The 121896-nt window shown below is 36.4% G+C and overlaps 5 protein-coding genes across 5 annotated transcripts; 2 read left to right on the top strand and 3 right to left on the bottom strand.

Annotated features, from left to right (window-relative positions):
• The first annotated feature begins 523 nt into the window (after positions 1 to 523).
• Positions 524 to 37452, top strand: pic (DNA damage-binding protein pic). The gene is made up of 25 exons (XM_089255471.1): positions 524 to 724; positions 2517 to 2665; positions 3921 to 4037; positions 5603 to 5748; positions 7346 to 7536; positions 7945 to 8042; positions 10822 to 10974; positions 11235 to 11435; positions 12449 to 12630; positions 12985 to 13093; positions 14546 to 14721; positions 16859 to 17022; positions 18100 to 18230; positions 18935 to 19119; positions 20880 to 20975; positions 23244 to 23372; positions 23496 to 23614; positions 24093 to 24257; positions 25201 to 25466; positions 27048 to 27157; positions 29141 to 29226; positions 29369 to 29452; positions 30853 to 30955; positions 36814 to 36937; positions 37231 to 37452. The coding sequence occupies exons 1-25, from the start codon at positions 664 to 666 to the stop codon at positions 37312 to 37314; spliced, it is 3429 nt and encodes a 1142-aa protein (XP_089111597.1). The 5' UTR covers positions 524 to 663; the 3' UTR covers positions 37315 to 37452.
• Positions 37453 to 39507: 2055 nt separating this feature from the next.
• Positions 39508 to 60176, bottom strand: Polr3C (RNA polymerase III subunit C). The gene is made up of 11 exons (XM_089255472.1): positions 59840 to 60176; positions 58461 to 58606; positions 58219 to 58331; positions 55686 to 55840; positions 53755 to 53888; positions 52874 to 53057; positions 47348 to 47529; positions 44326 to 44446; positions 43022 to 43090; positions 42738 to 42905; positions 39508 to 39680 (listed from the first exon to the last, which is right to left on the bottom strand). The coding sequence occupies exons 1-11, from the start codon at positions 59987 to 59989 to the stop codon at positions 39537 to 39539; spliced, it is 1566 nt and encodes a 521-aa protein (XP_089111598.1). The 5' UTR covers positions 59990 to 60176; the 3' UTR covers positions 39508 to 39536.
• A 7402-nt stretch (positions 60177 to 67578) lies between these two features.
• On the top strand, positions 67579 to 99717 carry LOC149063861 (claudin domain-containing protein 1-like). Its single transcript, XM_089254914.1, has 5 exons — positions 67579 to 68076; positions 96118 to 96225; positions 96368 to 96505; positions 97521 to 97621; positions 99339 to 99717. Exons 1-5 carry the CDS (start codon positions 67851 to 67853, stop codon positions 99540 to 99542), a joined length of 777 nt encoding a protein of 258 aa, XP_089111040.1. The 5' UTR covers positions 67579 to 67850; the 3' UTR covers positions 99543 to 99717.
• A 2508-nt stretch (positions 99718 to 102225) lies between these two features.
• LOC149063860 (kinetochore protein spc24-like) lies at positions 102226 to 110701 on the bottom strand. Its single transcript, XM_089255306.1, has 4 exons — positions 110590 to 110701; positions 106224 to 106377; positions 105019 to 105095; positions 102226 to 102347 (listed from the first exon to the last, which is right to left on the bottom strand). The coding sequence occupies exons 1-4, from the start codon at positions 110699 to 110701 to the stop codon at positions 102226 to 102228; spliced, it is 465 nt and encodes a 154-aa protein (XP_089111432.1).
• Positions 110702 to 113137: 2436 nt separating this feature from the next.
• LOC149063859 (ankyrin repeat and SOCS box protein 15-like) lies at positions 113138 to 114990 on the bottom strand. The gene has a single exon (XM_089255149.1). The coding sequence runs from the start codon at positions 114866 to 114868 to the stop codon at positions 113504 to 113506; it is 1365 nt and encodes a 454-aa protein (XP_089111275.1). The 5' UTR covers positions 114869 to 114990; the 3' UTR covers positions 113138 to 113503.
• Between the last annotated feature and the right edge of the window lie 6906 nt (positions 114991 to 121896).

The raw sequence follows: 121896 nt of genomic DNA, 5'->3' as shown, positions 1-121896 counted from the left end.
AAATGGTTGTGTCCTTTAGCGCACATTGTGGCCAAAGGTTAATCCAACCCGAGAATGTTTCTCTCTTGGGAGCTACTACGGCTCAAGTGATGACAGTAATGTCGTTTAGCGAGCAATCCAAAAATGAACCATCCTAAACATGCACAACTCAAATTTTGTATACAAAACACATGAATGACAATTTCTGAGTGTTGCAAAAAAAAAAAAAATTCTAATGAAGAAAAAAAATCAACCCGAAATACACGGAAACCACGAATATAGGAGGGGGGGGGGGGCAGCCCGACTTTAACTCTCAATGTTTCACCTCTTAGAAAGCGCTAAAACTCGTAAGATGTCACTGCTCGGAATAATAAAATTATTCTACTAAAATAAAATTAGAAGAAGAAAAATATTAATAATTATTTTTCTCACAATTAAAAATTGATTCAATCATTTTTAGCTGCTCCCATTTCAGAATTTTTTCGAACTTCAGTATTCATATGGAATGAAAGTACATGTTAACTATTCCTTGTCAGAAATATTTAGTGAGTGGCGGTCTATGGGTTCGTGTGTGTATTGCTTGTGAATTGTGTGTGTAATATTGAATACGTGAAATAGGATTCACGGCGTCGAATTCCTTCGAATTTTCGAAGTATCCGTGAAGAGCAGGATCCGAATCACGCCATGGCGTATAACTACGTTGTCACCGCTCACAAGCCCAGTGCCGTGGGCTCTTGCGCTACTGGTAAGGGAGAAAGTTTGTTTATTGTGTACATCTATCAATCAATCGTGTTTGTACGTAGTATTGCATGTCGGTATTCATGTCTTTGATGCACACACTAACCTTCAACCACGTGATTTGATCCAACCTTGTGTGAAGAGTACTAATAAAAAAACAAAAAAGAAATGATGGCCGGAGTTCATTTTTGAAGGGCAATGAATTTTATCGTGTATTGGCGAAGATTTCATTAGCGAGGTTGCCGGGAATTGGCGATTTCCAATTGCCCAAAGACTATGTCCCCCCTTTCTTTTGATGACCCGAAATTTTTTTGTTTGCCAGACATCTTCGAGATCTAGAAAAAAATTGCACGGCATTCAAATGCACCCACAAAATAAGCACAATAACTCAAAATGCAGGGAGGTAACGTCAAACCTCAATCAACACCAACCACATTCTTTGTACCAATCTGTGCTTGAAACTATTTTAAGAAGGAACTAGAATGAGATAGATACTCGATGAGATAGATGGAACTAGATGTAAATGGATGTCTGGTCAGCTGGGGGAAAAATGTTCATTTTGATGTCCCCTTGTAGTGTTGGAGAATCTACTAAATGGGATGAAATGTGTGTTCCCTCTGGTGGGACACCCAAGGCATCAGTCACCCCCACTCCCTAGTTGCGGCCCTGGTAACGAGCATGATAACTCTAGAGGGCTAAGACATTGATGACGGAAATGAATTGACTATGGTGCTGAAAAGGTAAGGATAGCATGTTGGCTTGAACATTCCAGTTGCCAAAGGAAAATTTTCAAACAGCCAAGGTAAACTATCGGAACCAAGTGGGGGGGGAGACAACTGACTTTGAAAAATACACTAGAAATGGTGTATACACATACACAAATATATATACGAGGTGCGCTTCAAAATTAAGGACCGATCGCACATACACGTATAAAAAACAAATGGCAATACCGATTGGTTCACGCATGCATAGCAGCACTACTTGGTTTGTTGGGAATGTAACCGCCATATTTCTATCATTTGATTGTTGTCTGCCTTTGCAAGACAGTGTGTTAAAATGAGTGCGGTAATAACAAATCCCACCAGTTGTGAAAGTCGATCAGTGATTAGATTTCTAAATACAAGAGGGTACCATACAGCTGCTTTTAACTTCGTGCTGCTCAAATTCACAGTCAATTGTGTGAATTTGAACAGCATTGTTCCCATATCATTGCTGGTGATGAAACGCGGATTTCATACGTCAATGCTGAGACAAAACAACAGTCCGTGCATTGGCGTCATTCCGTTTCACCTAAACCAAAAAAATTCAAACGAATCCAGTCTCAAAGGAAAATCATGGCAACTGTATTCTGCGACCAAAAGGGTGTGCTGTTGATTGATTTTATGAAACCTGGAGCAACCATTACATCATAAGTCTGTTGTGAAACACTTTCTAAACTGCGTTTAGAAAGGTTTTGGACCGTTTAGGACAATATGATAAAGTAGGATGAGAATATGATAAAATCCAAAATCCCTTGCCAACCCTGGCTCTATTTCATTATGCGACCCGAGTCACAGTTTTCTGAGACAGGTTAACCAATCGGTCCATTCCCCAAACAGTAAATCAATTGTGCTGACCTAACATTGGTGCAATATTTAAAAATTTAAATTGAAATGATCTCTTGTGGAAAGAATCCTGATACCTTATAATGATACTCAATTCAAAAATCATTGGCCACATGTATAGGTTAATGGAGATTTTATTGTACATGTATTTTGTTATAGGTGTGATTGTGTTTTTTTTCTCGTCCTTTTCAGGAAACTTCACTTCTCCCACTGATCTGAATTTGATCCTCGCAAAAAATACCCACATAGAGGTGTATCTCGTTACTCCAGAAGGCCTGAGGCTGATGAAAGAAATGAACATTTATGGTTGCGTTTCACAAATGAAACTTTACAGACCCATTGTAAGTTCTTTATACATATAATTTGAAACTTCAGGTGGCCTGCTTTCTCCGACTGGATTTTACTGTCTCGTTTGTCTACTAGGGCTTTAAACTTTTTTTTTTTTGCTTAGTGAAATAATATTAATAAAGGCGCTGTTATAATAATACTGATGTGACAGCAAGTAATAATAGTTTTTCTGATTTAATCCAAGTGTGGTTTAGGTGTGCCAAGTTGACAATAATCATGGCTTGCAAAGTGAGCGCCTTGCTATCATCATCTATTGATACACAAATATTCCAATACATTTGTGTTACGGTAGGCAGCTGCATTTCTTAATCACTTTTTAATATTTATATTCGGGGTGACTTGTCATGAACTATCATGACAAAATAGAATCAAAATCACATCTATAGTTGTAGTTGTAGAAATTTTATTAGGTTCCCTCTTTTATGCCTCATTTGCATATTCGCATGCAGGTATGTTAGCGATTGGATGAAACATTTTCTGTACTATTGTATTGTTGAATTTCATATCATTTCGCTTTCATCGCATGGTGCTGCTGCATATTCAGCTCGTAGTCCCCCACCCCGAGAATAAGTAATAAAAATTGAATCAATCTATAAAATGTTTCACCATGATGGCCCATACAGTCGTGTGAAGCAAGCGCATCATGACCCTGCGCTCCCCAGGGACATCGGGATGCTTACTATTGATATTGTTAAATTGTTAATCTGGGTCTTTCTATTTTATATTTACTGTTTGAAACATACAAAATCTTTAATAATAAAAAGATGGTAAGTTGTTTAATGATCGCAAATTGTGTGCTAATTGTTATCTTTACTGTATGTAATCAGACATTAACAATTGAGTTGCATAGCGTTGATTCTGATTCCCCACTTAACGTTATTGTGCTTCTCTCTGTGATGACTTTTTTACCAGTGACATAGCATTATAAAGGATATTGACGGCCCAGTTTATCAATTGAGAAAATTGGATTTTTTTAATTTTCCACACCATGAGAACAGTGGAAAATGCCTCTACATATTGCAAAACAACTCCCAACTCTGCTTTTACGCTTCCTACTGTAATTGAATCAGTTGATTCGCATTGAGTTTCACGCAATTTTTAAAATGTGGGTATCTCAAAATAGCCAATTCGAGTTGTTGCCTTTTTTGAACTGCGGCGGCAATATGTATTAGATAAAATAGATGCTTGCTGATATTGCATTTTCATGCTCATTTCCATTCATTTATTGTGATCATCTCTTTCCCAAAGGGTGAAAATAAAGATTTTCTATTCTTTTTGACACACAAATACAATGTGGCAATTTTGGAATGTGTTCAAGATGGAGACAACATAGATATTGTTACAAGAGCACATGGAAATGTAGCTGTAAGTATCTATGCCATTGTGTGCTTATTTATTTTTAGAATTTATAGTTAGTTATATATTGTCCTTATTATGTTTTTCCCAAAATGTAGTAAAACTGATCTAGAATGATGTAGAAACTTGGAATTCGAGCTCCCATGTGGAGTCTGATTGATCCCCCTGCTTATTAAGTGGACTTGTCTTTTCAACTCACACACGAAAACTTCATTCTTTCAGTAGCTACTACCACTAAACCATACATGTACCTCGTCCATATTCCTCTGCTGAACCTCTAACGAATTGGTACATGTTGAAATGTGAGTGTATGTGTAGTGAAACCTGACCTGACGTGAAGTTTGTTTCTGTGTAATGCTTGTTGTGTAGTGCTGCCATCTGCCACCAGTTTTTTCTAACTATGAGTGAAGTGTAATGATTGAATAATTGAATCATTATAGGCCTGTTGCTCTTTGTGGCGAAACTTTTCAATGAGATCAGCTCGCTGTGCCTTGAAGTTGGGAACCACAGGAAACCAACTTCAGCCAACCACTGCTGCGATAGTGGTGGGGTTCAAACCCAGATCCTTGTGATGCGAGTTCATCACTATGACCACTCAACCACCACAGCGGCTCTTTCTGTAGCTGAGATCATTAGGCCTGGAATACACACGTTACCAAGCAGCCCGAAAGCCTGCCACTGTCGAGCAAATGCAACCAGTAAGCTTATTGGTTGCATTAGAGGGAATGATTTAATTGGTTGTGTTTGCTTGAAAGTAGCACATTTTCATGCTGCTTAGTAGCATGTGCATTGTAGGTCTTATTCTCGTAGTGCTGTCGGAAAAGAAAGTTATATTTGTGCAGTTATATAATTTACCACTACTGGTGCATACATGAATCTTACTAATGCAAGGTTCGTGTATGGTTATAAAATGAGGGAAAGGAATTTTTTCAGATTAGATCTTTTTTTATTTCTCCTCTAATTCAAGTTGGTGAAAAAATATATGTATGGTGTACCATATAGATAAAGATAGAGTATTTCTCTTCTGTGTTTATATTATCGTACCTATCTGCTGATCATGGAGGGAAAAAGCAAGAATGACAGGGATGCAATATTGCGCCAGCGTTGTGCCTAGAAGAAATGATAAAACACTTCTACCATTGCAGCTGAAATTTGCCACTGTAAGAAGTGTATATCATTCGGACAAAGAAATTATTTTTGTAGAAGAAGTAATTTTCAGCGACCATGACACTGACTGGAGTTTGAAATTAGCAGAGCCAATGAAATGAGTGATAAAAGCAGCTAAAACAAGAGAAATTCGAGATAAGTTTTACATAGACGATTTTTAAATTTAAAAAAATAATAGTTTTTCTCGTAATTTTTTAGTGCCACTAAAATAGAATTCTAACCTGTGAGCCCATACATATGGGTAAAAGGAATCGTTCTCAGTCAAAAAATTTCTGAATGTCAAAAACCTAATTATTAAAGATATTTTTTGTTTTAAATAAATGGATTTTTATTTCTATAGTATTTTCTTTTTATCTAGTTGCACATGCCTTCTCTAATTTTGAATATGATGTCAAATGTGATTTTAGGATGCAGTTGCCAGGCCTTCAGAGACTGGTAGTATTGCTGTGATAGATCCAGAGTGTCGCATGATAGGTCTCCGTTTGTACGATGGCCTCTTCAAGATAATTCCACTGGATAAGGATATAAGAGAGCTCAAAGCTTTCAATTTGAGGTTTGAAGTTCCATCTTACCTATAATTTTCTTCAACTCTCTTATTGGTCGAATTTCTTGTTCGCTTTTTTTTATTTGCAGATGAAATTAAGAATATTGATATATATATATTTATTTACATCAATTTAAATTTGAGCAGATATTTATAAAGCCTTTTTGAAAGAAACTTTTTACCTGATTTTTCAGATTTTACCTGGAATATACCAGTTATCCTATTGAGTTCGGGGGTGCTTTTCATGTTTAAGTACAAAAATGTCTATTAATGCTATAACACTGGGTCTAATTGCCAATGGGAAACTAACATTAAATATTGAAGTAGTAAGAAATGGACAAAAATTGATAAATTCATATTGCAAAAGTTTTTAAAATAATTTAAAGTGTGACCTATGTTTGACGTATTTACAGATGCCCCCATCCCAGCTGGGGTTTCGTTGCTCTATTTCAGGGGTCTTCAACCTTTCAGACATTGTGGGCCAAATTAAACTTTCCACAATGTCTGTGGGCTACCATACCATGGTATCCTTGGTTATTAAACACTTTTATTTGCTCTGAATTTATTTTTCATTAAATTTGAATATTTGCTTTTAAATAATGTTCTTTTATCAATCCATTAATTAGTTTTTTTAATTTTTTCTTTTACTAAATCTGAAATTTCTAAAATTCAGAAATTATTTTTCATCAATTTTAAATTTTCATTAATTATGAAATTCTTTCAAAAATTTTAAATTTTGTCATGAATTATTACATCTAACAACTCTGAAATTGTTTCTTTCAGTAATTCTGTGACTATTTTTCATTAATTATGAAAAATTGGTTTTCCTCAGGTTTTCAATAATTCTAAATCTGTTTGTTTCATCAAGGCGTTTTTTAGCATTTTTGTAAATTCTGCAGTTATGTATACCTTTGGGATGCCAAATTTGGCCTCTAAAAATATGTTGGCCTATATGAAATCATAGGCCTCAAAAACATTTTTCTCAGGGTCCCCAGAATTCATTATGACGACCCTTTTAATATATCAAATGCATTGCATTACTATTGAAGCTGGAAAGTATCTCACAGTTCTGAATACATTAGTACAGATTTCAGTGGCCAGAGGTTCTTTAACAATTTTTTTTAGAATTTAATCTTTTTCTACGTAAAATAGCTATTTTCTAAAAATGGCTGGCAGGCCACAGCAAAAAGCTCGGAGGGCCACATTTGGTCCATGGGTTGAAGACCCCTGCTCTATGTACTAAAATGTTATTTAATGTGCCCGTCGGGGTGGAACTTAGATTGAACTTACATTATGGAAAAAGTTAGAATGAAAATTTCAAGTCTGCTGGGGATCACTGATCTCATCTTCTCAGACCATAGGTTGAGAAAGGTTGTTATGGTGAACCTAGATAATTTTTTTTTGACTACAACTAAGCAGTAATCAGAGAATCTCTGCCATTATATGGTTGAAACAAAGAAATCAGTGAATATTTCTCACAGGTATAATAGAAAAACAAACTTAAGATTTTTGTCTGTTTTAGTTTTCATTTTTACATCATAGTTTTCTCTGCTAGTGTCAGTTCATGAGAATATAAATATTTGAAAACTTTATTTTGATTTCCCAGAATGGATGAGCTTCATGTCCAAGATATCAAATTTCTTCATGGATACTCTAATGCTACACTTGTGCAGATTCACCAAGATACCCAAGCAAGGCATGTCCGCACCTACGAAATATCTCTGAGGGATAAAGAGTTTATCACTGGTCCTTGGAAGCAAGATAATGTTGAAATTGAAGCAACCACGTTAATACCAGGTAAGTCTTGTAGAATCTTGATGATTATGATAAGCGTAGACAAATTACTATGCACACAGAATATCACATGCGCAGAAATATTGTCAAAGGAGAAACAATCAAAATTTTATAGAGTAGAGATTTTATTTTTTTGTCTCATGGTGTTTTCAATGCATTATAGTAGACTCTTATTATCTATCAGACCAGGGTGCGCCAGATTACCGGAAGTTAATTGAAAAAAAACCCATTTAAATAATAAACTTCTGCGCAAAGATATGGTCAAGTGACATGTTTTCTTCTTCTATACTCGAAGAAAACCTGCCTAAAAATGGCAGATTAGCGCACTGCCAGATTATTCAGAGTCTATTAAGTTTTAAAGTAGTTTGTGAATACCAATTATTGATGCATATATAAATTTATATTATTTAGTTCCTGAACCTGTCTGTGGTGTTATAGTAGTTGGACAAGAGACACTCACATACCATAATGGTGAGAAGTATATAGCAGTGGCTCCACCCCTTATAAAAGTAAGTTAACCTTTTACAAGTCAAATTAAGATTTGAATTGATTTTCATAATTTTTTTTAATTTTCTTCCCCCCCATCCCCATTCCACCTGATTCTTTAGTTAAGAGATATCAACAGAAAAATTCATGAATTTTTTTTTGCTTTTGTATGGTTTCTGGATTTGCCCATGTCCATGAAAACAACATTGAAATTAAGACCAAAATACTTTAATTGTATTCTTCCTTAAAATTAAGTGACCTAAAGAAGGCAGATTTATGGCATAAGTGCTTGAATAAATGAAATTTTTAGTTTTGGTAATTGAGTTTGGAATCTCACACCTTCAGGGCCAGAAAAAAATCAAGTGCTTTTATGAACAAAAAATAAATTTCTTAAAGGCTAATTAATAGAATTGATGTTCCTGACTGGAATCCTTGGCCATTAAAAGTTTAACCAGTCATCTGGCTACACCGGAATAGCATATTATGCCTGTTTTTGTGGGTAATTTAGAATAACTACAGTTCGCTCTCAGTATTCGCAGGAGTTATGCTCCACAGGTCGCCATGAATACAGAAAATCTGTGAATAGCACAAGTCATAAGCTTTTGTTTTGTCATTTCATTGAATATGTTTTAGTATATTGACACGGCTTCATCTACTAAGTTTTACACTTGTGGAGTATATGTTTGGGTTATTTCTGTGTAAAAATTCATTGATGATTAAAACTTTTGAAGTACATCTGCTATGTTGCTCAGAGTGAACTTATCTCTTCCACTTTTTGATCTTTATCTTCTCAGTGGGGTATGATTTCAGTTTCAGGAGCCGTCATCTCGATTAATTCCTCCTCCGTCAATGTATCTGAATTGCTATTTGATTAATTCTTGGATTTTGGGGTTCCATATCACCAAAGCCAATTGCATCCACTTGATTTGTCAACATGACAATGTCTTTCATGATTCGATTGGTTTAGTAGAAATGGAAGTGACCTCAGGCATACATTGTGGTTAAATAGGTTCTTCCAATACAGGTTTATAGCTCGAGTAGTTGATGCGTCAAATTGTTCTTGCTAAGTTTTTTTTTTAATTTTACAGAAAAATTTCCGGAAACCCTTGAAGAGACCCATCGTCAACACATACAATTCATATTTTGTTCTGATACCAGAAAAAATACAGGAACAGTGTTTTTTTTTAATGGGGCATTCTCTCTACAAAATGGAGGAAAATACTACGAATATGGAAACTGTGAACACTAAATTCATGAATATTGAGGGCCAAATATATTAAATACTGTAATTATTAAATTTGTTTTTGATGATTTTGAAAAACTGCTAAGAACACTATGAACATGGTTTCAATATATTTGTAAAATATTGTAATAAAAAAATATATTTTATTAGCTTTAAATTTTTTAAAGAAAGGAAAATTAACTTTCCACGTGACTGTTCGAAGTAGTCCTCATATTGTAGAGACGAGTAAAAAAATTAATAAGTATATGAAGCACTCGTTGTTCTCTGCTGTCAAGTTTATTGATGAGCGATATTTAATCATGACACACATCTGTATTATGATGTGTGAATTGCCATGTCTGTCAGTCTCGATGAATTTTTGGATTTCAAAGAAAACTAAAAAAAACCTGCTAGTTTTCATTATGAATCAGGTGAATTTTCTTTCAAATTTAATTTTTTTTATTATGTGTTCTGAGGTATATTTTGTAACTTCAACCAGTATTATGTAGTAGAATTTCAATTATTTATCCAGAACTCTGTTACACACCATCAGCTTCTTAAGTGATATGGAAATTATTGCAAAAGTTTAAAATTTTTCTATTGATGCAAATGAAAATGTTAAATGAAGGCAAAAAGATTTTGCACGTGCAAATAAGCAACAATGATTTCTTTTTTGTAGTGATTTTTCAGAAAGAACTTTTTGGTTGTAGCAACAATTTAATTATGACTCATCAGAAATAATGCTAATTAAAAGTTTATTATACAGCTGCAAAGCATAGAGTAACTATATTATCTTCATTTTATTCTCAAACATTTTTGCTAAAAAATCAGTGCACTTCTACGTGTGCTCTTTTTGTTGCCTGAATGAAATAGATCCGATGACCATATCTCACATTAAAGCACACACTGCACATTGATTTTGAGATTATTTCTTTGCACTTCAAAAATTACATTGGGATTCTCTGAGCCCAAAATTTGGTAATTGTGCTTATTACCCCTAATGGACATATGGAATGTTGCCTCATCTGAAATAATTATTTTGGAGAAGAAATAAGGTCACTGTCGATGAGCACCAATATCTCCACAGAATAATCCGAGGTTTCTCTTAAGGTGACACCATTTCTGTGTTTGCTCTCAACAACGGCATCACACGTAATGACACTTTCATAGAATTTGCTGTGAAACTCGCATAGTTCGGCAGTTAAATTTTTTTATATCGTCATCTTCTGTGACATTAATGATTCTTAATCGCTGTTCAAAATTAGGGACATTCTGTATGTTTGACTACAATTAGTTCTGATGATACTTGACCTTAAGATTCCTGCATCTTCATATCTGATTATCTGAAAATTTCAACTTTCCAACCTACATATAACCCAATTACATTGAATAATCCAGGTTTTAGTGTTCTAATTCATAATGGCGAGACATTGAATTCATGTTGTATTTATTGGTGACTCTTTTTGCATGATCTTTGATATATTTTAAAATATTTTTGAGTCTAAGGAGAACTCTCACTCTTTTTCTAGCAATCCTGTGCTTATAATTATAATTGATTTTTTTAATCTTTTAATCATTAGCAAAGCGTGGTGACATGCTTCTGTACAATCGACATGTGTCGACACCTAATTGCCAGCATGTCTGGAAAACTCTTCATGATTCTTCTTGAGAAAGAAGAGAAAATGGATGATACGATAATTGTTAGAGACATTAAGCTGGAGTTTCTTGGTGAAGTAGGTTCAATTTTAATTATAAATTTTTCCTCTGGAAGTTGACTCAATGTTTCAGTTTATGTATTTCGTAATTACTGAATTGAGAACAGAATGTTTTTAAATTTGAGTTACTTGAGAACACTAACCATTTTTTTCCCTGATATTTTTGATTATAAAAAAAAAATATTTCTTAGGGAGGATTGCATAAAATTTTTTTTTTAAACTTATATAAAGCTTTTTTTTAGATCCAGTAAACTTATTCACAAGTGTGTATGTTCCAGATTACCATACCAGAATGCATGACATATCTAGACAATGGTGTGCTGTATATTGGATCACGATTAGGTGACAGCCAGTTGATAAAGCTGAATGTTAAACCTAATGACAGCGGTTCATATGTGGAGGTCATGGAAACTTTCACGAATCTGGGACCAATCGTGGATATGTGTGTAGTTGATCTTGAGCGACAAGGACAAGAACAGGTATAATTTTTATCACATTCATTAGTGGAAATATGTAATTGAATTGTGTGTGTGTGATTGTACAGTTGATTCTAATTTTTACAAGTTCTAATAGACTTAATTCTGTATTTATTGGAATTGAATTCTGACCTTGAAATCATTTTACCTTCAAATTTTATCCCTGAAACACATTGTTAAGGAAATAATATATATAACTTCTAGTTACTCAAAAGTCATTCATGATTACTTTTTTAGTTAGATTAATTATTAAATTCAGATTTTATATGTCTTACTTTTGTCTTTTTCTGCAGTCAATTCAGTTGCATGGGCTGAAACCTAGCTTAATTGCAATATCCACTAGCCATAACAGTTTTTCTCAAAATGTGTCTCATTGCTCATAATACGATATGGTTGTAAAAGGTATACTTTTCCAACCTTTGTTAAGTCAATAGCTGATGATATCAATGTGCATCTTTCATCAAAGTTTTAGTATGTTTCTCTTCTGAATTATTCTGGGGTGTTGCAAATATATGATAGCTAGGTAAGTTATATTCCTCCAAGCAATGAGATGAGACCTGACAACGTCACATCAGATGAGTTTTTTTTTTCTGGAATGAGGAGCCAAATGCGTGAAAGCCCAGTTTGCTGTTGAGCGATTCTCAATGCACAATCGTTTTACCTAAAACAATAACAATAACATCATCCAGCGTGACATGACATAATGTAGCCAAGTCTAACCGTGTGCTTGGAGGATTATAGCAGAGGATGGAGCAAGTTTGTGAGAACCATTGCCATAATGGAAAAAAAGAAAAAAAAAATCTGTTTAAATAGACAAATTTTAGAAAATAGTATTTGACTCATCTGTTTCTGCTAAGAAAAAAAAAATCAAGTTATTTTTTTTATCCATCCCTGGATCTCATCCAATCTAGCTTTCTTTCCCCAAAATTTGGTGATACCCTTGTATTTAATGCATAAGTGTTGCCACTCGTACCTAAATTTTTATACGCAATTTACATGTTTTTATTCATTTTCAGTTGGTGACTTGTTCAGGTTTTGGTAAGGAAGGCTCGTTGCGAATTATTAGAAATGGTATTGGGATACATGAACATGCTAGCATTGATTTACCTGGTGTGAAAGGTATATGGCCTTTGAAGATTTCTCCATCTGAAGAGATATACGATAACTTGCTGGTTCTTGCTTTTGTTGGACAAACAAGGTATGTTAGTTGTAGTCTGTTGTATAATTTAACTGAATGACAGTCGATGAATCTTTGAAAAAGATTCTAGAGGAAGGAGAGGAGGGGATGTTACAAAATTACTTACAAAATGTTTTAGAGTAAAAACTTTTTTTAAATTATTCTAGTCATTTTTTCTGTACCTTTTCTGATCAGATTCTACTCTGTATGACAGAGCATTTTTGTTCTTAAACTTTTTGGAACCAAAAATCTGTCCCTTATTTGGGAGAATATATACATGTAGGACTTCCAGTTGATTGAGATCTTATCATAGGTTTCAAATTTTCATCTTGTTTCTGTTTGAAAAAGCTTATTGTTGGAAAACATTGTGTTTAGGGTTCTGCAACTGAGTGGAGAAGAAATAGAAGAAACTGGTTTTGAAGGATTTGATAAGACACAGCAGACATTTTTTTGTGGCAATGTTCACTCTGATCAGATAATACAGGTATGTTAAGCTAACATATATGACTTCACCCTTTCATACCCAAGCATTCATTTTTTGGAATTTTCAAAATGTTTTTGCATTTTTAATTGTCAAAAAATACATAAACGTCACACTTTTTCTGAAGGCACTTTCTCCTGGGAGCCATCTTAAAAAAACCCTGAAAGTTCAACTTTAAGTTCTGCCCTCTGATGAAAACCCCCGAAGTTCATATTCACCATATTTTTAACTTAAAACTTACACAATCCGTAAGTCAGGCCTTAACCCCCCTGAAGTCGAAAGAAATTCTACTATCAAAAAGAGTAACCCTCACATTTGTGGCACCAGGGTCTGAAAGGGTTATGTATGCTGTAACTTTAGAGTAACAGTTGTACAATATAGCTTTTATAAATGTGTTTTGATGTTTGTTGTTTTTTTTATGTGTTGTTTCATTCCATATTTGAGTTACACTAGTCTCTCGACTATATGGCTTGTGACTATCCGGTTTCCGTACTATCTAGCCTAGTTAAAAATTAATACATGATAATTTTCAGTGATGCCAAGCTGTACAAAAACGAGTTTTCGAATGTGGTTGCACAAAATCAACCATTTAAACTTTCGTGCTGTGCTAGCTACACCTCAAAACTGGACCGGTTTTTTCAGGGGTTAGAGCGTAAGTGTAGGAATATCACGCCATAGAAGAGAGCTAAAAGGGAGACACCCTGAGTCATCTACATTAAGGACTTTTAAAAAACTAAAAACTATGAGTTTTGACTCATCTTAGGCCTACCTTTTGACATTTGCGTTACTATTTATCAATGAAGAGTGAAATAAGTTTTAATATAATTTTGTAAGAATTTTTTTTTTTAAATTTACATTTTATGTTAATGTTTTGTTTATTTTAAAAACATATGGTATATGTTCATACTATATAGCATATATGATTTTATGTTTCCTGCAATCAAGATAGAAGAATTTATCCAAAAATGTAAAAATGTGTCAAATATGTGTTTTATTCTTGGATCATTCATTCTGTAATAAATTTTGAAAACATAAAGTTAGTACATAACAAACATTTATTGAATAGTCTCTTGTACCCAGATATCAGAAAATATGAATAGGAGTGGGTTTTGGTATAAAAAGGGTGTTTTGATAGTATAGGTGGAGGTAGGAAGTAAGCATTTATTGAACTTCTGCCTATTGCCTGTTCGGCTTTTCTGTTATCCAGTCCGCCCTTCGGTTACACTTTGATCTTAGCCAAAAGGCTGAGAGGCAATTCTGGATAGTCCAGTCTAATGTATATATATATATATATATTTCTGATAATTAAAACCACTTGTGAACAAATCTTTGTCTTTCGATTTTAATATGACATTTTTAATATATTGTATTCTCACCTATAATTTAGTTACTTATTTTGTACAGATATTCACAGTCAGTTTTAACAATATATATATATCCTAAATGTTGGACTAGGTGACTGCAACATCTGTTCGACTCGTTAGCAGAGAAACAAAGTTATTGCTAGACGAATGGAAGCCACCTGCTCAAAATATTTGTGTTGTGGCCTGTAATTTGTATCAAGTTGTCTGTGCAGTGAGGAATGAACTTTACTATTTAGAAATCGGAGTAGGAAATGTAAAACAAATAAGGTAATTAAATGTATATATTATCATTGTCATATCATTATGATATAGTGATAATATGATATATTGATAAGTATAATGATTGCTTTTTTGAAAAAAAAAGTTTTTGTTATGTCTGTCTATTTATGTATGACCCTTTATATAGCATAGCTCTGTTAGAAAAAAATGATAAAAAATAGATTCTGATGTGCATGTATTATATTGGGGAGTTATTTAGTGTGTGATGATAATCAATCTAGTAAAAATATGTGTACATGACAGTGACACAATGATTTCAGAATAAATCCAAAGCAATTTAAAATTTGTGAGTTTCGTATATCTGTTGAAGTTGTAAATTTCTTTGCAGGTATCCCTCTCTATAACACCGTTTTTGAAAGCTCATTTTACGAATTCCAGCCTGTAAAATTTTGCTTAGAGTTTAACTTTAATCCTGTACATGAGCTTGTAAACTGTAGATATAACATAGTTAAATCCTTTGGCGATGAAATGTGCTGGATTTGGTGATGTAGCTAGACAAATATGAGCGAAATTCTCAGATGCAACTCACCAGATCTGACTGATGAACAATGTTTGGTAGCACATTGACGATGCCATGGGAAATTAAATAGAAAAAATTCATTCCAGTGAAACTAGAATTTTTGTATTTTCGAGAAATATATGAAATTCTCTGGCTTCGTAACTAAAGTTTTTATAAGGGAATGAAAACTGCTTCTTGTCAGTCAAATCTTGACTGTTTCATAGAGTTATCAGCCTATCATACCAGGCTCTTCAGGAAAGAAAACATCCATACTCACTAGAATCAATCAGAAGTAGTGAAGACGGAAAAAGTTTAATTTTATTCATTCATATTGCCTAAATTCATGAGATTTATTCATATGAGTTTGAATAATTGATTCGTAAAAAAAAGTTCTTTTTCTGTTGGGTTAAATTTTTTTCAATCCTTCTGAAGAAAACCCACCTTTAATCCCTATCTTTTTCATGTTAAATTCAACCCTCTGCACGATTTGGTCGTACCCTTTATTCTGGGACTATTTTTCAGAACCAATCAATGGCATTAAGTGAGGGACACCTGTATTTGAAGATCATTGAAAGAATTTTGAATGTTTACAAATTTAATAGTGAAAAAATAAATTTCTGCCTATATGCACTTTTATTAAAAGAATTAATTCAAACCCCAATTCCATAATACAGAAGAACCTCAATAACTTAACTACCCAGATAACAACAACTATTATTGTCATGGTGGCCTTATATTAAATTCAATGGGCATGAAATCTCTAACTTGACACAAGATAGCTAAACCCTGCTTAAGTCAACTAATATTCACATTGTGTTATCACAACTAATTTTTCAAAATTGCTTGTGGATTGTGCAGTTAATAAATGTTCACAACATTTCTCTCATATACTTCATTAATTCTTCATTTTTTTTGTCGTTTGTTGGTAGAAAGTATTTTGGTATGCCTTGGTTGTAGGGTCATTTTCCACTTTTTGAAGCCTGGAAACTTGTCCTGTGGACTATCAAAGTCACAGATAAGCACAGATCGAAATTTTTAAGCAAGAGATGTTTGAATTAGCTAAAAATAATGTTTTTTTGGATCAAAATTTTTAAGTTAAGAAATTCAAATTTTCCTAACATTCAGCAATCGCAGTGCTCAGTTGTAAATAACAGATATTTTGATAAACTTATGACTTTTTCACCATAATTTAAGATTTCAGAAACTTCATAGAGAATTGCAGATTTTCTTTTGTTAATTTATAGATGATGGAATAGTGTTCAACTGTATATATATATAAGTGCATGTACATGACATAGATGATGTTTAAAAATTGAGAGGGTGAAATCAAATGAAACCTCGGTAACTTGACATCTGTTTAAGTTGACATGTTCATTGATACTTTTGGGGTGTCAAGTTATCGAGGTTCCTCTGTATCTACGTCAAATTATATAATATTTTTAAAGGACTTGATTACTGTTGTCTCAGTCTTTTTAATTACATCTTTGGTATCGTCTTTCTAAGATATCACATTGAAAAATGGTTGTGTTTTATAAGGAAAATACTTCTCAGAAAAGTGATCTTTTCATGAATTGTGACAATGATACTACAGCTTGATACAGAACTCTATGATTCATTTCTTTTCAGCACTGCGACTTTGGAATTTGAAGTTGCATGCTTGGATATAAATCCCCTGGAAGAAGGGGCCGGTCGGACTCATATTGTATCAATAGGTTTCTGGACCGATATCTCTGTTTGCATACTGAGTTTACCTTCATTGGAGCAGATGCACAAAGAGATGCTTGGTGGAGGTAGGCCTGTTCAATCTGACTTATATAAAATTTCATGTGTTCATATTTTATGTACAGTATTTGTCATGTGCTTCTTGTATGTTTCATTGTAGCTCTATTTTTTAATATGTTGCCAAAAATTTGATGTTGATTTGAACATTTTTTATTTTTCAAAATTAAAATTGTTTAATTTCTTAATTGTGTGGAACCTTGTGCATGTACTGCAATCAGAATCACTATATTTTTCATGCTCAGTAAAACCCCTCAGATGTGGTCACCACTCTTTTATTGCCAAATATTTCTTTTTGTTTTTCTACAAAAATCGTCAATATGAATACCATTTTTTTACAGCCACCTCTATTTTATGGACAAATTTTTTTTGTCCTGTTGGTGTCTGCAAAAGAGAGGTTTTACTATACATCCCTGCCTTTCACATAAGTTGACACATTTTGCCAATAAGCTGAGCATGGTCAAAAAAATGTGGACATTATTTGTAATTTTTATGTATCACTATTTTTCTGCATATAATCTACAGACATGTGAGATACAGGAATTTTTTAGTGGCAATTATATATGCAGCTGCATGTAAAAAACTTCATGAACCTTTTCTCTCTAAAAGATTGGAATACCAATAAATATTTAAAGAAAAGTAATTTGTAAAAATAATTTTTCAAAGATGTTTAGATTGAGTATCAGTGCTAGTGGAAAAATCAAATTTTTTTCTATTAAGATATGGCTAACAATCCCATCTATTTTTTAATATTTTGTTATCGGTGAATGAAATTTGCATAAATTGATTATACACAGGAAATAGCAGTAGTATATTTGAAGTGAAATAAAGGCTATCACTTTATCCATAACATACAGTAAGACCTCGGTATAACGTTGTCACTTTTTAATTGGTCCCTGCCTGCATAATTAGTGAATTGGGATTACTTGTTATTAAGTCACCCCGCTTATCAAACCATTTTTATTAAGTCCTGAAGGATGGCATTATACAGAAGTCTGACTGTACTAGAGTGTTTTAATCTTTAAACTGTGTAAATAGTCAGCAATTTGTAGCACTATGTATTATAATTTTTTTGTTTCTGTTTTAAGACATTATTCCTAGGTCAATCTTAGCTACAACCTTTGAAACATTACATTATCTTCTATGTGCTCTGGGTGATGGCTCTCTGTTCTATTTTGTTTTGAACCCTATGAGTGGTATGCTAACAGACAAAAAAAAGGTAATTCGTTTTAATGCTATTTTTTCCATTTTCAATAGCAATCAGTTTTTTGTACTGTATATTATCAGTATATTCTTACTTAACCCTTTGACTAGCATAGCAGAAATCAATAAACCCTTCCTTTAAAGAAGATAGTATTTTTTAATGAAGTAGGTTTTTTTTCTGATTTTCAGCAGGTGCATAGTAAAGAGGATGAGAAAATGTGTGCTGTTGAGAGAGATCAGATTTAAAAAATATCTGGACTTGTCATTTATAAAATACAGTCAATGCTCAATTTTATGAAGCTCCAATTTACTACCTGCACAATTTTACAAACTAATCTTTGGGTTTTAAACAATATAACTATTCCTTTAAACGTCTTTCCTATTTTTTTTTCAACTTTTAATTTTACAAACTATTTTTAACGTCTGTACAGGCTCGTAAAAATGAGCATTGATTGCAAAAGATTTTTCCTGCCCAGACATGTGGCATTGCCCATTGAAGGGTTAAATATATATAGAAAGAACTTGCCATGGTATTCATGGTTTTTTTTTTGCTGTTAAAATATTTGACTAAAAAGTATTATTCAATGTATAGGCACATAATGTTTCTCACTGGATAGCTTCAGTATTTGTGCACCCAATAAACTTTCTGATTTCTAATATGAATAATGTTGAAATGTTATTTTTCATTGTGATATTGCATTCTTACCCTTTTTGTTTCAGGTTACTTTAGGAACTCAACCCACTGTGCTGAAAACATTCCGTTCCCTAGCTACGACAAATGTATTTGCATGTTCTGACAGGCCAACAGTTATTTATTCCAGCAATCACAAACTGGTTTTTTCTAATGTTAATCTCAAAGAGGTTAATCACATGTGTCCATTGCATTCTGAAGGATATCCCGACAGGTTGGTTAACATTAAGTCCCAAATGTTTCCATATAATGACTATCATATATGTTTTCATTGTGATATACCGACCACCCAATATAAGGTCAGTATTTGATGGGATGAGGGGGGGATCGTTATAACGAGTATCAACTGTATTCTAATAACAGTGTATCCGTGTATAAGGAACTCCCTTTTTTCAAAAAATTGGGGGGGGGGGCATCTTATTTGTAGATAGTATTGACAACGTATTGATTTAGTTTGACAAAGTAGCCAAATTGTTACTACTAAAAAAGCTAGCTGGCATGGGTGTTCCCGATAAAATTGTAAGGAGTTCATCAGGTTTGCGTAGCAAGTGTCATTTCTGGAGAATGCCCTGTGCCAAGCGGAGTTACCCAGGGATTGGGTGACAATGGGCCCAATTTTATATGAATTCCTAATCTTTGTACACTTACAATATTGCTCAACCTGTGTCACCCATCCCTCTATTGCCATTCGCTGATGATGTGACGTTATTCTCTCTGATAGAAAACACACGGGCCTAAAAGTTGCGTGTCAACAGTTTTTCTAGTGGAATTCTCAGTATAAACTCTACATTTTTCAACATATAATAAAGGAGCAATACGTTTGGGCAGACGCACTGATCCTGAATATTATCAGCTAGGCAATGAAATGTTGCAGCAATTAGATATATGTATGGATTTAGGTATTACAATGAGCAGCATCCTGGATTTTACTGAACATTATCATGGCATAGTTTGCAAAGCTAATAAAATTCCATACATGCTATGTACGGCATAATGCAGATGTGATGTGCGTACGTTGTCATATGCTTTCTGTGCGTTTGTTCACCTGACTTTCTTTTCGCAAGTATGGAGCCCTTACAAAATGAAGGACCTAAAGCACCTCAAAAAGTCCAGGTCTTTTACCAAACAAATAACTGGCATGAATTGCTGATCTTATTGCAAAAGGCTTGAATTTCTGGGTTTGGACTATGGAATGGCGTAGAATCGCTGCAGATCTGAAGATGTGCTACAAATTAATCCACCAAATAGTTTATCTGCCATCACTATCAGGAGAACCTTTCTTCAAGATCATGTGCAGGCAATCCAGCCTACATCTGCACCACTTCCAAATAATAACCCACGGCCAGAAGAGATTGCTTTTTCTAGCTTTGCTACGAGTAAAGATACCAGGCTGCGAGAATCTAGAACAGTCTGCTGTCAGAACTTGTATGTGCCACCTATGCAAGATTTGCTTCCATTATTGAAGATTTCAACATGGCTCTGTATGTGAAGTGCTTCTTTCACTGCTGACTGTTTTTTATTTTTACTTTTCCAGTGTAAGTGCATTGCATGCCTTCTAGGGTTGTTGTAAATGAATAAAAACATATTATAGGTATTACAAATTACTTGATTCCTAATCACAATGAGAGTGACTCTGATGATGATAATGAACTGATTGTGATGTATCAGATGAGATTGATGAGAAATTTAATAGCTTCTATGATTAATAAGAATTTTTTTTTTTTCATATCTTAAAACGTGAAAGAATAATTTATAAAAGAAAAATATCTTTGATGAAAACTTTTTTTCCAAATGTTAAGCCTAAAAAAATCAGGGAGTTTCCTTATACATGTTAAAATGAATTATTTGTCTCGTCAGATAGGTTGAAAGCACTGCCCATAATGTGTGCTTTTGTTTTTTTCCATTTGCAAAATAGAAACACATGAATTTTTAACTTATATTAAAGAGGTTTTATATTTTTGTTTCATTTTCCAGTTTGGCCCTTGCAAATGATAGCACGTTGCTTATTGGTACGATTGATGAAATACAAAAGTTGCACATCAGGACTGTACCACTTGGTGAATCCCCTAGGTAAGTATCAGCATTGGTCATTATACTAGAGCATTTTTGCATGAATTTCAGTAATTTTTAGGACATTTTTCATGATCTTCAGAATTTAAAGTGTATTTTCATATTTTGGAGCATTATTTTGCATATTTCAGCATAGCAATGAAGGGGATTTTTTTCCTTTAAGCTCTCTGTTCTCTATCTTCATTTCTCGCACTTGAAGATTTTAGCTACTATTGGCAATTTTACTTAACTTTGTTGTTTTTGGCAAGGATTAACAGTTTTTGGGGGACAATAGCAACCATTGGCAATTTTGTGTATTCTGTACCTTTGACACCATTTTTGACTTTTTAAGGCATAAATCACAAATTTTTTTATGGAGCATATTCTGCCGGTTTTTAGGTCATAAACATCCGTAGCCCTGGTCATTATTTATCTGAAGGGCAAAAAATTTTGTGTTGTACCAGTAACTTAAAACAGGCTCCTACTCGTCCTACTTTTTGGTAAAATGTCAGACTTTTGTTGTACTTTTTTAAAATCCTATCTACAAAATTCATGTAATTGGTTTTAATTGGGCAGGGAATCATCGATATATTGCCAAATAGTACAAATGTTGTAGATTAAAATTAATGTTTTGCCAAAGCAGAAATTGTATCATTTTCAAGGTTATTTGGGGGTTGTATGTGGACCATATTTGGTTTATTAATTTTTCTTTTGCTCAATTTGAGAGTTGAACAAGTAGAGTAGTCATTAAAAACTTCTGTCTGGATGGAAAAAATAATTTTGTATTTACTTTTTATGGTCTTGGACAGTAACTAGCAGTCATCATTCAAAATTATGGTGTACATATTTTGCGTATAGGTGAAACAACAGTTTGCATTACAAAGCAGTTGGATACATAGGCCTATTCTAGGTTTGGTGATTTTGATACGACCAAGTAGCATTCCATTATCTTCTGTATTTTTAGGGCATGCAGAGGTATAAACAATGTATACAATATTCAGCAAAGGGCCAGAAATAGAAGTACTTCGATCAACTCTCTTTGACAATGTGCAGCAAATTATGAAGGCACGTAAGATTTTAAAGAATGATGCTCATTCAAGACCACTTTCAAAAGCACAGTGCAAAATGGGTAAATTACAAGCTGTGATGTGTATTTATATCGGAAGTCAAGGTGAACCGGATGATTTTACTATTTTGCCATTCCTTTTATAAGGGGATTTATTTACATTTTGCTGTTCAATACCAGTGTAATCTTTTTTGAAAAATGGATCACTTTCATTTCTAGCTCTTTGCTGAATATTGCATATTTGGTTACAAAAACAGTTTTCGGTCAAAACAATACACTAACAATCATAGATAATTCTTTTCTGTTCTCACAATATAAATTTTTTTTTTTTTGGAGTCAATTTGCTTTGACTTTGAGTCAATCTACTTTTTAGTCCTGCTTTTTCTTACTTTTTCTAATTTTTTTTAGTGGGAGCCCTGTTAAAATTTAGTATGGTATTGCTAATAATTCCATAATTCTTTTTTATATTTACATTTTGAATATTACAATAATGCTTAAAAAACGATTTTTATAAATAGCCAGTATGAGAAATCTATTTCAAGTTTTCTGAAGATTTTTTCTTCCTCCATTCACTTCCGTATTAATAACCTTTAGTTATTTATTTAAAACCAACTGCAGTCGATGATCATTATAATGATCATGCATTCTCATGATCATTCCGTTTTATGACGGGTATGATTAAGTTAGTTATTATTAGTCCCTTGAATATTTTCAAATTTATGCCATGTTATTTCTCATCCAATATATTATATTGGATGAGAAATCTATAAATGTGAGTATTATAGACTCACAAAAACCCTTGAATCCACTACAACGTCCCAATTCAGTTCTGTCTCAACTTCTTTTTGCAAAGAAATGAACAAAGTTCATATTCTTTGTTTGCCGAAATTACATTTGACTTCAAAGTTGATATCAGAATTTGTTAAATATGAGTCTGCATGCAATTAATTGTTAAATTTTTTATCATTTTTCATTGCAAATGGGAATATAGTTTTTATTCCATACAAATGTAGAATCGTCTTAAGAAATCTTTTCTTTTCCTTCAATTTAAACTTTTGATATAACGCCCTCCCAATATAAAATCTGTTTTCTGTGGAAAAATGGAGAGAGGGACTCGTTATAATGTACGCCAACTATATAATTTCTGACTCCTGTATTTATTTTATGTATTGCATTTGAGTGGTAATGAAATTAAAGTCTCTATTTCTGACTTCATCTAATAGGCGCATTGCTTATCAGGAGTCCACTCAAACTTTCGGAGTTTTAAGCACGAGAGTGGATGTACAAGTGGACGAAGGTGTCAGTCCTGTAAGGGCTAGTGCTAGTACTCTTGCCCAGAATATTACATATAGGTATGTTATATTATGTATTACTGTTGATGAATGTACTAGTCTGCACAATATATAGAACTATCAACTCGTGATTCATTAAATCAACTTGATGGCATTATCCCGAGTGTTATATTTCCTTTGCAGTATGAACATGTGTTCAGTTTTGAAACCGTCTAGCCTTGCCAGTGGCTCAAGTATTGAAGAATACGGCAGGGAGATGGAGATCCATAGTCTACTGATTATAGATCAACACACTTTCGAAGGTATGAAATGTAAAAATAGTTCCAGTGAATTACTATTCCAAAATTTGGATTTAATACAGGGTATTCTGTTAATGGACCGAAAAAATCAGAGGGTTGTTAGTAGACATCAAGAGGAACAAAAATTGCAATGGAACATGGTGTGTCAAACTATGTTGAGAGGGTGAAAATCGCAAAAAATGCATGCAGGTTTCGACATTACACTGGAACGACAAAAAGTACAATAATAACTATAAAAATATTTATTTGATTAATTATTACAAGAGCTGTTCGAAGTGGCAGCCACTGACGGCATTGCACAGTCCACAATGACGTAAAAACAATTCCCAGACACACACACTCGAAGTATGTTCACAAAAGTTGTAGTAATAATCATATCAAATACTGTTCTGAATTCTTGAATTCATTGCATGTGGTCTTGTGCATAATCATAAGCAATATTTAAAACTGAATCTATTTTCATAATTTACGATTTTCACAGTTCTTCATTCACACCAGCTCCTACCTAATGAATATGGCCTTAGCATTATATCAACAAAGCTGGGAGAAGATCTGAACGATTATTATATAATAGGTACAGCGATAGTCAACATAGAAGAATCTGAACCGAAGCAAGGGAGGTTCATCATTTTCATGTGGAAAGACGGTAATTTCAATAATATATTTTATTTTGGCAAAAATCGTTTCTGTTGAATTGAAAAACTTGTTCGTGTCATTTGCTGCTTTTGTCTTGTGGCACTGAAAATTACACTCAGATGAATGTTTTGGCTTCATATCCACTTTTTGATGTTTTGAATTCAATTATTCAATTATTATTATACAGTGGTCTCTCTGTATTCGCAGGGGTTATGTACCGGGGGTGACAGCGAATATGGAAAACATACCATAAACACTTTTAGGCATCTCATTTATATCTGGTTTATGTGATAAAAGTAGAAGGAGGGGGGGGGGGGCTCTACGGATTCTCAGTGATATTTTTTGAAAGAAAACCACAATGTCTGTTAGCTGTTTAATATAATTGATTTAATGATTGTTATGGTATGAAAGTTATATGATACATAACTTGCATAAATTTTTCTTCTCACCCACAGAAAAACACTTTCTACATAAGAGACACAGATTCGGGGGGGGGGGGGGGTTTACAGCAATAATTGATAGAGTTTGAAGTTCTTGTTTCTTGACATCGGGCTGTAGATTCATTGATACTGTGACAATGGGAAACTGCAGCAAGGAAACTAACCTTTGTCAATAGTTCATATTTTCCCTGCAAGTTTTTCACTTTCATAAACATCTATTCCTACAGTCTTTTAGAAACATTCTCAGAAGTGCTAGAAAAACCTCCAAGATGGTTTTTAAAATGTTCATTTAAACACATGCAACTTATATTTTGTTCCGATATGAGAATTATCACCACAACAGTGTTTTACAGAAAACTGGGAAAGAGACAGTGAACCTGAATATATATATGAAATCCATAAATACAGAGGGCTGACTGTAATTATGAAGCTTAGTTATCTAAATCATGATTATAGAGTTTCCTGGTTATGAAATGATCTCATTATACTCCTTTTATGCATTTTCCCCCTTAGGCAAACTACAACAAGTTGCAGAGAAAGAAATCAAAGGCGCGCCATATACTATTGCTCAGTTGAATGGCAAGTTACTTGCTGCCATCAACAGTACAGTCAGATTGTTCGATTGGACCACGGATCGTGAATTGCATAATGAATGCAACTTCTTCAATAATATCATTGCTTTATATTTGAAAACCAAAGGTGACTTCATATTAGTGGGTGACATCATGAGATCCATGGCTCTGTTGGTGTACAAACCACACGATGGCTCTTTTGAAGAGGTATTGTTGATTGAAAATCTTAAGTTATATTGTCCTGTGCATATGATATCCAGTAAAGTTTCTTTTTTTAATTGGATCCCACATAATACAGCGCCTAGTGCTCCACAAAAGGCGATTTCAGAAAACAGTTTCTTTTCACAAATTTTTCAGTTCTTTAACCTAAAGGATCAGAAGTGGGAAAACAAAAAGAAAAAATTATGAAAATCAATTAAATCTGAAATTTTGCCTGTGAAAGGTTAACTGTGTTTGTATGTGTATATTCATGCATTTTCCCGAGATCTATTTTTAAATTTTCAAATGGATATTAAAAGAAAATTAAATGATGAGTAAGAAGCGTATAATTATATATTATGTGACTAATAGTAGCTACACAGCTCTGTCTATTGATGGCAATAGGCCAAGCTGTATAAGGTTAGTAAGATCATATATCGATGTTAGGGTTAGCAGAACCAGACCAAATACCATTTTACCTCTAAAGAGGTGTCAAAATATTATTGACCCTAACTGTGCATTTAAAAAATGTCCGTGAAATATATGGGTCATATGGTTACCCTATATATATATACAGAGTGGTGAAATACTGTATATCTGACAAAACAGGTTGTGCACCCCCTTGTCTGAAGCAACTGGCATTGAATGAATATTTTTGAGTGTTACTGTGGAAGATTTCCTCGAAAAGGAGATTGGCTCTCACTTGTGCCTCAAAATTAAGATGATTGTGGCCTATTTGATTAGAACTTTGAACTAATGCACCCCCTCCACATTCATATACTTTTCTTCTCCCAAGACAGGCCCGTCATTTAAGGGGGGGGGGAAGGCCTGTTGCCACCCCCCTCCTCTTTTGAAAATACACTAAAAATGGTATATGTGTATACAAATATATATATACATACATTGAGTACATGTGCTTTGGCCCCCCCCCCCCCGGAAAAAGTTGAAATGATGGCCCTGTGTCCCAAGAGAAGGAACCCTGTAGGTGCCAAGAGTCAGATGTCAAGATAGAAACCTGGGAGCAGAGGTGAAGTAGTAATGGAACCAGGCGAAGAATGGAAAGAAAGAAAGAGATAATCCCTGGACGTGGTAAAATCTGTATGATCATGGATTATTTTTTGTTTGATGACAATCACGTGTGTTGGTTCGTATAAAAAAAAAATCTGGCCGCTCAGTTTTAGAATGGTAATGAGTATTTAATTTATTTACAACTTCATATCATATATTATTTAAAATAGACTTCTCTCTTTATAGAGAGAAGTCCAAATTTCTTGTGTGGCCTTCTATTTTTACATTTAAGGATTATCTAATTTTAGATAATCACTCTATTCTTCTCATGGTTTCGTTACTCTTCCACCTCCACTCTCAGATCCCTATCTTGATCTCTGACCCTTGACCACCTGCAGGGTTCCTTCTCACGGGAGAAGAAAGGTACATGAATGGGAGAAGGGAGGTACATCCCAGTACGTGACAAATTTGGTATCAAGATTGTTTGAGTAGACAGTTGCAGAAATAATACTCTTGAGATGAAATGTAAAAATACTATTGATAAAAACAATATTATTAAAATCATGTTTCAACAAATTCCAGATAGCAAGAGATAATCAACCGAATTGGATGACAGCTGTCGAAATTCTAGATGATGACACAGTATTGGGCGCTGAAAATTCATTCAACCTTTTTGTTTGCCAAAAAGACAGGTACCATTCCACCTTATGTGCTCCTGATTAAAACTTGATTTTGCTTAGCAAAAAAATTATACAGGGTGTAACTAAACTGATGGTCAGAATTGTAAGGGGTGATAGGACTTGCCAAAACAAATAACTTTCACTGTATAATGTGAGGTCAGAAAGCAAGCTGAGAGCTGCAAGAGGGCACCTGCATGTTGAGAATTGAGAACACAGTAAAGATTAATTAATTATAAAGAAGAAAGAATCTTTATTATCAGAAACTTTACAACAAATGCTCAAATTAGTGACCACCAGCTGCATGTGAACATGGCCTTGTCCATAAACAGGACAGATGCTGCAAATTGTGGCTGCAGTATGCCTTGTTGCAGGAACTAGCATGCAAATTCAAAACCTGAGAAATCTGTTTTGTTTAAGACCTGGATCCATTGGAGATGGTAGGGGTGTAACCTTTCTTCACGTGACACAGTTATATAGTCGACACCTTGGTCACAAGCTATTCTTCGCATGCGTCGTTCAGGCTGGTCAAACACTGCATCAAGGATTGCTTCTATACAATTTACTGCTCTTTGCTCAACCTGCGTCATACTTTTGGGCAAGGAACTGAACTTGTCTCCACAAGTTGCCTGTGCGAGCATTGCAATGTTTCTCTGATCAGGTACCGCCTTGTTTAGAAATCACTCCTGATAAAGTCTTACAGCTTCTACGTCATTGCCATTTGCTGCAGCACTGTAAATAAGGTGCATATCGGCCTTCTCCACATTCAACTATTGCTGCATCTCTGCTGACTAATAGCAGCTGAATGACAGGTTCTGTGGAAGGCAACGTTTCATCCACTCAAGATAAAGCACCCTCTCACGGCTTGACACTTGCTTTCTGAGTCCACATTGTATTGTGAAAGTTGTTTTTTTGGCGAGTTCTATCACCCCTTACAGTTCTGACCCCCTGTGTAGGTTTAACACCTTAACTCCATTTTATGTACTGATTTAATGAACTTTTAAGAATGTTAAAAAAAATTTTCTTTGAAATTTTCTTCATCTGTTTTTCAGTTGCTTTGTTTCTTCATCTCGTAGGCACAATGAGATTCTTTCTGGGGTTTTTTACCTCAGTACTATTGACAAGCTGTAGCTTCTTGTTATATGAGTATACACTTAGGTAGGCTTCTGTAGAGGGGCGGCAGGAAATAACTGTTGGCAATTGCAATCTAAACTAGTTGCATTCCTTGTTTATTTTTGTTGTCCCACAATTACATTGTTGGTGGGTGGCAATAAAAAATAGCATAACACAATTTCCCACTCGAAACATTTATTATAGTTAATTTAAGTTACAAAAAAACAATTTAGATTTTATTAACACAATGTGGTAATTTTAAAAGTTTAGTGCTAATGAAATATCACAAATCTATCACAGTTAGTAAATTAGATTGATCTCACTCGATCAGCATCTGCGAGGAAATTATATTTGTGTAACCATCAGAGCAAGGATGGCTGGGTAACCACCAGGACAAGATTTATCACATTCTATCCATTAATGTTCAAAGGACTGGGAAGTTCTAGAATCGCTTTGCTATCATTAAGATCATAACTACAAGAGACTAAAAGAGGAAGAGAGTAGCGAATGTTCACAGCACACAACCTGTATTTAAAGGGAAATTCCTGGTCACATGTGACCATAATAGCCAATCAGCTTCAAAATTAAACCAGTTTACGTATAATAATATTGAAAGATTGTGATTGGAATGTGGCAACATGGATCAGCTGTGATTGCCAGTCAGCGGTCATCCAGACCTATCCTAGAAGACATGAAAAAAAGTAAATATATACTACAAAAAGAATAGACAATTACTTCTCCACTGGGGTTCTATGGATATGTTACACAATGATCCAGTCGTAACAAATAACTTTCCTTTGATTTTTGAGGCAGTTTTCTATCTCAGATTGATTAAATTGGATTTTAGTGATTTTTTAGATCTTGATAATGTGCATATTATTTCAGTGCAGCTACTACTGATGAGGAGAGGCAGCAATTGCGTGAAGTGGGTCAATTTCACATCGGTGAAATGGTCAATGTTTTCAGGCATGGTATGATTTTCGTTTCTTCAATTAATGCAAAATGATATAAAATTGGATTTTTCTCAATTCTTACTGTTTAATATTTTAGACTTCATATAACTTTTATGGTGTTTTTCTATATTTTTGTTTTTAATTGGTTCAAATTATTTAGGTTCCTTGGTGATGAAACATCCTGGTGAGAGCATAACGCCTACTCAAGGTTCCGTGTTATATGGCAGCGTTAATGGTGCAATCGGTAAGTAAGAAATTGGATAAATTTATTTTAGTTGTTGCGGATGATTGAACTTGCTGAATAAATGTAATTAGCTTCAAAAGTTTGAATGCTTTAAGTATGAAAATGGACACAAATTTTTAGCTTGCTGCTAAATGCTAGCAATTCACTATTTTCCTGAGTGATTACATGAATTTGCCTTCAGGTTGGTAAAGGCCTGAATGCTCAAAATCAATAATGTATTATATAATTCTATTTTGTACACATATTGCATCGAACTGGAGGTCCTGTAGCATATTTGAAAATAATGATTTCTTATTTAATTTTTTGAAAATTGTTTTAGCGGCTCAATAAAATTCTTGAATCGGCCAGATTAGTTACGCAGGCTTTAGATTATGTACCCATGATTTAGCTTGAACAAATGAGCAAATTTTTTTCCTCTGAAATCTGACTGATGTCCTGGCGAAAACTGAACTTTCAACTGTATACAGGGTGTATGTGTGTGTCCACAATTAAAGAGCCCTATTTCGAATCTGCCTACAACCAAAACCAGTCATCAGAAAATAGTAAATGACTTAATAAAGGATAGGAATTTCTTTCAATGGGAAAAAAAGTTCCAAACAATATATTATTTGGAACAGTGTATTCTGTGTTTGGTCAGCGTATATATTCAGTGCACTTGATTCTGCAGTAGATGCTCTATGGAAATTTTGGACTTTAAAGGGGATTCAGTAGATCCAATCAATGTTGAAAACCTCCGAAAAATGCTAACGAAATTTGAATAAACAGGATTGCTGTCTACCCGTAGAACATGTTATGCGATTTCAGATGGTAGCTGAAAGCCATCATGTGGAACATGTTTTGCTGAAATAAAATTTGTACAAGTAAAAAGTGTAGCTAAATGTAATTTATTAATAAACAGCCCTCTGGTGGTGATATTTGGAACTTTTTCCCCACGAAAGAAATTCCCATCCCTTTATTTAGTCATCCATAAAAATTTCACAATTTTCTGAGATGACTGGTTTCGGCTGTAGACAGCTTTTAAATAGGGCACTTTAATCATGGATACCCTGTATAACCCTTTTTTTTATACCAAACTTTTAAAATTTCAAAATTTTTAAAATTTATCACTCAGGCTGGGTTACACTATAAAAGAGCTATTTTGATAAAAGAGCTTTTACTAAACTTGAAGAAAACAACCAATAAGCCTATTGGCTATATTTGCTGGAATGTAACTGATGCGTTTATTAGTTGAATTTTCAAGTGTTATAAAAGAACTTTTTTAAAACTTTTGTAGTGTAAATGCCAATCTAAAAACATTATTTTGAGGAGACTTATTCTTTATATTTATGCATCTAATTATTATTATTTTTTATCATTTGCATGGGTCCATTTATTAATGTAACATCTTTTTTGTCATCTAGGCTTGGTCACTCAGTTACCAGAAGATTATTACAATTTCTTGAGTGAAGTACAGACCAAATTGACAAAAGTGATACGATCTGTTGGTAAAATCGACCATGTATTGTATCCTTTTCTTGCGCTCAAATTCTTAGATCATGGAAAGATATTGTTAACTTAAGTGTATACAGCAGGGATTCTTAACCTACAAAGTTCGCGACCCAAACTTGGGTCATCTAAGATGGGTTGTTCAGATCAACTAATAGAAAGAGGGTCTTGAATTATAGGTCCCGATTCAAACTTGATTTGTACAGGCTTCTGAGATGGGTCATACAATAATACATTTGCAGACTGCGACTCTTGAGCTATGGGCCACGAACCGAACTTGATTTGCTTGGGCTTCCGAGATGGGTCGCACAAATCCACTAACAGCCAGGGATTATTGAGTCATGGGTCACAACCTAGATTTGATTAGCAGGGGCTTCCTAGATAAGTCATACAATCTCTCTTACTATCCTGTTAGAAATTACTCTTGTATGACTTACTTATTGCATCACTAGTTTTACCAATTTTGAAATATAAGTAGTCTCATGGGTTGCGGAGCTGATCTTGTTGATTTTGGGTTTGGGCTGAAAAAGGTTAATAATCCTTGGTATACAGGGTGTGTACAAGGTGGTTTGTAAACTAATTTGTTAGAAAAAAATTGGAAAGGTGATAGTATCCATGAAGATCAACGATATTATGGATAACTATGCGACCTATATTGTCCCAATCCACTCAGAGGTATAGCTTATTGTGTCTTCCTAGAGGAAGTATATCCAGATTTTGGCAGCCTTTTCACTCAACACACAGAGTAACATATCCTCACTTTATAATGAAAACTTACCACATCAACTTTTTTTTCAAAAATGACGTTTTGACTGCTTTAGATTAAGAACATCATATCTCACCAATTACAGCTATTAAATAATAGTAATTGGCAATGAATCTGCTCTCCGTGGAAGGAAAAAAAAGGAACCACACACACATTGTGTTCTTCAATGGGACATCCCATCCTTTTTTTTGCTCTTGGGAATTTTTGATGTATGAGATTTTCATTTTATGGTGACGATATGGTTTTTACATGATGGAGTCTCAGCAAACTCTAGCACCACTACCCAACATATCCTGAATGCCACATATTCCAGACGAGGGATTGGACGTGATTGGTGAACTTGGCCTCCATGCTCACCAGACCTAAATCCACTGGACTTCTTGTGGGGGGCACACGAAAGCATTAGTGCATGAGACACCTTTCCCCCAGACTCTGCGAAAGATCTCACTGCAAGAATTCTTGTTGCAGCGAACAACAAAAGATTGAAAAATCCACAACGAGAATATTTAGTTAATGATAATGTTACCCCCATTGTGTAGATTTTCTGATTGGTTTATGAATTATAAAATATTTCGGTACAAGAAATTGATTCCACGGCAGAGGAATAGTTGATTGATTTGATTAATTGATTGTGAAATTGACACCACCAACCATTTCTTCCCTGTGGAATCAATTTCTTGTACCGAGATATTTTACACGTCACCAATTCACAAACCAATCAGAAAATTTGGGCAAAGAAGGAAACATCGTCATCAGCAACTATGCGCTTTCTTTGTGCCTTTTTCAATCTATTGTTGGCTTCTACCGTGATAGCTGGTGTTATGGTTCTTTCCATCCACTACCATTTTTAATTAATTTCATCCTTTTAGAACAAAATCCACTGTCTTTCGAAATGATCATAAGGATCTAGTTTTTATCATATACAAATACAAATACAACGCCACAACAGGCAAATTGCCCAACGAGGTGGCTGACATCATGGATCCCCGAGCCCCTACCTACTTCTGCTACAACACACATGCACCCCCCCCCCCCCGCGGAACCCCCCAACGAATTGGTACATGCGGGAATGTGCGTGTACGTGTAGTGCAACCTGACGTAAAGTTTGTTTCTGTGTAATGCTTGTTATGTGTAGTGCTGTCATCTGCCCCCAGTTTTACTAACTATGAGTGAAGTGTTATGGTTGAATGATTTATCTTTGTAGGACTGTTGCTCTCTGTGGCGAGACTTTTTTTAACGGGGAGATCGGCTCGCATTTGCGCCTTGAAGTTGGGAACCACAGAAAACCAACTTCAGCCGACCACCACTGTGGGGTTCGAACCCGGATTCTCGCATCACGAGTCCGGTACTATAACCACTCGACCACCACAGCGGCATTTGGTTTTTATTTCATATTTGTCGAAAATATTGGATTTCATTGGTTTTAAACAAAAAGTGTCTGCAGTAGAGTCTTGATAAGTTGGGGTAAACAGGATCAAGACACACTCGAATCGATGAAAACTCATATTTTCTGAAAAAACAATAGAAACCTACTTTCATTGTAAGGGTGGGTGGTTCTTAGACCCAGTGAATGCATACTTTTACTCTATTTCGTAGCTGCCAACTTCGAAGAATGTGAATTAGGCAGATTTTTGGACAGATCTCCAAATTTCATATAAAAATAAATGTAAAAAGGATTTTTGAAACATTGTAGGGATTTTCCATTATTAAAAGTAAAGTTGTGGGGATTTTCTCCTTTTGTGAAAATGTAACATCATTCAAGCCATTGTCGATTAGCACCATTGTCAATCATCGCCAAATTGTAGGTTAAATTACTTGCTATTACTACTCTCAAATCAAATTTTGCCTACAAAAAAATTGTCATCAGTCCTGAAACAAGAAAGACATGCAGGCTACGGAATGTGTGGTCAGGGCCGCAACTGACAAGGAGCAGACAGGTCTGGTGCCACTTTCTTTGTTTCAAAACGAGCACAACTCTGGTCTACCGCCATGGAAAATTTACTACCGATTGATTTGTGTCTGAAGTGTGTGTGGGTATAGTGTTGTGTCTGATTTTTCAATGCTGCCATCTATATTTCACAAGTGAAGAGTAATGATTGAATAATAAATGGTAATAAATGGAATAGCTTACCCCCGGAGGTAGTAAATTGTAACACAATTGACACGTTTAAAAAGAAATACGATAAACATGTTGGGGTAAATCGAGAAGCTATCCATTCTTAGAATAAGACAACCATAAGTATTCTTTATGGGCATTGTATAATATTTTATCATGTGTATATATTGTTTGTAATTTGTGTTAATTGCATTTTTAATTGGGTTGCTGTATTTTTGAAACATATGACAACCATATTTTTATGGGCATCTTTTTATCAGCCACCTCGTTGGGCATTTTGCCTGTTGTGGCGTTGTATTTGTATTTGTATTTGAATATTTGTAATGCTTGTAGGCCTGTTGCTGTCTGAGGCGAGACTTTTTAATGGGCAGATCGGCTCTCGCATTCGCGCTTCAAAGTTTGGAACCACAGAAAACTGATTTCAGCCAACCACCACTGTGGTGGTGGTGGGGTTTAACCCTGGGTTTTCCTGGAGTCCAACCACCACTGGTGGTGGAATACGGGGGTGTCAAACTCACTCTTTAATGGCTTGTTTGACATTATACAAGGTGCCAAAATGCGGTCTTGTCCTGGCTGACATAGTATAGTCAGACATTAACGTGAACCCGCTTATAACATGAATATCCGGTTAATGTGAAAAGAATTTTTGGTCCCTTCATTCTCTATAGCTATATAATGTTAACGAATGCACTTAACATGAACACGTGAACTTTTTAAATGGAAGATTGCTTAACCTGAAAGGATTTGTTAGTCTGAATAAGAATATGCTTTTCAGAAAAAATTCTGCGTAGGTAAGGGTTGCGTGAATGTCATTAATGTTGCCAAAATCCCCAAAGCAGAATGTGCCAAAATCTGTGACGCATGTCGCAGAACCATTAGCGTTACTACAGAGCATTTTGAAAGAAAAAGTGCAAAAAACCACTATTACATGTATGGGGATTTTTACCGCAGAACATTTCCAGTCAGGAGGGCTCGTCGCAGAACAGTGCTAAACATTCTGCTTTGGGGGCCAAAATTACAACCTTGCAATCAGGAGATCATCCAATGTTTGAAGATGCACTACTGAAGAGGAATCGTGTAGAAAATGATTCAATGTTTTGACAGCAAAACCAGCTTTTCAGTGAATTTGTGAGGCACATCAAATTCTGTCACTTCTGTGACAATCAAGAACTACTACTGCTTAACCGTACATGCATCTTGTACACATTCCTCTATGGAATTTTTAACAAATCAGCACATACTGGAATGAGAGTGTGTGTGGCCCTAATGTATTTATCTTATTGAGTTGCGCTTGTTTTGTGTTTGTGCTGCCATCTGTCTTCCATTTCTTAAGTAAAGATTTGAATTTTCATGTTATGTCAGTATCGTGTTGTTGGTCTGCCTTTAGGCATGGTGTAAAAACAAATGCATAAGAACCGTCTTTCATTGAAAAAGCTGAACATCACAGAATTATGACGGCGGATCAGTTTGAAGAATACATCAAAGTCAATGAAACTTGATGTTCAAAAAGATGACATTGCTGCATGTAACCAAGATTTGAATCAGATGATGGACCAGAAGTCGACTTTCGACTCAATGTTTTGGGAAATGAAACTTTGGAGGCTTTGAAAACACTTAGGAACTTTAATGGGCCAAGAGAATGCTTCATCCACTCAGAACTATTTGGTTGAAATTGAAAAGTTTCTGCAACCAATGTATTACAAAGGAAATGGAGCAACGGGCTATCACAGGCTTTTTTCAAAAAATGATTGGATGCTGTTGGCATACAAAATTTTTGTTTTAAAAATTTTGAAAAAAAGATCGTTTTAAAAGAGAACTTGACCAATTCAGTGTATTATATTTGTATACATTTACACTGTATTAAATTTCAGACTAACCCAAATAGAATGTCAAAAATTCTTTTTCTGTCATGCATATATGCATATCTGTTAATACAAATACAACGCCACAACAGGCAAAATGCTCAATGAGGTGGCTGAGAAACAGATGCCCATACAAATATGGAAGCAACGCAATTAAAAACACAATCACAAAAATTATAAACAATATATACACGATACAATGCCCATAAAGAATATTATGGTTGTCTTACTCTAAGTATATGTAGTTTTGTTATATGTGAAGAATTTCGGGTGAGTTTCAAATTGAAGAGGTCCGACTGTATCTAGTGCAACCTTACATGTGGTCAAGGTAGATACAAGTCATCTTGCCATGTTTGGCGAATTTTGTCTCCCTTCCCCACAAAATATTTTTTAAATAATTTTTTGGATTTGATGAAATTGCGACAATTTACATTAATTATGCTTATGAGTCATTTCGAGGATTAAAAACAAAAGAAACAATCTTTTTCCGGGTAAATTCTTTGCGAATAATTTTCTCTGTAAACGTAAAAATTTTTTACAATCACAGGTGAAATTCAGGTGATATATAAGAATTTGTCTGGGAGATGAAGTAAAAATCTGGCACCTATGCTATTTTATTCTTAATTCAATGATTTGGTTCATTAAGATTAGGACTGCCAAGACAATGAGCTTTTTATAATGGAGATTGACAGAGGCCCTCATATTCCATACATGACGCCTGATATGAATTTTACAATATAAAATCATTATAGAGAAGCCTGTGAAAAAATTCTGGGGTGGGATCCACAGAAGAGACCCCAGACTAAGGATTAAGATCCCTTTAAAACTGAAATTACTCCCATTCATTGGAAGAATTGAAAAAAAAAAACATAGCACATTCTTAGGCCAAAACAGAAAGAGGTTTCTGAGCACCTCAAATTATCTGGAACCTCAAAGTTTTGAGAATGAGATTGTACTGTATTTGCATCTCTCATCTACCATGTTCCATAAAAATGGAAGATACTACTCGATGTGTCCTGCCAAAAAACGTTATAATTTATTGTTAATATGTGTAAACAATTGAAAAGGTTGAGAATATATTCAACAGAATGGGTGTGTTGTAGTTGTATTTTCCTTAACTTAGACTTTTTAGTTGGAGATCATTTGCAACAGAGAGGAAAACAGAACCAGCAACAAATTTCATTGATGGCGATCTTATTGAAAGCTTTTTAGACTTGAATCGAGAAAGAATGATGGATGTAGTGCAAGGTGTTCAGGTAAAGCTTGAAATTTCTGTTATTCACATCCTATTTTCCTCATATGTTCGGTTGAATAACACTTGAAGTGTTATTTTGTACACTAATGTAAAATATTGTGGCAAGACAAAAGGTTTGAACATATTTACTTTCTCCGAGAAAAACTTTCACTTCCGAGAAATCACTATTGTTTCCAAATATTAGTTTCGGCATAACATCCATAAAATTCAATTTCTCAGTATATTTCGGGGCAAAAAAATACCATCTCTTAATATTCACTTTTAATTGGGTTGTTCAATTTATTTTTATTACAGTTTGATGATGGCAGCGGAATGAAACGGGAAGCAACAGTCGATGATCTAGTAAAAGTAGTGGAGGATCTCACTCGCATTCACTGATCCAGGTCATGAGGATGGTTCAGTTTTTTTGTTGAGTGAACTTTTCGTTTTTTCTGCAAATTTCATTGATTGAGTCATTGTGTTCTTGCGTCGATTGTTCATTGATTTAGTTTTGTAAATAAATGTTTCTCCTCTGTGTTTCTTTGATAACAAAATACTTTGAATGTTTTGAATTGTATCATAGATGCTTCATGGGATTAAAGAAAAAAATACCTGATGGGGAAACTATATTACTACAGAATTTTTTTTTAATGTATGTGAAAATAACACCAATTTAGTTCCCAAAGATATTTCAATGATTTTAGGGTGCCGAATCCGAATCTGGCATTGGTTTTTTCAGATTGTCTCTAGTTTTTGAGATAAAGTGAAAGTCAAATTTCAGTGATAATAGATAAAAAGTATGTAAATCAATAAATTTATTATCGAGATACATATAGACCACCAATGTTTGATCATGATATAGATATAATATAGTGAATAAAATATGAAAATATAGTCGTCTTGCTTAATCGGATATCAATGATTCTCAAGCACACAATATCCGATACAAAAAATAAAATAATTTAATATCTGCAATGAAAATTATATATTTAATTGCAATCATAATACCTAAGATTTTTACTTTTCATTAGGAAAGTTAGTGCCCTCTATTGGCCCAAGAGAACAAAAATAGAGTGATTAAATTAAGTACAGTAGAACCTAAATTATCTGTGCGCATATTTACCTGGAAGCAGATTACCATGCTATGAAAATTTCAATTTTATGTGTAGCTCTTCTCTACTTGTGTTGGTTTTTTTTTTCAAGGTTTCGGTAATGAAAACAAATATTTCTATTTCGTAGAATTGGATTTTTTCATTCTTTTACAGAACTGCCCCCCCCCCCCCCACCTTCTCAGCGCGACAGCCTCCCATATGCACACATAAGAACCAGATATTGTCCTGGGGCAATTGGAAATTTACAGGAAATGCCAGAAAGTTAATCGAAATGTATTGTTTTTCTTTGCAACTGAAAGGTAAGGCACAAGAATGGTGTAACTTTGAATGCGGTCACATGACTCGTACTTTATCAGTGCTATTCCTCGTTTGTGCCATTGTTGTGGAATGGCTAACAGGAAAAGGACAACAGTGTTTTTCAGTGTTATCCGTAATCACCTCCAACATTAACCCGGATAATCGAAGTTCTACCATATTTCTGCCATCAATGAAACTCAGTACATTAGTAATGTGGCTATCATTGAATTGTGGAGTCATCGCTGGCACGTGCAGTAAGAAGGAAGTCACACACCCAGAGGGATGATATTGCATGTGCTCAAATCGCCATTGTGTGATTATTCGAGTTATCACTCGGTTTGTTTCTTGTCTATAATATGTTGTGTAAATAAAGTCTGTCCCTTCATACGAGATAAAATGTCTTTCTTGAGTTGAAACTCCACGCAATCGTCCCATTAACCAGACTAAGTGTAATTTTTTCATTCGATTTTTTTTTTCCCATATAAGTTATCAGACTACTATTAAACCACACATGTACCTTGTCTATATTCCTCTGTGGAACTTCTAACAAAATGTTACATGTTGGAATGTGTGCACCTAACGTGAAGTTTGTTTCTATGTAATGATTGTTATAGTGCTGCCATTTATTTTTCCAACTGTGGGTGAAGTGTAATTTTGATTGAACAATTTTACCGTATCATTATCAAACTGCAAGTCTATTTAGGAAATCAGGTATACCTCCTTCCCTTGTTGACAAACATTCACAATGTTCTAATCCGGCCATAGTAGCTGCTATGGTATATGTATGTGTAGTGCTGATTTTTCAATGGCTTTCCTATAGTGGAGACAAATATATAGGGGATAAAAAAAACCCCTCTTTCTCTCTTCAGCTTTTGGTCAGTTTCTTTCAATTGACTAGACTCAGTTTTTGTCTAAAACTCTCAAAACATCAATGGAACATACCATACATTGAAAAAAGTATCATCATTCATGATACACTCCCATTCTAATTTCTCACAATGACTGGATGAAAAAAAGTGATTTTAGCTCAAAAGAAGGAGGGGGCGGGGAGAATTTCTAATTTTGAACAATATCGGGGGGAAATGGCATGATCGAACCAGTTATGTGGGAAGAAAAACGTTGTCCTGTTTTATTACAATCTATTCAACCAAATGAAATATGTGGTGGTCATAACACAAATCAATAGAAGCCAAAAATGTTTCAATTTATATATCAGGCTATAGTAATCATGTTCAAATGCGTTTTTAAAATAAGTATATGTACAGCTAATTGCGTTAAGCTTCTGTTTAGTTTATCACAGACACCCATTGTTTTCTCCAGCATGGCTTTTTCTGATGGAGTAATCATTTGCATCACCTGGAAGAAAAAAAAAATGTTCAAAGGCTTCAACTTAAAAATCTAGGAAAAATACAGTGTGAACTGCGTCCAATCTGCGAAACGAAAAAGGGGTGATAGATGAGCCCAAGGGAAACACCTACCAACCCTGTCGTATCGCTGACCGTTTTTGAGTTATGGTGGATTATGGAAAAAAATGTCAAGTCTGAAAAAACCCAAATCTGGGAAGTTTCTGTAAAACCTACAAGCAAGCTGGGCACGTTTGAAAAGAACAAAAATCCTATGAGGTAATACCATTTTCACCAGATTTAATGCCGAACTAAAAACAATAAAAGATTGGAGAAATGCACAATTAAATTGTCACCAAAATCTGTAATTGCCAATTCTGCAAATATCCTTCTAATTACGGCCAAATTTACCAAAAATTTGAAAAAGCCTACAATAAACCATATCAGTGTTCTCGTTCAGAAGAAATTTAGCCTCATGTTCATAATACATCACTGAAATCAGCATTTGTCTGAATAGATATTCAACTAAAATTCTGAATTGGTGGTTATAGATTTTGCTGACTATTTGAATTTGCTGAAAAAATCCTATCAGGTGATACCACCTCTATCAGGATGTCGGGATTTGATGGCGAGCTATAAACACTGAAAGATTGGCAAAGTAGGAAATTGAATTGCAACCAAAAATTTACTAAAATGTCTACTTTGACAAATGCTGATCTCACTGATGTATTCTGAACCAGAACACTGATATGGTTTATTGTTAGCTCTTTCGAAAGCTGGTGCGATAAATAAGCTTTCGGTGAATTTGACCGATTGTAGCTAGAAGAGTGTTTGTGGAATTGACGATTACAGATTTTGAAGGAAATTTGATTTTACACTTTTACTAATCTTCCATAGCTTGCAGTTTGTCATTAAATCCAGATATTCTGATAAAAATGGTGTCGCCTTATAAAACTTTTTCCGCTCTTTCCAAATATGTGACTAATTTGCGTGTAGTTTAACATAAATTTCCCAGATTTGGGTTTTTCAACCTAGACACATTTTTTTCCATAATCCATTATGCACCATAACTCAAAAACAGAGATAGGACAGGGTTGCTATGGTGTTTATGTCCCACTTGGGTTCCCGATTAAAAAAAGAATTATTTTTTGTATAAAGCCTTGAATTCTATGCCCTGATAAATATCATTGGGCTTTCAACTTTCTATATAAGGTTAGTTTTTTATCGAAACTCATTGATTCTGTGAAAGAATAAATATGTGTAAACTATTAAGCAACATCATGCAAATCAGAAACACATCCACCAATTGTGCAAGAAACAATCTTAATATATACAGAATTTGTTTTTCATTTAGTTGATGATGAATGGCCCTTTGGTTGCACATCAAGTGAATTTAGATGTCTGCACCATATGTGTGTGATACTGAGTTGCCGCCACTCATTTACTTTAATGGGGGGGGGGGTCCCTAATGAATAAAAGCACTTTTCTCTGTACAAAAAAAAATTTCATCCTAGTTAATTTGGGCTCAATGACCTTCCATATTACATAAACACAAGACTTTTATTGCTTATAGTTCATTTGTAGTTTATTCATTAATGTTTAATTAAATTTGAGCAATTAGGAGAAAAAAACAGGTGATATGATAATATGCATTGTTAATGATTAACAAGATTTGTTTTAATTAATAAGCAATCAGTTAATTTTAATTACAAAAATCCAATTTTTTGGTATTGTGATTAATCAGCTTCTTTTATCTTATTTTCATTTCTCATTCCTTCCTTCCAGATGAAGCATTGTTTTTGCACGTTAACAACAAACCTTATGGGGTGATAGGAATTTTTATCAAATTATTTGATTGACATTTATCCCTTGTCAAGTGTAGTATTATCTCCATATTATGAGAGAGGCTAAAGAAACTCAAAAGATTCTCTTACTGCATTTACTTTTCTCTCCATTTTCATATTAGTTTTTCCAAATTTCCCTTTTAAACTTCTCCAACATAATGGTAAAAACCTGCTTGCTAAGTGACAGAATTGCCATACAATTCAGGGTATGAAAATATTAAAAAAAAAAAAAATCAGATTTTTTAAAATTAACTGACTGCTTATTAATTAAAACAAATCTTGTTAATCATTAAGAATTCATATTTTCACATCATCCCCTACCTGTTTTTTTCACCTAATCTCTCAAATTTAATTCAGCATTGATGAATAATTAATAATATAAAAATATGCACATCAAAATTCTGTGTTTACGTAACATGAAAGTCGTTGGGCCCAATTAAACTGCATGGATTGACATTCCTCTTGTAGAGAAGTGCTTTTATTCATGACGGTCCCCCCATCCAAAGTGAATGCCTGGTGGTGATGATTCAGTATCACATATGAGATGCAGTGTTTCTCGATTCCCTGTTGTACAACCAAAGGATCATTCAGCATCAACTAAACGAAAAACATACTCCATTGACAAATTGTTTCTTGCATAGTCGTTACATGCATTTAGTGTGATGTGTTTCCAACTGATGGTGCTTAATAATTGACACATTTATTATTTAATGAATTTTGGTTAAAAAAAACAAGCAAACTTTAGACGACTTCACTTTTCTTATCAAAATTTCAAGTCCAACAATATTTATGTTGGTACAATATCTATTATTTTAAATCAGCAATTAGAGGCATGGAATTCAAGGTTTTCTACAAAAATTAGTTTTTTTATCAGTGCAGTTATATCTATATATCAAGTGATTTAAATCAATGTACCCTGATACAATTGGTACCTCATTTCATGTAGCACAAAATAAACTTTCACTAGCAGACAATTTTTCACTCCTTGTTTAACAGCCTATTGCCAGATTTTATTTCTGGTTCATCTTAATTTTTATTTCAAATCCAAAAATCAAAGCTGCTTTCAATGTGTGTAAAGACCCTTTGTATTTCAAAAGACTCTTCATTCAAGTTGGAAAGATGACCAAGTTCTTGACGAATTGAAAGATTGACCAAGTTGCACAATATAACAAAATCTACTTCTATTTTTTTTTAAATTTAATATATATATATATATATATATATACCTCTTCTATTTCCTCTGAAGATGCACCAGTCTGTTCCAAAGTAGCGACGATGGCATCCAACCTGAACTTTTTGTCCAGCAGTCGTCGTTGATCTTTCTTATAAGTCTCCAAGCATATCATACAATTAGTTGCGGCTTTGAATGAATTTTCCAACAACATTCTACTGACCTACAAGTATATTATTTATAATCAGATTCATCTGTTATAAAACTGAATATGAAAAAATCTTGAAGTGGGGTATAACCCCCTTTTTTTCTCTTGAGTAAGAAAAATGAAATTAATACCAGATTGATATCAACATGAAAAAGGAAGAACGTCCTGCCAGCAGCATAATCAGTTGTCTTGGATATTTCCTGTGAAAGATAGAATGTTTGAAACATGAAATTCTATAAGGCATGCATATATACAGGGTGATTATAAAAAAACTATCATACCATTCACAGAAACTGAATGAAATTTTGGCATAAGGTATTTTGAGGTATGCGCTCAAGAATGATATGGAAAACAACACTGTCACTCTAACAGTTACGGTTACAGTGAGAAAATTTCGAAAATATCAAATGGCAACACCAAGTTTTTTGTATTGGAATGTGATCTCCATTGTGAAAAACCTTAAATAGAGTTCGAACGGCAACTGTAGCATGAAAATCACCGGCGGTAGATAGGCTAAAAGTGAGGACAACCAATAAGGACAGAGAAGCAGCATAAAATAAAGCATTTTATTGTGTTTCACAAATTTTCCACATGACCTTGTGGAGGACTAATCAGGCAGGGATCTCAGCCGAAAAAACAGTGTGACGAATGAAACGAACATAAATGCTCTGGTGCACAGCAAAGTCCTTTTTCCTTGCCTAGCTCCAGGGATTTTCGTGCTACAGGTGCCATTCCAACGCTATTTAGTGTTTTTCAGTATGGAGATCGCATTCCAATACAAAAAACTTGGTGTTGCCATTTGATATTTTCGAAATTTTCTCACTGTAACCGTAACTGTTAGAGTGACACTGTTGTTTTCCATATCATTCTTGAGCGCATACCTCAAAATACCTTATGCCAAAATTTCATTCAGTTTCTGTGAATGGTATGATAGTTAGGGGCCCATATGTCGGGATAGTTTTTTTATAATCACCCGAATATATATATATATATATATTAAGGAATACATTTTGATACAAGTTCAGATTTTATGTATTCAAAATTTTTTCTACTTCAATTCCAGTAAATTATGTTTTGAGCTATTTGAATACCCATCTTTATATGTATTAATTTAGTTTTCACTTTGCATGTGAGTATAAATGCTCTTCAATACAAATCTATATTATTTAATCTTCACAAAATTTTGCATGTAAAAGACATGAGTGACAGGTTACTTTGACCCTCTGAGCAGCACACAATGGTGAGATATCTTGCTTCCTTGAAAACCTTTTATTTTAGCAGAGTAAATATTCATTTAAAATTCCGATCGATTTATTAAAAGGAAGCTGAAGGGAAAGGAAGTGAAAATAGTTTGTGTTAACATAAATTTGGATTTCCATCAGGTTTTTTTTTCAAGTTCCATATAGAGAAAAAAAAAATGAAATCGGAACTTTACTTTTGTGGTGACAAAACATTCTCTCATCATGCGATATGTGAATTCTTTTGCTTCCTTTGGGGATATCATTGACAATTCTTCCAGTTGTTTCTGCTCCAAATATTTCTTCTTCAAAAGCAGTCTAAAAAAAGTGAAATTCAGAAAGTTGATATTGCCCATTAAAAAAAAAGTTTTTAGAGTATTTCTCATTTTCATCAAATACAGTAGATCAGTGGTTCCCAAACTTTTTGAAGCTCAAGAATTTTGTTGGTAACACCCCCCCCCCCCCCCACATAGAGTTACTAGAGTTACCATTTATCACCGTTTTCCAAGACATCCCTGATTTTTTTTTTAGTGATGAATATGCTAGAGAGGTGAGGTGAGAACGAGAATATTCTCAGAATATCTCTCCTGGATGTAAAATTTAGAGAATAATCGAGAATATTCATTTTTCTTTTAAATAACTTAAATGTTTTTACTAATTTTGTTTATATTGTGAAATATAAATCAGTTTTCATTGCCTGAAACATTTACAACAAAACAATTTTTGGTGTAATCACCTCCAATGACAACTTTTAGTTCAAGAATATTCTCAGAATATTCTCCAGGTCATGATGAGAGGTTTCAAAAGTTTGGTTATAAAGGTTTCAGATACCTTTATATTAAAACCTTAAAAAATTATTTTAAAACTAGATAAATTTTCAGAAATAAGTTCAAAACAAAAAGAAATTAAACCAAAATGGATTGATAAAGGAAGCTATTCTTATATAATCACCTTCATTCTAAGAAGATACAGAACTGTTGTTTTCTTCAATGCACATACACGTAAATTCTGTATTCTCACATTTCTTTAAAAGTTGTGCAATTTAGCCCTATTGGTTTAATTTTCTTGCTTTCAAACTTTAATATTGTGATCTACAAACTCCAATATTCCGATCTTCTTGACGGGAAGAGAGACGGGGACAGAGAATATTCTCTCAAAGGACTGCTATTATAAATTACTAGAGAATATTCTTATAAAAAATTATTATTCTCAAGTTATTTATCGAGATTATTTATTATACTATGTTATTACACATATTCTTGATAATACTCTCTGGAAAGATTTCGGTAACTGAAGAATATTCTCATCAAGGACAATATTCTCTGGAAGGACTATTATTAATAACTTCAGAATAATTCTTATTATCTTCTATAAGAATATTCCCCAGTAATTTATGAAAGTAGTCCTTCCAGAGAATATTCTCAAGGATATTATATGTAACTATATTACAAATAACAGGAGAATATTCTCATCAAGAACTTATAAGAATATTCTGAAGTTATTTATGATAGTAGCCCTAGCAGAGAATATTCTCCTCTATGAGAATATTCTCCGAAAGATTATTCTCAAGAATTTTACATCTCTAGAATATGCTTCAATTTTTGCAATCTATGATGAATGAAATGAAATTACATTTTCAACATTTAGTTGGCAGAACTGTTTTATCAAATTTCAAACTGCCCACGCGTTTTTTAGCATTGAATCTAGCGGACGGTGTCATCAACACAGCAACCAAGTTAGGACGAAATGCATATCTATAACTACTCCACATTATAGCGACCAATAGGATAAGTTCTAAATTTTTTCATGCAACAACATCCTATGTATTTTACCTTTCAATCTAACAAACATGTTGGTTTTTGATGGGGGGGGGGGGTCATTATAATGAGCATTGATACACAATTGATGATATGAGTAATAATTAGAACCCCGAAAGTTTAGGCAATAAAAAAAATACATTTATAATTAATGATAAAAGTAACTGAAATCTACATTATTAACTGTTCAGAAACTGGCTAAAATCTTGGCACTCAATCTATTTCAATAATAGTTTATAATAACAGTATGCATTATTAGTCAAGTTAATTTAAAATTATCACGCCAAAGAAAAAGTGTTTGTGGTCCCTCAAGGTTAGGTTAGATTGCGATTTAATTGAATACTTGATATGTAATTAGCTAACATACAAAAAATAGTTATATCAAAATCATAACGTTTTCAAATCAAATTATATAAAAGAAACATTTTAATAATGACACATTTTTCTCAATTTTCATATATTAAGCTTCATATTTGGTTGGGCTGTGCATTGATTTTAAAAAAGATCTTGTATTCTGGACATAAATGTTTTCTTACTTTCCATGATTGTTTGCAGTTTATCTATGGCAGGGGTTCTCAAACTGTGCATCTCCAACCTTTGTCAGGGGCATTTCAGAGCAGCGGCCCAACAAAGGCTTTTCAAAGAGACTCTTTGTTAAACTGCTCTGGGGGAACTGCGGATGAGCGTTAATTAGGGTAGGAGAAAAAGATTTGAAAACCCCTGATCTGTGGTGTAAAAAAATTAACATATTTTCTAGAGCTACAGCCCTGTCAGCTCCCATCCCGCCTTGTTGTAGCTATTATTGCAACCAATGCACAACATTGTCAACCTATTAGGACAGTCATTGGCCAGCTATTCAACTACAATACTGTGCAATGCATGAGCAACACATGTGGAGAAAGGCACTTCTAATTTATTCTTAGCATTTCTTACATTGTACACAGGTTGCTTTCGTCTAGAACTAACATTCTTGACGTGAATTTGACAGTATTTTGATTGCTATCTGAAAGAAACATATAGCAGAGATGAAAAGTCTGTGCTATTGTAAGTCTATTCACTTCTAGGCCTAACATCAATTTTCTATTTCTCAGGCACTTATGCCTATTTGTGTCTAAATTAATATTAAGGATTGAAGATTTTAAAAAGAGAAATTTTTTTGAAGTTCTCAATGCTGAAAATATCTAATTCACAGAAAATGGCATCTGAAATTCATGAATAAACATAAAAAATATTGAAACGCATTTACGGCAGAAAAATCTTAAAAACATTTTTACCAAAAAAGTTTGCAAATGGGCCAAAAAAAAGGCATTTATGGCATTTTGAATTTCCGGGCTCTAGTAATAATTACTTGAAAGCATGTATTCTAACACAACAATCAGAGTCAGGATCAAAGTTATATTACCGAAATATTCTGCAGGCTTTAGAGCCGAATCTTTCTTGAACAACTGATGCAGATATTTCCTCTGAAAGATGATCGATGATTTTCTTTATGTTCACAACATACATGCCACCACTGCGGTCATCTGCTTTAGATATGAAGCTACGATCATCTTCACATAAAACTCTTAGGTACTGATCGAATTCCTGTGAAATTAAATAATGTGAAGTGATATATTCAACAAATTTTAATAACTCTCTATTATCTGACGAGAACTCTCTATAATCCAGCATTTTTAAGGAAGTCTTCCTGCAAGTGCAGAATAGGAAGTGCAGTATAGAAGTTTATACTGTTTTAAACTACCTTCCAGTAATTCAGAAAATTACTTAGTCCATTGTACTAACTATTTACAACCACTGTTGATCGCCACAGAAGCAATTTACAGTCTACACTCATTATAACAACCCCATGTTATAGCAACCATTATATTATAATGACCAGTAGGATAAGTCCAAAATGTTTTTATATGACAACTATATGTTTCTCTTTCGATATAACGACTATCCGATATAATTCCTGTTTTCGACAGAACAATGTGGGGTAGTTGAGACAAGCTTTGACTAAATTACCATTTTACTTCCAAAGAGATGGTTTTTGTGGAAGTTAAATGTCTATATATATTGTAATTTCCTGTGTATAACCTGTAGGCTACCCAAGAGAAGAGTTTTAGTTTGAAATTTTGCAGACAGTACAAAGAAATTCCGTCCAAAAATAGAATTGAATTTTTATTCACCATTCGTAACATTACCTCTGAAAACAGAAAAAAAGAAGAAAAATTGAAAGAAATAGTGTTTGCCTAGCTGATATTTCATCCCATTTTAACAGAGTGTCTTCGCCGTCGTTGGGAACGGACGTGCTATTATCGCGCTCCGCTCACCGACACGCCAGTGCGCCATTTTGTGTCTTTCTTTGTGTTTTTCTTCGTTCTCGTGAGTTTTACTTAGCGTGTTGTTTATTGTTGGGTCATATTCTGCGGTGATTTTCTTTTTTTTTTAGCGCACGTTGGATTGTGAGATAAGTGGTTTTTTTTATTATATTGCTCTCATTTTTTTTTTAAATTTTCGTTGTGTATTTTCGATCGACTTATATTTATTTTTCTCGTTCGCATTTCATTTTCGTTGTTTTTTCGCCAGGTTCGCTCGCTTCTTTGTAGGTTTTTGGACGTTAGTGTTAGCAAACAGTGTATACTTTTTCCCGGGTACTCTCAATAACGTTGTTTTCCTTCCATTTGGGCCTATTGTTGTAGTGTTAGTGTTTTGAGATAGTTAGCTAATTCTAATAAGTATAAATTGTACTTCGTAGCTTAATACTTTTTTTAGAGGGTGTTGTATTCTTTATATACATATTTATTTTATTCTTCGTGATTTAGTGCTGAGCATTCTACTTTACGTAATTTTTTCGTATAGTCTCTTACGTATATTTTGCATAGTAATGTATTTTACATTATTTTAATTTCCAGTTAACGTTTCTCATTTTCGTATTGTTAAGTATTATTATTATTATCTAGCTTTAGCAATAGTGTTAGTATGCCTCGACCTCGACTAGTGTTGTGTAGAGCTTGCGACGGGAGGTTTCCCTGGTCTAGGGGTATAGTAGCTGATAGTTTCAATTGTAAAGGGTGCTTGGATAGAAAAAGGCTGGAACTCGAGGTCGAAGCTTTACGGGAAAAAGTTAGGGTGCTAGAGGGCCCGGTTATAACGGACCCTCTGGTCGTCGAGCCACCTGTTGATGAAGAAGCAATCTCCACGAACAACGACATTTTAGAGGGCGAATGGGTGGTCGTGGATGAGGTAGAGGGGGATAGTGATAGGGGTTTAATCATCGGCGATTCTATGGTTAGGGAACTTGGGAACCGAGTGTGTAGGGATTTTCGGGGTTTCGAGCGCTGTTGTCTTCCTGGGGGGAAGATTGGCAACGTTCGAGACGTTTTTCATCGCTGAAAGTTGCCCTTGCGGGTGATTCTGTGGGTGGGAACAAATCAGGTAGGAGCGAATATTAGTGAGTCTCTGTCAGAATACCGGGATTTACTATTATCCGCTAGGGAGGGGGGTTCAGATGTGGCAGTGATTCCAGTGCTGCCAAGGGGTAGTAGGGGATATAGGAGTAGGATCCACCAATTCAATATAGGCCTGAAGGACGTTTGCTCCTCACTTGGGGTCACGTTCTTGGAGCTTCCCGCATTTACCGATAGGTGGCTTCGTTCGGATGGGATCCATCTAAATAAGAGAGGGGTCTGGGAGGTTTACGATAGTCTTAGGTCAGGTCACGTAGTCGGGAATGCGGGTTAGTTAATGATAATCACAACAGTACTGACGGGGAATTACCCACCTCTGACTTGGATGGCTTCTCGATTGACAACAAACCACCGGGCAAATTAAAATGTGTGTTAATAAATGCCAGGAGCTTGGGTAATAAGAAAGATTTTTTAGAAACTATGATAGTTGTGGAGGACTTGGATCTTATAGCCATTACAGAATCTTGGGCAAACGATGGGGATGAATCTTTCTTACACATCTCCGGATACGATACTTTTTTGAGAAATAGATCTGATAGGAAAGGGGGTGGAGTGTTGATATACGTGAAATCATGTTTGAAGGCTAGAGAGTGTAACGTGCAGAGAAGTGATATTGAAACCATATGGGTTGAACTTGAGAACAAAAGACGTCATAAGCTTATTGTTGGGGTTTGTTACAATCCACCGAATAGGGATCAAAACTATATCGCCAAAATGCATGATGAAATTTCCTACATGTGTAAGCGAAAGAGGGTTCTCATACTAGGGGATTTCAATTACCCGGGTATTGATTGGGAGAACCTTTCATCTGGAAATCAGTATGAAAGAGACTTTTTTAAGTTGGTGCTCGAAAATTTTTTGTATCAGCATGTATCAGAAGCCACTAGGGGTACTGCTATTTTGGATTTAGTTCTTACTAGTTCTGAGGATCTAGTTGAACATGTTTCGGTGGGGGAAGAGTTTTCTTCCAGTGATCATCGTATCGTCAGATTTCACTGTAACTTTTCCTCGGGTAAGGTTGATAACAAAAGACTGGTTCCTTGTTTTCGGAGAACTAACTTTGATGTTTTGAGAAGAAGGTTAGCGGAAGTTTTCAAAGACCGGTTGGAATCAGTAGGGGTGGTAAGTCAATGGGAAGAATTTAGTACGAAGCTGTCCTCTGTTTTGCACGACGTCATACCCTTTGTTCGAAAAAAGCGTGTTTGTACATCACACCCTCTATGGTTCACGGATAGCGTGCGGAACCTTTATCTTGAAAAGAAAAGAGCATTCAGAGAGTATAAAAGTGGACGTGGTGACCTATCATTGTTTACTGATAAAAGAAGACTGTTGAAGAAAGCGATAAGGGATAACAAAAAGGAAGTTGAATCTAGGTTGGCAGATAACATTGGCTCTGACCCAAAATCATTTTTTCGATACGTCAATAATGGATGTAAGGGGACAGTTGGCCCCCTCTCGATAGGAGGCTCTAAGGTAGAGAGCAATGTAGGCATGTGTAGTGCTTTCAATGACTTTTTCGCGTCGGTTTTTAATGGAGATAATGATATTCGATATACGGGTGTTGCATGGGGTAATAAAACCCTCAACGATATTCAAGTAGAAGACGTGGAGGTCCTAAATCTTCTAAGAAATGTATGTGCAAGCAAAGCACCAGGACCAGATGATATCTATCCCAGGGTTCTCAGGGAAGGTGCTAATGAATTGTTGGGGCCAGTCGCACAGATATTCAGGAGTAGTGTTGCTGAGGGTATCGTCCCGAGAGATTGGAAACTGGCTAACGTTGTTCCGATATTTAAGAAGGGTAGTAGAGAGGTGGTGTCTAATTATCGTCCAGTGAGTTTGACGAGCTCCCTCTCGAAAATTTTGGAAATTATCATCAAAAGGCAGTTTGTGAAGTGGATAGACGAGAATAATGTATTGTCGGATAATCAGCGTGGGTTCAGGAAGGGGAAGTCATGTGTAACTAACCTCCTTTGCTTCTATGATTACGTGACTAAGGCTTTGGGTAAGAGCAAAAATGTCGACGTTGTTTACCTTGATTTCCAGAAGGCATTCGATCGGGTCCAACATGGCAAACTCTTGAAGCGTTTACACGAGATTGGAATAGGGGGCAACTTGCTGAATTGGATAGAATCGTGGTTAAGAGATAGGTCGCAACGAGTTATGGTGAACGGGGAATTCTCTGGTTGGACAGACGTCACAAGTGGAGTTCCTCAGGGAAGTGTCCTTGGCCCCATACTTTTTTCACTTTTTATCGACAAACTCGATCAGGGTATCGATGGAATTACTAGCAAATTCGCAGATGATGTGAAGCTAATGGGGGTAATCGGAAATGAAAGCGATAGGGAGTTGCTCCAGACCAACTTAAACAAGATTGCAGCATGGGCAAATGAATGGAGCATGACGTTTAGCGTAGATAAGTGCATGGTCGCTCATTTTGGTTCGAACAACCCACGGTTCTCTTACGAGTTGAATGGTGTCACTATCCCGGATGCAACTAGAGTCACCGATTTGGGAATTCTCATTGACGAGCGACTTAAGTTTTCTGAACATTGTTCAGCGGTTGTCAAAAAATCGAATAGAATGCTTGGTCTCATTTTCAAAAAGGTCTCTTCGCGTTCTCCTAAAGTCATTCTTCCGCTTTTTCGAGGCTTAGTTCGTCCTGGACTGGAGTATGCTGTAAGGTTTTGGAGACCATACCTACAGAGGGACATAGACTTGGTTGAAGGGGTGCAGAAAAGAGCTACGCGTGTCCTTATTGGCACACAGGGCTTGAGTTATGAAGAAAGACTTCATTTTTTGAATATGTTTACATTGGATGAACGCAGGTGTCGAGGAGATATGATCGAAGTGTTCAAAATTTTCAATGGGATGGATAGGATGGACCATGAACTTTTAGTACACCGCCAATCGACTGCTTTTACAAGGGGACACCAGTATCGATTGGTGAGGGACAATGCAAGGTTATGGTGTCGCAGGGAATTTTTCTCCAATAGGGTTGTTAATAAATGGAATAGCTTACCCCCGGAGGTAGTAAATTGTAACACAATTGACACGTTTAAAAAGAAATACGATAAACATGTTGGGGTAAATCGAGAAGCTATCCATTCTTGAATAAGGCAACCATAAGTATTCTTTATGGGCATTGTATAATATTTTATCATGTGAATTTGTGTTAATTGCATTTTTAATTGGGTTGCTGTATTTTTGAAACATATGACAACCATATTTTTATGGGCATCTTTTTATCAGCCACCTCGTTGGGCATTTTGCCTGTTGTGGCGTTGTATTTGTATTTGTATATCTGTGTTCCCTCATTATGGTGCATAAAAATGATGAATGTTGTGTGTGTTTATATGTTGACATCTACATCTACATCAGAAGTAAAAACTGTCATCTTTAGTACTGAATATGATTGAAAAACATCTACATTACAAAGATTGATGGGGAATGACAAAAGAAAATCTGTAACTCACTGCAGCAGTCACACTCCCTTTAAGTCTTTCCAAAATGTCATAGTATCCTGTAGATAATGACGTGGACGACCACAGTTGTTTCTGTCCAGCAGGTTTTTCGTCTGACAAATTGAGCATCACTTTTATGATTTCTCCGCTTCTCTTATCTACGGCACTAGCAACTCCATTGATGATGGCTTGGTCCCTGATACAGAAATAAACAGATTTATTATTTCAACTTATTGTATTGGTCATTGAAAGCATAGACAATTCTAAGAAATTAATGTTTTTTTTTTTATGCTGAGCTCTACAAAATAAAAATTCTTCAACAGCTGTTCAAGATGATGGTATAGTCAGAGCGAATTTCTCTAATAGTTTAACCCTTTTAGACCCTGATGCCACAAATGTGTGGATTGATTTTTCTCACTTTAGAATTTTTATTTTGACCTCAGGCAGTTAAGCCCTGATTTAAAGGATTGCCTAAGTTTTGAGTTAGAAATAAGGTGAATAGGAACTTTGGAGGCTTTCATCAGAGGGCAGCAGTTAAAGTTGAACTTTCAGGAAGGTTTTTAAGATGCTTCCAGGAAAAAGGGCCTGTGAGCAAAGTGTAATTTTTTACATAAAAATAAATCTTTGGAAAAAATTGAATGTGAAGATGAATATACTCTGCATCATCTTAGCTGAGAAAAGTTGAACAAAGATATCTCTCTCTCTCTCTCACACACACAAAAGAAAAAAAAAATGCTGTGTCTGTCATGACATGATTTGCTGATATTTATGTTTTTAATGCATTTTTTGAGCATCAAAAATGTAGAAGCATTTTGAAAATTTCAAAAAATAATAATGATAATGCTCTGGGTCTGAAAGGATTAAAAAAAAAGTAAAAAGTATTTTTTTCACACCTCAAATATCTGTAAATACGATTGGAATCAAGTTTCCAATAAATTCCTGCATCTTGGGGATCATTATCTCCCTTCAGCTTCTTTCTTGGTGGCGAATCTGGATTTCCTCTCATTTCCAGCAAATGCAGCTGAATCTGAAACATGAATTTTTTTTGGAGGCTTGAAAAGTATCATGTTTAATCAACGACAACTAAAAGCAAGACAGGGCCTTGATTGCACACAGTTAATTACAGCATCCAGTTAACAATTATTACTTATAGATTAATTAATTCTGAAAATAGAGCAGCATGTGGATAAGTCTGGACAACCATGTTTCATTTCCCCCCCCCCCTTTAATGTTTGACAGAGTTTAATATTTTGACAAGGCTTTCTGGCCCATCCATTTAATGTTTGACAAGGTTTTCTGGTCCGGGGCCCAGTCAATGACCACAGTAAAATAACTTTCTGCATGTAAGGCATTAACTATACCTACAGTCTATAGCCGATTCCAAACGAAGCTTTACACCAAGGGTTCTCAACCTTTTGAAGAGTGCAGGCCAGTTCATTGATTTAGAAACATGTAGCAGGCCACTTGAGTGATCTAGGAGTGTGTTGTGAGCAGCTTCAGTGATCTGGAAATGTGCTGCTGGCAGTTCAAGTGATCTGGAAATGTGTCATGGGCAGCTTCAGTGATCTAGTAATCTTTCATAGGCTACTTCAGTGGTCAGTTGTAGATCACAATCAAATAATATATTTCATGATTTTCAAGAAATACGGAAAATTTTAAAATGAAAAATTAGGATAATTGTTTTACATGGAAGCAGAGGCGTATTTACAGGAGGGCTAGGGAGGCTGTAGTCCAGAGCAACAAGTGTGGATAGGCAGCAAATTTTAGTCATTGGTGGTTAAGAACATCTAGAAACACAATGATTTAGTTCATTTTTACGAAATTAGGTCTAATTTTGCAGGCCACATAAGATGACTCCAAGGGCTACATTTAGCCTGTGGGCCATGAGTTAAGCATGTATGTGTGCTTTACACAATTCTTTTTCTTCATATCTCTCTACAGGAGGTGGATGCCCTTAGTGGTGAGGCTTTTCGCATCAGCATATTTTACAGTTGCCTTTGTTTCTGTTGCATATCTTTTTCAAGAAAGATTCTTGAGAGAACTATCAAACTCATGACACATTTGAACATCTTTTGGTGCTGTTGGCAAGTATCTTACTAACTTGGGCCATTGTGTCCTGCAACAACACCATAAAAAATAATATAAGAGATAGATATATTTAACAGATATTTATCCCACATATAGGATGTCTAAAAACTAATCTACCACATTTCAAGTGGTGAGAAAAGACAACTAAATAAGCATTTTCCCCCGTCAAAGAATTTTTCCTTGAATGTGTGAAGCATTAAAATACAAATACAGTAATGAAAATCTGTTGATGAAAGGTCTTGAAATGGAAAAGTTTCAAAAATAATGGAAACAAGAGGCACCCTCCATGCTTAATCCATTACAGTGGCAATATGGTGTCTCTTAGTACGTTTCACAGCAAAAGAAAAGAAAATGCTTGACAAATCCCGCACCCATAGGCAGATACAGGAAGTGGGGGGATGCTTCAGGGAGAAAATTGTATTATTGACATAGGTGGAAGCGTGAAGAGAGGAACATTCACCCCCTCTCCCATTCACTATACACACCCCCAGGAGATCTTCCCATAGGAGGAGTCTGTATCCGCTTATACCTGCACGTCTCTCCCAGAGGGTTCATGCTACATCCTTCAGCAGCACAAATGCTGTTATACTCTATTCAAAAATTCTCTCTATTAATGACTCTGATGTTGTGATTCGACTGCACATCTCTACCACCCCCCACCCCGGAAATTTGTTACATCAACTTCAAAACACACTGTCTGTACACATATTAATAGCTTGAAAGAAAGAAAAATTACCTCAGGAACTTGATACATATATTTAGGATCGACGTCGAGTGAAGGTACCCTTTTTTTCTTGTCTGTTGAAGGACAAGCTGCACGACAGAGAAATTTCATTCTCACCATTTTTTCGAACCCATCTTTGACTTCAGATAATTTTTCTGAGGAATAATCTGAAAATGTATAATGTTACACCAATATAATTCTTTCAAATGCGTTAAAAAAAAGAAAACACTTTCATACATTGACATCATCTAGCTACCACCAGACTTAACATTTTGAAGTTGACTAAAATCTAGTTTCTTGCTATGCCCTCCCCCTCACTTAATGATTTCAACATTATAAATGGTATTTCACCTGCTTTCTGCTCAGACTTTTGCTTACAAAAATCAAACTATTGTTCAAAATCTGATGAAGTTTGGTACAAACATACGCTGGTCTATTATAGGAGGTTCTTAACATTTTGTGTTTCCTGTGGACCCTTTGTTCCAACAATATAAAGTTCATGAACCCCCTATGCAAATACAATGACAGCCACAGACCCCTTTACAAAATTATCTTTAGCACATAGCAATGTAAAAACAATGAGTGAATTTTTGAGTTTGCCTCGGCATAAAATTCAGAAAGTATCTGTTTCATTAATGAGTGAATTGTTTTCCTCATCCAAGCTCATGGACCTCTGGTCTACAAGTAGCATGTTAATATCACCAATGCGATGGCACCATAATCTTTTAATTCCTTGTATGAGCGTGTCTGGATGATTGTGCCCTTGTATGACGATTTTGTCTGCATAATTGGCATTGTATGGACATGAGCTTCAAGGCCGAGCTCTTGCCACTGCTATTTGGACCCACCCTTGATGGTGTTTGTGTTGAAGGTTCGAGGTTAAAACCAGTTAATTGTTCATAATGGCTGATAGTAAAACATGATGCTAAATAGAAGTGTGCCCATTTATCATCTAAACCAGGGCTGGACAATTTGAAAAAAATACTAGGCGCAGTGAAAAATTTTTAGGTGCAAAAAAAAATTCACCCAAAAGAAAAGGTCCAAAATAATGCTTCTTTTGACTTTTTTCAGGACATAGTGACCCCTCTTTCATGTTAGCAGATACACTGCTATAAATTCCAAACATTTTGTGCTCTCTCTGTCTGCAATTTAGTAATCAAAGGAATTTTTGAGCGACAACAATTTTTTAGTCAACCTGGTGCCTGGGATTTGCCCAGGCCTGGTCTACAGATTTTGGAAAATGCATTGGTAATTGGCAACAGGGTCCTGTTATTATCCCAATGAATTACAATCAGTCATGGAGTTCTTACTTTGAGACTGGAAAAAATCTGATAAATCTATCTTTATAGTAGGCTTCCATATAGAGCTGAGTTAGATAATGTGAAATCCTCATTTAACAAATCGGATAACACTGACATTTTTATTCGCAAATTGAAGAAAATTGTTAAATTAGGGCAAATATGACATATATATAAATATATATATAAAAAATATTTTTTTTTTTACTCTTTTACAGATTTAATAAGTTTTGGTAAAAAAACCATGAAAACTCAAATTTTTAATACAAAAAGTATTATATATATATAAATTATTCAGCAACATCAGACAAGTCGGAAACACATCATAATAAATGCATTAATGAATTGCGGGAGAAAAAATCTTGTCAATAGAATGTTTTCTATTCAGTTGATGCTGACTGACCCTTTGGTCCCCCACTGAGTGAATACAGAAACCTGCACCATATATGTAATGTATGATACTGAGTTGTCACCGTCCATTCACTTTTTAATGGGTGGACCCTCATGAATAAAAGCAATTTTCTCTACAAGAAAAATGTTAATCCATGAAGTTAATTCAGACTCAATGATTTTTCATGTTACATAAACACAGATTTTTTGTGTTCATACATTTTGATTGTAGTTTATTCATTTTTAATTATGAAGCAGTAAGTTAATTAGGATAAAAATAATTTGATTTAAATACAAAAAAAGTCAGATTTAAATTTAAAAAATTCAATTTTTTCATACCCTGCAATATTTGATTAAACTATATTTGTCAAAACACTTTCGATCTGTCGAAAAACAAAAATTAGACAATAAAAGCTCATTAATCCCCAAACAAACAAATTTGATGAGCTACAGGTGTCAATAAATATCTTGCTTCTGCTTCACATATGTCAAAATCAGGGAAATGCATGTAAATGAACTGGCGCTACAAGCATTATTGCATTTGCCAAGACTTTTGAATGCCCATGTATTCCACTTGTTTTGTTATAATAATAATAAAAAAATAATTTTTTTTACAATTTGGGGGGGGGGGAGGGACCATAAGCTGAGATGCCCATGGTAAAACTCAGTTTCATAGGGTAATTTTTATACAAACGTTATGTTACCAGCAATCAAAAATTTAATAAGTTAAGAGTTTTTGAAAACCATTGAGAATAAGGGTATGTACAGAGCAGATGTGCAATATGTAGGGACGAGAAATGCTGGAGCAAAACCGAAAAAAAAGTCGGAGAGATTAACATCTAAAAAAATCGTTTTACCAGTTTCATTGGCCTCGACCAGCTTCAACCCAACTTGTCTGATTGCTTTGCTCATGATTACCCTTCCATGACTCAGGAATTCTTCTGCAATCAGTTCCGCAACATCTCCAAAGCTTTGACAATAACAAAAATAAAAAAATTTAAGCCAAATGTGAATTTATAACACGCAGTTACAAAACTGTCCTGACATAAAACAGATCGATTGAACACAGAAATGTAACATGAAAATTGAACCAACTTACTCTAGTTTAGTATAATACACATACTGCTGATAGTAAAGCAAATTTATGACCTTCTCGCATTTCAAACTGTATTCTGCGGAGCCTCGAGAACTTACAGAAAATTCAGCAAGATTATGTTGAAGTAGAAATCTCAGAGCAGTGTTAACCTGGAAATTAAAGTGGACAGAGCTTTACACACACATTTATATCAACAGTAGGCAGCAAGTACATATAATAAAATATTTCATAATTGGGTGAATGCTAACTGGCAACATTTGAAAAATTGGCAGTGCTGCTAAAATTCTGTGGTCAGGAATTTGATACATTTTGGTTTCCCTCAATTTTTTTAAAGCACGTAGTTTACTAGTAATACCCTTCTCCCCAAAAGCGGAATGTTTTGCATGTTCTGCAGTAAAAATTCCCATAGAGTATTGTTTTCAACACTTTTCTTAAAATTGTTCTGTGACGTACATAATTTTTTGGCAGGTTCAGGTCCAGAATTCAGTGATTTTATTTTATGCACCGCCGTCTATCAACACAGCATGCCACCCGTATAAAGTTAATGTGGACTTATGGGCCTCTTGATTTTTAACATACCTCTTATGTTCACTTAAACTACATTTCAGATAGTGTTTGGTTTGACTGATGTAGCCTTAAGAACAATCTGTGCACAGAATATAATAAATGTCCCATTGTTTAGTTGGTGAGATGGAATATTTCGGGGGGTTAAGGCGAAAATTCTTTGGTGGCAAATAGATGACCTGTATTTGAAACAACTGAAAGTCTGCTTGAGATTTGCAGAGAGTTTCAAGACTTTTTGTTAACAACTTTTCAACCAGGCTAAAAGACTGATAAGTTACCAACATCCTCCTTCGTAGCATGTAAAGTGTTCTTATTCTCCCATTGGTGGTAACCATAGCAAATATTGCAGAAACGGGGATAATGATAAATATAGCTGTCAAGCTATAGTATACTGTATATTGGGAATTTACATAAATTTTGACATGCAATGGGCAATAAATTTGTTGCGCAATTCGGCGCATTGTTAAGCTTCGAAGATCCACGTTGGAAACAGGCACAGATCCAGGATAATGTCATGGGGGAACTGCACTGGTTCGTTTGATCGTCCCATATTTTACGGGACACACAAATCTTCTCAACCATTATTCAGCTTCTGGGAGGGGCGATTGAACCCATATGGATCCACACTCGGTTGGAAAAGAGGAGCGTCTACTCGAATGTCAAGTGAGCAAGGTTTAAAGTAATTAATTTTTGCAACGTAAATTTATTGTATTTGAAGGAAGCTGTTGATTACTCAGTTTATGAAATGCAACAATAGCAATTTTTCGATCGTTCATTTCAACACTGTATAAAACGAACCAAATGTCATGTAGCCTTACCACGGTTCTAGGGAGAGACACGCTGCGACAGATCACTACCAAGGGCCGGGGACAAATCTGAGCCATCAAATATTTTCCCACGACACCGACACTTTCTCCATAGTTGTCCTTCAACAAACAAGCGCACAGTTCAATCTCCCTGATAGACATTATTAAAATTCGTATATATTATACTCAACGCGACAATTTTCTTTGGTATTTTAGTTTTTCATGTTATTAGTTGTTGGCATTTATCTCAAATAAAGAGATTAACTTCATGATTTTATGGTCATATTCAAATGAAAGTTGGAAAACATTTGCGCCGGGCACGTGATTTTCATTTCACAAATGTAAATATAAACGACTTTGACCTCAGTTTCATACACACATTGGCACAATACAGACGGCCGTAGCTTGTTCCTCAATGGTGGTTGTCTGGACAACTCATCTGACCATATGTTTTCTAGGAGAATCCCGAAAATGACAATGACTATATGGTATCAAATGACAATATGGTATCAAAATGACCATATTTCCTGAGTAAAATACAATTTGGTTCGCAAATACGGGACAACACTAATTGTTGCCAAAAAGTCGCCAAATAACGGCGAAATTCCAATTATGGCACAAAACTGACCAAAATTTTCTAAAATATCACAAATAGCTGTTTTCATCCCCAAGATTCGAAAAGAATTCCGGAATAAGGTCCTTTGTGGCGATTGCAAAATTCCGAGTAATTTGTTTCTCATTAATCGATTCAAATTTAGTTTTTTGTCCTCCACCCAATATTTTTCTCAGGGCTATCTTAAAAGCATCACGGGCCCTCGGGCCAAGTGATTTTTCTGAGGCCTCCTACCTGGCAAATTCTCGACAAAATCAGCTACTTTCTGATCTTTTTAGGCCTCTCCCTTCTCTTGAGGCCTCCGGGTCGTGTACGGATGGGACACATGCGTTAAGACAGCACTGCTTCTTCCTCAATGTGAAGGGAAAAAAATTGCTACCAGCGCCGGATCCAGAGGCGCATTTATGGTTTTTTTGCCTGCGGGCTGCACGGATTTTGCCGCCCTTCTCTCACTATAGTCTAATTTTCTTGAGACTTCTTTCCTCGAATGCTCCACCCTGTGCTATAACCTGCTTAACTCCCTTCCTGCAAGTACACTGCGTCTCTAAAGTCACTCTTTTTGTGATTCATATGTTGTGCACATTGCTTTAGTCCTCTTTTAGTGATTCACATGTTTGCACAAGTCACTATGTTTGCTCACTGGTCATTCACATGCTTGCTCACGCTCTGTAGGCCACTTGTTTGGTCATTCCCATGCTTGCCCACGCTCTAAATACCTCTTTTGCTCACTCACGTGCTGGCACACGCTCTAGGTCACTCACTGAATTAGTCCCTCACTCTGTACGTCACTGGCATAGGCGGAGATAGACTTGGAAGTATGGGGAGAGGGCATGGCCATTATTGCTGGGAGGGGGGGGCATGATGATGATGACGTCAATTCATATATACACACATACATTAGATCAGTCGACTTCACCTTTGACACTGGGGGTCATGCCCTCTCCGTGCGTCCCCATATCTTTACCCATGGTCACTGGTTTAGTCATTCCCATGCTTGCTCAATCTCTAGGTCACTCTTTTGCTCACTCACGTGCTTGCAAACTTACTAGGTCATTCTTTTGGTCAATCACTGACCTAGTCCCTTGCTGCCTGGGCAGAGGCGGAAAATTGAGGGCAAATTTTACCGCCCTTTTTTCCATTCTACTAATTTTCTTGGCCACTCATTCCTCAAATTTGTCGCCCCTCTGAACTTGGCGCCTTGGGTAAAAGTCCACTAAGCCCCCTTGTAAATACACTACTGGCCGGATCTTGAATCTTGCGAACTACGCGGCCGCAGAAACCACTAGTGGACAAGGGGGCAATTTTTTTAAGGTGCCAACTGAAGGGGGTGATTTTTTAGGGCATCAAGTGATTTTTATCAGAAAAATATTATTCGCTTTCACTTGAAAAATGTCCAGAACCGGCCCTGACTGCTACCAGAGTATTTTCTGGTGTTTGTTTATAAATTCACTTTGTGCTCTGAATATGTTTGTTCTGCAAGATATTTAATTTAAAAAAAAACATAAGTACTCTCAACGCATAAGATGTTGAATAAAATCTATTGAATGAGTTTGGACTTTGTCACAGCAGCCTGTTCAAAAGTTGCAGGCTTTTGACAAAATAAGAAAAGTTTTTTTTAGCATAAGGGTCATTCAAGTACTATGTCAGCATCGTTGGGGGGGGGGGGGGAAGAGGGGGTTTCTGATTTGTTATTTTTGATGGCGGCAATGGGCGGGGGGGGGGGTCTGGAAGATGCTTACGTCATTAACCATCCTTTATAAAAAATATGGAATATTCCTAATGGCATCTTACTCGGTGCGCCAAAAACGAGAAAAACCTTTCACTAGTTTGTGGGCACCTGAACTGACATTCTACCTATTGATAAGTCCCCCCTGGGCGCAGTAGCCCAGGTCTATATAAGATACTCGCCTAAATTACCAACGGATGTTTAGAGGTTTCGCGAGTTCGATAAACGATTCGTCCTTGTCAGAACCTTTCCTGGCACAGGGGTGCAACAGAAACGGTAACAAAAGGATTGCTACCGCAAGGAGTCCCACATCGAGGGGCTAACGCGCCAACCTCTCGGTGAGTATAATATTGGCTGCCGTTCGGAATCGGCAATAAGTTGTAGGCCCCGGTCTAATAAGCCAGCCCTCGTGTGCAGAAAATGACCCTGGTGCGACAAAAATGATCAAAGGATGAATCCCCTACAGAGCCACTTTGGTGATCTCTAAAAATGTTTCGCGAATTCGAATGCTATGGAGCTGTGTCGCGGGTCACTTAAGTGATCTGTGAATGTGCCATGGGCCGCTTAAATGCTCTGGAATTGTGCCATGGGTCACTTAAGCGATCTGCAAATGTGCTACTTAGTTCCTTTTTACAAAATTAGGTTTAATGGGACACCACATCAGATAATCCCCAGGGTCATATTTAGTCCGCGGGCGGAGGGTTTACCATATAAAATAAGAGAAAGACTTTTTAAAAAATCATCAATCATTAAAAAGCATTGAAATCATTAAAAATCATAAAAAAAGAAAAAGCTCGCATTCACGCCTTGAAGGTGAGAAACTTAGGAAACCAACTACAGCCAAGCATAGTCGTGTCAGACTTATTACACTGTGCCATTCCAACATACTCTTCAACGCAGGGGCGTAGCCAGAAATTTCGTTCGGGGGGGGGGGGGGGAACCAAAGTGATAGAACAATAGGTTTGGCCATCTTTTTCCCTTTTTTCGACCATTTTCTCACATTTCTGGGGGGACCAGACCCCCAAGTCCATCCAACCTCGCTACGCCCTTGCTTTAAGGATCAGCGCTTCCGTAGCGTAGTCGTTAGCGCACTCGCCTAGGATGGGCACATTAATGTTGAGATCACCACGGATAGGTAAATGAGAACTACTATTACTTAACCGTATATATATGTATCTCGCAAACGTTCCTCTGGGGAATTTCTAATGAATTGGCTACATGCAGGAATGCATTATGTGCGGCCCTAACATATCTGTTTTGTCAGAAGTAGCCTAATAATGGCTTGAGAGCAGCGGGTAAATGACACAAAAAAACAACAACAACGAAGCAGCATATTGATGATAACTCGGCAGGAATGCTAAAGCTGGTTGTCCAATGGAAGCTGATACGAGCGATAACGAGTCGCGGAACAAGTAACGCAAGGGCGTAGCGAGGGGGGGGGGGGACTTGGGGGTCTGGTCCCCCCCCCCCCCCGAAATCCGAAATGTGAGAAAATGACCGAAAAAAGGGAAAAAGATGGCCAAATCCATTGTTCTGTCACTTTGGTCCCCCCCGAAATGAAAGCGGTCCCCCCCCCCCCGAACGAAATTTCTGGCTACGCCCCCGAAGTAACGTATTATTGCGCATACACGCGACTTGTTATCAGCTCGTAAGCTTCCAGTGGATCACCAACCTTAAGGATAGACGGCAAAGTAGCGATGAAAAGAAGCTGCGGGTGAATTGTGACTAGGCCAAAGTAGCCGATATCTTCCCCCCGCCACACTCACACATATCCCGGAGACAGGTCTGCGCAAAGCCAGGAATTTTTTCCGGGTTCTCCTAAAAAAACAAAAAAATTGTGGGAAAGAATGAATGAAATATTCATCCCCGGCCCTCAAGCCCATCAGCTACCTTCCTTCTCCATATAGGACTGTGGCAAGAGCGAATGAAGGCTTTCATGGCCGGTGTCATTAGAATATTTCGCGTTACGGAACCGTGGTACAGACGAAATTAACGATGCGATTTTCTCGGCTGTAACGACGCGACTTTCGCCACTAGTTTTTTAAATTAATTAATTTATTAATTATTATTAGAATTTATTTCAGTGATTCTGGAATTATTACGCTGAGTATTACTTAGATTTAACTAATTGTAGAATTATTTCTTTCATTTATTCTCTGATTATTTCTTTCATTTATTCTCTGATTATTTCTTTCATTTATTCTCTGATTATTTCTTTCATTTATTCCCTGATTATTTCTTTCATTTATTCTTTGAATTAATTCTTTCATTTATTCTAGAGTTATTTCTTCCGGATTTATATTAATTCTGCATTTTTTATTAGTTCTGAATAATTACTGCCACTAATTGAAGCAATTATCAATTCTGAATTTTAATTATTTTTTTTAGTTCCCAATTTATGAACTTAATGAATTTAAAGTTTTGATCAATTTCTATCAGTCCTGAATTTTCTTCAAATTTATAAAAATTATGAATTTTCACATAAGTTTGAGTTTTAGAATTATTACACCTTAATTTTAGAATTATTTATTTAATAAATTCCGAATTCTGCATTTTTATCAGTTCTCAATTATTCCTTTCATTTATCCATAAATTTTCATGAATGCTGAATTTCTTTCCATACACTGTTACTGAATTTTCGTACTGTACTGAAGTTCTGAGTTATTTTATCCATTTAATGCGGAATTTTTCCTGGAATTATTTCTTAACTCTGGAAATATTTCTCTCATTAATTCAGATTTTTTCACGATTCTGAAATTGATTCTTTCATTAATTCAGAATTTTTCTCGGTTCTGAAATTGTTTTTTCCATTAATGATAATTAATTCAGAATTATTCTCAATTCTGGAATTATTTCTCTCATTAATTCAGAATTTTTCTTCATTCTGGAATTGGTAAATTCAGATTTTTTTTTTCAGATTTTTTTGATTATGAAATTGTTTCTTTCATTTATTCAGATTTTTTCACGATTCTGAGAAATTGATTCTTTAATTTATTCAGATTTTTTCACGATTCTGAGAAATTGATTCTTTCATTAATTCAAAATTTTTCTCGATTCTGAAATTGTTTCTTTCATTAATGATAATTAATTCAGGATTATTCTCAATTCTGGAATTATTTCTTTATTAATTCAGAATTTTTTTTGATTCTGGAATTGTTAAATTCAGATTTCCAGGCATTTTTGGAAACCCCCTCGAAGGGGTCCGAAACCGTTAAGACACTCCTGAAATATTTTCGGTAACCCTTCGACTTCATCCTAACGAGCTCCGACTCTATTTACCGAAATACTACGTGTGACTTTCCTGCTTGCGCGTGACATGATATCCATATGCATGATACTCCCTACCCGGCGGGCAAATGGTGCGTGATTCCAGAGATGAAGAAGAGAGAGGGAGACATCGGGAATGTGTCACCGCGAGGCACTCACTACTTAATAAGAATGAGTTAGATGGAAAGGAGAAATTGACGAGGAAACGAAAAGGAAGCCCGAAAAATTGGGGAAGTAGGTTACACTGACCAACCGAAGTTCCTCCAGGCCGTAACTTGAGGCCGAAAGCGACAGCAAACCAAAAAGAAGAAACCATTATTCCGTTCTTGAACTGTTTTTTTTCACATTTTGCGACATTGAACTTGAAGATGAAAGAGACCTGCTTTCAGGACCGGACATGAAAAGGTGCGAAGGGAGCAGCCTCATAGGACTATAAAATACCAGGTGATGCAAAAATAAAGTAAAAATAAGTATAAATGCAATGATTCGAGTAATGCGATGCGGTTTGCGCAGAAATGCAAGGGAATTTTTTTTCAATAACGTACATTTGTCATTATCTTGTTATACAATATGTATAGTTACATTTGTCGATGATATTTTTCTACCAGTCACTGGCAGGATATAACCCCCTTGTTGATCCCTAGACTGGAATCTTCGGTGGACTCCAGAGCCATAATTTTTCACCGCCCCCCCCCAATAGTAAATAATATTCATATTGGGCTCCCAGGGCTTGGAGCCTCTGCCAGCGTCCCTTTTAAAAAGACCATGGGCCGTGGCAGCCCTAATCTGTAAAAAATCCAGCCGTTGAATTAAGAACAAAACAGGTGAGTGAAAATTCGAATACGTAGGTCCAAAGAATACAATTAGAACACTTACATTTCATCGAATGAGGCATACGTCGGGGGACACGGTCATTATTGTTGGGGGGGCATGATCATGATGTCGATTCGTATATACACATATACGTTGGATCAGTCGACTCCACCGTTGACGCGGGAGGGGGGTGTCTGTCTATCGCCAAGGGTAATTTGCTACCGAATGAGTTTTGTGTCGGAAGTGTGTATGTGTGTGTACCTAACAGTCTGAGTGAAGCGCGTATGTATATAGTATTGCGCTTGAATTTTAGTGCTGCCATCTATATCTCAAACTATGAGTGAAGTTTAATGATTGAATATTTATACCATTCTAGGTCTGCTGCTCGCTGTATGGCGAGACTTTTTTTTATAAAAATATCGGCTCATGCAAAATAAATATATGTAGTGAGCCTCCTCTTCTTCTACCTCTTACTTCGAAAACTAGTTTTCTATCATTTTTTCCTGGAGAATCTGAGGTGGTCTCGATCCCGTTTACCTCGGATTATCGAGACCCTACTGCATCGTTTCCAAAAGTTTTTGTTCCATTACTCCCTTCTTCAGAAAATTTTTTTCTTCCCCCCCCCCCCCCCCCAACTCAAGCAAATCCATGTTATACTCGGTGCTTCTATCACCGTCTTGGACCTTTCCATCGCCTCCAGGGGGGCGATATAACCCACTTTAGGAAACTGTCCTACTGTATACATGTCAGTTTTGTATCAGGATTCGGACAATTTTTTTTCGATACGCAATGGACTGCATCTGTCCGATCAAATTTCGCAATGAAGCTTCTTGACAGTCATCATCATCATCGATCCACAGGTCACTGAGTTTCCTTAAACAATGGCATACACCCACGTTCTCGCCCCTTTCTGAAAGAAGAAAGCTCATCTTCTTCTTCTTCATCCATCCACCATATGTCGCTCTTGACTGAACATCCATCCATTATTATAATACATACTCTTTTTTTTCATTATTATTATCATCATCATCATCATCATCAAGAGGCGTTGTAAATAGCTCTTCTTCTTCTTCAGCTGCTGCTGCTGCTACAGAGGATCACAAGTCTGCACTTCCAAGCATTTCACCTACTTCTTTTTATCCCAACCCGTTCAGTCTCCATCATCAAGTGCTTTTCTTGTAGGCGACCCACTGCCCGAAGGAGCGAGAGAGAGAGAGGGTAATGGCGGTAGATATTGGGTAGAGAAAAGAAGAGAAATGTAAAAAAAAACAAACTAGACTCTCTACTCTTTTATATTTAACATAACTCGTCGAGCTACCTCGCTGCTGCCATAAGTCGACGTTGCGTGACTGATGCCATTACGTACTACCTTTTGGCTGCTGCTGGAGAGGGAAGTGTACGCACACACTCCGCACAACAAGAAAGAACCGGCGTCTGTTCGGTCGCGTCTGTTTTAGCGCGTCTTTGAATTATATTTTCGAGTACGTATCGTATCCACGATATTGTTCGTGGATTTTGTCATCACCAGTGAGAGTCAGTGGTGAGTGAGGTGAGGAGACTGGTTATAATTGCTGACCTGCTGCGGAGGCCAGTGTGATTAATTGATGGCGTGCTCGGCCGTAGCGCTCTCTGTCGCGACTGTTGCTGCTGTCGTTGCCCTGACTTGCACTTCGATATCGTTCGGTACGGATAATTGGTACGAGGTGAGAGTGAATCCGGACGGGAACGAGCGATTGGCCAGCCTACAGGAATTCGAATCCGACCTGAGGTACTATAACCGTGACGAGGGTATTTTCAGGATATGTTTCCCGGACAAGAAGCCCAAGGGAGGTGAGTATTTTTACATCATACCACTTAAACGTCTTCAAAGCCATTGGCGACTTAAAAACACCAAAAATGAAATTTTATTTGAGTGTGCCCGAGGACCCCATTGGTCTATTGGAGACATAGACATAGGATTAAATATTCTATGTCTTCTATGAGATTGTATTACTCTGTGTCTATGATCTAGAAGAAGATTTACAAGGACGAGCTTCTCAACTAGGGGAGGGGGAGGAGAACAGGTAGGTTTGGTGCTCCGGGTGCTGGGCTAGATTGGGCGCTGAGAATTCACCCTTTATAATTGCTCCTTCTACATTACACGAGACACCAAAAAGTGTTCCTGTCCCGGCTGACAAAGTATCTAGTTGCGGACCTGTCAAAGATCTCCGTGCATCTGCCTTCCATCTCTCTGTAACTCGCCCCCCCCCCAACCAAAGGTACGACTGGGACAATTATCGGCATTTTTATTTTTTATTTTTCAAGCTATAAATTCACTATAGAGGGCAAGCCAAACATCCTAGCCTAAGGACCCTGCATCAGGTTGTGGGGTGGGGGGCATGGTTATTACGCTCGCGAGAGGGAATTGTAATTTTTGTTTCGCCTTTTTAAATCGAACCCACTTGCTGTTTAGCAGCTTTAGCTGGAAATATTGGAGTAGTTCAAAAATATTGACGTGGGGGGAGGGGCACCTCAAACTCAATATTCCCACACGGTATTATGAAGATGATGGCAAATACATATTGAGAAGGTGCGGCTCGGGCCCATGGGTTGAATAGAAGTTTACGCATATGAAATACTGTACAGCAGATCGTGATAAGCAAAGAAATTAAAAACTATTTGCAGTCTATACCAAGAGGTCTCACCTTTCGTTTTCCACGCATAGCCATACTATTGGCATCAGGAACTAACCCCCTCCCCCTAAATGATCATCTTTCTACACATAATTGGCTAACCGGATGTCAGCTTTGATGGTACGTTGCTGAGGTTTCCTGCCCCCCTCCGTAATTACGGCTGTTTCAATGCAGAGTCGTCTCAACATCATCAACCCTCCAAGTTCCGAGTAAAATGATGCTTTCGGGCCCATACTTAGCTGCAAATGACAAGAGAAGAAGCTCACGTATTCGCATATTTACTTTCAAAAATCATAATACCAGATCTCATATATGCTGACCAAGGGCCATCATTTGGATGGCCTCATGCGTTAAGATGGCTCTGATTCTATGGGCAGTTTTGCATGATTCTAAAGTTAGCCATACCCCCCCCCCCCCCACCATGATTCATAAGCGATTTATTTATCCCCATCAGATCTTTTTCTACAGCTCTCTATGGCCTTTCTTAACAATGTCATGGGCCCTTTTCCACTCGATTTCCCTCCGTGGCCCTCTTACAATATCCCTAGACTGAAAGGGGTATATGGCCCAAAGTTGAGAATCACTGCTGTAAGATTAAGTCCACCTTTAAAATTAGAAAATAATCTTGAATCAACATGGTGAGGATATTGGAGACCCTGTATCTATTCATGGTATGGCTGACTATACAAGTACAGTCGGTCCCGCTTAACAGGATAACTGATATCCCGCTTTAACATATAAAGTCCTCCGACACCAAATTTTCTCTCATAGAGACAATGTTCAAGTTCTTCGCTTAATATGATGATTTCGACGATTCCCCCCTACCACCACTTATAATCGAATATTACGCTTCTACACGTCAACTGTTCCTCATAGGCGGAGATAGACTTGAAAGTCTGGGGAGGCCACGATGATGATGTCAATTCATATAGACATTAGATCAGTCGACTCCACCTTTGACGCTAAAAGGGCAATGCGCCCCCCCCTCATATTTTCACCCATGCTGTTCATACACATCAACCACTATGCACATAATGTTTCTTTTGACTGAAACATTTAGAATTAATGGGAAATATTTACTTAAGATAAATGCATTTGAGAGCAGAGACTGGCTTCCAAGTATTAAAGTTGTCTTCAATACTTACATTTAATTATTTTATTTATATTCTTTGTTGATCCAATAGAGGACGCTATAACTTTCCTGATGAAAAGTAAAAAAATCGGTTATTGTGATCATTGTAATTAAATATAATTTTCACTTCATTTTTGATGTCTGATTTATGCGAGAAGCTTCATTAACATTGATTCTTCATCAGTTATCAATGTACAAACTATACTAACGTTGTAAAAATGGCAATTGAATTGCTCCCCGTTTAATCGGATATTGTGTGCTGGAATCATTAACATCCGCTTGAGCGGAGCCGACTTTATCTCATGTTGAAAACGGAAGAAAAACTACTGATGATGGGGGAGAGAAAAAGAAAAACATGTAGTTAATAGTCCCTTTTAAAAGGAAATGAACACTTACGTGACATTCTTAGCTAATATACGACGCAAGGTTTGACTCTTTGAATTCGAGGATTCAAAGCACATACGTGCATACAGTATTTTATAATTAACATATTCTTCCGAAAAAAAGGTAGGAATTCGTTGCCAAAACGAGGAAGGATAACCGCAACCCAAGAAAGAAAACAAGGTCAAGGCGCGTTAAAGTAGAAAAACCAAGAGACGACGTCTCTGTCATTTTGATTATCGTGCAAATGTATGGTCAGCGATTGTGGCCCAAATCACGTAAAATTATGGAATGGACGACATACTTTGACATACATTGCCCGACTTTTCTTTCTTATATAGTCTAGTGTTTTGATTTCAGAAGTTTTAGCGTGTATACAGGGTGTCCCATAAATTCTTAAATAGTTTAAAAATCGATAAAAATTGAAGGAATACGTATATTTCTGTGATTTATCCCAATTGTCAGGCCACGCAGTGGTGTATTTACAGGGACTTAGCTGGCTATACCCCCAGGGTGGCAAATTTGAGGAATGGTTAACCAAAAAAATTACTAGAATGGGAGAAGGATGGCAAAATTTGTATAACCCTCAATAAATCCATCTTTGCCCAGACAGCTAGGGGCTAGGTCAATGAGTGACTAAGAAAGTGACCTAGGTAGTTTAAAATCACGTGAGTGAGCAAAATAGTGACTTGGTGTGTGTGTGTGTGTGCAAGCTTGTGAATGACAAAAATAATGACCTAGAGAGTGTGAAAGCATGTCAATAACCAAAAGAGTGATCTAGAGCTTGTGCAAGTTTATGAATGGCCAAAACAGTGACCTAGATTGCGTGCAAACATGTGAGTGACCAAAAGAGAGACCCACAGTGCGAGGGATCAGGTCAGTGAATGACCTAGAGCACGTGCAAGCATGTGAATGGCTAAAAGAGTGACCTAGAGCATGTGTAAAGGTGTAAATGACCAACGGAGTGACCCAGCAAGGAACCATGTCAGTGCTCAATCAAAAGAGTGACCTACAGCTAGTGCAAGAATGTGAGTGATGAAAATAATGTTCACGCATGTGAATGACTAAAAGAGTGACTTAAAGAGTGTGTGAGCATGGGGTGACCAAAAGAGTGACACAGAAACACAAATGAGGGGTTCCAAAGGTTGAGAACCACTGGTATATATTTGGCATCCATGTTGAAAGAATTGTTCTTCCGAAGGGAAATTCTTTTTGGTTCGGAAAAAAAAAATTAGTCCGAATTTTCGTTGACAGAGGTGTCATTCACATGCTGGCACACGCTCTACGTTAGTGGCTCTAAATGTTTGGAAGCCCGCAGCTCGGTTTCATTTATTTCTGTAAGTTGAAGACACACGACTAACGTAAATTGAAGGGGGGGGGGGAAAGAAACAGTGTATCACTCGCGGCCTGGTATGAATGATGTCATGATCTAGAATACGCTAGAGAAACACTGCTCAAGGTCAGTGGTTCTCAACCTTGGGAAGGCCACGGCCCTGTTGATTCCTTTTCTTGTGAGTGGAAGGCCCGATCATACGTTCGACTAATGAGGAAAAACGAAATAGTGAATCCCCTCACGGCCACCGGGGCCGCGATCCGGTAGTTGAGAAACACTGCTCTAGGGTCACTCACATGCTTGCACACGATTTAAATCACTCTTTTGGTCCATCACACGAATGCAAACTTTTGATGTCACTCTTTTGGTCCCTCACGCGCATGCAAACTTTTTATGTCATTCTTTTGGTCGCTCACTGACGTGGTTCCTTGCTTTCTCTGCCACTCTTTTGTTTACTCATCCATGCTTGAAAACTACCTTTGTTACACGTTTTGTCACTCACTGTCCTTCGCTCTCTAGGCAGAGGCGGATTTATTGTTTTGCTATTTGTCGGCTATACATTGGCGTACGCAAAGGGCGGAGGGATTTGGGGTTCTAACCCCTCCCCCTTGAGCCAAGATTATAGTGTTATTTGCGGGAAAAAACGTAAGCCCCCCCCCCCTTTTCAAGAAAATTCTGCGTACGCCTATGCGGCTATATATAAACAAATTTTGTCACCTTTCTCTTTCATTCTACAAATTTTCAATTTTCTTCACCACTCATTCCTCCAGTTTGCCGAACTGGGCTATAGCCAGCTAAGCCCCCCCCCTCCCCCGTAAATACACCTCTGTCTGCAGAGTGCAGAGGCGTCGGCGGAAGTGTTTCAGACTTTCTCGACTAAATCTTTATATATAGGAAATATTTTGATTTCTCTGAATTAATTCTCGGGGTGCTCAGACCGGTGCTATAAAACGCTTTGGGTGCTCGAGCAACCACCCCCAACTGACTCGTACGCCACCGTCTGTCCGTGATCAGTCTTGATTTGCATGGCCACGTGGTGTCGTAAAAAAGTCAACGTCCGATAAGTGATGGATGATATTGATTCATGACTAATCTGGAATGATGACCAGACTAGTCAGGGTGAAGACAAAGAACTCTTTTAATGTAGGTTAATGATATGACCCGCATCGCCATTACCGGGCTTCACGTGCTACGGACGCTATTGTGGAAACACATTTTCAATTTCTCTCTTTGTTTCATCCATGTGCCCTTTTTTTTAATGAATAGTGGAAAACAATGGATCAACGGGCCACTAAAATATTTATGTGGCATATATTTTTACATTCCATTTATCCTAACGTGTGTTTCCCCCTCTCTTTAAAGTCCCATATTTTTTCTATTTTGTGAATCTCGGGTTGAATAATGGAAGAGTGGAAGAATAATATCCGGAGCACACAAGAGTGTATTTACACTTGGTGAAAAAAATAAATGATAAATTGATCAGATTTCCATTATTAATTGGTTTTGATAGAGTTGTTGAGAAATTGCTGGTTGGAACCCTTGAATGCATGGCCGCAACTAGAAAGAAGGGGGGGGGGGGAAGGCGGATCTTGTGCCCCGGGCGCTTCACGGAAGGGGGGAGGGCACCGAATGCACCCTTTAACTGTTTGTTCTACATTACATGTGCACGCGAAAATGCGTTCCAACCCCGGCTGAAAAAGTATTTAGTTGCGGCCCTGCTTGAATACAGTCGCCTATTCTAACGCATAGGTATGGGGGATACGGGGTATCCAGTGTCTAGGCCAGAGTTTTTAAACTTTTTTGCAGCTGTGGGTGAGGGAAAGTAGTTGAACAATTCCGCCGTCCGGCAAAAACTAAGTACAGTCGGCGCTCGTTATAACGACCCCACGTTATAGCGAAAATCCCATTGCAACGAAGGGTAGGATAAGTCCCAAATTCTTTCATAGATCGACTATCATATATGTTTTACGTTCGATTTAACGACCCTCCCAATACGTATAACGTCAGTTTTCGACGGGACGAAGAGGGTCGTTACATCGAGCGTCGACTGTACATATAATAGGCGAAATAACTGGTGAGTGGGCAAAAAATAAATACATCGGACGAATAATTCGCGGACGGGGAGAAAAATATATATACTGTATATATGATTCGTGGAGATGACTGACGGCAAGAACCAATATAGAGACGGTATAATATGTAAAATAAATCTAAAAATTAATTAAATCTAAATAAATTTTAAATCTTTATGTATGGGTGAAGAAAAAAATTAGATTTGGTTCTACTACTAAACTACACATGCATCTCTCTCTCGTCCACTTTCTTTTACAGAGTTTCCAACGAATTGGTACATGTTGGAATGTGCGCGTACGTGTTGTGAACCTAAGGTGATGTTTGTCTCTGTGTAAGGCTTGTTATGAGCTGTGTAACGATAGGTCCAGCCCCTCGGGGTAAAGGGCTTATATCCCTCATGGAACAGAGCCTGGTCTTACAGTTGTAAGGCTTGTTATGTGTAGTGCTGCCACCTGCCATCAATTTTTTCAATTATGAGTGAAGTGTAATGATTGAATAATTGTACCGTTGTGTAGTCCTATTGCTCTCTGTGGTGAGACTTTTTGAAGAGGAGATCGGCTCGCATTCACGCCTTGAATTTGGGAACCACAGGAAAACCAACTTCAGCTGACTACCACTGTGGGGTTCGAACCCGAGTCCTCGCGATGCGAGTCTGTCACTATGACCACTCGACCACCACAGCAGCGACTGCTACTTAACCGTACATGACATGCACCTCGTACGCATTCTTCTGAATAATTTCTAATAACGAATGAAGGACCGTGCTGTGTGTGTTTATATGCGTAGCCTTACACATAATCATGGTGCCAGAGAGTTGTGCTTGTTCAGCGTTCTTGCTGGTGCGACCACCTGTGTTCCATATTTCGGAGTGAAGATAGAAAATGTTTGGGATTTTCATGCTATGTAAGTATATATCGTGTTGAAGGATGCTCTCTGCGGAGAGACTTTTCGAATGGGAAACCGGCTCATATTCGCACCTCTAAGTTGGAAAACCGCAGAAAACCAACTGCAGCCAACCACTACTAATCCATTAACGGGATTCGAACCTAGATTCTCACAACGAGAATCCGGCACGATGCTCGCAAGACTGCACAGCGGCAATAAAGGGCCACTGCGCTCTTCAGGCAACGCTGTTTTCATCTCCTGGATGGTTCTGAGAGGTTGACAAGCAGCAATTGAAACTCTCAAAAGCGTTCCAGGCATGCTTTAGGTCTGGACATTTTATCTAGTGAATCAGAGCCGACCTTGGGGGGGTGTGGGGTGTGACAGGTGCGGTCGTACCGGACCCCGCACTTACGGTAAATTATTAGACGCTTTCATCAATTCCTAAATTATTTTTTGCATTTATTCTGAATTTTTATGATTTTTCTGGAATTATTTCTTCCATTTATTCTGAATTTTTATGATTTTTCTGGAATTATTTCTTCCATTTATTCTGAATTTTTATTCATTCTAGAATTATCACTTGCACCAATGCTGAATTTCCATTACCACTAAGTAATTAAGATGATAAATTGATCCATCATCTTAAAATCTTTCATTTATCATCTTAATTCTGAAATTCTTTCTTTCATCATCAATGCTGTAATCATTTCTTCCATGAATTCTAAGATTATCATCAGTTTCGGGAATTGTTTCTCTCATTAGTTTAAATTCATCGTCAGTTCTGAACTTTACTGTTTTTTTATGTTAATTTAAATTTAATAGCGTGTTTAAAATTTTTTGTATGGTTATTTCTCAGCATTAATGTTTTTTTTCCTGAAATAATGGGGAATATGGGAATAAACAATTCCCATAAATCGGGACAAACGTGGTACTAAACATTTTTGGGGAAACGATATTGTTGAGACGAACCTGGCCCCGCTGTTGTTTTCGGACAGGGGCCTGTTATTATTTTCGTCGCGCGTCTGGTAAGAGCTGTTCTGTCGCGAACTTCCAGAAATTCGACGAACATATCAGCCCTATGTGGACGCGCGTTATCATCCATGCAAATGGAATAAGCGTCAACTGCATCCCTGAAAACGCGAACATAGGAATCCAAGATGCCCTTCCTTATACATGACAGCAGTCACAGATCCACAACCTCCATATGTCAACCTCCATACACTATACCTTTCGATATACATTTCTTTTCTAAAATTTTCACTATATTAGAGATGGTGCGAGAGATGACTCTTAAATTGTCATCATCTCTATTGTCTTATACCAACCATGGCTTCAATGCAATGTTGCATTTAATTGGCAGAGCGATGATGAAGGTGGGTAGAGCTGTTAAAGTCGCATCTACAGCACCCCGATACACGAGTGAAGGTCCAAGGTGCGACCAAAAGTGAAAATTCGCTTTGTATTGTACACTACCGTACTTTAGTGAATAAAAATATGGTCGTTGCTAATAACAGAGATTCTCACGCCGGTTGTTTAAAAAATGACATGAGAAAATAACGCCACAGATTTATCTATTTTGTGATGGGATAATACTACATATAGTTATGTATTTTACTCACTGAAACACACAAAGCATGTGATTCGGGTCTCCGAGATTATAAATCCTTCTCCACCAGAGGAGAAAAGTTTCCATGTATTGTGTGTGTGTGTTTTCTCATGGATTCGGACCCTGTGTTTTTCTTTTTTTATATACATCATAATCCATTTATTGTGAGTTTCTTGAAGCACGTACATCTACGATTTATCAACTTTTGTCTTCCATTTCCATCCGAAAGAACGAGGTCAATCGTTGAATCTTATTCCGTACAATATCATTGACCGAGAATTTTTCCATTCATACGTTATTAGTGAATACGAGACCGCGCGATAACAATCATTTTACCCTGGGCATGGATTCCTGACGTTTCTCAACCTTTCTGATCATAAAAATCTGACCAGTAAAATGTCTGAAACAACTCGACTGACTACAAATGTGAGTAGTGTAACCATATTGTCCGCATCTTAGGACACATCTCTGTATTTTGTGGCGCTTCATTCAATTAGAATTAAATTATTATCTGGTCTGCCAGCTGACCACCTGTCCCCATCGTCCACGAACCATAAGTTGAGAAACACTGCCTTAGGCCAATTTTCTTCAGGAGTCAGAGAGAGTCAGCAAATTATTTTTCTCCCATTTATGTATTTTTTTTTTTCTGTCCCCAAATAATATCTGTTTATTCATATTTTTTGCTAGTCAGTAATTATTTTTCCCCATTCATCTATTTTCTGCCGGTTCGCAAATTATTTCTCCTATGTAAATGTGTTTATTTTTTTACTGGTCCTCAAATTATTTCTATACATTTAGTTTTTGCTTGTTCACAAATTATTTCCATATTATTTATTTATTATTCACCGGTTCTGAAATTATTTCTCCTATTTATTCATTTTCTGCTGCTCTGCCAGCTATTCTACTTATTTTGCCTGTTCTCAAATTATTCCTTTCTATTTATATTTTTGTTCAATCTATTTTATTATTATTTCTCGCTCTCTCCCACCTCTTCATTATTTTCTGGTCGCTAATTATTTCTTATATTTATTTATTTATTTTGCCGGTCCTCAAATAGTTTAAATAATTTAAATTCATTTATTCTGCCCACAAATTAATTTTCTCATTTTCACTGATCCGCAACTAAAAAAAATGCTAATTAACACAGCTCTATAGTCCGTTTCAGGTTAACTTTGCAGTGAAGGGGAAGCTACGAGGGAACCGCATCACTCGTTGCTATGGGAACGAAAGCCTCTTAACCAATGTATCGATGCGCAGCCTCGGTAAGGTATGGCCGATTCTCGCCAATCTCACTGAGAAAAATATTTTTTACGTGTAACGTAATTGCACAGTTAAATTAGTAATAATTATAGAATTAAAAGCGAACCACTGCCGATACTTTCAGAAATTAAAGTGAGGTTTTTGAAATGATTTGTTTTGTTTTTTGATTAGAAAATGTTTTAAAATTTAGAAAAAATAATTATCTTCTATCAGCGTGTCACTTACTCTTCATTGATGTGCCGTAAGTAACATTAAAAATTTCAAAAAAGTCATATTTTTCTGCAATATTTCCCTTCCCTCAGCTGAAATTTATTTACAAAAAAAAAATCTAAACAATATTATGAAAGCAACGTGTAATTTTAAAATACTGTATATTAACCATGGCTCTCAAAAACTTGGGGATTTTTAATTTTTTCTTCAATTTATATGGAAAAAATTAATGTTATATAAATTAAGAAGAAGCAGGTTAACTCTGTTTTCACATGTAAATGCAGGAATAGCACCAAATAATAATAATGATACGGAAAAGTTTAGAATTTTTTTACTCACTTTTCTTGCCGAAATTTCCGTCACTCGACCTCCCCCCTTCCCCGAAAAGGTATACGTCGATGCCACTTGTTTTCCCGACAGCTTTAGTCTTTTGTTACGGTTGATGTGCTGCTCATGGTTATTACGGATTATTCTTATGGAGTTTTGTTTACAACGAATATTCAAAAACCAAAAATATAGTATTCAGGAATGGAAGAGCAGAGAACTTTAGCGTGGCTATCTCTGGTGAAAATTAAGACACAACTGTCACATAACAGATGAAAGCCCAAACCACTGTGGACCCCCCCCCCCACCCCACTCATTTGTTATATTTGAAGAGACGCTATAGGCAAGGGGCATGAGGAGAAACAGGTGGGTGGAAGATGGCGTCCGTTCGTGTGAGTGGAAGTCGCGACTCTGTCAACACTCTCCGTGATCGGAAACTAAAACTATCCCATAAACATGGCAAAAAATAAATAATTAAAAAAAGGAGGATCTATAACCAAAACTTCTGCACCCATAGAGGGCCTCTCACAAGTCACAATAGTATCGGCACTCTCCTGGAAGAGAAACACTTCTTGTAATCTATGAGTGAATATCTGAACTCACTGAAGCCTATTTTTAGGAGAAAATAAAACTGATTGAATATTCGTTTTTATGTAAGCCTACAACTGCATGTAAAACTGAATGCAAAATTGTATCGTTATGGAAAATTCAACAAAATAACGAAAAAAAAATGTATATATACAGTATATAATTGTGTAACGAAAAAAAACACGACAGTGATTTTGGCGGGGAAAATTTCTAGGATATCGCGCCAGAGTGTCGTTGCCGTTGCTATGGATTTTTAATAATGGTAACCAATATTTTTTATAATTTAAAAATTTTAAACAAGTAAACATCGGTTCAAAACGACTTTTTTTCAGTATTTTTTTCAAAATCATAGAAAAAATTGAAATATTATGTATAAAGGTTCATCTTAAACCTCCGATATATGAGAACTATATTTTGCGGCGAAGGAATACACTCTCTACCTTTCTCTTCACTGCAAAGTTAACCTGAAACAGACTATAGATCATTTTCAATTCTATGCCAATTTGAACTGATCATTTTCAATTCTACGCCAATTTGAACTGATCATTCATTCTAGCCAATACCATCACTGCGACCATATGTCTCGTTGTTTTTTCAACAAAGGGAAAGCTTTCTTCAATTTTGTTATCTGTACTGAAGTCGTCATCAAGATAACTTCAAAAACCTTCAGGCTTTTGAAAAAAGAATTCAACGAACCTTAAGATCTAAATTTTATTTATTTTTCCTGAATAAAGCCATTCAAGAATGCAGAGTTCGGTGCTTTACATCAGGAATACTTCAAAAACAAGCGCAATACTCCTGCTCATGTTTTCGCATTCCCGGCATTTCTCCCAACGGGCAAGTTATTCCTTGGACAAGAACGATGTTAACCGAAAGTTAACTTTCTCTCTGTTTCCTTTCTTTTAAAAAAAAATTCAGTTTAATCCAATTTTTTCTCTCTCTCTTACCAAGATATCCTTAATCCGACTCCAAAAACCCGTGCGATGATCCGCTCCAAAAAGAAAAGTGAACGTGAGATGGGAACATAAGTATCTCGAGACTAGCAGCCAATCGGATTCCGTTTCCTCCTTTTATATGTGCTTTACATACATATATGAATATATAATGTATTTCAAAGGCAATGGCAACAACAAACATGGGGGATACGGTTCCGTAGGTATCCATTCATTGACTTTAAATGTCTAGTCACGTCACGTATTTTCCATCTCCGGACGTGTTTCTTCCTCCTTTGTGCTTTCACATTTTTCGTGGAATTGGACCGAGATATCTTGGTATGTGTTTTGTGGGTAGACACACACACACACACCGGTTAAACGAGAAACCGGCAGTAAATGCTGACAAACGCATTCGAGATGCTATTTTGAGATGATAAAATGATATTAAACTTCATCTTATCTTCCCGATTTTATTCCTTAACCCTTTGAGCACTGACAGTACTTTAAAGTCATGGGCGGCGCTGACAGGGCACTAGCACTGGGGCCCGGGGTATAATTTTTGGTTTTTTTCACGCAATAAATTAACTGTAGAAGGGCCCGTGAAAAGTCTAACCAGCGGCCCTGCTCTACGATGTGGAGGCCATGTTTAAAGCACCGCCAATTTTTTCACCCCCGTAATATTGCTTGCATACGTTGTTGTAAAGTTTGTATTTTAAAGTGTATAACTACTTCTACGATCACAATTGTGGGACTACAGTGGAACCTGGACTACAGGTAATGAACCTCCCCTCAACGGACACTTCTCTGATCCCTGGTTCCATGGAATAGAGCTTTAATGTATTTCACCCCCCCCCCCCGTTAGAGGACAAGGACACTCTCGATAGCGGACAGTAAAATCAGGCAAACTCCAATTTATTTTCAAATTCTAATTTATTAATTTTTGGTCATAAACCGAGAATTTATCATATCCAACTAATATTACATTTGATCCCAAGCTCGTGTTGGTAAATAAGATAAAATCGTCAATAAATTACTTAATTAACTGAACGTAACTATAGTCCAGGATGGTGAATTCGAATGGTAATGTTGGTTTTGTTCGTCTATAACGTGTGAAGAAAGCCAATATTATCACAAAACTGATAATGTTGTTATTAACGTTCTAATCTTTTTACACTATTTCCATTTAATTTTTATTGCAAAATACGTGTAGAGCACGTATTTACCATAAAAATAATTAATTGGTTCACTAAAGAGAAGAAAGGCGATAAATTTATCCCATATTTGTCAGACTTACCAACTTTATAGGAAAATTATGCATAATCGCCGGTAAAAGTGATAAATGCATTGAAATTTAATCAAACCGTATTCATCGAGACGATTGGTACGTATATACAATATGCATGACCAACGGTGTATCACTTTTACATACAGTAACATATTGAAACAACTTATGACCGAAGACAAACGTCGTTTAAACGAGGTCCGATTGTGAATCGTACTTCCCATTAGCGAACACTCCCCGTTAGCGGACAAAATGTTTTGTCCCATGGGTGTCCGTTATCGACAGGTTCTACCGTATCAGGTTTTTAAATATGTTAATTAATAAAATTCACGACATATACGGAAAACATTGGCGCTATAGGTAGGTAGATGCTGATTTTTTGGAAAGAAAAATTATCTCTGCTTTCACGGGGACTCGAATCCACGGGTTCTCCTATGCTGAACGAGTGCTCTACCACTAAGCTACTGAAAGTAGGTAGTGCGCTAGGTCCCCCCCCCCATGATGTTCTTAAGATGGGCGTAGTCACAGGCATAGGCGTACGCAAAATTTTCTCGAGGGGAGTTTGATTTTTTTTTCCTGCAAAATAACACTATAATCTTGGCTCAGGGGGGGGGGGGGGAGGGGTTAGAACCCCAAAATCCCCCCCCCCCCTCTTTGCGTGCGCTAATGGTCACAGGTATCTAGAAGCAAACAAACAGCATCATGGCACCCCCAGGGCTAAGATGATCAAGGTTCTTTCTTTACCAGACTGGAAATACCTATTGGCAATTATTAGTTTCTAAATTGATACGTCTACATAGATCACATAACCACGAGAACCTCCCCCCACCTTCACTTCCCCCGGCTGTGCCCGGTACAGCCCATGCGTTAAGACGGTGTTGCTTGTAACAATCTTCAGGCATCTTATTATTCCATTTCCATACCATCGCTGCTGGGCGGACGATTTTACGCACTCGGACTACTACTACTAAACCAGACAATACTTATCCTCTGCGTATACATAATACATATTCCTCTGTGGAATCTCTAACGAATTGGTACATGTTGGAATGTGTGTGTATATATAGTGAACCTTCCGTGAAGTTTGTTTCCGTGTAATACTTGTTATGTGTAGTGCTGCCATCTGCAATCAATTTTTTTGAACTACGAGTTTTTCCTCAACTCACGGTGCGTGAAGTGTAATGAATGAATAATTATACCATTGTAGGCATGTTGTTCTCTGCGGCGAGACTTTTTAACGGGGAGATCGGCTCGCATTTGTGCCTCGAAGTTGGGAACTGCAGTACGCACTCAGACTGTTAAATATATACACGTACACTTCCGGCACAACTCACTAGGTGGTAAACTGCCCATGAGTTGAGCTCGGTTTGAAAAAAAGTAACATATATGCAGGGTGATTCTGAAAAGATGGGAAAAACTTTCAGAGGTGATAGTGCACACCAATACAAACATTTGTCATTAAAGAATGCATGTGTTTAACATGAAACGCAAACGCGCTAGCGCGTTTTGAAATGACCGCTCCGCAAACGTTAAAACGTCATTCCTGTTTAAATTTATCGAGAGGATGCATGCAAATGTAACCTGGGGAAGAAGAAGAAACCGTATGCAAATCTGCGCCACAGTGAATAAACGGCGCGGACGCCAGCCCTGTGAAGTTATTCCAGCATGCAACCGCGTTCTAACAGTTGTAACGTATGGGATAATGGCGTACTTTATTAATACTGAAAAAGCAGACATGCATTTCATTTACGGAGCTGCAAACGGAAGTACCACAGAGGCAGCACGAATGTCAGTGCTGCACAAGGACTGCCAGAACTGCAGGTGTGGAAGACGAGATTTTACAGATGGTGGCAGATCAGCCATCTACAAGAACACGAGCTGGGGGCCGCAGCCTTGGTGTGCCTGGGTTTTACTATGTTGCGCCCTGTAGCACGTTTGCATTTTATTTTAGAGTATGCATTCTCTGATGAAATTTGTCTGTTTTTGTGTGTACTAACACCTCTTAAAGTTTTCACATCTTTTCTGAGTCACCCTGTATATGTAGCTGCAATGCAGGGGTTCTTATAACCGGTTCCCAACTTCGGGGTGCGAATACGAGCAAATCTCTCAGTTAAAAAGTCTCGCCACAGAGAGCAACAGGCCTACAGCAATATAATTATTCACTCATGGTGAGAAAAATTGATGGCAGATGGCAGCACTGCACGGAGACAAACATCACCTTAGGTTCACAACACGTATACACACACATTCCAACGTGTACCAATTCGTTAGAGGTTCCGCATAGGAATGTGAACGAGGTGCATGTGTGGTTTAGTATTAGTAATCTTTCTTGTTTGCTAGTGTAAACCTGGCAGGCGTTACAGAAAATCGTTTCATACGTTTTCTCATCCGAGTAAAAGAGCGAGAAGAAAATAGTGCTGGTCGCCGTGCTCGGATTAATTCTCCCACGCTTTATTGCCACAGTGATATACTAAATATACGGAAATTACTTCGTTAACGAACCGCAGTCTATGCTGAGGCCTGGTCCGGGTCCGACCAGGTGATGATTCTCGTGGGAAAAAGAGCCGATTTCAGAGCTATATTTAAAAAAAAGCCTCGAACGATGTCGTCGCTCTCTCTCTCTCTAATGATGATGCCAGGAACAAACACACCCTATATCTTCAATACCTAGTCCAGTCCCACGCCCTCTATTTTAATATAATGTTTGATGGAGATTCCCTCATGGTAATGAAAAGAAAGCTCTCATTAATGAAAGAGGGGGAAAAGAAAGACAATTCATGGCCGTAACCGCAAACAAAGGACACGGAACAATAGAGATTACCTTGCCGGGATTATACAATAGTTCGTTATAACGGGGCTTTTCAGTTTCCTCCAAAGTTAAGTCTTATTAAAATTAATATTTGTAATGATTAATACTTTTTTTAAATCATATAATTATTGGATTACCCCATTATCTTCTATCAAAATATTTTTTCTCCCCCTATAAACACATTATATTGACTAACAATAGGTTTTCAAAGAGTGACTCATTTTACGTTTTGGAAAACATTTTTTTGGAGATATATAATTTTTCGGTATATAATTCGAATACTTTGCACTAGTGCTGCCCTCACCAGACGCCTGGCCCGGTTCGGAAATAACATTGTGGGGAAGGGGGGGGGGGGAAAGCACACCTTAACCCGGATTTTTATCTCCTGTGCGTATGAGAGAGGGGGGGGGGAATCGAAAATTCAGAAAATGAAAATCATGGAAGTTGAGAAGAAATGCAAAAAATAATGCCAGTAGCCTTGAAAATTCAGAATAATTGAAAGAAATAGTTTCAGAATCAAACTAAACGTAACCAGTAAACGAGTAAAAATAAAATTTTACCAGTAAAAATGTGCCTTCTAGAAAATATTTAAAATAAGTGTACAGTACAGTACATATACTGTACATACATGTTACAGTAAATGTGATAAATCTGTTATTATTCATAATAACAGGTTGTTATGCACACTTCCCAATCGTCTTGATAAGTGATAAATTTATCACTTTCATCGGACATTATGCCTGGCACCCAAGCGCCGTTGGTAAATTTGACAAATACTTGAAATTTATCGCCTTTATCCGGGATTATGCATAATACCCTAGTGTAATTGGTGAATTTGATAAATACTAAAAAAGTTCCGAATGAGTCTAGTAGGTGTGATGAATATACCGACCCCGACATAATGATAACAAATGTTACGGTCGTACCCTCGATATAATGGCACAATACATGTATGAATTATCATGTATAGTATATCATATAGTACAATTTATCTTGTTTTCTAACGATGCGACGCTATGCATAATCACCGTTAAAAGTGGTTAATTTTTTTTAGTATACTTATTAAATTTACCAACGACGCTTGAGTACTATGCATTATCGTCGGTAAAAGTGATAAATTTTAAACAAATTTATCAAAATTACCAAAATGCTCGATGATTATGCATAATTAACCGGTTATTATGAAAATAACCGGATTTATCACATTTACGCAACTTTTATATTACATGAAGAAACATCATTAAACTGGAGCTACTGCTGTCGCCTATCAAATAAAAAAGATTTTTGGATTGAGAATGATGACTGTTTTTTGATTTATGTGCCACATAGGAGAAGTAAATACTGTATAATATTGATAAATATTTTTTAAACAGTAATATTAGTGAAATGATCACGTTTGCCTCAAAATTTTAACAGTTGATATTTGCATAAAGTAAATTAATTTGAGTAAAATGCGTAAATTACAGCCCCCCAGTGATAACCATAATGATGAAAGATTTTATAAGGGGAAGAGGATGATGTTCTCCATACGTGTGTCTGCGCTGTATTTTATTAACGTTAGTTTACCTTGCGTAAACATAAACTGTTAAAATTTTGAAGCAAACTTGACAACTCAACGAATATTATTGCTCAGAAAATATTTATCAATATCATACTGTATTGACTTTTTTATGCGACACACTAATCGAAAACCGGTTATCGATTTCAATCCAAGATATCACAACAGTTCCAGTTCAGGAAAAAAGTTTCGCGTTAGATTCATAACATGTACCAGTTCAAGATATACAGAAGACTGGATGTTGTGAAGATATTTATTATTTGAGATGTTAATTTTTTAAGGAAGGAAAAAACTCATCTCTGCCTCTACCGGGAGTCGAACCCGGGTCCCTCGATTGCCGGACGAGTGCTCTGACCACTAAGCTACAGAGGAGATAGAGATTTTCCTTCGCTAGAGCGTATATATGCCGAACGGAACCGTGCAATGGACGGTGAAACCAATCAGCTAATAGCTCATGGACGACGAGCCACCAGAGGGCTATATATACGACGAGCATATATACGCTCTAGCGAAGGAAAATCTCTATCTCCTCTGTAGCTTAGTGGTCAGAGCACTCGTCCGGCAATCGAGGGACCCGGGTTCGACTCCCGGTAGAGGCAGAGATGAGTTTTTTCCTTCCTTAAAAAATTAACATCTCAAATAATAAATATCTTCACAACATCCAGTCTTCTGTATATCTTGTATTAACAAGTGGAGAGCGACATTCATGTCATGTACCAATTCGTTAGAAATCCCGTAGAGGAATGTGTACGAGGTGCATGTACGGTTAAGTAGTAGCAGTTCCAGTTCAATGATGTTTCTTATGTAACATAATGCTATACAGGGTGTCCTGTAAGTGCTAATGCGGCCATTATTCCATCAACCGTCCGACGTAGAGGTATAGTTTCAATTTAAAAAATGCTCAAAAAGCGTTCGAAAATTACCCTGTACCAGTTTTGAGAGTGAAAATACAAAGTGTAACAAAATAAAAGAATATAAATTTCTATACTGTCCTCAAACTTCTGATTAGAAAGTTGTTGCCCTGTCTCTCCTGAGGCCAACAGAAAAGTTCCATGTTTCTGAGTGCAGCATTCTCTAAGATATTCGAATTCAAAAATCGGAGAAAAGTTGAGAAAGGACAGCATAAATGAAGGAGAGGGAGGCGTTGTCTATTAGTGTTTTTTTTTTGCTGTTCTTTCATAAATTTTCTACGCTTTTTGAATTCAAATATCTCAGCAAATATTGCACTAAGAAAAATCGAATTTTTTTTTCTGTTGGACTCAGGAGATACAGGGCAAAAACTTTCTAACCAGAAGTTAGAGAACAAGGGGACCGTATAAAAATTTAGGTTTTTTTTTTTTGTTACACACTGTATTTTCACTCTCAAAACTGGTGCAGGGTAACTTATTTTTGAACACCTTTTGAGCATTTTTAAAATTGGAAACATACTTCTACGACGGACGGTTGATTTCATAAAGGCCGCATTTGCACTTATAACACACTCTGTATACTTTTCTGTGGACTTATTTTTCAATATTCCCTAGAAAGCACATTTTTGCTGATAAAATTTTATTTTTTCCCGTTTGTTGGTTATGGAGAAAAGTAACAAAGGCAGCATTTTTTTTATGTTGAATAAGTTTGCAAAGTATGAGTCATTTAAAGTCTGAGAATGGTCTCCTGTGCACAGAGTTTCTTGCTGAGCGGAGAAAAATTCCACAGATTGTATAACAGAGAAGCAGCAGGTCTGTGCAGGTGAAATAAAAAGAATGCGTCCACTATCTCGAAAAAAAAGTTAGAGAGCACATTTGATGCAGGAATATTATTTTTCTTTTCCCAGCGAACATCTCGGTGCTCGCCCATGCCCTCCCCCCCCCCCAACCTAGAGCCAGGCTCCCTGGACTGAGATATTTGGTGGGGCCCCCCCCCCCTCTATAATGAATTTGTAGAGCAAAAGATTTGTCCCGGGTCCTCACCTACCCTGGAGAGGGGCGGGGGGTCACGGTGTTCACATAAACTATTGAGGATGTATGCTTGATTTCATAGCCAGAAGATATTCACCGATAACTCGGATGAATACCATATGATTCAATGATTAGCGTCATGATTGTTTCAGATGAAGAAAAAGGAGCCGATGAAACCAGAAAGTTTGGTAAACTATGATCTAGATCAGGGGGTGCACAATCGTTGGCCAGATATTTTATGCAGTTTTTCTCCGCAATTTTTTAAATAATTAGCAATCTGCTGTAATTGTCATCTTTTTCTACCTTCGACAATTTTTTGGCTGTAATTGGCAACTTAATTGACTTTGACAATTTTTTGGCTGTAATTGGTAACTTAATTGACTTTGACAATTTTTTTGGCTGCATCTAGTAAATTTAATCGCCTTTGACAATTTTTTTGTCTGCAATTAGTAAATTTAATCACATTTGACAATTTTTTTTGACTGTAATTAGTAAATTTAATCACCTTTGACAATGTTTTTGGCTGTAATTGGGAAATTTGCTTGTCTTCGGCAATTGCTAATTTTACTTGCCTAACACACTTACTTGCCATTTTTTTACTGTAATTGCTAACTTTAATTTCACACCATTTTTTTATGATATCCCGCATGGGTCATTCGAAGGGAATATGTCCAGTCTAGGTATTTAATCGTGTTGTGTGTATTGATACTTTTCTACCCGTAGACCTTTCGCTGGCCGGAGGTTATGCACCTCTGATCTGGATACTAAAATCTCTGGATGTTACAAACTCTTTCTGCAGCCAACGATGCCAAAGAGAGAGAGAGAGTAACTATTAAGAACCTATAGTAATTGAATGCTGTCCAATTACACGCAACACGCGATGTCTTTTATGATCACAGTAATAAAGTGGGACAGCGCTTTGATGATCATTATCTTTCTTATTAAATTCACTTTTGTTCAGTCATACAATGGGAGGCAGAAAACAAATATTAATAATGATAAAGACGCATTCCTCTCTCTGCCTGTAGAGAGAGAAAGGCAAATAAAATGAAAGTCATTTTGTTGCCCGGGGTCTCGTTGCCCCTGGCTTTTCTTTGTCGAATAGCTACGGCCCAGTATAGCATGGCATGGTATGGCGTCACGCGTCTTTGACGAGACAACGTGTAATGATAAGAGTTTTTCCTCCTGCCGGGAATGTTATTCAAAAAAAAACAACCCCATGTTATTATTTTAAATGCAATTTTGTTTCGGATGAAAAATAAACTAGTGCCCCCAAGTGTGGATCGTGTATTCTAGCGTTTCTTGACCTATAGTCCGTGACGATGGCATAGGTCAGGGGGGTCTTCAACCTATGGCCCTCCGGCTTTTTGCTGTGGCCCGCGCGACCATTTTTTTTTTAGAAAATAACTACTTTACATAGAAAAAACGATTAAATTAAAAAAAAAAAAATAGGGGTCGTGGCCCATAGCTAAGTATTCCTGGCTGTAAGGGAATTCAACGCAAGGTCGGCTTCATAACATACGCGGAGTCAGGTACGTCTGAAAAATTTCGGGGCACCAAAAATGTTTTGGAACCCTCTTTACCCCGATTTTATATATTTTGGGGAGGGGGGGGGGATCAGTATCTATTATTTACAGAATACACAGGAATGCTGAGAAATATCCATACAAAAAATTTACACAAACAATCAAACTTAAATTAACACAAAAATTGATGAAAATTCCGCACTAAAGGTAATTTTATACTAATGAGAAATGATTACACCACTGAAAATTCAGAATTAATGAAAGAAATTATTTTAGTACCACTGAAATTTCAGAATTAATGAAAGAAAAACGAGCCCAAATTAATGCAAGAAACAATTTAAGAATTGGTGAAAGTCTTCAATAATCTACCGTGAGCGCGCGGGGCCGCACAAAGCGCTTTGTCCGGTCAACACCATCTACTATAGCTGATGTTGGCCCGGTGCGACTGCACTAGTCGCACACCTCTAAGGGCGACTCTGTTTGCACGGCTCATCTCGGAAACCACCACGAATCCAGTTTGGGTCGTGGCCCATAGCCCAAGAATCCCTTTCTATTAATAGATTGAACGACCGATTTTGGAAGCCCTCTGCGACCAAAATTAAGAACCCCTGTGTTATACTATATTGCAAGGGTGTCCAACATTTAGCTCGCGGAGTCCCCGCGAGCCAACACATTTGAGCTGGGCCCTCAAATGCTCTCTAACTCAGTCATTCACTTTCTTGGTCACTCGCTCGCTTGTTCAAGACTAGATAGCTAACTCAATCCCATACACAACACTAGATACGCACTCAGACTGTTAGGTACACGCACTTACACTTCCGGCACAACTCACTAGGTAGTAAATTGCCTATGGCAATAGACGTGAGTTGTGCTCGGTTTGAAAAAAAAAAAAAGCTAACTCGATCCGCCGCTGTGGTGGTCGAGTGGTCATAGTGACGGACTCGCATCGAGGGGATCCGGGTTCGAGCCCCACCGTCGCCACAGTGGTGGTCGGCTGAAGTTGGTTTTCTGTGGTTCCCAACTTCGAGGCGCAAATGCGAGCCGATCTCCCCATTAAAAAGTCTCGCCACAGAGAGCAACAGTCCTACAAACAGTACAAATATTCAGTCACTACACATCACTCACTTCACTTCTGAGATATAGATGACAGCACTGAAAAATCATACACAACACTAGATACGCACTCAGACTGTTAGGTATACCTACACTTCCGGCACAACTCACTAGGTAGTAAATTGCCTATGGCGATAGACCTGAGCTGTGCTCGGTTTGAAAAAAAAGCTAACTCGATCTGTTGTCGATGATTGTTGGCGGTAAATCTTCCTGACACGTTATTAAGGGGAGGATGAGGGTTTCACATCTCCGCGAAAACTCGGTTTCATGAGAAACGGGAACGGCTTCAAAATGGCATCGACAAAAACAAACGAAACCTTTGGGTTTCCACAAATTCGGATCACGGAAAAATGCTCTAAATATCCATAAATACAGAAAAAAATGGGTAATACCAAGATATCTTGGTTTTTGAATGATGATTCATGGACTCGCCTACTAAATAAGATCGGGGGTTTAAAGTAATTCGGATTAACGCTATATGAAACCAAGTAATCCCATTAATAAAGATTACAGAAATCAAACCTCATGGCTAAAGACCTTCTATATAGTGTGCAGATTATTCACAGGAACTAAATGCCACCGAGTTGGTAGCTTTTCAACAATGAACAATAAATATTTACTTATTGCACTTCAAAAATAAAGTACATATTAAATAAACATCAGAACAAACACAAAACTCATTAAATAAAAGAAGAAAACTCATTTAGTTGTATTATTGAATGGTTTACGCAGTCGGTGGTCGTGGAAGTCGATGAGTTGTTCCACGATGCGCGTCCAATGAGCTGTCATCAACCTTATTGTTTCTCGAGGCATCCATCCAAAGCTCATTCACCCAAAAAACAAGCCCAAGGAATGAATGAATCGTCGATGAAGGAAATACAGGCATCGGGTACTTCATCATGATCTCCATAACGCATTGATGGAACCGTTTTTTAAGGATGGCAATCAACACCCGGATGTGACTGCCATGATAAAGTCATTGTGTTTTCCACGTTAATTAAACTCCACATAAGTACAGTGGATCCCACTTGTAACGGTTCAAAAAAAAGAAGAAAAAAAAAAAAACCCTTCAAGAAACAACGTTGTAAGCGGGAAAACGATGCAAACCGAAAATCTCAATCAGTATTAGTGGAAGCTGGGACTCCAGGAAAATAAGTTGTACTGAGCAGGAAAACGTTCTAAGTGGGTACGTTAAAAGCGGGAACCACTGTACATCCCGCCTGTCATGCCGAAAAGATAACAAGACACATATTCTCCAAAACGCCATGGAAAAATCGAATGTAATCAAATGTCAAACTCAAATGTTAAATGTATGCATTCAAGAGACATTGTGTCATTGAGAGTGATGATGATTTTGAGATGTCAGTATTCAATCTCCATATATAAAATTGATTTTCTGTGTCTGTGTATTCTATACACAAATCTACAATTTCAGATCTATCGTCGCAAAATTTTGTATATATACCACACGGGTCCCGGCTTACGATAGGCTACTTCAAAAGTTTGCAGAGCTTGGAAAATGCCCTAAATGGGGTGGGGGACTGTCAGGTAGCAATGGCTCCTGGCACGGCCGGTAAAATTTAGGCGGCGGCAGTTTTAGGCAGGGAACAAAGAACACCGTTAAAAAATTATCTAATTTCATATTGTTGGGGCGGCTGAATCATGTTCGATCCGGGAGGCAAAAATCGTAGTTACGGACCTCATTCCTGGGCCTCAACAATCACTTTCGGAATGTTTACTTAGGTTACCGTAGTTTTCTACCAATGCATTCCAGACATGCATATGCCTTTACAATGGCTTGTCGCTTCTTTAATACAGTTGAATCCCGTTATAATGAACTCCAAGAGACCGGAGAAATCATTTCGCTATAACGAAATTTCGCTATAAAGGAATTCCAGGTTTATGCATTGTTCATATGTAAGCTTATCTGGGGGATTAGAAAAGTGTTCGTTAAAACGAGATTTTCGCAATATCGGTATTCGTTAAAATGGGATTCGACTGTATTGCCAGTTATTATGTATAATAATTTATTTCTTTGGTCATTTTATTTCTAATGGTTTGTCCACCCCTTGAACATGAATGATGTATCTGAGGTCCAAACGTTATTTGGATATTTTTTCTAATTTAAAGTATGCCTCCAGGATACAACGGTTCACCTATAAATTGCGGCGCCAGCTGTTAGCGATAACGCCCAAGTGGCGTAATGGTGGTAAGATGCTCGTCTACCACCGCGAAGGTTGCCGTCACGGTCCCAGGTTCAAACCTCCGGGAGAGAATGTAGATAAGGCATTTCCCTAACGAGCTTGAGGCGACACCGATAGATGTCACTTTCGTTTCAACTCATTAATCGCAGTAAATTACGATATGGCCAGAGTTAGTGAAGTAACTGTTAATTGTGCATCCTGTATATTATACGTTTGGTTTCTTTTTCTCAATCTAAAGATTGATGAGCTTGTGCTTTTAACCCCATTTTTTCTTGAGCATGACATAAGTTTGCGACATAATTGATCAACCACGAACTTGAAGATTTCGGATATGGGATCGTCATCTTCTGTGCCTCATTAGTTTAAAAACAATATTCTCTGGCCCGATTTTCGGTCGATTGCCGAGAGTAAGCATCGCTAAATCGACAAACAGCTCGTTGTTGGCTAATTAAGAATTTGCTTTTTTTCTTTCTTTGGGGTCTAAACGAGAAATATCACGGGATTCTTTTTTTGATACCGTAATCATTCATAATATTGAGTTCAGGATCGGTGACGCCGATCTTTTATTCTTAGATATTTTTCGAGAAGTAATTTGTGTTGGCTTAGAGCAGTTTCGGTATGAATCAGAATCGAAATCTCTCAGGCTGAGATTATAATGTAAAACGCATTACAAGCATATTCACATTGCATCGTTATCTCATCTTTTAGGCAAGAGATATCCCATTAACCTCCATAACTTCATGTAATTCGAGGTAAAAATGCACACAAAACAATTTTTTGCTCACTCAAATCACATTTTCTTTCAAATATCAAACATATTATAGAAACCATTGGTATTTATTACCAATAAATATTTCTTTTCGATGGCATTGTTTCACTACAACTAATAAACCGTACATGCATCTTGTAAACATTCCTAAAGGGAAGTTCTAACGGTTCGGCTCATGCCAGAACGTGTTGTGTGCATATTTCTACCAAAGCCTGAAATCAGACCCCCGTTGACCCGTTCCCCCTATATACTGTATATCCTTATAAATCGATCCCAATGATTCGCGGTCATCGCCACGTATTTTTTGTGGTAATTATGACCATTTATAGTTGTGGTTAGCTATGGTAACCCTAACAATTAAATGAATCGGGATATCGATATATATAGGGGACGGCCAAAGACCGAAATTCGGACATTCACCGGGCCAATTGGGACAGTTTCCGGGCTTTGGCAGTAACATATATATATATGCGCAGCCGTAATGCAGGGGTTCTTAACCGAACTTGATTCACTGTAGCTTCCGAAATGGGTCGTAAAAATCCCAGCTATTAGTCGAGACCCAAATTGGTTTCACAGGGACTTCCGAGACGGATCGTACAAATACATCGACAGCCAGGAGCTCTTGAGTTATGGACCACGACCCAAACTTGATTCACTATGGCTTCCGAGATGGGTCGTACAAATCCCCTAACCACAGTCCTGTTATGAATGTGCTTATTACGTCGCTGGTTTCACGACAAACGGTCCCGGGGGGTACGCAAGCTCAGATGAAAAAACAATTACCTAATTGTCTTAATATTTTTTTTTATGTCTTGGGATGAGGCCGTCTTAAGAGCGTCATAGGCCAATTGGTTTTTCTGAGGCTTTTTACCTGATAAATTCTAGAGAATTTCAACCAGATCTCATTTTTGTGAGACACCTCTTCTCTTGAGCCCCCCAGGCTCGGCTTTTGAAAATACACTAAAATGGTATATATATACATACAGTGAGTACATGTTCTTTGCCCCCCCCTTGGAAAAAGTTCAAATGATATCCCTGCCCTCGGATCGTGCCCATGCATTAAGACGACACTGACCACGCCCCCCCCAGCACATTGTAAACAATCATCCAAATTGCAACACCTTGAACGCGTTGCTCTCGCTATATATGCTTAAAAATTTTACCGGAGTAAGTAATCGTGTAGGTGAGTAAAGGAATCGCAAGATCGAAAGGAAATGTGTTCTATTTCATGTTTTTACAGATGGCTCATTCCATAAAAAAAATCTACCAAAAACATCGAAAGTTTCGGATTTTATTCAAGTTCGGTACAGGTGCTGTCGGGGCATGGGAATACCCAAAGTTTCAACGACCAGCTCCGCGTATTTGTGGAACTACGTGAATTAAAAAAAAAAAAAGTGACAAAAACATTATTTTTCCGGTTTTTTCTTTGGTTTTGTTTTAGTCGCAAAATTTTTAGTTCCACGAATACGCGAAACAGGTCATTGTAACTTTAGGTATCCTCATACCCGACATCACCTGTACGTATACCGAGACTTTCGATGTTTTTGGTATATTGTTTTATGGAAAGAGCCCTCTGAAAACAAAATAAAGCACATTTCCTTTTGTGATTCATTTACTCATCTACATGATTACTTACTCTGGTAAAATATTTAAGCATATAGTGATATAGTGCAACGCGTTTCAAGGTGTTGAAATTTGGATGATCAGCAGTGCACATATTGAATATTTTTCTGCAAAGGGATCAGTGGCCTACACTTCATTGGCGCAAGGGATCCATGAAGCATAAAAGATCAAGACCCCACGAGCAAGATTCATAAGCTGAGCAGTAGTTTTATTATTAGCAATACGGTGCCATCGACGGAGTAAACCCCCCCCCCCCAAAAAAAATGCATTATTTGCATAGGCATAAGGTTGGAGGTGGAAAATCCACCTTCCCCTTGTTTGGAGAGCCTGCATCCACTTATGCACAGTGCAAACTTGATAACTCGACATGGTGGATGTACCCCAGTGTGTAACCCGACATATATATATATTATTTTCATGGTTGTCACAATACTAAATTCAGTGAGAGGGAAAAAAACCTAACTTTACACGATGACTACATCGCACTTAAGTCGAGTACGATTCCATACTGTGCTATCACGATTCATTTTCAAAAATTGCCCATCTATTGATCAGTTCGCAAAAATTTTACGACTGTACTCTCGTGTTTTCAGAAATTTCATGTTCTATTTTTTTTCTGACGTACGTTTGTTGATTGATATGTGTCTAATGGCCGTATCCACTAACCAGCACCTCCTAGAGATAGAAATCCTCTGCACTGTTTGCCATAAACGCCATTCAGACTACCTAGCAAGTTTGCCACATTTTCAAACACAGCATCCTATTTCGTTTCTTCTTATTTTGGCATTGAATCTTCCTGGTTGGCTCACAAATACCGCATAGTGATTGGATGTGGGGCATAGAAATCGCCAATTCTGAGCCCGATAATTTCTTTTCCGCACAACGATGATACTGACACAAGCAGGGAATTTTTTTCCCTGAATATTCTGAGGGAAAATGGACTACTTACTGACGTCACAAGCAGCGTGCTGAGGCCTTCTATCTCTAGGTGTTGCACTATCACAGTTTAAACTGCAATCGCAGGTGAAAGGATTGAAGATCGAAAAGGACTGGTTAAATAGAAAATTTTAACCAATCAGTGTTGATCATTAATCCTTTAACTTGCGATTGTAGTTTAAACTCTGTCAGTGAATATGACCATAAGAGGTTCTTCCCCTACACCTTTAGGAAGGGTTATTTTTCTGTCTGGAACCTAAAAAACTCAACTTGTGGATTATCAAAGCCACAGATTAGATGTGAATGATTACTGAAATTTTTTGAGCGAGAGATGGTCGAGAAAGGTAGATTAAAATGTTTTGAGAGGAAGAAAGTTATTTTGGACAATTGTGCACTGCTCATACATGAAATCTTCTGGCAATTAAACTATGCTTTTTATAATTTGGGATCATCCTTATTGCGAAAACTTTCCACAGAAAATTGCAGATCAAAGCATTTTATAAATTTGATCATGGAATTGTTCAACCATATACACAGGCACATGCATACATAAACGATTTTTAAAAATTGTTAAGAGTGGAATGAAAGAAAACCTATACTCTAACTTGATGTTGAATTAAGTCGGCAAGTTTTTCGATTCCCCTTTTCGGTTCTACTGTATTTATACAATTTTTTCCCCATCAGATTCTTAATCCTTTTTGTTTATTTATAGTGGAAACATACATGTCCCCTGTCCAGACAATGTGCATCAATATAGATTATTATATAAATGACAATGGCATGTCCGATTCATTCTCAGATCAAAGGTGGATGAGACTTCGTAAGTGTGCCTTATTTTATTCAACCCAATTCTTAATTAAATGAAACAATCAGTGAGATTCGATTTTCACATATATAGTGAATAATTCAGAACGTAAATTGAAACTAACATAACTATGAATATATTTTTTCCTCCTCTTCAGATATGGCTAGATCAGTAGTTGCTTTGTTCATCGTCGCTTTCTTGTTCTCCTCATTATCCGTGTTTCCTGGGCTGGTTGGCTGCTGGAAGAGATCGCATAGCAACATCATTGCAACAGGATTGCTCCAGTTACTAGCAGGTACAAACAGGACTAAAATATTGGTTGCTTAGTGTTTACTAATGTTACACAAATTCTTAGGAATATTTTGATGAATATACAAAACAGTCACACACACAAGGAGTATTCTGTCTATAGTAGCATTTCTCAACTGGTGGTCCATGAAGATAAGATATGTAGTCCACAGGGAGATTGAGGTTTTAATTCTGATGAAATAAAAATTATTCAGCAGTATGCAAATAACAATGATATTCACATAAGCTTGAACAATAAATTCAGCCCACATGCTGTAAATCCGAGGTCCATCGAATTACTTTAGGAATTTTAGTAGTTCTTAAGTTCAGAAAAGTTGAGAAACACTGGTCTATACGGTAAAAGTATGTTAAAATGACACTTCGCAATCGCAAGGGAAATTATTTATAGGTCATTATAACAGAGTTCTCCTTACAAGCTGCATTAAAATACCTACTTACTTTATCTGCATTAAAATATCTTTTAGATTGTTTTGTTTTAATATTAGTGAAAGAACAGAGCTCTAGGCATTAAATTGAATTTTTTGTCTCACAGCAAAAAATGTTTCTTCAAAAAAAAAAGAAGGTTTTTACATATAATTTCATATTATCAAAGCGATTTAGTCAACCAACTTAACAATTGAAAGGTCCCACAATTATTATATCACTGTTTACTTCCATGGCTGTATCAACAACATTTTCCTGATAATTGGAAAGTTTTAAGCATAATTTTTTTCAGTTATTCAGAACTTTAAAAAGTTGAATAAAATCCTCACACAACGCAAAATTCATATGAGGAAGCTTAAAAATACATATCTTTAATATTAGCTATTAGGCAATCACTTGAAGAAGCGAAATTCTCTTTTATAAGCCAGCTATATTTGTTATAACAGACTTACTGCAATTAGGACTAGTTTACAAGCCAATTAAAAATTTTCAATGTTCACTGAAGGACTGCAGAATTCTCATTAAGGAAGAGGTGGCGGCATTAAGTGACACGTTACATATTATTTTTCAATTTTCAGGTCTAGTAACAGCATCTGCAGTGGCACTCTGGCATGCAATACCACATTTTGAATACGAGAAACTTAACTTTCCAGAAATGGGTTATAGCCGGTGGCCTGAGGTAAGAATTCATCAATGCCATTTATTATCGTGATGCCAAACTTAATTATTATGTAATTTGACATCAGATAAAATTGTCCATTCATACAAAAAAGTAAATTATTGAATAATTATTAAATATTAAATCGTCAAAAAAACTTTCCCAGAGGGTATTACAGTACCAAATTGGAAGGCAATGGCTGAAATTACCTATCAGCAATAATGCTCAGGCCTTGCACAGTTGAATTGCAAATCACAAATTTAAAATATAAGTATTGTTTCAAAGTTTCTGTAAAATTTTTCATGTGAAAAATGATTGTAAATGGGAAGAATATAAGTACATATTTTGTGGTGTAATAACAAATAAGTATTATAACAAAAATTAATTAAAAAATAATTTTGTACAGGTGTCCCTCACTTGGCACAAATTTTTGGAAGTTGGTTTCAAGAATTCCAATCTGAAATATTTGGCTTGGTGTTTAACTTTAATCCTGCAAATGGGCTCGCAAATATTGAATTATTTCGCAGATATTAACATAGTTAAATAATTTAACGACGAAATACACCAGATTTGATGATGCAGCTTGGACAAATATGAGAGAAATTATTAGATACAACTCACCAGATCTCATTGATGAACAACGTTTGGTAAAATTTTGACAATGCCATAAGAAATTTTATCGAAAAAAAGTGGTTCCAGTGAAAATATAATTTTCATATTTGCGAGAAATATGCAGAATTATCTGGCTTTTTATAAGGAGATGAAACATGCTGCTTGTCAGCAGAATCTCGACTGTTCCATTAGTAAATAATAGTAAACAACAGTAATCAGCCTATCTCATACCAGCCTCTTCAGGAAAGAAAACATCCACTCATTGGAATCAATCAGTAGTGAAAACAAAAAGTATTCATTCATACTGCTGAAATTCACAGGAATTTATTTTCATGTTTTAATAATTAATTCATTAAAAAAAGTCCTTTGACTGGTGAGTTCAATTTTTTAATCCTTCCTCTGAAGCAAACCGTCTCCCCCATCCCTATCTTCCCCATGTTAAATTTAACCCACTTTACAGGATTTCACACATCTTACGCAACTGTTTTGCAGAATCAATTAATAGTGTAAAACAAGGGATGCCTGTATAGTAAAATTAGGTGGCTGCAAGACTCATGGAAATATTGTGAATGATGTAAATATTGTAAAAAATAAGCGAAAATGATTCTGGCAATGAAAAACCCTGCAATTATTTCTGGTTCTTGTGTCTGGTAATAGTGATTTCAAGTTTGAATACTAAACTGGTCTTTGTGTATCGTAATGATGTGAACACATTCTATCCAAACTTGCAGCTGTACCGAATTGAAACCACAAAAAATATAGGAATATTCTGAAAATTGATAGTGCAACAGGTAAAATAATTTGATTTCGTTAAATGTTCAATTACACAAAGAAAAAACAAAACAAACAGGTGTCGCAAAAGCATTTTTTGGGGCAGTGCATGTTTAACATGAAGAATATTTACATGGTTGAAGCAGAAAGTCATATTAGATCCATCTACGTCCAGTTTATAGCAAACGGATTTTGCCAGTATGAAGATAATCGTCTTTCTGTGTAATTAAATATTTTCCCCTAAGTACAGCCAATTACTAAAATGAAATTACAAAATACACATAGGAGAGTTCATTAACATACGTATGTTAAAATAATCAGCTGTTTTATTCAGATTATAAATGTTATCTTACAGGTGCTGCAGATCTATTCCAGAAGCTATTATGGTTGGTCTTACATTCTTGCATGGGTTGGAGTAGCTCTAACACTGACATCATCCTTTATGTTTCTCTGTGGTGCTCAGTGTCTCCGCAAGGAGAAACAGAAAGAGAAAGCTCAAGGGACAGCATTCCTGGTACCTATCTATGCGGGCCCATATCATTGTCCATACTCCTACTAAACCAAATCGCAAACCAAAAGGACAAATATCCTGATTGATCATACAGAGGAAAAACTTTTTCATGATGAATTTGTTTCTGTATAAATTCATAGTCATTTTTGTAGGAATTTACTCACCTAGGCATCTAATAAAATGGTGTTTTTGATTTTTTTTTAAAAAAATACTTTCTAAAATACTCCATTATGATTAATGATTTAAGTCCAGCTTTTTGTATATTGAAACAAAACAAACCATGTAAGTTATGAAAAAATACAAAGTACAGTAGAACTTGTATTAACAGCTTCTCTTTTATGGCCAAATAATAATTACAGTATTCCTCTGCATCAGCCAGAATACTAAGAAACAGCAAGGCATAGCTGCCAACTTTTGAAAATGAAAATTCGGGAGATTTTCGCGCAAACCCGTATTTTATGCCAAAACCACTCCCTAATAAATACAATAGGGATTTTCCCAAATAAAATAGGGATTTTCCAAACATAAAAGTTAAAGCGTGGGGAATAAAATCCCTACTCAAAAACTGAAGTCAAATTAAAATAGGGATTTTACACACATGGAAGTAAAACCCTTGGGAATGTGAAATTCCTACGCAAAAAACAAGTGAAATTGGAGACCAAAACTTCAATGATGTAAAAATAAATATTGTGTTCAATCAGAAACGCTGCGAACAAACATTCTGCGCGAATGACCCCAAAATCGTCGGAAGATGAAGGAAAACACCGTCAATTTTTTAAGAACACTGACTTTTTGTGACACTTGCTTGATGTTTTTTTTTTAATTTCACGAGTTTCATGGCAGTCTTTCCATGACCGATGTTTATGTCTGTAACACAACTTGTACAAAAAGGAAAAGTCGACCCTCTTCTGGAACGTTTGATGAAAGGAAATTCATCGGAATAAGTATCTTTAAAATTGATTAAATATGTTTTTGCTTATCATTATTCATGCTTTGTTATATCGCACGTACGTAACTTCAACAAAAGAAATTTTGACCACATGCGCGTCACTAGAATCTTCAATTATTATCCAGGACTATTGGCTGCTAAGCCATTTCCCTGCACGATAAGACAAACAACTTTCTTGTTACCATCAGAGGGTTTGTAAAACTTCCTTAAAAAGGGAATTTCCCCATTTACGACGTGTGACGTCATTTCGAAAGGGGAAAAAAAGAGGCTTCATGCCCCACAAGAAATTTCTTAGGGATTGTTTTCATGAACGTGGATTTTTTTTTAACGAAGCAGGGAATTTTTAGGGACAATTAGGGATTTTTGTGATTTTCGTAAAAATTCGGGAGATTTAAGAACTTTTCGGGAGGTCGAGCGATGAAGCTAAAATTCGGGAGATTCCCGAAAAATTCGGGAGACTTGGCAGCTATGGCAAGGGCATGCCCGGAATACCCACATTTCCCTGGCATGCCGGCTAATTCGAGTCAGATTTTGGAAAATTCTTAAATATATTTATTATAAAAATCAATTGAATTGTCTGAATGCATGCTGTGGGTCTTTATTTTAATTTAATTCAAGAAATTTCTGAAGAGCTTGTGCACACTAGAAGGATGTATATGTGTGTGTTCCTAATGTATCTGATCATTCATGTTGCACTGTGGTCATATTCTGTACTTGAGGGATAATTAGACAATGACCTACAGTTTACTTTAAACCACAGCAGCCTTTTTCCCATGACCCACTGAAAGGCAGGTGAACTCCTTATGGTAGCAATGTGTTCTGCAGTAATTTTATCACTGTTTCTGTTGTACTTCCGTGTCAGTATTCGTGTGCTTATGACAAGGACTATTTGAGCACTGAAATATTGAGAAACTTCTGCACTCAGAAATATTATAGAACAATAAATAAGTAGTATCAGAAATATTATAGAACATAGTAAATTAAAATTCCTACTGGAAAATATGGGGCACCACCAATTATTACTAAGAAATTGATGATTGAAATGTAATTCCCCTCCAAAAAAACATTGATCTAGTTTGACAAATATGTAAGATGAATAAAGACAGTTGACAACGTCAATAAATTTGTAGTTGGCAAGAAAATCTCAAATTCAAATTTAGTGAAGCGAGAGTGTGATCCAAGGAGTAAAAACATCTTGGTGAATGACAACAAATCTCTGCCTGGTATCCCTTCAGCATGGATGAAGTTTATTACAAGGGAGAATTTGAAAGGAGTCAAGAGGGAGCCACCATCCAAGCAGGAGATTACTTCCTAATGTGGAGGCTCATCGATTTATTTCAGGCCCTATGCTGTCAACTGAACTGTTTATTAAGTTTGTTTACCTTTAACAATGGCTCTCAGTTGGAACCAAAACGAATGTCTCGGGTGTAATTAAAAATTCTTTTTCAATCTCTAACATGGTTGTTAGTAAAATAAATTGCCTTATTAATATCCTGAAAACAAAGCTTCACTACACATGGAAGTTCCTTAAAACCAGTTGAAAAACTCTGAATAAAAAAAATGAGTGATCATAGCATACCCAATGAAGAATTTTACAAATTTTTTCATGATCACAACCAGTAAAATAAGAATGATACAGGCATATGTTTCTACTAGTGAAACAAGTACATATTTTTTTGCTCTACTAGCAAAACATGCATTCGGAATGCATATATACAAAGGATGAGAAATTTACAGGGGGAAAATTGAAATGCAAATTCAACCAAATAAAAAATGCCAAGTTTAGTCTTTATCCTTCACCTTGTCATCACCGGAGCACAGGTCCCACAAGTGGTTCACGATAAAATACTCAGAATGTTTTGTGGTATCAATATTGAAAGTTTTCAGTCCATTTGCAGTTGTATCTGTCAAAGACCATTAAGGATGATCATAGAAAAATGAGCATACAAAAAAACTAATATTTATAAAGATATTTGCAGTTCTACTAATAACATGTACTCAAATGGATGCATGAAAAAAAGAAGTTAAAATCACAGGGGGACTTGCATTATACAATTAAAGTCAATATTTGGCAAGAGTATATGCAGGAAAAACACGGTGTGCATTATGCAAGCATATATTCATGACTTATAGTGGGGGGGGGGGTTTGAAGCGAGAGCCGTAGCTCTTGCAGGCATCACCAACATTCATCAAGGAAGTCGTGACAGGCTGTCAATATTTGTGTGTGCCCATTCTGTGCTTTGAAACATGGTTAATTTTTAGACTACTTTTGGGAGCCGCAGATAAACATTAATTAAAGTAGCTCGTAAGTTGAGTTTTGTTGACAACACACTTTAGATACCTGAAAATTAATTAAGCACAAACTTTTTAGCTTCTACTGCTTCAAAGCAATAGGACACACAATGTTTATTCTTATACTATGGCAGGGCTTTACAAATCGAAAAAATATTTAGATGCCAGCCCAATTTCTTGGTATTTTGCTCAAGAAAATGGTCCCAAATAATGTTTTTTTTTTTACTTTTCCTCCATGTTAAAAGATATAGAGCAGTAATTCCCAACATGGGGGTAGTAGGGTATAACATAGGATCCTATGGGTTAGATTGCATTGGGGAGAGGGCAATGGGACAAAAAAGGTTGAGAAACTATGACATAGAATAATGAAATCACAAAATTTTGTGTCACCCTTGAATGTGAATTTCGCAACCACATTTTAAAAAATTTTACGTGCCGAATATTGATTTTCGAGTTGTCAAGGCGAACTGGAATTTGTCCAGCATGGCACTATAGTTGCTTAAAGCATTACCATGCATTTGCAGGGGGTTCGTTTTGCTACCTCAAATCTCCCGAGTGAAATTTTGAAAATGAACAGCAAATGTATCTTTCATTAATTTTTCCTCCATCAATTTATTTTTTACTAGCTATAATACCCGGCGCTGCCCGGGTTTTCTTTAATGGGGCTTTTTAGATCATGTGATATCTCCCTCTTTCTTTGAGGGACATACAAACCGTGTTAACCAATGTGGCTACTTCCTGCGCGACTCATGAAATAAACAAATCTATATTTAAAGAAACGTAGAAATGAATATACTTTCCTTTTTTAAGGGGCGCTAAGTATTTCGACCCCCCCCCCCGAACGTCAAGTTATCCATCTGCCTGTTTCAGCTTCCAAAAAATGCTTAATTAATGCAGTGGAATTTTTTTTATGTACTTTTTACGGGTCCATAATTTCAAAATATCCTAACCCACATGAATTTATGCAGTTGAATATCAAAAGACAATACGGAGACATTAATTTTCATGCTTGAGAAGATATAAATAAAAAATTGAGATCAATGTTATTGCATGAATATCCAACTCGAAAGTAGGTCCGAAGCTAATTACTTCATTAAATCTCCTGGGCTTCGTATATCTCAAAGCGAACTCAATACATATTTCAAAAATCGAGAATTCAATACAATTTTTAAAATTGTTGATGTGGCGGAAAACCCCACCAAATTTCCGCATTTCTACAGTAAATCGGCAATTTTAACACTGATTCCTATGAGGATCACCCTTTTCCTGAACCTCAAAGCGATGCTGATGATGATTATGACGCCTATTCAAAAAGCCTCCTTACTGTATTGAAAAAGTGGCAAACCATTACAAAGGCATAAACTATTACACATATAGTAACAGGATTGGAAAAGTGACAAACCATTGTAAAGGCATATACTCATCTGAAACGCATTGCTAGGGAACCACGGTAAGCAAAGTAAACATTCGGAAAGTGATTTTTGAGGCTCAGAAACCATTGTTGCCCGACAGTTTTTTGCCCATTTGGGACACTTGCCTTGCTCTGGCGAAATTTTAAAGTAACCTATCGTTCAAGTCAGGTCACATTTGGTATATATGCAAAATTTGGTGACGATCGATCTAAAATTGTAGATTTATATAGAGAAAAAAAAACACACACACACAAAAAAATCAATTTTATATATACAGATTTTCACAGATGATCAACCAATTCGAACTCTTACGGGTGCAGAAGTTTCTATTGAGTGGGTTCCACAATTGACTTGATGTCAATAGTATTTAATTATCCACATATAACAGAACAAAATATTTACATAAACCTCAGCGCTCAGTTTCTTTTTCACCTAGAAGCAACCTGACATTATTTAACGACCATTTCATCTGCAACAACCTGAACCTACTTGCAGGGCGGTCTTAAGAGCATCATGGGCCTCGGGGCCAAGTGGTTTTTCCGAGCCCCTACAAGGTAAATTCTAGAAAATTTCAACCAAATCTCATATTTGTAAGGCCCCTCTTCTCTTGAGGGCCCCAGGCCATGCTTGAGTGAGCCTATGCGTTAAGACTGCACTGCCTATCTGCAACAATTTCATCTGCTGAATATTTTTTCATTTCCTAACAACTCTAAATGCTTATTACATAATAACATTTAGAAATTATTTCAATGTTATTCAAAATAATGTGAAAGCTAATCATATTTTAATGACAGGTACACTGATCATAATCATTATATCATCATCTATGACCATAAAAAATAATAAAAGTGAATAAATTTTGAAAGGATACATCCAGCGATGAAACCTTCAGGACAGTCCAAATCCCAAGTAATTTTGGTGATCATGCGAAACAGCTTAGCTTCATATCTATTTGAAAAATAAGCATTCGTGTTCATTACATGATTCCAACATGAATGCCAATAAAAAATATGCATTATAAATGAAATTGTGAAAATATTACAATTTTCACATAAATAATTAGATGAAAAATTGCTTTTGAGAAGTGAAGGCTGTCGTTTGGCCATCATCTTCTCATGTAACATTTTTAAAGACTTTTACCCAGGGTTGGTAGGTTTTTGATGGTTTAAACTGTCATGTCAAAAACCTCAAATATTGCTTTTCAATTTTTAAAATTCCCATTGGAAATACACATGTTAATTGCATGTAATGTTTAAAGTGACTATGTTAAACAAGGAATAAATACTTATTCTTTGTGTCCAAAAAATCAGTAAATGTGACTGAAATTGATAGCTGATTACACAACTAACAAGTACACAAGTAACAAGCATTATCCTTGTTGAAAAACCAGACATTTTTTTCCAAAGTTGGGATCTTCTAATGTGTGTTTTTCCTACACAGGGCCCTCCACAAGTCCCTCAAAGTGGATCCTGTGTTCGAGATAACCTTGTAGTTGTTCCATGAACTACGATAAAGAATTAAAACACTAGAAATTTAAATTTAAACTAATTAATTAATTTAAACTTTAAATTTCATTTATATTTAAAATTGATGTGCAGTAGTTCTGTTCTGAAGAAAAGCTAACTATTCTAACAGTTGCTCTGATTAGTCTAAATTAAAAATTACTAGTATAAATCAGTGTACCAGTATATTTTAACACAATAAGTTAAGTAATAAGAGCTCTAAAAGAGGTAAAAATTGAATTTTTTTTTCCTTCTGCAATCTATAAATTTTCTTAATATTGTAATTTCAATTCATATTTTAATAAATGTTATTTTACTTTAAATTTATACTATTTTCATAACACTGCACATTAAAACTGACAGCACTTTGCTTAAGTTGTCATAAGTTTTCGATAACATGAGGTGATGACTTATCAAGGTTTTAGGGTATTTCAAAGTAACAAGAGCTATGTAACAGAAACAGCTTACAAGTTTCTGCTCATTAGTGTTTCGAATGTTTTGTAACTATTGTTTTGACAAATTTAGTAAATATGTATTTCAAGAACTAGAATTTAAAAAAAAAATCTGGACTTACTTGAATGGATCTTCTTTGTTCTCGACTGGTTCTTCTTTCAACCTATCCAATTCATTCTGTTTTTCTATCAATTTTTTCTCTAATGCAGTAATTCTACTTTCAGTTTCTTGCTTCTCTTTTATCAGATCATTGGTTTCCTTTTTGATGCGTTTATCTGTAGCAGATGGAGGAAAAAATTATCAAACACATACTGAATATGCTCATTTGTTTTATTTTTTCAGCCACGTTGTTCTGTTTTGTCTGTTTTGACTTAGATTTTGTATACTGCAATCGGCATGTCTGAATACAGTACTCGTGGCTTCACAAAAACCAATTCCAAAAATAAAATAAAATCAATACCAATCACATGTTAAAAATTCTGTTTTATAAAGTCAGCACAGCTGCTTTCAAAAATTAAACAATTTTTACACAAATTTTATACACAAAAAAACTGTGAAACTCAAAAGGAAACTTAACTTTGTGAATTATTCATGGCATCTGAACTTAATATATGTATACATTTTTTAATTGAAATTTGAAAAGAAAAATTACATAAATGAAATTATGTATGAAAATTACCAGACGTGCCAACATTTGAAATCCAGAAATCCGGAGATTCTCCAGAGGGGGGAAAAAGTTACATTCTCCCCCCCCCAAGGCACGTTCTGCATTGCCCCTGAGAAGAATATAATTCTATGCCAGTCTTTCCATGCAGAATAGAGAAATCACATCTACATACGGTTCATAAATACGGTTCATATAAGTGTTTCCTTTCGTGGATGCTATCAGTGATTGATAATCTTGGGTATATGAATTCTTAAAAGCTTTATATTTAGCTGTAAAGTTTTATATTTTCTTTCTGAAGATGTTTAATCGGAAGAAACGATTTAAAAAATTCAAATTACAAAGCTGCGGACGAAAAAACGTGTTTACCGCGCGGCTGTTAATGGAATACAATAACGATTATACAGGAATTTCGGCAACGAAGGTCATGCCCCTGATAAATGATTGCCGATGAATGCTACGAAAACAAAGTCGCGTCTTTGCCAGTTGCTTACATGCGGTCACAAAGACTTTTTTTACAGCTGCTCGTTGGGCATTTTGCCTGTTGTGGCATTGTATTTGTATTTGAAAATGACTACGGCTGTCCTCTACGGGTGTTTTCCCTAACGACGACGGTAATTATTGACGCCACGACTACTTGAAATCTAATTTTTTGCCAAAATTCGGAGAAATTTTAACAAATCTGGATAGCGGGAGGAAGGATGAAAAACCCGGAGTCTTCCACCTAAATCGGGAGAGTTGGCAGGTCTGCATTTCGAAGTCTATTCATTGTATTTCTTGTTCCATCAACCACAACTTTCCAAATTTTGTAAACACACTTAATTTTGGGGGCTTGCAACATATTTTGTGATGTGGCACCTCAATTAATTTGTTTTGAAACTATCATCTCTAAGAAATTGACAATGAAAGAACAAGAAATGGACGGAGTGGCAATAGAATAACAATAATCAAACTGGTAACTTAAAAAAGGGAGCCATACACTTCTATGCTGAGCACAATTCTTGTCTATTGCCAGTACATATGGGCAAATTGCTACTGTAAAAGAAACTGCAAACGTCGGTCAAAAAAACCTGATTTAAATCATAAAACTCGAGAGATAACTGATGAAGAATATGGAAGATCAAACATTGTGTAAGAACTATTTATGCACAATAAATGTGATGTGTGTGTGTGTGCTAATTTGACTAATTAATCAATTACTTATTAACACAAGAGTAAATTCATCAGTGTAGAATACATCTCACATATTTCTACTTAAATAAACAAATTTTCCTTCAGAAATACAGGGTGGGCAATAAGTCCTGCACATTGTAATTTCAAAATTTGATTAAAAAAATCAATCAATTGACATAAAAAGGGGTCGTTTACACTAAATTATTATGTTAAGAAATATGGTCTGTCTATATATCATGTCTGAGTTTTCTTTAATAAATAAATAAAAAAAAATTCAAATTTTCACTCCCAGACGACACTGTATTATAAAAAACTAGACATAACACAATGGCTCCCTCCACAAGGGTGGGGCTGACAGGGGTCCAGCATCTGGGTCTCAAGACAATTACCATAATTTTTCATACTATAAGTTCACTATGGATGGGCCAGTGAAAAATATGGTTTGGGGAATGCCAAAGATCCCAGCCTGGGGCCCTGCATAACACATAAAATATAACACTAACGGTACATAATTAATGTTTAGGATGATTTGCATCACATAAAACCACATTTCAATATGAGCACCCTTTCACCTATTTAGATGTAGATTGAGCTACAAAGGGTGCTCACATTGAAATGTGATAGTTCACAGAAGAGAACACAAGTTGTCATAGACATTAATTATCCATTGTTTGCATTGTATTTTATGCCTTATGTCGAGTTTCTTTGTGATGTAGTGTGGTCTGAGAGTGAAAATTCAAACTATTTTTTAAATTTATTAAAAAAAAACTCTGGGCCATGGCAAGTATTTTAGTACACACACTTTTTTGTGACAACTGGTTGAGTTTTTATTAATTTTTGGAAGTGCCCAGGACTTTTCACCCATCCGGTATATATTTTTGAATTTTGGTACTTGATTTGCCGTTATAAAAAATCAGCTGCTTAATGTCAAAATCATCAGGATAAAAATAATTTTAATAAAAGACAAGCATTGTGTAAGATGTATCCATCATGTACAAGACAAATTACATTTTAGACTGATGATATTATAAAAGGACCAAAATGATTACTAATAAGAACATCAAGATGATAAATCTCTCTCATTTATGGCCTATCTACAAGAACTCACATCACCTATAATTACTATGGTTTGAATTGGAAAATACAGGAAGATCTGCAGTTATCTGCTAAACAATCACAAATCGATCTTGAGTAGTCTGGAAACCAAGAGACTGATTGACTAAACGACTCGAGTTGCCCATTTTATTTCAAACAATGATACTAATTTTGAAACAAAAGAAACTGAGGAAAAAAATAATTTTTAGTTTTCCACCTTCACAAAAAAATTGATTAATATAATGCAGTGCAAAGATATATAATGCAGGCATTTATTATAAGAACTTTATCATTTATTATTGTATATGTTACTGCCAATGCCATAAATCAATCAGTTCGTGAAGAGGCCAATTTTGTTGTGAACTGCCTGGCTGATGTCCCAATTTAGGGCTTTGGCCAGCCAGTTCATGAAGTGGCTGGAGATCCCTGGCCAAAGTCCAAAAAGAACGCATGATTTGGTGTCATAACCATTTGGATGGCAGAAGGCTATCAATTGGTATCTTTAGCAAAAGGCCCAGGACGATTATTAAGAGGGTTGGCACCACTTCTCAAATCAGACCTCATTGGCACTCGACTCTGGAATTATTTCCATTTCACTGCCAAGATCTTACTGAGTAAGACTGCAGTGTCAGATTTACGAAGTTAACTTGTATATCTTCGGGCTGGGTCAGGAATGTATCAATGGAGATCATCACCATTTGGCGTACTTTTTTGTGATAATTATGTCCATATCAACATTAGCTATGTCAACCTATCATATCACAGTCACAATGCTGTAATCTTTTTTTTTTTTAAATATTTGACAGATAAAACTATATGCCTATATTATAATATAGTTTTCTCGTTAAATGGAGCTAATGCAATACAGCCACGTATCACACATAAACGATGAAAAAAAAAAAAAAAAAGGATTTGGGGATTACCAGAGCGCGTCTTACATCAGCACATCAAAAACTGGCCTGGGATCTCCAGCCACTTTGCGAATTAGCCGCCCAAAATCTAAATCAATTCTAGAAATCAGACTTTGGCTAAAACTCTCCGCCAATTCACAAATAGGATGCACTTCAGGTTTTGGCAGTAATATATATAGACATGAGGAGATGTGCATGTGAGGAGAACCTTAAGCATAGTGCCTACTGAACCAATACGATCCATGACGTGAAATAAATTGACACAAATTGGTTAAAAAAATTAAATCAATAGCAGGTTCATGTTTTCTAACCAAACTGTATCAATTTTGTTTGCGTTGCAGAGTGTATCACTTTTCGTATTGGTTCAGTGTGCACCCTGCCTTAATCTGTCCAATAGCAATTCCGTTCATAGATTTAGGCTTTGAGGCAATTTTCCAAAGAACTCTGAATCGTTTAAGCTTATTGATCTACTGTTTGCATCATTTTTAAATCTGAAAGGGGCTTTTGTGTTTTTTTTTCAAATTATTTGATTCTATCTGTAATCATTGTCATAAGAATGAATGAAACGCTACATAATGAAATAAATTTTAAATAAAAAGAAGATTGATTAAAACCTTTTCCAGAGAAAGATTAGGTCTTGTTACCTTGTGAAAACTTATCTTTCCTCTTCATGACAGCGCTGTTGAGCTGCTTTGATAAATTGGTCAATGAATTGTCTCCAATTTTCATTTCGGAAAACAACTTATCCAGATCCATTGTCTTTCCTCTTCACTGTTCCTAAAGTAAATTAATAAATATATCATTGTGATGGCATGCACATAGTAAGCTATGTTTCCAAAAGTCATGTCCATTTAGGAGTTCAGTAGTTTTCTCGAATTTCTTAAAAATACTATGCAAATAGTTCTCAAATTTTGGTTAGGTAAACCCTATGCTTATACTTACGATTTCCAGTGGAAATTTAATCACAAGTACATTTAGGGATCTCTCAAAAAATTCAATAAGAAAAAAAGGGTTCTGATCAATCCTGTATGATAAAAAAAACTGCAATGATTTATAACTTTCACAAAATATTGTACTCTATACTTGTGTACATTTTCATGAGAATAAAACGTATGAAAATTGGAATTTTTATAGAAAAAACATTTATATTTTAGCGAATGTCTGTGTTCATGAAAATGCACACAAGTATACACGAAGTTAGTACAAAATTTCATGAGTTGCAAATCATTTTGCAGCTTTTCTGATACAGGGTTGATCAAACATACTGGATTGATCAAACTACAGCAAGTACAAGCATAGGGTTTACATGATTGAAATCTAGAACGTTCTGCCCAGCACTTTTCTAGAAATTCAAGAAAATGCCTAAATTCCAAAATGGAGACAGACTTTGGAAACAGAGTATATAATCCGAAATAACAGAACTCTGCACACAATTCAACTTACCTCCTCTCAGAGCAATTTTAATCATTCTTGAATAATGCAAGATGGTTTGCGGTATTTTATAGTTACTGGGCTACATTATCTTTGCATAGTTTTGGATCTAATTTACAAAATTTAACACAGGTTTTGTATGGAATTTTAAGAAAAATTCACATAATATTGATAGACTGTTAAACAAAGCCAGTTTGCTCTTTGAATCATAAGCTGTAAAACTGAGCCCAAAATCGATTAGCGTGTAATGATCCTAGAGAAAAAAAAATTGTGAATGAAAGAAAACCTTTCCAATACAATGAAATGTTCACTCATTCTATTAAATTTTTGTCCATCTACAACATAATCATTTTCAAGCGGTTGCAAAAAACCAATGAATGCAATTGAAATTCGAGATACAAGTGTTTCAAAGTATGAGCTTGAGAATAAAAATGGAAACAAAACTGTAGCTCTTAACGGTTACTGCCACAGCAACAAAAATTTTGAAGAATTTCAATGACAACACAAACTTTTATACTTTGCTAAGTGAGAGGCAGTGAAAAAAACCCCATTAATGGTGTTGGAACAGTACCTGTAGCATCATAAACGACGGCGCAGGAGTCAAGTCTGACTGCTTCTGGAGATTTTGCAAACTAAATCTGCTCATACAAAAAACCACCATTTTATCTCCCCTTGAATTATCCAAAACATAAAAAAAAAAAAAAAATTGAATAAAACAAGAAATTTTAACATTAAATTTGATATAATTTTTTTTTTAAGAGGAGCTTGTAAAATTTCGAATTATTCCAAAATTCAAATTAACCAAGTTCCACTGTATTACATTCCATGTATGAAGCTTAGAATCCCTGCAGAGTAGCCAACCACTAGTCTGTCATTTTGTGAAGTGGCTTGTGTTTGAAATATGAATGGGCCAGCCACTTTACAAACTTTGGTCTTTAGACTTTGGTCTTGGACTGCAAGAAATACATTAACGATAGCAACAATTAGCTGAACTATTGGGTAGGTTGAACCATTGAAAAAAAATTCGGTAGGTTGTGTCTCATTGAGAAGTTTCTGACAAAGCATGCAAGTTTTCATGTTTTCGTCCTTTTTGTCTCTACTCGCGTGGTAGGTAATGACATAATTAAATTTGTATCATCCGATTTGTCTTTGGAATAGCTAAAACACATACCCTCTCCAGATATAACATAAAACAATTTTGTTACGAAAGTGGTATTAAAAATGAGGCAGTACTATAGGATTTGTCTCAAAAATACCTATCACACGACACCATTGGTTTTTATTTACATTGGAAACCTCTGGAAATATAGTGTAAAGCAATTTTGTTAAGAAAGTGAGAATTTTTTTTTTAACTTCTATTACCAGACGCGACCAGCTCCCCATCCGATACAGGCACCAGAGCATTCACGAAAGTGGGCAGCAAGCCTGGTGTCCAAACCAGAAGAGGTATTAAAACCAGAGAAGCATCACTGGATTTGCTCTAACTAGATCTAACAGCAGACATCAAAAGCACTGATATATATTGTAGGCCTATACTTCTCGAGATATGAGCATTTAAATTATTTCGTTACGCAACTTTTTTTGCGAATGCACATGGTATTGTTAGGTGATTTAAAAGGCATATTCATGTCAAAACTATGCCAGTGATACACGTGAGATTACTTAACAGAATTATGATACAACACGGAACTTGAATTCGACATTGATACGAATAACTTTTCTAAATGCAAATTAAGACATAAGATTAAAAAAACTGCTTTCGTCATTATGCTTTATTACTTCAAATTATATATGTATATAATGTTATTCAGAGTAAAATGAGTATAAAACAAGTTTAGCTATACATAACAAACTGATCAGAATAAACTATAATTAATCACTGGTGTCATAGACATCGGGGCACCATAAATATAAAATAACGAACAAAATAATTATGTGTGCCCCCTTTGTGACATATATTTCTTTCTTTCTAAATCATTAATAAATATATATATATAACGTTCATTTCTAGGGACAGAAAAATAAAACAAAAAAATATGCAGATTTAATTTGCACACCGAAATACACTGGCTTCAACAAAGACGAGACAGTGTTATATTCCTAAAAGAAAAACTAGGAAATATATCATCAAGCTTCTAAGAATTCTTCGGCTCCTTGAAATAAAAGGTACAGCTGTAATTTCTTAGGAAGCGGCAAGTCCTTTATGTGACGCAGATTTTTGTACCCTAATGCCTGCCGAATGTGATACCGGCAAATGTGCTGGAGCGTTCTCGGCTTGTGACACATAGAAACATACCAAAGGCATTTCGCACGGACAATACCCGTATATCTCCTACTCTCCAAGGTATGGGCTTCCGCAGCTTCCAACGCATCCTCGTTACCGATCTGTCCTGGAACAATTGTAGAAGTCGTGGGTAAAAGTAACTTCATCATGTTCAGGTTCGGGGGACTCAGGTACGTCTTTAGAACCGCCCTCAGTATGGCGCTATCGTTACGTGAATTTTTTATTTCACTCTCTATGACGTTATAACCCCTGGGATTGTGTATCTTGGGATTCGCGCCATAAGCGAGGAGGAAACAAGCTAGATTGGGCCTGCGAGACATGCACATGCCAGTGTTAAACGTCACGTAATGTAGAGGAGTATACCCAGCACCATCTCTCAAATTCACGTCCGTGTTATAGCCTTTCAACACCAGTAGATGAACAATTTCCTCTAGGACATCGTCGTTGATGGAGTGAGCAACCACAGCGTCATGCAGAGGAGACATTCCTGAATGGTTCAAGTGATTAGGATCAGAACCGAGGTTCAACAACGCTTTGACGCATTCCACCATGCCACACCGGACAGCGAAGTGCAGAGGCGTGTCCCCACTCTCGAAGCCGGGCAAAGATAGTATGTCGCGTCCCACAGCACTCTTCAAGTGGATGAGGACGCATTCCTCGAGCTTGGACTCGGCGGCTATGTAGAGGCTGGTGCGACCCTTTTCGTCTATGGCGTTATAGTCGGAGCCAGACAGGATCAGCTCCCTCACGCACTGGATGTGGTTGTTGCCAGCGGCTAGATGGAGCGCCGTGGTGCCGCCGAGATGGGGCGTGGCCGTGTAGCACCCTTTCTTGGAGTGCTTCGTGGGGATGCTGCACTCGGCGCCGGAGTCAAGTAGGACCTTAAGGCACTGGTAGTGTCCGTGCTGGGCCGCCATGTGAAGCGCGGTCACGTCGAACCTGTCGCGGGCGTTGACGTCGGCTCCGTGAGCTATCAGCGCCTTCGCGCACTGGACTCGGTTGTTCTCGCAGGCGCGCTGCAGAGGCGTGATGTAGTTCTGCGAGGCGTAGAACAGGGACTTGTTGTACTCGTCGGCGTCGACGGAGGCACCCGATTTGAGGAGGCGCAGTACATCCTTGTGATTGCCGTTGCCAGCGGCGGAGACCAAGCACTGCCCCTTGCGGATCTGCTCAGCCTTTGAAGAATGACCCGTCCACGTTTTATCCATTTAAAAGGGCTAAATTTCACGCACGATCGGTCGTGATCGCTAAAAAAATAAATATAAATAATAAATAAACCTAACGCCTCAAATATCAACAACCACACGGAAACGAGGAATTTGAAGTCAAGAACGCTCAATTCTCCCTCCCGTGGAGTAACGTTTCGTTCACCACTTCATAGATGGCAGCAGAAAAATAACAGGCGACAACCATTGGATTTCAAGTAAAATGCGCCGTATTTCAAATTTCACTAAAAAAAAAAGTGCAATTCTTTTTATTCATTAAATATTGCGATATTCGTATATTAATTTTGCACTGAACATAAAATGTCAAAAAAGCTACTGCGATCAATAGAAATTTTACTTATTTGCTAACAACGCCAATCTGAAATTAAGGTCTTCTTTGATTGGTCAGTAATATGACGTCACAAATCCATGAAATTCTTAAAATTAAAAAAAAAAAAAAAAAAAAAAAAAAAAAATCGATTTTCCTCCTCAGTCGGCCACAAAAACGGGGTAGACGAATATTTTTTCACAAAAAAGTTTCCGGATTTTGAGGGGGGGGGGGGGAGAAGTATTCAGGACATGGTTCAAAGCTCTGTCAAGTCAAATGCAGATGGCAGCACCAACAGCAACTAAGACAAACATGGAAAATTATAGGAGAGGTCCAAGATAAAATACACACGAATTTATTGGAAAATTGAAAATCGTTTACATAAAAGATTCTAAATAATTTTGAGACCCAGTCTGAGAGTGTGAAGGCCTTCAAGGCTTATGAAAATACTTCGCCAGCAAAGAAAGCACATGGTGGACTCATACTTTCCCCCCATAGGGTTGAAGATACTTGACCAGTAACTGGTAACTATTGAATATATACTATTAAAATTTGAGGTCACAAATTGGCGGGCACTTATAGCTATAATTAAACTTTACTTATAGCTCAGTGCTGGTGGGGCCCTGACCAATTTCTTTCCGCTCAGTCCTTTAATATTAATTAAACGACGTCCAAACAATGGGACCGCCAGTACCATCTATCGATAGACTGGCAAACATCATCGGAAAATTAGAAAATAAAACATCTTGTTTCATCGTTGAGAACTAGGTAGCACAGTAAGCAGTTATCAAAGAAATATCTCTTCACACTATGAAATTGCATAGGTCAGAGCCGTACAAGATGTTTGAAAAAAATTAAAGAAAGTCAAGACCGACCGTATTTACATTTGTAATATATTTAAATTTGATGTTTGTAAATTATTTTGCACTTGTCGGTTATCTCGACAGCCATTTGGCGTGTTTTCCTTCCAACTAGTCTTTTATTTTTTTGAGGGAGATTTTGTTACAAACACGGTGGCTGATATCAGGATTTCGTTGCGAATTCAATGAGCGAGACGCCATGTTTATTGACATATAACTATTTGGACGGCTTTGACCAATGGTAAAAAATGAAGTTCTCAAATTTCTGGACATATGGCAGCAAAAGTCGTAGTTTTTAGACACATGGACTCCAAAATTGCATTAAGCCGGGTTTTCCTAGGAATTGGTTTTTTGCGCCGCGCAAACCGAATTCGACGACTTTGCGCCAGCAGAAGCGTGTTACATAATGACGCTACGCGTTTGTGTTTTCCTAGCCTGGAGCATCAGATCTATTTTATAGTATATGGCCTTGGCATCAGCTACCCTGTCGTCTGCATGCTCCTGTTCGAAGGGAAAGCCGCGTTTTCCTAGGAGCAGGTTTCCGGTGCCGCGCGAAACGTAATTTACCCAACGCGACACGCCGTCCACTCACCATTAAGAAAAGCAGCATGACTGTTTTCCTACAGAGCGCAATACGCCTCACGAGAGCCCTTTACGTCGGGCGTGATTGGCAGACTGCTTCTGGAGGAGGCAAATGCGCCGCGCGTTTTATTGATCTTTTCATATTTTTGTTGTGTTTTCTTTCCCTTCCTTTCAAACCGGAGCATGTAGACGACAGAGTAGCTGATGCCTCGGACCATATACTATAATATAGCCGTCCTGATCTCATGGGCCTCGCTAGGAAAACACAATCGCGTAGCGTGAGTAAGTAACACGTTTCTGTCGGCTCGAAATAGTCTAATTCGGTTCACGCTGCGCAATTAACCTATTCCTAGGAAAACCCGGCTGAAGGGAAACACCACACAAGATTGAAGAGAGCATCGGCAAAACGCGTGGCGCGCGACGCATTTGACTCCTCCAGAAGCAGTCCGCCAATCACGCCCGACGTAAAGCGCTGCCGTGAGCCGTATTGCGCTCTGTAGGAAAACAGTCATTCCCAGTAGCACAACGATATAGTACAATATTTGGACCATATTGTTATATATCGAAATGTCAGAGGAATATCAGATGTCATAACTATGATATAGAACGATCTCGTCTTATATGGTGCAAATTATTTATGATGTTAATTGATCAAATCTTTAATTTTTCAGCCGAATATGTATTTGATTCCATGTGAATAATCTTTACTTTGAAGGACAACAACTTGGGACAATAAATTATTTTAATATAGTTTGAAAAACATAGATCTATATCGTGCACCTGACAAAGATCTATAACAGATTCTCGATATAGACCTGATATAGATCTATCAAAGACGACATAGCTCTATATCCTGAGCATGACATACATCTATATCGTGAACCTGACAAAGATATATATCAGATACACAATATGCTGATATATCACCATATTGTGTGCCTTTAAATAAAAATATTGCCTTGAAATAAAAATTTGGAGAAAATTTAAAGTCGAGTGTACAATTTTTTGTTTGAATTGAAATTAAAAACGTTTGAATTTTTCATATGAAATTTTGATTTTAATAGGATTAATTATGTTAATATATCAAAATCATTTCGTCAGTTATAATTGAATCCTTACTGTGTATGTTTTACATCGTAGATGTTGGTATTTTAGAAGGAGCGAGAACTTATCAACTGTAACTTTAATTGCCACATTATAATTGCACATATTTTTCAATTTAAAAAAATTGCTTTTGTTTTTGTTGTGTGTTTTTCTTAAAATTATTTATTTTTTTCCTTTGATTTTTTCATTTTTACCATACTTTGACAATTTTAACTCTTTTGTGATGCATATTTTTTATTCTGTATTTTTTGTTTTATTAGCATATAAATTAATAATTTTAAATAAATAATATACTACACAATACATTAATTTGTTTCTTGTGTTTTTTGTATTATATATAATTTCCTCAATTATAATATAATTTTTCTATTATCTGCCTCAAAATGATAAATATGTCTCACAATTTCTATTTTGTAATTTTTGTGCATACATGAAAATGAATAAATTTGATTGAAAATACAAGTAAAAAAAATATTACTTGTAATTTAATGTTATAATAAGAAACTATAACCAGTGCTGTAGTGGTGGGTTGGTAAGATATGGAGTTAGAGATGGGAAGAGTTCAGGGTACATGGGTTCAAGTCCACCCTCCTCAAATTAATTACACTTTTTTTTTATTTCTTCAAAAAGGGCGCCATCTATCATCCAAAATTTGAAGTGTTTGAATATATCACATTCACGATATAAATCTATTTATCTCAGACTATGCCTTTTTTAGCTAGAAGAACAATATCGTGGCCAGATATAGATCTATATTGGAAACTGAAATTTTACGATATAGATCTATATCTTTGTGCAACTTGGGATGCTGCTTTTCTTATTGGTGAGTGGACGGCGTGTCGCGCTGGGCGAATCACGTTGCGCGCGGCACAGGAAACCTGTTCCTAGGAACAGGGGCGGTCTTAGGGCAGTGCGACCGGTGCAATTGCACCGGGCGCCAAATGAGAAGGGGCGCCGAAACACGTTAAATATACATTGCTAGAAAAATATCTTTAAGATACGTATTTATAAAAAAATAACTATAAAATGTACATGAAAAATGACCGAGATGAGAATTTTTTCTCCAAAAAAAAAAAAAAAACAAAAAGGTTTAAGTGTATATAATTTTACGGTTATTTTTCGAAAAGAAAATAATCGATGGGCAGTAGGTTTGTAGAGTAGACCTACTCTACAAACCTACCGTTTTAAAATTAATTGAACCTATACTTTCACAACAATTTAAAATATGCTGCCAGTCCATAAACACTTCGCAACGGAACAAATCATTCGAGTTTCCAATAATTCGTAGACAAAAGTTCATTTTTATATATGGCGTTTTGGAGATTACAAGATCATTTATAAAATGAATCATGTTTGAAACCGAAGTTTCACTGTACTTTTTCAGACTGATAAAAGACTGCAAAAGCTACCTTACCTCGAAAATACTCCTTAATTTCAACACTATGAGCCCAATGTGAATTATGTATGCTTCATGTCTTCACCTACAATAAATTGCACAGTTTTCAATTTGAATATGAAATTTTATGTTTGAGCTAGACATACTTTAACTTATAAAAAACAAAGTTAGTCAAACCAGTTTTTGTTAGTTCTCATTTGGATCATTTACAGAAGTATTCATTTCGTTTTTGTTCCCATATAGACACCTTTTTGCTTGGAACCATTCTATGATGTTAATGACTAGATGTTAAACACTGGGTAATATAAGCCAGTGTTTCTCATTCTGGGGCCACACAGTTCCCCTTGAGGTCCTGCGACCTGTGGAGGGAGGCCACATATGAAAATTAACTGAACGGGAAGCTCTGACAGGTGGCTAAAGGGACACAACAAAAGGGTGAACAACAAAATAAAGGGTGAAAAAATTTCAGATATGATGAAATAATGCTTTCAAGGGAAATATAGTGGGGAAAACTGAGGCTAAGGTTCTGACCTATTTTGGCAATTCAAAATTTTTTGTTTGCCTTGTAGAAATTGACTATTTTACCAAAGAAAATTGCACATGATTCAAATAACTGTAAAATAAACAATAACCCCCCCCCCCCCCACTGAAAATCAATCAACAGCAACCAAATTCTTGTGCTAATCAGTGTTTGAAACCATTTTAGCAGCACATTTTGTCCAGAAAACTAGGCTTTCTACCACTCATATGAGACAGACTTCTGCTGAAAACTGAATCGGTTTTTTTCCCCATCAGATTGAAGATATACACCCATCAAAAAATGGAAAAAATTAATGAGCCAAGGATGCATATTTAATTATAATGGGCATGCTAACACGTGGCCTAAAATGCCGTTGACAAAAAAGAAAAGTAAAAAAAAAGATAAGGATAGCATGTTGGCTTGAGAAACACTACAGTTGCCAGGATCATAGCCGAAAATTATAACTTCCAGAATCTGATAGAACTGTCCACAAACCCACCGCCATCTTGATATATGGATCCATCTTGAGCACCATCAATCGGGGTGACTATAGGGTTGTAACTTTGGGACAGCAGGTTATTTTCAGATTTTGAATTTCCTGCCAATATGCCCTGTGTTTTATCGGTTTGCAGCTCCTAATAAAATGCATGGTTTTGAAAGATGGATATTGAAAGAACAACTCTTTTCAAAACGATTGAATGGAGCAAATTGAGAGAGATTTCTTAATGACCAGGGCAGCAACTTGGGAGAAGGGCCTGATGCTATGGGCACTAGACCAGGATGGGTACAATTTTCATCCTTTAACCTCTCCTTCAACATTACAAAATCACACCAAAATGCACCTGCTCCAGCTGACCAACTAGTTGTGGCCCTGTTAATGACGAGTACCCTTACCACTCAAAATGTAATGACTAACAAGCAAAAAGCATGCATTGTTGAAAAACTAATCTTAAAAATATGGGTGTGGTTGGCTGTTTAGCTTTAAGGTACATTAGCTTAAGGTAGCTTTAAGGTCAAAACACATCCAGGTGTTCATGAGAAATATGCTTTATGTAAAGTCTTTTGCTCTAAACTGTCATTACATTTACTGATAACAATAAGGGAATAGAAAAGTTAAATCTACAACTTCTTTCCAGAAAAATAAAAACAAAATGATGGGAGAAGAAATATGGAAAAACTTGGAAAATGACACAGACTTCGTATGCATGTATCCCTATATTGGAGATTTGTTCACTGAAAATTTGTGACACTAAGCAGGGTTAGTGTGACAATGAGTTTCGATCTCTTCCCTTCTTTTAAAATGTTCGGTTTGAAATTTTCATGAATTTTTTTTTTTTATAATTCAATTGTGTGTAAATTTTTCGTATGGATATTTTTCAGTATTCCTGTATATATACGGTGATGATGTATGTGTTAATTTTTGGATGCAGATTCTTCTCTCTCATAGAATATAAATCGGGAATAGGGGTAAGACTCAAAATTATTAAGACACCTCTGGTCACGCTATTATTTTTTATTTTCGTACCAGGCCCCACGTCTGGTAAGGGCGGCCGTACTCACATCCTGCAGGCGAGGGCAATCGGAACAGATGCAGTATAATCCAGATTGCCAAGAGCACCATAAGTCACCAAGGCCAGCATAATGTCTCTGAGGGTCGCTGTAACTTTTCTCTCTCGATTTTAGAATCACCCATTCAAAGTGGTGATAGTAACGTGGGCTATTCAAACGCAATCTTCTTCCTTTGTGTAATATTTGAAATAGCACCATTTCATTGTCTACCCATGTTGTTGTCTCGTCACTAGGATATTCCGGATTACTTTTACCACTGTATTTATTATTTTCTGTAACTTCTGCTATTATTTCAGTTTATTATTTAAAAGAGTCGGATACCTACAGAGAGACTTATGCCCTGATCGGTTTATTATTTCACAGAGAGTACAGGTTTTATTTTTTTAATACTGAGAATATGTATTTATACTATTATTTATAATATTATTGTTGGTTTCTGCTTTTGTTATGTTTTCTGTGCTGGAGATTTTTTTTTTGGCAATCGTGGCATCTGTTTGGCTTTGGCGACTTTGGTTCGGGCAATCGGACATGTTTAGCGTAAAAAAAAGTAGCCAAATATCAGGATTATACAGCATCTGTTTCGAGCCCTCAAAAGTGAATTAATGGTATGAAAATACAAATAATAACAAGAATCCTCCTGGGGTTAGTCAGCCCCAGGCTGGAACCTATCAG

This window comes from Pholcus phalangioides, unplaced genomic scaffold (assembly GCF_987345545.1).
Source record: "Pholcus phalangioides strain wild (caught in Gottingen) unplaced genomic scaffold, Ppha-v1.0 ptg000042l_1, whole genome shotgun sequence".
Taxonomy (NCBI): Eukaryota; Metazoa; Arthropoda; class Arachnida; order Araneae; family Pholcidae; genus Pholcus; species Pholcus phalangioides.
Note: the sequence above shows the minus strand (reverse complement) of the source record. Positions and strands in the feature narration are given on the sequence as shown.

Excerpts from the sequence above, each read along its gene's own strand:
- pic (XM_089255471.1), top strand. The coding sequence starts at position 664 with ATGGCGTATAACTACGTTGTCACCGCTCACAAGCCCAGTGCCGTGGGC. Across the intron at positions 17,023-18,099 it reads CAAAGAGATGCTTGGTGGAG|ACATTATTCCTAGGTCAATC; the intron begins GTAGGCCTGTTC and ends TTCTGTTTTAAG. Across the intron at positions 19,120-20,879 it reads TCTGAAGGATATCCCGACAG|TTTGGCCCTTGCAAATGATA; the intron begins GTTGGTTAACAT and ends TTCATTTTCCAG.
- Polr3C (XM_089255472.1), bottom strand. The coding sequence starts at position 59,989 with ATGTCTATCAGGGAGATTGAACTGTGCGCTTGTTTGTTGAAGGACAAC. Across the intron at positions 44,447-47,347 it reads AAAGCCTGCAGAATATTTCG|ACTGCTTTTGAAGAAGAAAT; the intron begins GTAATATAACTT and ends CACTTTTTTTAG. Across the intron at positions 42,906-43,021 it reads TTCATGTTGATATCAATCTG|GTCAGTAGAATGTTGTTGGA; the intron begins GTATTAATTTCA and ends ATATACTTGTAG.
- LOC149063861 (XM_089254914.1), top strand. The coding sequence starts at position 67,851 with ATGGCGTGCTCGGCCGTAGCGCTCTCTGTCGCGACTGTTGCTGCTGTC. Across the intron at positions 96,226-96,367 it reads TCAAAGGTGGATGAGACTTC|ATATGGCTAGATCAGTAGTT; the intron begins GTAAGTGTGCCT and ends CCTCCTCTTCAG. Across the intron at positions 96,506-97,520 it reads ATTGCTCCAGTTACTAGCAG|GTCTAGTAACAGCATCTGCA; the intron begins GTACAAACAGGA and ends TTCAATTTTCAG.
- LOC149063860 (XM_089255306.1), bottom strand. The coding sequence starts at position 110,701 with ATGGATCTGGATAAGTTGTTTTCCGAAATGAAAATTGGAGACAATTCA. Across the intron at positions 105,096-106,223 it reads AACAAAGAAGATCCATTCAA|ATATGAAGCTAAGCTGTTTC; the intron begins GTAAGTCCAGAT and ends TTTTTCAAATAG. Across the intron at positions 102,348-105,018 it reads TGAAGGTTTCATCGCTGGAT|ATACAACTGCAAATGGACTG; the intron begins GTATCCTTTCAA and ends GGTCTTTGACAG.
- LOC149063859 (XM_089255149.1), bottom strand. The coding sequence starts at position 114,868 with ATGGATAAAACGTGGACGGGTCATTCTTCAAAGGCTGAGCAGATCCGC.